Below are 101,964 nucleotides of genomic sequence, written 5' to 3' on the forward strand. Positions count from 1 at the left end.
ATAACTCAATAAAATCTGTCTAGCGAGTGAGCCGAGATATGCAACAATAGCTGGTGAGACCATTGCTCGTAATCAGATAAGTTATCCTTCTCAATTTATTTAAGTAATTTCTAACTCTACATAATATTTGTGTCTATTATTATGTGCCCCTGTTATATATACATAATTTAATTATTATGAGCTATTGTTTGGCAATGTGGGGGTGTTTTGAGTTAGATTTTGTGACTAACTAGTAAGTTAGTTTGTACTCTTGTTGATGAGTGGTTTTGAGGAGGAAGGTCTCCGAAAGTGATGTTTATCTATAGATTTTGGCTTGTTGTTTGCAAGTAATTCATTTCTACTAATGTATGTTTCGTCCAATGGTAATTTATTTATGTTCATGGACTGTAATGTGATTTGTCCTAGCAGATTAGGGATGATATATAAATATGTTCTATCTTATGATAGTGTTTTTTTATTGTTATTTTTCCTAATCATGGACAATGTTTTGTTGAGCACGGAGTATGTGATAAGCTTATAAGTGTCTCCTTTTTTAGATTAAAAAGGGATTTAGAATTATTATTTATTTTAATTCTTGTGATCTTAATTAGCTTTGTTCACGAACTTGAAATGTATGTAATTGGCTAGAGGTGTAGCCATTATTTTTTCTTGTTGATGGTCTAGATTAGACCGGGTTTTTTTCCGTGCTTAGTAGCAGAATTAAAAAGGCTTGACTTAACAAAGCTAGAATGGCCGTGCAAGTTTGAAGTGTAAGTGCCCCACATGAGGTAAGGATGGGAATTAACTTTCTATATGTCTTTAAAAAACTATTAATATTCTGTGAATGTTAGTATTGTGGGGGTTGCAGATATGTATCAGCTGTTTATTTGTTTAGTAAGTATTTCACCCAAGAATTTGGTTGATGCTCCCTAATTTGTTACCTGATTCATGATTATTTTCATGTGGTATATGTGATGTGGGGTTTTCCAATAATGAAGAATTGACTTCTGTATATGTTTCACATAAAACGTGAAGGCTTGTGGGACTGTGGGTGATATGTGTGCTGAATATCTGCTACGTTTATCATGTACGAGCTTGATATGTTAAATCCTTGAAATGTCTCAAGTATATGTTTTCCTATGACATGACATGTTAGTTTTGCTCGTTCACAGGATTTGTTCTTGCTTCCTAATCTTTTTTCTGCTAGCTTAGTAAAGTTGATGAGTTCATCATCTAAGGTGTATTGGATTAAAGCTTAAACTAGTTGTGTTTCATCTTGGTTATACTTTCTTGATCGAAAGTTGTATGTAGATGTTTGTTGTGTGGTTTATATATTCATGTAGTGGTGAATGGAAAATTCCTGAACCATATGGATAAACCTGATTGACTAGTTGTGGAAAGAAGCATGTTAACGCGAGTTGTGCACTCTCTTTAAGTCTGATATGTTTGAGAATAGTATATCTTTCCTTGCTATTGAAAATCCATCAGTTATAAGTATCTTTCAAGGTGAGTTGAAAGGTGGTTGATTGGAAATGGGCTAAAGGTAAGATACTATGTTGTTAGGATTTATTCTATAAGTTTGGTGCTGATCAACTCTTATGACTCACCTGGTTTATTCTACGCTTGTCTGGTTTGCAGTAAGGTTGCTTAAGCTTCCTAGCATGATTGATTGTAAATCAAGGGTGTATTTTAAAACGCATGCACAGGTGACAACTTAGAAGATGAGGTATTTTTTGCTCATGATGTTATATCCTTTGTGATATGTATGGTGAGTAGGGGTTAGATTTGAGTACTCTAACTTGTTATGTTAAGTTTTTCTTGGCATGTGAGTTGAACTTCTTGATGCATGTGTGATGTTACTATGGTTCGCATTGATAGAGTTCATTTGCTAGAATGATCATAAGTTGTTAACTTCACATGCATGTTGTTAATTGAGATAAAGATGTGTGTGTGTCTCTAAGCCAAGAGACAAGTACAAGATAATGTGATAAGCAGAATGGTTCTAGGCAGTATGCCGATGAACTAACAAAGGTACGCATCAATCTCATTATTGTGATGTAGAGAAAGTGGTTTGGTAAATTATATTTATCATGTCTAAGCCAGAGTTATTTTCGTGATTTGGCCTTGATGTTTGGTTCAAATGTGCTAATGATTTGCGATCTAAATGATGAACAAACTATTCTTGACGTGTAGTGGTTTTGTTGTAAACTATATCGTTCATTCTGTTTGTCAAGAGAGAATTACTCAATTATTTTTTGAGTTTCAGTTAGTACAGGGATGAAGGTTAAAGTGAGAAAGTTTCTCAAGTACCTATCCAGTAAACTATAAGAGACAATGATTGAATGAATAACGATGATTAGTTGAACCTCTTCAGTGTATGATTTTTACATGATGAAGAGTGGTGCTCTGTTTCGAGTGATCTACAAAACAAATTGTTGTACACTATCCATTATGAAGCAAAGGTTCATTAGATTGGATGACGTGGTCAAGAAGATGATTGTTGCAAAAATCAATCTCTGGAAGTTTGTCCATTGTGGGGGTAAGTTGATCCTCATGTTCTCTACATTATTTTTCACAAGTGTCTATGTATGTTGTCAAGAACTACAGATGTAGTGACAAAGTTAGACAGATCTTGTGGAGGTGATACTCATGTTAGAGTACGTGAAAGCAAAGAAGAATCAAGCAGGTCCTGATACTAGGATGAAGCACAGGTGAGTGCTTGATTGTCTATGAGAATATATTTAAGATCCTGTGGGGTATTTTAAATTATTCTAGTGACGAAGTTTAAAAATAGAGTCTACGTCCTGAAGTGATCTAGCTTGATAACCCTCTAATTTATATGGTTATGAGATGCTTTGGTAGACTTGTTGCTTGATGCTTGCAGGTTGAGCTTTAAGTGCTCTTAATATGTCCATAACCCAGTTTGGGTGGTCAATTGAGACAGCTTACATGGACACACCGAAATGTTTCAATTTGTTGAACTTTTGTTCTGAATGGGTCTGGAGCCTTGTTTTGGTTGACTCATTGTTGGATTTACACCATTTATGTTTATTGAATCTATAACCTTTTTCAGTGGTTTGTTGATCAGGTGGATTCAGTAAGGTTGAGCATGTCTCTTAATGTCATTTGTCCAGTTATTCTTTGAGCAGGGATTGATAATGGTTCTTAAGTGGATTTAAGACCGTTAGCCCAGTGGCTCTTAGAGTAGGATTGATAATGACACCGAAAGTGGAAGGTTGATCATTGCTTGCTCTTAATACTACTAGCCCAGTTGCTTGAGAGGTGGGAACGATAGTGATTCTTAAATAAATTAGAATCACTAGCCCTGATACTTCTCGAGTAGGGAACGATAGTGGTACCGAATGACTGAGGTTGGGAGTATCCCTTAATGCATCTAGCCTAAGAGCTCATTGAGTAGTGGATTGATAGATGCACCTTCGATTTGATAGGGTTGAACTTTTCGTTCTTAATGTTCTTATTCCACTGCACAGAAAATCTTGGGTTTTCAAGGTGCTTGAATGTGTTTTAAGCCTGCAAGGTAAGACCCTAGATGTGCTGGGAATGTGTATTTTATACACAGACGGAACACCTACGTGGGTACGAGGGGTGGCCTCCTTCAAGGTAAAATTGTGGTGTAATTTTCCTAAAGTACTCATGAGAGCCCAAGGTGTAGGCCAAGATTGGCGGAGTTGCTTAAGCTCTAAAGTCAAGGTATGTGCATTCAATGTCCCTTCCTCGCTCCTAGGAGTTCAAATCTTAGGATACTCACTAGGGAAGTGTTGAAAACCTTGTGCACTAATGTGTTAGTTCAAACCTTTGGATACTAGCATTTAAGTACTAAGACTTTCATTTACTGTTCAGATTTCATGTTGAAGATCCGCTCGCATTAGTGGGGGATTGTTGGAAATAGTAATGCAATCGGATGACTCGCGCCCGATCGGGCGAAGGTGGTCAAGGAAAATAGGGAACTCTCGCGCCCGATCAGGCGACGGACAAGAGTTTTTCTACAAGATCTCTCGCGCCCGATCGGGCGGGCTTCGCCCGACCGGGCGGCGGACTAAAGTTTTTGACGAGCCCGATCGGGCGGCTTCGCCCGATGGCTTGCCCGGGATGGGGATTTCAGATCGCCCGACCGGGCGCGACACTACGTCTGGAAAAACTTGATCTCGCGCCCGATCGGGCGGCAGCTCGCCCGATCGGGCCCGCATTTTTTCCTAGGTCGGTTTGACTTACGTGTTTCCTTTTCTAGGACTCATATAAATACGAGTCTTATCCTTTCGTGATATTATTATTCACTTTCTAGCCGAAACACAAACCTACCTTTTGAGATCTGAACAGTTCTTGAGCAATTCTACTCTTCGAGTTCGGGTGCACGGATTACGGAGAGAGTTGCGTTAAACTTGGGGGGCGTGCGTCATCAGGAAACCTGTACCGGTGGTGGCATATTTCGCTTCTAAGGCAGTGGATTATTGTTCCACGGCGCGACTGTGAGTTGAGATCTTCAATAAAGTGTTTTCCCTTTCATCTTCTCTATTTTTGTTATTGGAATCGACAGGTATTTTACCAACATCCCTTGCAAAGATAACCCTTAAATGAGACAATTGTAGGTGACACCATCAGGGATTCGGCTGCACAAGTTGCTGGTGCATAATGTAGATAAGACTTAAGAAAATCGAATGCTCAAGTTTAGTTGCCAGTGAGAGCAATGCCATTAAGTAACTACCTCTGTTTCATATTATTTGTAATGATTAGACACTTTGCACTCACACTTTATGTCAAATCATTGCAAGTAATATGAAATAGAAGTAGTATTAAAGGTGACATCATGAAGACGAAACCCGAGTTTAATAATTTTGCCAAAGACAGAGACGGCAAGATCAACCTGCAACAAATGGCAATAACAATTCAGGGTGATAGCAAGGGAATAATGATTAGGAAAACACACCGAGAGCATCGAGGTTCCTATACATTGGACAAAATAGCAAATTGATTGAATTCAACAATAGTAGGAAGAGGGTTCATTCTACTAAAATAGCAAAGTAACACCTCTATTACTACATACTCACAAATTTACAATGGTACCATTACAAGAGTAGTAGTTAATAAAATTCCTAGATCTGCCACTGATAGCCAATAATACCATGACTCGAACTAGTAATACTAATTATAGATACCAATTATATGGCATCATTTTCTTCCAACAGCAACCAACATCACATGATCATTCAAGCTTCAACACTGAATGAATGCATAAAAATTACTCAAGTATCTAGCTGGATTAAAACTAAGAATTAGTGAATAGTATATGATAAATTGGCAAATAATGCACAACAACAACAATAATTAATGATTTACTAAACGGATAATAACTAACTGTCTAACTTCAACAGATTATATCAAACCAGTGGCAGCTTTTTCGTTCTCGATATGTTTCTGGTGCTCCCATGGCGCCGGGAGGATAGAGAAAATTGGGAGAAAGAGGGAAGAGAAAAGGGGTTGAAAAGCCTGAAAGGATTCAAAGGAACATTGTCACTTGAAAATTTGTACAATTGCCAAAATGTACTCCGTTACACTTAGGGCCCGTTATAGACGTCACTCCGCCTTATTTTTGTTAAATCATTACTAAAATTATTTTTAAGTAGCTGAAATTATTGTTAGTGAAATGAAATTATTTTTACTACATTGAAATCATCGTGTGGCCAGTTGACACACACAAAAACACTGATCCAATCTAATAACCCCTGACCAACTGATTGATCTCTGACCGACCGAATAACCCCTGAGTCTCTAACCAAGTAACCCCTGACTAATTAACTTCTGATCAAGTAACCCCTGATCGAGTAATCCCGAATAAGTAACCTCGATCATACGATGTGATCAGCCGCTTATGAAACTCAGTCTTGTGGAATATTGTTAATTTCTTTTTAAACATATAATTTTAAAATATTGATCACATTTCATATCTATGTTGATAATTTTTAAAATTAATGACATGTAGGCTAACTTTGCAGGAAAAGGAAATTAGAAACTCAAGTCAAAAAAGTACAGAAGAATGAAAATGAATATAGATATCATTTGGAATGCATTGGAATGGAATTAAAATCCATTCCAATTCCATCTATTTTTTGTTTGGTTGAGTTTTTTAGTAATGGAATCTCATGCCTAAGGGATTCTAATATTCACCTCCCCCCTCTCCTCCCCCAAAGATTCACAATCCATTCTATTAATGAAGAATACAGTCCATTCCAACAATAAACCAAATAACTTTAGGCTTGTATGGGTTTTAGAATCCATATGTTTCTAGTATAAGATTATATTCCAATCCATTCCAATATAATCAACCAAACACCCCCGTATTAACTTATTGGCTTTATAAGACCCTTTTAAAAACCCTATATAAAATTCAAATTTTCTTTTGCTTAATGACCTGTTAATGTGTTATAATTTTATTTACAAGGTGTGAATGGGCTAGGTCGGGTCGAGCCTAATAACCCATGAACCATGACCCAACCTGATCCATTTTAATTAAGGTTTGGTCAGAATTCGACCCATTGAACAGGTCTAAAGATAGCCCCATACTAGAATTTCAAAGAAAAAAGCTTTTAATGTATATCTGAATTCTGAACATAAGAAATTGGATCTTTTCATAACTAACTCATAAATATCGTAACAAACAATTCAAAGGTATCCCCACCATATATATTTTGTCAAGTAGAACCGTTGGATGTCCTACTTACCACATATTATACCTACCAAATCACAAAAAGAAGACCTTTTCTTTTATGAGTAAATATTTTTCTTTTGAAGGAAAAAGATGACTTTCATTTTTATCAATTATGTAGTTTTATATTTATATTATTATTCTGAATTGTTGGATAATTACCTATTTATTGTTCCAAGAAACATCTTCACATATATCACAACCCAAATTACTCAATTCATATAACTATTTGATTAATTATATCATTTATTATGATTAATTAACAAACCCGTTTGATAATAATCCTTTAAAATCATACCATAATGTCAAATTTAAGTCCAAATTACAACCCCAAATCTTCTAATGATCAACTTCATGTAGCTGTATTTGCCTTCCCATTTGCAACACATGCTACACCACTTTTTAACATAACCAAAAGATTAGCCTCATTTGCACCTACTATAATCTTCTCATTTTTTAGTACTAATGAGTCTAATAACAAGACTTTTTTGGGGTGTAAAGATGAAATTTTGTTGCCTAACATTAAGGCTTATGATGTTTGGGATGGGATGCCAAAAGGGTATGTTTTCAATGGTAACCCACAAGAACCAATTGAGTTATTCATGGTTTCGGCCCCCGGGAGTTTAAGGAAGGCGGTGGCCGAGGCAGAGGAGGAGAAGGGGAGGAAGGTTAGTTGTATGATTGGGGATTCTTTCTTGTGGTTTGTGGTGGAGATGGCTGAAGAGAAAGGTGTGCCTTGGGTGCCTGTGTACATGTCTGAAGAACATTCACTTGCTGTTCATTTTTACACTGATCTTATTAGGGAAAAGATTGGCATTCAAGGTAAAATCATCGTATACTTATATACTCCCTCTGTCCCCAATTATTTACCCCGATATATTTATATTTTATTTACTATATTTAGTTTTGATTAATTGAAATTGATAATTAAAGAAAACTAGTAGAAACTAAGATAATTACGTGAGATTGTAGTTAAGATTCCACTACGCGGGAGCAACCTAATAGAGAAAAAAAAATGTGACAAATTTTAAGGCCGGATAAAGGTAGTCTATATTTTATACTCGTAGTAATTATATTGTGGCTAAACTAATTAATATGGTAGGGTTGATGAATGTTAATAGTACTAAGTACACAGACTAGAAATTGGTAGTACATGTAACTATCGCCTGACATTTATTTATAAAGAATTTGTGTTGAAAATGTCTTGAATTTTCACATGAAGCTAATTATGAAACTATAAACATTAATTTCATTACATGTTGCTTGTGTTAGCTATGATACTTAATTAGAACTCTTCACTTTACCTCAAGTATGTGTATCGGTTCTATGATATTCCAATTTGTGTATAGACACTTCGACACTTTATTTTAAATCATAAACACGACAAAAAACCTTTCATAAAACAGTCAAGTGTGACACTTGGTCCCATACTCGTGTATGATACAAGTATTTAACTCCAAATAACATACATAGCTGATGTTTTAACCCTTCCTAAATGAGTACAGGCATTGCTGAACAAAGAAAAGATGAGCTGTTAGAATTTGTACCAGGAATGTCAAAGTTTAGAGTAAGAGATTTGCCTGATGGTATTGTCATGGGAAATTTCGGATCCTTCTTCTCAAAGATGCTTCACCAAATGGCTCAAGTCTTACCGCGAGCAGCTGCAGTGTGTGTTAGTACATGTGCAGAGCTCAACTCTGCTGTACTCGATGATTTGAAGTCGAAGCTGCCAAACTTGCTTTGCCTTGGACCTCTTAGTCTAATGATGCCACCACCGAAAACTCCTGATACAAACAACTGCCTAGTTTGGCTTGATAAACAGCAGGAGGGTCATAATAAGGCAGAGGTTGTGTATGTTAGTTTTGGCTCTATTGCAAGGCCTAGTCCAAGTGAGATTGCAGCTTTAGCTCAAGGATTGGAAGCAAGTGGAGTCAAGTTTATATGGTCTCTAAGGGACGATTTAAAGGTAATTCCTTTTCGCTTCTATAGTGATCAATTTCTGTAACAATGCCAGTCATGTACTTGTTTAATTAATATAGAGTTTGAGGTCAATATGAACATAATTAGTCCTAAGCCAATGTCTCAAGAATATGCATATCAGTAGGCTTTCTTGGTTAAATTGGATGCAGAGAACATATATGCAACTTTGCAAATTCTCTCAATGTTTATAACCATTTTTTTAATTAATTATAAGCCTAGAAACAAATCCAAAGTATAATGTTTGAACAAGGTACTAACACAAATTCATTTATACTCTATATGTGATGAAGATAACTCTGATTTGATGTACAGTAGAGTACTACGGATGAAGTCTTAGATGGGTGACCTCTTGGAAAGTCTCTGACTGTACACGTGAATGAAACCAAAATGTGCCTGAAGAAAATGTGTTGTTTGTAAGGCCAATTGTAAGCCTCTGACTATCCGTATTGTAGCTAGTTAGCTACCCTTGGCTGTCATAGTGTTACACTATAGAGGTCTAATATACACCCTTCTAGCTAGAGTAGTAACATGCAAGGCATTCTTACAAGATTGAATTTTCATCCTCAATTACCTTATAGACGGCTAGATGCTGCAGTGCTGCACTATAACTGTTGATGTTCCTGCATTTTACTGCCCAAGTATTTGACATGGGAACGACGTTTACAGGAGCATCTACCCCATGGATTTCTAGAGAGCAGCAGGAAGAATGGCATGCTTGTGTCATGGGCACCACAAACAGATATTTTGGCACATGATGCAGTAGGAGTGTTCATAACCCATTTCGGTCACAACTCCGTAATGGAAAGCGTAGCCTCTGGAGTTCCACTCATCGGAAGGCCATTCCATGGTGAACAGATGTTGAATGGACGATTAGTAGAAGCTGTTTGGGAGATAGGTTTGGAAGTTGAAGGCGGAGTTCTCACCAAGGATGGAGTAGTCAAGAGCCTGGAGAAAATTCTACATGGTGATGAAGGCAAAAAAATGAGAGAAAATGTCAGCGGTCTAAGAAGTCTTGTGGAAAAGGCCATTAGCTCCAAGGGGAGCTGCAACGAAGATTTCAAGAAGTTGTTAGAAGTAGTGAACAAGTCCTGCTAGTTAGCAGGAATCAGAGACTAATTGCAAGGTTCAGCAAAGAAAATAACACCAAAAACTTGATAATTCCTGTTTTATTTAGTGTTATGTCTATCTGTTAAGTCCTTTATTAGTTGTTTCTGCTATGCTGCATATTGATATATTAGCATAGGATGATTTCATTAATTTGTAAGTAAATGAACCTACAAGTAAGAAAAGGTTTTACAAATTAATATAACATCACATGTAGAACATATAAGGTGCTTTCTTAATCAACTATAATGTATATCATTAATTAATAAGCACCACCTGTCCACCCATAAACCTTTGACTTGTACAATTGTTAAGGAATGAAAGATGTAAAGAGATTTGTAGAGGAATATGTGGACTTCAATTCATGGAATGGTTTCTTTTCTAGATAAGAGATATATCGGATTTCTTTATAAAAACAGTCATATGAATATTTAACAGCACAAAGTCTATAAAGTTAAGGCATAACATATCAACAAGGGACAGTAGAATTGATCAATTTTCAAACAATGCATTTGAGAGCGAGAGACATACACTTCGGATATACAAAGATTACTTGTTTAGAATTGTACTAGTCTATTTTTGAGTTTATTTTTATCAACAAGAAATCTTAAGAGTTCAAGAGCCACAAACAACATCAAGCTTTAAAACTTTGTACAACAAAAGTCACATTCTTGTTGAGTTGGTCAGAGGGTGAAATCAATAACAAACTAACATACTATCACATAAAAAATATAGTAACTACAAGTGGGCCCATTTAAAACATTTATTTATTATGTAAAAGATTCACTTTTGTATTTTTATCTTGCAATAAAAACAACAAGTTTCGAAATGATGAATTAAGGGGTCATTTCAACCACTAAATTTCACCCAATTTTCTATTAATTAAAGATCTTAAAACCCATTTTCATTCCTAAGATGTTAAAACCGAGCCTTTAATGTTTATTGTGCACTGGAACAAACACCCATCCAAATCTGTGTCGGATTACCTCCAACAATTATTAACATAATTTTTTTTTAAAAAAAAAAAACAACCAGCTGCCACTAATTAACAAATTTAAAAAAAATAACTTAACTTTTTCTTTTAACAATTGGCGGTACACATAAATTTTAACATGATGGTAACAGGTTGCCATATAGAATCATAGCGAATCATCTCAACTAGATAATGAGAATCATAAAGTTTCATTACCATTAGTTTTAGTGTTGTTATAGATCTCCTAAAACACTTCATCCTCATCATTGCATCCCATGAAACACTCTTTCCACCTTAACTTGCAAAAGAGTCGAGTTTTATAAGACTTGCATCTAAATCCATTTCAATTAAAATGTTTGGTTTCATAAAAGATTTTAAATCCATGATAAAATCGACCCTCTCTTTCATTGACCAAAAAAATTGAATGGTTGACCAGCCAAAAAAAATATATATTTCCAAAAAAACAAATATTCCATTTAGACATTATGAATAAATTGTGAAAAATAACCAAATCAAAATAATTTGTTAAAGTTAAAACATACCATTTGTCGGGAGATACAAATACAAGGAATCCCATCAAATCTTTCGAAAAATTGTAAGATTCATCAATAATATTTTGCATGATTTTAATCAAACTTTTTATATCATGATTCTCGGTCTTTGATCCAATTAAGGCACAATTTAATCCATAACCAGAAATTTAATAATGAATTAAAATAAAGAATTTTGACACTATTAATTTCTTATAGTATGTAAAATCTTAATGATTTCACATAATTTGTTAATACAAATTTATTTCATGTAATTTGTTATTACATATATTGTATATAAGTTTTAATAATATTTTATCACATTAAATAATTCAATTTTAAATTCATATTTGCAACATGTCACCATATTAATGCATTTATGATGTAGAAAGAAAACAAAAAAATAGAGACAAACTAATTAACAAACAACAACAAATAATTTCACCATCGTAGAAAATCTGATTTCCTTCGATAACTTTTAAATCTCCAGCAAATAGTTTGATATGAAATCTGATTTTGAAAAATTTCAAATAACAGGTTAATGATGGAAGAATTTTGTTGAGTTTTCCTTGAAGTGTAGAGACGAATTTCGGAGGTTTGACAGTTTTTTTTTTTTTTTTTGGAAATAATAGTTTTTGCAGTTTTAAACTAGTAATAATATAATTATGAGAATATAATTATTAAATTAACATTGGTAATCACCACATACGTAACCCATAGAGTTTAACTATATTAACCCATGGATTACATCACTGAAAAATAATAAAAAATAATTGTTAGGTTAACTTAATTTTTTACATTATAATTCCAACATTGGTAATATAACTTCATATTGAACATAATAAACATAAACATACATGTCACATAATTACATTATTAATTACTTACCCAAAAATCTGAGTAAAAAACCAGCAATGTGTTTCCACCATTTTGAATTAGATTCTTCATTAAACGCACATTGCTTATTTGTACTCTGAAATAACTCCAATTGTGTTTGGAAAAAATATCTAACCGGCATAACCGGTTCTCCCACCAAAAGCTCAAATGATGCTTCACTATCGACCAAATAATCTATTGCCATAATGAACTCATTATTCAATCCAAGTTTTCTCTGCACATCAACATTCTTCTTTTGGGAAGAGCTTGGCTCGATGAAAGATTTTTCATAATTAAAGGTTCCACAACTCACCCTCCCCTCATACATTCCTCCAAGATAATTTCCAATTTGAAAATGGAACTCGAGAGACATCTATAATATCAAATATATGCAGTTATTTTCACGATCCCAAAAGGAATAATCTGAATAGTAATAAGAAATAGAAGTTCACCTCACAAGTCATTGTCCTAGACTCCTCATCTTTACTTATCTTTTCCTCCAGTTCACTGTGAGCATAAATTATCATTACAAATAGGCTACAATATTTGGTATATACTTTTAAGACATTCGAAAAACTAACCTCGTTGTAGCCTTCGATGTCGTTTCGATCACTGTCTCTTGTTCTACTGTTGTTGTTTCAATCAAACGGCTAGTCTGACCTGTGTTCCCTTCTATGTTTGACATCTATAACACCAAATATATGCAGTTATTTTCACGATTCCAAAAGGAATAATCTGAATAGTAATAAGAAATAGAAGTTCACCTCACAGGTCATTGTCCTAGACTCCTCATCTTTATTTATCTTTTCCTCCAAAAAAATTTCTAAAAATTGTTTTTACCACCTACCGTCAAGAAAATCGTTAAATTTAACGGTTTAAAGAAAAACTCTTCGATTTTCATGCGCAAAACATGTCGTTCATAGGTTTAAGGGGCATTTTGGCTCTACGGTCTCAATTTGAAGTCAGAATTGACAAAAATGATCGAAAATGCCTCATTTTGCGAGATTTACGCAAACCGAGGTATTTTTCAATGCACAAAAGAAGCATTTATGATCATTTTTTGTCGATTCCGACCTCAAATTGGGCCCAAAGGGCCAAAATGCCCCCCAAAACCCCTAAATATGATGTGTTTGGCACAAAAATCGAAGAATTTAAAATATTCCATTAAGTTTTTGACAGCAGGGGGTAAAAAACAATTTTTAATTTTTTTTATGGTAAAATAAAATTTTTAAAATTTTTGGTAGTAAAAAACAATTTCATGATTTTTTCTTGTAATAAAAGTCAAAAAATTCAAAAATTGAAAATGTTTGCCCTGTTATTTCTGAAAAATAAATTATCATGTCAATTTAAATGAATGAAATGGTACAATAATATCATTTGTAAACTTGATTTTAAATTACTTACTATAAATCCTTGTTTTTTGCATAATCAACGCCTCATACAAGTCAACATAAATATTTGGGAAAAAGATTCGTAAATATTCTTCATTATCATGAGGGGTATAAAATTATAATGGACATCAAAAAGCCACTAATTAACTTAAACAAAAGGCAACAAGTTAACATATAACAAATCATTAACATGAAAAGAAAAAAAACAAGCAACTGACACTAATTAACAAATTAAATAACTTAAAATTTCCTCCTAACAATTGGCGGTATATATTATCATTAACATAATTATAACATGATGACATATATTGAATCATCACAACTAAACAACGAGAATCATAAGATTTCATGGCCATTGCCATTGGTTTATTCTAATCAAATGGATGGCTAACCAACCAAAAAAGTTTGGCTTCTTGGAAATAAATATTTAATTTAAATATTTTGAAAAAAAGTAAAGAATAACCAAATCAAATTAATTGCTAAATTACAAACATACAATTTGTCGGGAAATACAAATACAAAAAAAATTTCATTAACGCATTTGAAAGATTAGTCAACCACATTTTCAGTAAATGGGAGAATGATAATTTTGTACATGATTTCAATCAAATTCTTATCTTATAATTCTCGGTTATTATATCATTCAAAAACAAATTAAAACTTACAATCAACATATATTTACAACACCAAATATAAAGTAATTTTTACAATCAATAACCTGAAATTTAATAATCAATTTAAAAAAAATTAACACAATTAATGTCTTTTTGTAAAAATCGTAATAATTTCATGTAAGTTTTTAAGATAAATTTATTTCATATAATTTGTTAATACAAATTTATTTCATGTAATTTGTAAATATAAATTTATTTCATGTAATTTGTTTTTACATGTATCGTATATGATACATGCGTATATAAATTTAATGGTGGTTAAAATAACTGGATTGGTTTGAAATTAAAGCTAAACCTAATTTATTTAAAGAAATGTCAATACATAAACAAAAACTTAATTGAAGAAAAATAAAAAAAAAAAGTAAATGATAATTATCCTTATATTTTGCTAGTTTTATAATTATAATAATATATATAAGATGAACCTTCATATACAACAAATCAAAACCGTACTATGTTATAATATCTTAACATTTCGCAATATAATTTGTGATTTTAAATGGATTTTTGAAAAAATTAACTTATTTTCAATTATTTTTCAATTCATTTTTTACTATTATTTTTATTTCTATATTATCCCCAATTTGTATTTTTTTTATTGTCATTTATCGATAAGATGTTTTTTTTTAATGTTTTAATAATTGAAAACTTATCTACATTTACATACGGTTTAGATATTGTTATCAACTCAAAAATCATAACATCAACGCCGAAAGTAAAATACTTTATTTAAAATTATGCAAATACATTTAAAAATATGGTTCGCGGCAAGTTTGAAATAGTGGAATAAGAGTTGTGTATATTGATGTAAATGCTAATTATGAATGAATTATTTATCAATAAATCCATTTCACTATCATTATTTGATCATACTACAAGACTCAAACTTAAACTTAAAAAACACCTTATATTGGATGGAAAGTATAACGTTAATTAATTTCATTATTTATATAAACTAAAATGGATTAAATTGAAAAAAAAAAATACGGAGTAATAAGTAACTCCTATTTTATTCTTCCTAACTCTTTGCTCATTTTTTCTAATATAAATAAGTTTTTTTTTTCTAATCTAGATGTCGTATGGCTTTGTATTAATGAATTGATTTGATTAAAAAAAATTGTAAAAAATAATATAGGACCGGTTAAAAAAAATAATAATAATAAAAAAAACACAAAAACAAAAACAAAAAGTTTAAAACCTAACATGTGAGTAATGGAACAAAGGAAATAGAATTTTATTTCTTAAATTGTTGAGTATATTTTTATCTCAAAATTTTAGAGTTTTTTTACAATAACCACCAATAATTGTTTGTGTTTTTAATAATATTCCCCAATAGTTGTTTTTTTTTTTTTTTTTTTTGAATTTTAACACCTACTATTTTTCCTAAACATTAAAACTTCCACCGATTATTCAATTATGTGTGACGTCATTGTGGGCCACCTTCCCTCCCTTTTCCTTATTATTTCTTTTTTCTCTCGATTCTCAATTCTCTGTCTTCCACCCCATTTTCTTTCATCTTTAATGTCAATTAATCAAGCTCACCCACCTGAATTCTTCCACAAATTCAATTCGCCTTTGATTTTCCCACGGTGGGTATGACTTTTAAACCCATACCCGTGTACTTCTCCGCCAAAATTAGACCCGTATGCACTCTAATTGGGACAGGTCTAATGCGAGATGCATTTTTATACCCACCAGCCATTCTTATTTATACCCACCTGTCATTCTTAAAAAGTACAAAGTATATAGAGAGCGTACATATGTGATCATCTTATGTTTACAAAATAAATTAAGCAAATATTGAGCTGAAACAATAATGCATTTGAAATATAAGGCTCCATTTGCTTTGACAAAAAGAACATATTCCTTTCCTAAGATAATCAATTTAATGTAAATATCCTATTGTACAATTTGTTTCCTTTAGTAGGAGAAAATGGATGAAAGAGATATTAGGAATAAGGGGAAAAAAAAGTGACAATCCTACCTTTTGAAAGTAAAATATTTAAATATCCAGATATAGGTCAAGACCAATTGATATATATCCTTTGTACATATCTTTTATCAGAAATTATTAAATTATTTATACACTCGAGTGCACCATGCAGACAACTATCTCAAAGCTAGTTTTTGCTCTTCGCTCGATGGCTAAAAAAGAAAAGAAAAAAAAAAACAAAATGAAAACAAAATACTCATAGGTGCACCGTGCACCCGGGTATAAATAACCATCTTTCTTTGTTTTCTAACCTTTTGATTCATTTTCTTTACAAGCCTTAACAATGGAAAATCATTTTCTTGGAAATTTTTTCCAAACCGAGCCTCATTTCAAAAGCAAAACTAATGATATAAATCTCATTGCTATATAACAAAACATTTAGTCGAACAAAATTGTATATGTAGATCAAAGAACAATGCTCTTTGTCAATAAGAATACACTGACAGTCTAATATAGACCCCCATTCCTAAAAGAGAAACCCCAAAAGTATAAGAAAACTTTCTGCACAAACCAGCTAACGCAGTACTTACAAATTATAATAACTACATCAAAAGATTGATGCCAGAAAGTCGAACTAATAACACACCTCTTAACCCCCCAGATGAATACAATTCAACTGAATTCTAAAAAAGCCCTTAAAACGGCTTTTGTATGTTCCTAGGAAAACCTAAATAATCTACAACCAACCAATTGATGATATAAGCCCACTAAAGAGAACCAAGATTACCAGTAGGGGCACCGTCATCATCCACAAGCCAAAAACAATTATACTTCAGAGAAACAGCACCGGAAAAATGTGGATCATGCTTGCCAACCAGCCTCATAAACCTTTGGTTAATCTAAGTTCCCCCATGATTAAGTTAGGAACCACGAAGCAATTATGCCCAGAATATTAGCCTTCTTAAGAATCCACCATTTCATCTTGGATCTCATTAGGAGCAATAAGCCCAGGAATGTTGAGCATTCTTTGGCGTTCCCTCTCCCTTTGAGCAGCAGCCTCCTCTGCATAAAGGTCTTTATTGTCCTGCAGAAAATAAAAGCAACAATTTATAAAATTACAGTAAAAAAGACGCCAAGAGAGAACACTTGGCACACAATTTATAAAACTTTACTGCTGTAGAAGCTTTGTATGCAAAAATTATTAATCTTGTTTTTATCAAGGGTGATTTATGATGTTCATCACACCAAACGGGAGCAAAAACTGAAATTTCTGTCTAACAGATAAGAGAACTATCGACCAAGCAGCAAAGTATAGCTGGGGAAAACATGGAAACATTCAAGTATTTTCAGGTCAAAAGGTATTTGATCGTGCTTTAACCCACGCCAAGCAAGTATAAAGCAATATAAATGCTTTCTGGGCAATCTCTTCCATTAAATAAATGCCATCCAAATAAAAATTTAAAGCATAAATGCTGCAGAAACATGTGAAGAACAAAGTAACAGCAATGCGACATGATTTTACCTGAGCTGAGAACTCCTTTGATTGCACCAAGAAGTCCCGTATGTGATTCTTGAATGCGGGAAGCTCACTTGTTGACTCGAACAGTCCATTGACAAATTGAGTAACCTGTAAAAGCTTAAAACTTAAAACAAAGGATAAAGACATAACCCAGATCTTTAGAATAAATTAAAACGTACCTCAGTAGGTGTCATGTTAGGAAATGAAGTACTGAGCAGCTTTATTGTGTACTCACGAACAAACATCTCGTTATTTGGATATTGATAAGGGACTGTCGCTGCATCCCATAGAGGTTCTGTGACAGCACCAGATTGTACCTGAAAGGAACCCAATAAGCAACAGCTAGATTCTTAACACCACTGTTCATGCCTTCTTACAAACTCTTACTTTATAACTTCTAGGCAAAAGCTAAACTTTGACATGCTTGGTTGTCAGGTCAAAGCATGAAACCAGAGATGCATGGGACTAGAACTATCAGCGACATTACACATACTTTCAGTCCCTCTCCTACTTTTGCCACTAAAGCAGCTAATTTTTAAAAAATTGACATCAATAAAAATTTGGACTCTTTTTAGAATGAGGATTACACAATGTCACTTCTTTTTGAGCAACTTTTTTAGGAACAAACTCACTTCTTGTAACAAAGCCAATTTACTACCTCTAGACCACACAAACATCAGCAAATGGGAAATACAACGTCTCTTAAATGCTATATAATGATCCTCCGTGAAAGTAAACAAAATGTACATAAAACCAATTTTATATTCAGATTTCACAAATGCAGAACTAAAGAAATAAAGAAATGGAAAATTCCACGGCAGGCTAAAATAAAAGGGTTTCACCTCAAAGTCTGTATTCACAATGTACGAATGCTCGAGAACCAGAAACCAAAATAAATAAATAAATAAAAAGTATACCAGGCAGAATAAATGCTGCAAGACCAACACATGCAGCTTAAACCCAGGTTTGTGAAAGGTGTCCGTAAGCACAGCAAAAATTTCTTGCTCAATTGTCAAGAAGTAAGTCCGGTAGAACTGATTACAGAACTCAGACACCTGTTACGTGAAACAGTAAGCATAAGCAAACAGCACAAGTAGCAACACTGTCACAAAGAGCAAGAGGCATCATCAAACCTGAAAGTTCTTAAGCATCTCTAGAAGGAGGTTAAGCCCAGTTTCAGCAATATTTCTTTCTGTATGACGAAATGCCCAGATAATCGAGTCCATCACGAGTTTCAATTGCTGGAATAGGCAAATATGTTAGGATAATAATAATTTGGTAGATATTACTAAATATGTGACGTTATCTTTTCCTAAGACTGTCTAAAATTCTCCAAATACAGAAAAACAGTATTTAATAAAATGACTATTTTATAATCACAATTAAAGCAACATAAGTTAACAAAAAAATTATACTTGACAAACAGAAGAATAGAAGATTATTAAATACTTTCCAAAGAAATTAGAGACATGAAATACAAAATATATAGTAATAGCAATAAAAATAAAAACCACCTGAGGTGACAGTCGAATCAATGCAGCGAAACAATGAGTAGCAATTGCCCGAAGTAATGAAAAGAACTTTAGTCGATGCTCTGGATAATCTTCAAAATTCTTTGTTATCATCTAACCGCACAATAAATATACATGTTAGGTAACATAGTGAAGGGGAAAATCCTGATGACAGCTCTCTCATACAAAACAGCATCAATAACTCTCCATATAGAAAAACAGCTAACAGAAAGGCCCATCCAGCATAAAAAAAAAAGGTAAAAATCCCAACCAAAGCAACAAAATCCAATGTAAGCATATAGATGCAGATACTATGCAGCAGCATATATAACTTCAAATGCAGTTTTATGAAGCAGCAGGTACATTGCGCTGCATAGAAGAGGACAACATCTCTTTACTTTCCTGGGTAAACAGGTCACTCAGCACGTGACATTAGGGTGCAAGACAATGACTAATAGTTCATCAAAATCAGATTGCTATACTTCAAAATATAGTTTGGTAATTCAGTTTACTTTCCACAATATCAGATCCAAACATGTAAACACTTCAAGACAATACTGCTAAAGAAAGTTGAGACGCTCACCTCCAAGGTGCATTGGAAAACAGCTTCAAAAATGCGAGGGACATCATCAGTCATCGCAGCCTTGTACCTGACAAAAGTTCACAGAAGACTCGTTTATAATCCAAAGGAGTTGCAAATTACAATAGCTTCAAAAACCTAATATGCATCATAAGACCGAGGCATTAGCATATGCAATCATAATAACTGCAGGGGGAAAAAATGAAAATTGCACCATTACTTAGCTAGGCTCATACTGTTTATAGTAACACACTGTTAGCAACTTGATAAACTCATTCATAACCCAAATTGCAATTTTCCAAAGCAATTAACAAAGTTTAAGGAATCAAATTCAGTAATATCGTAGTGACCAATACAAAATATTAGTCAACGACAATATGCAAATAGTAGGAATAGCAAAATGCATGTGGAAACGCATAAATCACATTACAATAGAATTTCAAACAAATGATAGCCTCAAAGTAGGATCTTACTTGTTAATTATAGTAGCAAAGAGAGAGAGGACTTCAGACTCCCTAGCATCAGGCAAATTCCTTGCATAATCCCCAAGAACAGGATCCATCATTGGCGGCACAAATTGGGTTCCAATATGTGGCTGATCCTCAGCCTTATCCAAGAATGTTTCAATGAGCTTAAGAGTCTCTCGCTTCACCGATCTGATTCAAGCAAAGTAAACCACAACAAGATTTCAATGCAAAAGCAAGTAAAAGCAGAAAGAAGGAATAATATTTAATAGCCTCAAAAGGCAGGAATGTAGATTTAAGATCTAGTATTACCTCAAAAGCTTCACAAACGAGGTTTTTGATGCAAAAGGGCCGCCGCCAGCAATGGTGTTTGAGATAAGTTCACTATACATTCTACAAAGCCCAGAAAAGAAAGGCAGAGAGAGAAAGGGAGGATGGGTTATTAGACTACATCACAAATAAAGCAATACAAACTATAAGAAACAGGGAACAATAAAAAAAATACAATATACCTGTACACATTAAGCATGTCCAAAAAGATCAACGAGATCTGTTGGAAGAAACAAGTGCCAAGAGAGGTGGCGGCACTTGTATTTGTCTGATAAGAAGGGAAAAAACATGGGAATAAAATTAATCAGCAACTCTTCAAAAACCTCAGGCAATCAACTTGAGAAATCATTCAGACAATTAATACATAAACTCAAAACAATAAAAAAAAACCTAGCCAAAAAACCCAATCACTATTATGCTAAAATGAAGAAATGATTGGCAGCCACTAAAGGCAAATTGGGTTTTTTCTGAATAAACCCTTTTTCCTTTCCCTTTTACAGGACAAAAACAGTATACTTTACAATCTTTTTAATATTTACCTCATACATTAAGGGTAATACATAAGCAACGACATTTCTATTAGCGACATACGTAATTTCAGTTATGTTTCTACCTGTAAAATGTTAAGAACAGCCCTGATCACTTCAGTTTCCTTCAGCACATCAACACTTTGGCGTGCCTGCCCAATGATCTCCGCCCATTTCTGTGCAGCAAAAAAATGATCACAATCACATAAAAACATGACGAAGGAGAACAAATACCATTATATTAAAGCATCAAAGATTAGGTACCTGATTGGGCAACTCCATTAAGCGACGTAGATATTCATCCCTTTTTTGTGGATCAGATTCAGCACTGATCATATGACCAACCTAGCAATGCGTAGAAATTGCTGTCACACAATTGGAAAACACTTGAATAACACAACAGATAAAGGGGAATGACATACAGCTTCATAGAACATGTGAATTTGATGAGATTCAAGGTCAGTAATTGTTGTTGGAAGGCCGGTAAGAAGTTCAGATACAAATGGCTCACTTTCCCCAACCTGCAATTAGAAAAAATCTATCATAAAGTCTTCATGTATGTGAACTCCACAGGTTCAACATCAAGAACCACAAAGATGTCTAAAGAGCAATAGAGTGAAAAACTATAATATATAGCACGCCATAAAAAAATTTAAAAAAATATATAAATAAAAAAAATAAAAATAAAAATCCAGCCTTTGTTCCCATTACCTGAATAATGACAAATTTACGCTTGCATTTCTGAACTATTTTCAAGAATGTATCACATGCCATGTCCTGTAAAAAACATGATAATAACATATGAAATTTTACTGAAGGCCAAAGAAGCAATGGATCAAAAGGTTACATCAATATCTACACAAACAAAATAAATATAATAAAATTAAAGCTGAACCAAACTTCCAACAAAACACTAAATCAAGGTCAACTGGCTAAATACCAACATAATTATTAAAATATAACAATGCAAACCTGAACTCCTGGATGTGTTTCATGCATGAACTCGAACAACTTATTGACAACTGTTTTCAAAAATTTCCAATGAGCCCTCAAAAATCTTGGGTACTGCCCAACAACATACCTGCCATCCCCAACAACATCAAATTGATGAATACAGGCATAAACCAAATCAAATAACAAAAAAAAAAAAACAAAAAAGACAGCAGGAAGAAGGCTCAACCAATATGTCTATCAAAACTTGAAAAAAAAAAATCATTCATTACTGGGAAATACAAAACAAGCCATAACAAGAAAGCTTGAAATCCTTTAAACACCAATACCAAGCCATAACATGAAAGCTTGAAATCCTATAAACACCAATACCAAAGTAAGCTTCGCAGGAAACCAGTCAAAAAAGCATGAGCCCTTACATGATATTACTCGCAATCACAGCTTTGTTGTCTTTCCCTTTTGTGATTTCACATAAATTCAGCAAGTCACGAATAACCATCACCAAAAACCTGTTCTCCTAAAAATGACCAAAAAACACCAGAAAATTTTCAATTATAAAGCTAATAATGAAAGGTTGACTGTAACAAGGGTTTAACTCGTAGATCTGCTGATAACAAAATTTTGCGATTAAAAAATTACATAAAATACCTGCTCTTCCAACATTGATCCAGATATTGATCCAATTGCCCAACACAATGTGTTTAAATTATTCCATGACCAATCTTCACCATTAAGCTGCTTGCTTAATTTTTTAAGCATCTGAAATAAAACAGGGCAGATTAGGACAAAAGAAGTCACATATCATTAGGCACTGAGCCATTGACTGCAAATATCTTCTATCAAATATCAAGCACAGATGATCCTAGCACCAACAATTTATCTATAATCTAGATTCTGTCAACAAAAACCTCAATGATTTACTGTAAAGAAAAGGCATGCCCATAATAAAACCAGACATTACATTAACGTAAATAATGAAGTATAATAACAAACATCAACCACCAAACCCAACGATAAAAACTTAGGCTGGCTGAGAAATGTCACAACTCTTGACCACACCAAAATTTGTATGTTGACCATGTATAACAGACAAATACAGCATACAATATAGAGCCGATAAAGATATTGATAAAAGAAATTGTCAAATACCTGCTTCTCAGTATCATCATGGTCAAGATGTGTCAAGTATATGAGAGTTTCCCTCATGATCTGCAAAAGACAGAGCACCAATGAGCCAGTCCTTCTCAATGATAGCGACATAAAAATGTATGACCCATAAACACAAAAACCCTCCTTGTGAAAAAAACTATAAGGGAGAAAGGCTAAAAAGGTGCAAGCAAGAGAAAGGAATCCACAAGAATCAGAATCACGCAATAAATTGCAACAACTTTTTACCATGCTGGAATAATAACAGATAATTAAAACAAGTACAGCTGTTAACTCCTCAACAAGAGCAATTTCTCTATACCCACAGCTCAACAGTCAAAAGTTATGGTAGAAAACAATAATTTTGCAGCAGATAACCAGCAACTCAGATGTTGCCACAAAATGACTACTAAAAATCTCCAGCCAAAACCACAACCATCATACCACCAGAGCACCATCCAGCACACAGGATTTAAAAAACATATCACCAGTTCCTCACAATTACAAGGATAATCAATCCTTCAATACGCAAAAATAAATAAATAAATACACGCAGATAAAAAGAAAAAAAGCATCTCCACATACAGACTTAAATTCATACAAGTCAAAGCCTCCAAGACCATAACCAAAATAGTCTGCTAAGGATAAAATAACTATTCTAACAGAATGCAGCACCCAATACTTAAGGTACAAGATAAGTCCAAAACGATTAATCACCTTATACTGAACTAGAACATCATTATCCTTCATAGTCTCGCGGACGATATTTCCATTTTCGTCTTCAACTATCAGAACCTCTTCAGGCTTTGCCATTCGACAAATCATTAGCAAACGTAACTTTGACATAGTGCCAGCATAAAGTTGCCGTCTCTGCAGGAGCTGAGAGCCCGTACCATCAGCCATGCCAGGAAAGGGCAACTGCCAAGAAAACATATTTTTGAGTAAAAAATTCAGCAGGGAACGAGAGCAAAATTGAGCCTCCATCCAAGAAATGCACAAACAAGGAACATGATGGCAGTTATGGCATCCATCTCTAAAACTTACATATGCTAAAAGACATTTTAACAATATAAAATACAGAGAAGATAGTAAATTGACAGAAAAATCAGCTACATGGAGATCAGAAAGAAGATAAACTTCCTAGTGAAATATAAGACACTGTATAGAAATATCAAAGAATCATAACAATTTCACCTGCAGCCCCATCATATTCGCAACTGCTGCAGGATTATCCACATTATGGTGTGCCTCAAACAGCTCCAAGACTAGCGAGTTCCAGTAGTCCAAGCAAACCTGACAACCAATTACATAAGAAGGAATCAAAGATCAATACTACCCATGAAAAGCCAAGACCGCAAATTGAGAGCCAAAAAGTATGATTCAAAGAAATTATTTAACTCACCTTGAAAACCTCAGTATCATCTACATATGATATGTTGATAAGATACTCTAGACCCATCAGGAGGGAAGCTATACTCTCTTGAGAGGCTTCCAGAACCCTGATATGTGACTGCAAACAAAGGCATCAGTGAAATTGATGCTAATCAACATGAAACAAACATGTAAAAGATGTAAAGACAACATACTACCTCCATTTCAGAAAGCTACTCAACAATTTCTATCTTTTTCCATTCCAAAAAGTACTTATCACTTAAATTTTACTCCATATTTGGTAAACCCTCTTTACTATCTTACCCCTCTTACCCTACAGTATTTACATTTCCAATCAATATCTCTTGTTTTGGCTACTTTTTTATTTACACAAAGTCACAAACCCACCTTTTTACAGTATTTTCTCTCGTACTTTATCCACTCTTTTTGTAACACCCTCTCACCCATCAATACTCTTTCTCCAATTGTCTTAATTTGTGTAAAAAGTTTAGATGCAAATAATGCAGGCAGTAGTCAGCATAGCTTAAGGTCACAAACTTCAGAAAAGATAAGACACCCCGCAACAAGGATATGGCCTAAAAATGGGGCAACACTAATTCCAGCTTAATAAAGAAACAATAAAGAAAAATAAGTATCAGTAAACTATTATCACACCGTTATAAAATCCATTTAACAGTCAATGCATTATGCGACTTTACCCCTAAATCAAGACAAAAACTATACAAGAAACCCAAAAAAAAAAAAAAAAAAAAAAGGCAAGTGTTAATTACAGAAACTCACTTTAAAAAATGCAGTGAAAAAAAGAGCCAAATTCTGAATAAAAGCCTGAGAAAACATCACAAATTGAAGTTAGTTGAATCTTGAATGGAAAATTAACTAGCAGATAGTTCAGGTGGAAATCAAAAACCAAAAGCAGAACCTGCTCATCAGATGATCCATTAGCATAAGCATCAGGAATATTTGTTGTTGGCGGGAGAATAGCCTGACAGCAATCAAAAGCAATAATCAATATCAATATAAACCAAAAAAAAAGAAAGAAAGAAAAAAGAAACAACTGATGTGCCAGAATTCCACAATTCTCTTTACTAGAACTTTTTTTTTTTTTGAAACACTCTTTACTAGAACTTAGTTCACCACCAATAACTATATACCAAAATTTCTTAAAATGCATTGACTGCATGCTAAAAACCAATACAAACAATATGATCAATAACAATATAAACTAATGAATTAAGAATGAATTTATAAACATAAAAAGAGTTAATAGCACTAATGGATGTCCCTTCTAAAATTGAATTTCTCATTAATGGGTAATAAAATGGAACACGAAAAAAAAAAAAAAAAAAAACCAGCTAGCAAAATAATAAATTAATTAATTATTGGTCCTATATAAACTAACACCTAAATACTATTTATGTAGTACGTACTTCCTCCATTTCTTAATAATTGCATCATTTTAACTAGTCAAATTTGCAAACACACTACTTTGACCATTAATAAACGCTTTCATTAAACTTTAAAAAAATTATAATTTAAAAATATGTAATGAGATTAACTCAACAACAATTATAAACATGAAATTTATTTTTATATATTTGTAATAGGCCTTGGTCAAAGGTAGTAAAAGAACAATATGAAAAGTCAAAAAGAGGCAACTATTGAGAAAGGAAGAATAAATTACAATTTTCTCCCCATAGAATTCAACGGTAAGTGGGCGTGAATAAAATGACAAAATAATCATAATCACCTCAAAAAAGAATGAACATAGCACCTAGAGGGGGGTAAAAATCCGAAGTCATAGAGCCACCAATGACTATATATATTAAATTGTGTAGCAAATAACAAGTGATACTTCAAATGGAGATTGTTGTTTCAGCAATGTTTATTACGGAGTACAAAAAAGTACCAGAGATAATAACCCGAAAGCTATAATTGAACAAGCTCTTAAGGGACTCATTCCCATTCTTCGCTAATTCCAAGTGCACCACTAACAGAAAGTAATTCACACAATTCAGTAATCAACTTAATACTCAGCACCTTTTTTCCCTTTCCACCAAAACTTAGACTTGGACATTAAACCGAAGAAAGAAAAGCTTAAATGAAACAAGTTGAGCAACCAGCAAACACATAAGAGAAAAAATATTGCTCACAAATGATACAACATCTTAGTAAGCTAAACGTAAAACCCTTCTCTAACATTAGGAAAACATAACTTCCTTAAAATCTAACTGGAAAGCACAGAATAAAGAGGCAATAAGCAGATCATCCCCCAAGATGTTAAAAGTTTCACCTGAATGAGGAAATGATTTATTTATTTATTTATTTTTAAAAAAAACCCACCCCCTCCCCTTTCTTATCTACTAATAGCAGAAATTAATGAAGTGGAAAAGATAATTCCAGCACACGGTCAAATATGACCATAGAAAATTGAAGACGGATATGAGAACCCTATAGCCATTTACCTGTAACTGAACCATGAATACATTGTACATCTTAACATATTGGGCATTGTAGAATTCACCAAAGGTCAGCGCAGCAACCTGTAACAATATCAACAAAAAGTCATTCATAACCACACATACAGTGATACTGAAGCACATACAAGGGGTAAGAAAAGACCTTAAGAAAATCAAATATCAATATTACCTCAGATAAGCACTGGAGGGTAAGATTTCGATATGCTGGAACGGAGAAGAATTTCAAAAGAGTTTCCAGCTATAGCATTCAAGAAACAAAGACACAACAGTTAGATAAACATAATGAAAGGGAAATCAGAAGCACCAATAAATGAAGCAGATTAGACAAACCAGAGGGGATTCAAAAATATATCCCAAAGGAATCCATGAAAGGAAAGCATGAAGTGTAGAAAGAGTAGCACGTATCAACTCAGTCCTCTGGGATGCTGATAGCACATACAGGCATAACTCGTGAATAAGTTGAAATTCACTGCAGCAATGCAAGAAGAATACGGTAAGAACATCTGAGATAGTATCACAACTTAAAGGCAGACACTAATAAACAAGATCAAACTCCAAGCATAAACTCAGAGAGATGGAATAACCAAATAACGAGTTGAAGTAGATAAAATAAGAGATTGCGTAACGGAGTAAACATTGTGAGGTAATTGGAGTAAGATGATAAAGGAATCGGGAAAGGAAATTTGCATTTGTATAGCTTTGATAATGGAAATATGGAATAGAACTATTCTAATCCTACATTTACTTTTACGGAATAACAATAAGATTAACCAATAAAGCCTCTTTCCCTTCTTCCTCACTAGGCCCTACCACCAGATTACCTCAACATCTACCCCTCCTCCCCCTAATAATCTTCCTCGGTCCGACGAAGGTCCCCCATAAAGGTAATCCGGATGTTTGTAGTTGAGATCAATTTGAAAGTCATGAGCTCAAGATGATTTAGGGTATGAGCCTTTAAGGCTTGGTGGCAACAAGGACCAGAATTGATGATGGTAAGGACCACTCTTTCTCCTCCATCGGCAGTGTGGTAATTGAACTTGGATGCAACACATTACTAGTAGTTTCTGCAGCAGTGGTCAACAATGTTGAGTCTCTGAGGGTTGCAATATTGCTTGTGGGCCATAAGATGAATGATAAAGTAGGCATGAATCTTAAATCCCGGGAAGGGAGAATTGAAATCCTAAGGGACATAGGAGACCGGCTAAGGGGTTAAAGTAATTCTACAAATAAGATTGAACAACAAAGAGTAAACCAGACACAAGCAAAGGGAATTGAGAACCCACATTTCGATTTCTAATTTTCTATTTTCTTTTTTGATTAAGTAAAACCAAATAACACACTGCTGAAGATTTCTTAAATTACAAGTCCAAATACAAACCTATTTAACGAGTGCTTAAGTTCCTTAATCTTCAGTTGTGTCATTTCTCCTCTTGAGAAATCAAAAACCTCCTCACTCAACAGCTGATGAGAGAAAAAATAAACAACAACAATTAATTAAAAGAGTCAGGATTTGCCTTGGGGGGGGGGGGGGGGGGGGAGATGTGCAATGATATATGAAAAAATACATACTTTCAGTATGACCATGCAATTCTCACAAATTGTTTCACTGCTTTTAGCAGCACTAACAAGATCCGGAACAAAGCTTTTCCATCTAGTGGGCCAGTCATGCTTCAAAATCTGCAGATTATACAAGAATCAGCTGCCATAAAAAAGACAGAACAAATGATAGGAACAATTCTAATCACGGTCAGAGACAATTTCTTATAAATAAAAAACCATCCACACATCAAATCATGACCAGCAACAGAACTGACAAACAAAAGATAAAAGAGGGATTTACAAGCCCAAAACACAAGACTAAGGTTACAAAAGAAAGTTCTGAGACACACAATCACTTAAAACATGAAAAGAAATCTTATAAAAGTGTAGTCCATTAAGCAACCACCACCTAAATTCCAAAATTACTTTTATGCTGTTAGCAAGAATGTTAAAAAAAGACACTTAATCAGGGATAGCATGATAATTTCCAATATTCTTTTGTAGAACAAACTTACACTATCAGCAGATTATACATATGTCTCAAACATAATCCAAGGTAACTTGAGATATTCAACATACTGATAAAATCCCTAACAAAAGTCCAAATTCATTAAAGACACTCCAAACTGTGAAAAACTACTCTTCAATTATTCCATGTGGACATTAGTTATCGAGCAAAGAGACAAAACCTTAACAAGCTTTAAAGTAGAATCACTCATACCTGAACCAGTATGACATTTAATTTGTTGACATATAGCCTTTCCCGCCTGAAAGAAGCCTCGTCTCTTGAAAGCTTTCAAATTTCAAAAAGACAGAGAAAACGAAATCTGATCAGTAATTTTAAAGTAAGATCCAAAAAGAACTAAGAAGATAACTCAGAAGCTGAGAAAAGTACTAGTGAAAAAGTTGATGATTAAAAACGGCTTTTTAAGGATAGAAGGAGAAAAAATAATGCAAATAATACTAGGTAAACAAGTGTGAGGTACACACCTGGACAATAACATCAGATATATAATTCTTCATTCCATCTCTCTGTTCAACAGGCAATGCATTCCAGCGGTACTTAATGACACCTTCCAAAACCTGTCACAATTCAGTAAATACATAATTATAAACTAAAGTGTACATATATATTTGGAAATCATATATATAAAAAATGGTCTATAGTAAAGGCATTATAACAGATTTACAGCTTTAATCCTATAGCTGTACTATCCTGCAGCTTATCACTTTAAATTTACATGAAAATTAATTGTTTGTACAATACAATGACCTAAAGATTCACATGAACACCCAATGCAATAATTATGATCTGCTGTCATCACACATGCTGGTAAAATTACAAAGAACCAAACAGATAGCAACAGCCATCATTGTTACCCAACCCGATAAGACAATTTCTATTTTTAGAAGGTCAGATTTTTGTAATTAGTAAAAGGCACAGAGATACAGCTAACTTTAATAAAAGGCAAAACATACAAAGTTTAACTAGGATGCCTTTGTGATCCGGATAACAGTCAAATAAGTAGTCAGACTGGACAGAATCTAATTTATTGGAACATGCAGCAAAATGGATCTATTTAATGGAAAATAAGTTTCCAGCATCAAAAATAAAGCAAGCCCATCAGCATTTTCCTTGCAACCCCAGCCACATTTATTACCAACTTAAATCTTAATTCCACCTCAAATACCCTTGCCAGTTGCCACACACTCAATACAAACACAACACTTCAATTCTCGGCTCAGACAGCTCAATGACTATTTAAAATCAGGAATTTATTTCAAGAAGTGTCTCTGCATTTTGTGTCTTGTCATTAGGATAGAGTTCCCAATTCAAACATTTTACGCCCTGCTACATCAAGTTCTTGAAATATACTTGAACCTGATACTCATACTGGTGTTTGGTACGATAGTCTGCCACAGGTCCACATCTATTCTCAAAATATATACAAAAATTAATTCACAGGATCTGACCAATTCTGCTCTGGCTACCATAGACAATGTATAAGATAGTTGAGGGATAGAACCAACTGAAAGAGCTATATGACCCCCGACAAAGAATTTGAACATAAATCATATATGAACTATATGCATGCACTGTAATTCCACCACACACTTCTTACCCCTTCCATCAGATGTGCTTAATTATCATAATTCCACCACAAACTTCTTGCCCCTTCCATCAGATGTGTTCAATCATCATAATCCCACCAAATACTTCTTGCCCCTTCCATTAAAGCTGCTAATTGTGTTTAATCATCATCTTACTTCAACAAAATTTCCAAATTAACAATCTTCAGCGACAACTTAACATGGATGCACTGGCACACAGACAACCTTCAAAACCAAAATGTACAGGTTACTTTTCAATTTTTCGTATTCAAAATTAACTTTGGTCTTCTGCTATCCTCGATTCGTCAAGCTACATTTGACCTCTTTCTCAGAGAAAGAGATATTATCCACCCTTACGCCCATAATCAGCAAAATCTTGACTGTGACACTGTATTCTCCCTTTTCACTTCATTCCTTCATAAGAATAATACTATCGCCACAAAAATAATTTACCAATCCCTTGCTTACTTGATGGCTTGCAGGTCGTCCCAGTAATCAGAGGCTATTTGATGAGTCACTTTCCAAAGGATAAGCTCAAATGAGTATAAACTAAACCTTAACCCACTGCTACTCAATGAGTAGCAAAAGCGGTATTCTATATATAATTAAAATGTATGCTACACATTCACAGTCACAAGTAATGGCCAATCCAGTAATACTGGAACTCTGAACATTTAGGAACAGTAATCCATTCTGGCCAAAGCTTTCAGGTATTCATGTGATAATAAATGCCAAACCGTCCTTTTTTCCCCTTTTTCACTGAATGATTGCACAAATTGATGGGGTATTAAAGTGCAAATAGAGTTTGAACAATCCATCAAGAAAAATCAGCCCCAGTGTTGTGCTGAGGTCAAAATATTGCGTATAGTCAGACCTCGGAATATGGCTTATAGTCTGAACTTATCTCAGATATTCGCACAGCTTGACAAAAATCCCAAAGACAACTTCCACATATTAAAAGAATAAAAGCATAACAACATGCAAACAAATTAAAATTTAAATAAAGTTCTTAAATGGAAAACTAAATAAATTTATTGGACTGACCTGCAACGCAAAAAATTTTGTATTTAAGTTTTGACTGTTCTGAAGGATGTGCACTACTTGGAGCCACATGTCAGGATTGTTCTGCAATTCTCGTAATATCTGGTCTGCTGCAGCCCTCTGTCAACATCGCAAAGGGAAAAACATTCTGTTAGGCTTCAGAAAAAATCAACCTGGAAAAGTCATTGACCCTACCACTTCTCTTCTTAAAGCTTGTAATGAAATTCTGAGCCACAAAGGATTTTGAAAATTGAAGAAGCTAATTATTCCGAATTTTGAAATTCAGGGGAGGGGGTGACACGACATGACACAAAATCAACCCGAACACGATTGTTTAGATAAAGTGATCAAATTATGCAATTATCTTACATTGTACATAATTTTTGATAGAGTTTATGAACAGCGCTAAGTTGACATGAGACCAAACACAAACACGACACGAACTTTTGCCAGCTATATAGGGGGTTATAAGCAACTATTATGCAGCAAATATCACCACTAGACCTGGTTATTGGGCAGGGTCGGTGTGGGCGGATCGGGTCAAAGTGGGTCACATTTTAGAGGTCAATAATGGGTCAAGAATGGGCAGGCCAACAAACTATCAATCTAAATGAATATTAGACAAAGCCCTAATTAAGTGTATATAAATATGAAAATATCTTTGTAATTTTTTTACATTATCTATTTTCTTTAAGTTTTAAATTGGACAAACATTTTAACCCTACATTGACCCTATCCAATAATGGCCCTGTCCATTAAAGGCCCTTTAAGCTTGGTCCTAACTCTATTATCATTGGGCTACCCTACCCAATAAACAGATCTAATCACCACTCTCCCTCCATACATCCCAGCGACATAACTCATTCAACAAGTAAATTTGCAGTACAATCAAACCAGCAATACAAATATTTGACATGTGACTATATATTAATAGGAACACAAGTGTTCCACTCTTTCAGCATTTAGCTAAGTACACTACATTATATTTACCAAAAACACTAAGCAAAAAAAAATTTTAAACTTCTCCAAAACACCTAGATTACTACTTCTCGCCGCATAATTCCATCGGGCACTACTTCACACGTTCCTTATCAATTAAAAGTATGCAAATTTATAGAAATTTTAACTCCCAAAATCATAAATTCACGAGGAACCAATCCAGTATACAATACGCAGTAAATTCAAACAATAAACCATCCTACAACAACAATTATACAATGATTCCCAACAATTCCACAATATTTGCGAGCATAACAGCTACATTATACCCCCAAAAATACTCAACAATTCAAAATTACATGCCCTAAATTGCTCCAACAACCAATGTATTACCACAAACATATCAAGTTACCAAAAACAAATCCTCAATTGCAACCATAAAACAACGCAAACCAAAATCATAAAAATCAAAAAAAAAAAAATAAAAAAAAATATCACAAACTCGCAGAATACTCCACACTCCACGAGTGTAAAAAATTCAAAAAAAAATGCAGCAAAAAATGAAAAAAAATCGAGCGTAAATTTGACAGTACAATACCTCTTCCTTAGATCCGGTGCCATAGAAAGCGGCAACGGTAGCGTCAAGAAGAGGAACATCAATAGGCTGACTCAAATCCCTAAGCTTTTCTGCCGCCATAACAAATTGATCGGAAAAAAAGTTTTCCGATAAACCCTAACCCTAGAAATTAGTAGGAAAAAAGTTCAGTGAAAAACAAAAACCCTAGACTTTCTCTCTCTATAATTTTTCTCAAAATTTGGAAGATTTTAAGAGAGAGAAAATTAAAAGCGGGACAAACGAAAGGGAGAAGACTGTAAAAAAAGACAGCTTCAAATTGAAGCAGGGTTTTTTTTTTCTTTTGGTTTTTTTATTTTTTTTAATTTGGGTCTAAGTTTTTGGGTTTTATAGGAGTTATACAATACAATAATTTGAGTTAGCGTTAATTTGAAGTGGGAGTTTTATTAAGTGAGGGTGCGGCACACCGTCGTATGGTAAGAGAGGCTTGAGCGAGGAGTTGGAGGCTCGGAGCAAAATGATAATATTTTGGCCCATTTTTTAATGTAGTTTGGTAGGGAAAAGGGAATATTGATGTTTTTGTTTCTTTGAATTTGAATCTTCTTATTGAATGAATATGTTGGAAAAAAGTTAGAATTTGGAATAAATATGTTATGCTTTTAATCGAATGCTACCCTTTTTAAAAAAAAAATGATATATGCAATTGTAACTGGTTTTATATGGTTCTTGTGAAAATGATGCAGAAAAAAATGGTGGTACTCGTATAATATACTTGGCTGGTTGTTAATAAGATTATTTATTGTAACTTTTTTTTAAAAAAAAAACACTTATTTATTGTAACTTCAAATTATGATGATTTTGGAAATTTTATGCGTTTTTGTGGAATGTTTCCATTGAAACAACAGTATATGTAACGGTAATAGGTTTCGTAGGATTCTTGTGTTAATGATACAGAGTATGATGGTGGTATAATCTACTTGGTTGGATCTGGAAATGAGATTGTTTATTGTAACTAAAAGTTTATGGTAATTTGTGTGCTTTATCATGTGAACATATCTAAATAGATTTTCTGTTTTTTATATAAGTATGGGATTAATGGAACAACAGAAAAATAACCTAAACAATCCTCTTAGTCGACTAGTTCCCATGGTTTTAGGTTGTGAGAATTTTATTTTTAGCTTTTACTAACAGGCCACATAATGTGATTTTCATTGTGATAATCTTGTTAATTAATAAACTTTCAAAAATCTAAACTAACCAAAAGAAGTCATGCTCTAAACTCGAAAGAAGAAAAAAAATGTCGAGCATCTCATCTGCCAGGAAACAATGATCATGATCAAACTTCAGATACAACTTCAAATGCATTAAGAGCACATACGCATAGTGCCCATCGTTATACAAGGAGACGCTTATATTTTGACAATCATTTTCCAACATTACTCAACTTCAAAGGAGTTAGATCATTTTCATGAAAATCTAATTTAACATTTGCTTTTAAAGAAATGTAATGAAAGGAAAAAAAAAAGTCAAATATTCAAGAAAATAACACTTGATAATCAAACATCACCGACCCCGTATATAGTCTAAGTCTCACAGTCATGGCAAATGCTTTACAATCAACAATTTTAACTATCCACGACTACAACTAATTGATATAGACTTACTGGTGTAGTGGCCCAAAGGTCGCCTTGCATATCACCCTTCTTTATATCCTCATGCATTGGCGAGTGTCAACCAAGCCTTTTGTAATAAGATCCTCAATTGGAGCCTAGTCGACTTTGCTGTGTTAATAAAAATAAAAATAAAACCAATCAACTAATGACGACGTGCTTCTAAGGTACTAAAAAAAATAATTCTTTCTTTGGTGAAAGTTTTACATTTAGAGAATAAATCACATAAAATTTATTGTATTGCTCCAAACTTGCATTTTGTAATGTTTAGTTTTGCTTACTCAGTAAGATAGGCTAAACAACTTAAATAATATTTGATTATTCCGTTAATATTTTTCTTTATTTTTTAATGCATGTTTAAAAGTGTGCAAACACTCAGCTCTCCACCACAACATCACTCAAGTGTATATAGGTTTGTATCATTTACAAGTATTATAACACCGCCAATACTTTAATCTAGGTGACATTTATCGTTGGTAATTCAATGTGAAACACAAAAACTTTCAACTAAGTTAAAACGAATGAACAAAACTCAAACCAATCAACATCCAAGTATCCAACCAATACTTCCAATGCTAATTGTTATGCAATTTACTTTTGTGGATAACTGCCTAGCTAGAACAAAGTACTTTTTGTAACGATGAATACACATCACTTGTTATTCCTTGATTGCAACGTGGAGGGGATACATTATAAGGAAACGAAAAAGGCCCAAGCCTTGAGGAGAAAAATAAAGAAAAGATCATCACCGGCCAAATAAAATACCATTGCAACTACTCTGTAATTTATAATTTACCATAAAAAATGCAGTATACTAAATTAAAATACCAGCTTAATAATCTTAATATCATTTACAAGCTAAGTATTAAAACTTCACCAATACTTTAAGCTATGTGACATTTATCTTTTATAACTCAATGTGAAACAGAAAAAACAACCAACTAAAGCTAAAACGAATGAACATAATTCAAACCAATCAACATCCAACCAACATGTCCGATGCATGGACAATGGCCTGACAAAGTACTTTTATAACAATGAATACACATATATTGTTATCCCTTAATTGCAACGTAGAGAGGATGCATTACAAGGAAACATGAAAGTTAGAGAGAAAGACCCAAGCCTTAAGGAGAGAAAAACAGAAAAGAACATCACCGACCAAATAAAATATTGCAACTCCTCGATCTTTCACAAAAAAACTATAATTATCACTAAACCAGCAACCGCTGACATCACATTGTTCACATGACAACTTTACAAAAAAACTTTTTCCGCCTAATTAAAATATGAAATCATTATATTTTTCTTTGGTTTCAAATTTCAAATTTAATTTCTCTCCTCTCAATTTATTTATACTCTTTAATTTATTTATTCTCCTTCTATCACCATTCACCAAGTATTGCATCTTTCCCTTGTGCTTTATCGAATAAAAAACTTTGTACATATATATGTACATATATATATATATATATATATATTTTTTTTTTTTTTTCCTATTTTCCTCTATAGACATCAAGTTTAAAATCTTTCTTATTTGTTTAAAATTGTGTATAGTACAATTCTAACATTTCGTACATGCTTAAATTTTCATGTTCGATTTGCTGTTCTTCAAAATTAATTATGTTAAATTAGCAATTACAACTAACGGTTATGTCTCTATAATTTTTTTATATGAGGTAATTAAGTGATAAGAATACATAAAATATATACTTTATATTTCACAGATAATTTTTAAAAATTGTTTTACACACCCGGGTGTATGATGCACCCAAGAGTATTTTTTGCTCATTTCGATGATTATTGCTCATTTTATCATCAAATGAACAAACAAATGCCCTTAGATGTACTCTACGCTCGGGTGTATGTAAAAATCTCTCGCATCACAGGCCTAATATTCTAGTGTAATACATTGCAATTAAAGGAGAACGGGAATTAAAAAATCCGTTATAGTCTTGCTCACAAAACTAACAACAGGGTCACCGCTCAGGCGCTCACGCACAAAGTCTACGCCACGGCTACTCTCATTATTTTCTCTCTCCTCTCCCTCTCTTCTGCTTCGTTTGTTTATGCAAAAACTCGTCTGAAATTACATTGACATTCCCAGGTTTGAGGAAGTGAGAGTGATGATGAACCTATTCAGGTTAGCCGGAGATATGACCCATCTCCTCAGCATCATTGTTCTTCTTTTGAAGATCCATGCTACCAAGTCTTGTTCTGGTATTATATTTCTTGTTTCCTATTTTCATTTCTATGAATTTTGTTGCCCATTTATTATGATTTTGTCATCAATGTTGTTTTTGTTTGATTTTTTGATGTGGGTATTGATTATATGTTAATGGGTTTCTCTCATTTCTGAGTATTTAGTTGAAACATTTTGTAAGATTATGCATGTTGGATTGTTTTATTGATGAAGTTTGGGAATTTTTGATCAGGGATTTTGTTATAATTCATAAAGTTTTTGTTTTGTGGTTGATTTTATTGATTTTGGTTTGTTTGATCATGATTCATGCACATTTGGGAAGAAGAGGTGGGTAATTAGGAAATTGGTGAACTAATTTTTATTTGTTCACCTTGACCTAAAATGGCGGCATATAGGAAGAAATTTGAATGATATTGTCTCCATTCTCCAATTGTTCCATTAGTATGGTGTAAGAAGGCTTAAATTATTGGAAATTGATGATCAAAATTGATAAATTGTCACTCCTTAATCATTGCAATATAAAGTATCAGATGGGTATGTATTGTGTATCCGATTAAGAATATTTGGGAAACAACCTCTCTATTATAACGGAGCTGGTTTAAAGGTATTGGGGTGATTTTGATTTTGATTCATGGGTGATTTTGATGATTTAAATCTTGGTGCAATTTCATGTTAAGAACTTTTGCCTGTTTGAGAGTTTGCTGAATTTTTGTTTGTGCTGAACAATTTGTTATATATTTCTCCAGGGATATCTCTGAAAACCCAGGAATTATATGTTATTGTCTTCTTGACCCGGTACTTGGATCTCTTCACCAGATTTGTGTCGCTGTATAACACTGTAATGAAGATAGTCTTTATTGAAACATCATTCGCTATTGTTTGGTACATGAGATATCATAAAGTTGTGAAACAAACATACATCATGAACGAAGATACTTTTAAGCATTACTTTTTGCTGCTTCCATGCTTTGGGTTGGCTCTTCTGCTTCACAACGAATTCACTTTGATGGATGTAAGTCATACTGTCTGTTCTTACAATTAATTTGCAAGTCTGTACCGATTTTATTGATGTCGTAACAATAATCTTGAACAAAATCTATAGCCTCTTTTTTTTTTTTTTTTTTTTTTTTCCAAATAAGGCTAGTAGCAATAGTAAGCAAATTGTTAATACCTAGAGAACTAAAGCACTCCTGCAATAAATGAAATCGTGACAGACAGATAAATTACCTTTTATAACATATATGCTCACATGAATGCTTGATACTTAACTACAAATGATGTGCAATGAACAAATGAACCGATGAACTAATTTGAAGAGTCTATTGTGGAGGATATTATGAATAAGTTAAAATTTTCTAATAGTAGATAGATCTCCCTTCATTTTCCTGTGGTATCCCACTATCCCTGACAGAAGGTAGACCCGATATCATGTTCACTAAACAGTTCATGTTTCTTTTAGGAGCTAAGTAGCAAAAACAAGAGCCTGTCAGTACATTGAAGAAGCTTATAAGTCTTTGTATTAGAGACTAGCTTTCACTTTAGCTCGACTTTCACTCCTTCACTTATTCATGTTTACTGTAATTTGTCGAGACTCGAGACTTGATAGCTTCTTTTATTAGAAACATACTATCAGTGTTTGATGAATTGAGTGTTGCTTATTCTTCATTTTTCTTGAATCCTGATTCCTAAATGTGTATGGTAGGTTTTGTGGACCTTTTCATTGTATCTGGAAGCAGTTGCCATCTTGCCACAACTGGTATTGTTGCAGCATTCAAGAAACATCGACAACTTGACTGGAAATTATGTGTTCCTCCTGGGGTATTTTCCCTCCATTTCACCTTATTCAGTCATTCAATTTGGTTTAAGCTTTGTTTGTTCAAATAGAGTTATCATAATGAATATTGTTTCATTCTTCGTAACTGCTGTTATTGAGATTTTTGTATTTGGTTAGCATCCTTCTTCCTATTCTGTTAAAATTCCTTCTAGCCTAACCTGATTTGTTATACTGGAGGTTGTTTTTGTATGACTGTATGAGCATTAATTTGTGAAAGAAATTGTTTGGAAAACTCAGAAGCCATGTATTGGCTTAATCTGCCAAGATCCAAGGTTGGTTGGGGAGTTCATGTTTTACTTGCTCTGATGTTGTTTTGCATGATATCGTGATGTAACTCACCCCCGACCTGTCTTCGGCCCTTTATTCCAAACAGCGTTATGAAATGCTTTAAGGACTGAAGCACACAATCAAGTAAAGATTTGAAGAACATATGTTCAAACTTAAACTAATATTTTGTAACAGAAATTTTAGTGCCACGAATCATCATTTAACTTTTCTACCTTATTAGTCTTTTTTTTTCCCTTATTTTGAAGGGCTGCATAATCCTTTTTAATCCCTCTACTCCCTTATCCTTCCAAATAATAATTATTTTGCTTAATTTGCCTTTTTTGTCCTTTAAATGAAAAAGAGGTAATTTTTTGAGTTATTGTTGTTTATAATGTAGGGGAAAAATGTCTTCAATATTAATTTGAGTACTTGCAAGATTTTAGGTACAGATAATATACATTTATATAATCATATGAAAATCCAATTGGTGCATTGCATGGAGAAAATCTAGTTGCCAATAATCTGTATCTGCTCCACAATGATCTGAATTTCTGTTTCTGTTTCTGTCTCTTAATGTGTTAAGGGTGGAACATAGATTTTTTTTTTTTGACCTTTTAACCTGTGCTCCGTAGTTTTAATTTCTGGTCCAAAAATATATAGATCACACTTGTTTCTATATATACCTTCCACTCCAGAGTTAACTAGAGTATTGAATATACCTTCCACTCCAGAGTTAAAGGCAACAGCCTCTATGCAACTACCAGAGTGAGACTGTGTATGGTTTTCAATTCTAACTCCCCTAGGCACTGCCGTGGTTTAGGATGTTGCCTAATCTAAAAAATCTGAGCAGTGTTATGGTGTAATGTAATGTCATTATGTTCTCTTTACCAAGATTTCTTTGAAAGGAGGCTTTGGGGGTTGTACCTCCTAATTGTATATTTTATTGGTCAACCATTCAAATAAGATTCCATATGGTGGATGGATTTAAGTGATTCATCTTTTATCCCTTTTTTGCAGTGCATATCGTGCTCTTTATGTTTTGAACTGGATATATCGGTACTTTTTGCAAGATCACAGGGCTCGCTGGATTCGTAAGTCTTGAGAAGTTTCATGTTCATTTCATTGATTTTTCATGTCCATTTCTGAGAAAATAACTTAAATATAAAATCATTTGCAGCTTGGATATCAGGTCTGGTCCAGACAGCTCTTTATGCCGACTTCTTTTATTACTACATACTCAGGTATGGAGTATTCCTTTTCTGCATGATTCCCACCTCATTCCCAAAAATAGAAAAAGAGAGGGGGGCGGGGGGGGGGGGGGGGGGGGGGGGGGGGGCAGGAATTAAAATTCAGAAAATGCTGTAGTCATGCCAATCAATTGGAGCTGCAGGGCATATATAGATCATGGGTGCGAGATCATGGATTTTTTACTGTGATTGATGAATGCAGTTTCTCTATACCTTTTCTTTTTTGTTGTCATGAAGAGCAATGTGGTCTATAGTATGTTGCTTTCTTTTCCCCTAATGTGAAAACCCATGCCAATAAGAAATAAAGTGCTTGCCATGTTCTTATATAGATATGTGACCGAGCTTGCTTAATTATTAGTGGGGCAATTGTCGGTGTAGCTGGCCTTCCTAAAAATTTGCAGTATAACTTGAAGTTTGTAACAATCACCAAGTTGATTTTATCTGACAAAGATTGTTTGAATCTACTAATAAGTTCAAGTGCAAATCGCCATCATACTTTGATCAAAATCCTGATTTCTTTTTGAATATTATCCGATTTTTTACTTTCTAATCAGTAACTTGTTTGTTTTTTGCAGCTGGAAAAAGCATGAGAAGCTCAAACTTCCTGCTTGATGTATGGAGCAGCTTTGATTCAGCCTTATACATGATCAGAAAGTGAAAAATATGGTTCTAATGACACCGAAACTCGACAAACTCCAGAATATATATATTAAAAAAACAAAAACACTTATCATCAAAAAGCTACAGGATATCTTATATTTTCTTATCATATCATAATGTTTAGGAGACAGTTGTTATATGCTTCTTCTAACCTAGCAGCATTACTACTGCTGTTACTAGTTTAATTTTGTTTAGTGATAGAACCATGATAACTATTAACAAGTTATCAATTATCTTAGCTTGCAGTTCATATTTTCTCCTTTCCTTTTTCCGAGTCTCTGATTTTGTACAAGATTTTACTGGACTGAGAGTCTATCTAATGCTATACAGTTTTCTCCTAAACTAATGGACCAAGTCAACGTGTTTTCAGCACAAAAATAATTTTTGTGAATTTTCAACAAGTTGTCAAATATTTCAGCAGCTCGCAATTTGTTTACAATTTGAGTTTAGCTTGGTGAGAAGTTTCATTTGGCTTGCCTTCACTAACACTACAAGGTCTATAATAATGAGAATTTTTGGCTTAAAATCAGTCACTTTACCAAAAAAAAAGCTGTTTGAGCTCAGCCAGTTTGACTCTAAAGCCAAAGCAAACTTCAATTTTATCTACCTTCCGAAAAGAGGAAGTAGGATGGAGAGCTCAGATTTGCAAGATATATTGCCAAGTTAAAAACTCAAGGTTTGATTTGTGGCTCAGAATGAATTAACGAATATCAAACTCTTTGAGTTGCTTATTAGTGGTTAATTGGTTATGCTCGTTGTAAACCTTAGTTCAGTTCATTTATCAACAAGGTGCCAAAATGATAAACGCCATGTATTGTCAGCAAGGCCAGCTTTTATATGAAACAAACCACACAAGTGATTATCTGTCTAGTTTAAAGGCATAACATATATAGCCAATCTTGGCTCAGGCACTAAACAGATCTTCCTTTCATCAATAATTTACGAGTCAATTCAGTATCTAAAGTTTGAAAGTAAGAAATACAACATGCCTGAAGGAACCTAAGGGTTCTGCAACATACATCTAAGATGCCCAAATTGAAACGGTATACAGAGCATATTGGAGAAGACTACAAAGCCAAAATTCTCCAATAGTCAGGAGGCCTATAAATCTTGTAACACCACTCTTCTTTTATATGTACAGACCTTTAACAAGTCGTCATGAATTATGTGATCAATTTTGACAATCGGAAGAGCTTACTCCACCTCAAATGAAAGAAAATAAGCATCTATACCAGCCTTCTTATCCCTCAGATTAAAACTCTGCAAATTCATTTCTCAGGTTTGCTTTTCAACGATTATCAAGGACAACTCACAAATTTGATTCCTGGATATTTGTGTGGGATGTAGCATCTGAAGATGACTCTGTAGTTGTCACATTGGTAACTGTGGATACTGAATGGCTAGAGCTAGCACCTTTGTCCACCTGTTGTTTCCGCAGATACTCTAGTTGACTCTGTAACAACTGAGGCAGAATATCGTGAAGGTTAGTCATAAAACATAACAGGTAAGCACTAGCAAATAGATAAAGCTGTAAAAGATAAACATAAAACAAACTCATAAATAATTTCATTATTACTGGCACCCATAATTATGGGTGGAAGGATACAGAATATCTCAGATAACTGCTCAAAATCAAGCCAACAGAGACCACAGTACATAAATCATGTGTTGATACATAAGAAAAATGTCGGGATTTGAGAGCATTAGACAATCATCTTCGTAGAAAGGCAGAAATATAGACGATCTGCATCATATTCCACCCCAAAACCAACCTAAGGGTTTCTGTGGAGAAGATCCCTGGGCATATGTCTGTCTATTATGTGAGACTGTAAAGAACTAAAGAATAAGAGCCTCAACAATGGTTTGCTATGACACTGGGCCAATACTATGATGATGGATCGATAGCACAGAAGGCAATTATGTTTCCATAGACAAGCCTGTTGATATCTTATACTACCTCCGTTACATATAATGTGCAACATAAACATCGATACGGACTTATAGACAAAATTTGTATGTGAGTGATAAATGGAGAGAGAAATATAAAAAAGCATGTGATGAGGAGAGAGATAAAGAGAAATGACAACCGATAAAAGGAAAGAAAACATTTGTTGCAAATAAAGTGTAACATCTATTTTTAGTAAATGTTGCACTTAATATGAAACGGAGGTAGTAGATTTGTTTTCTCCGAATACATAAAACATTGAGCATCTGATAAGTCCATAATAACATGCATTAGGGATGTCACCTTTTAATTTTCCTAATGAAGGAGAGATTGTGTTTTGCAGAGATACTATACATTAGAACTTTGGAAACACAATATAAAATGGGTCTGTTTTCATCATAAAAAAACTTGTCAGTTTCTACAAGGAGATCACTAATCACTCTATCTCAATCACTCATTCTCCCTTCACTGTCTATCTTGAACTGAAAGCTTAGTCCCATACCCCTTTTGTTCATCTTAGCAGCTGTCAAAGGTAAAGTTCCAAACAGCGGATGTGCATGAGAGGAGAAATTTCAGTCTAGTAAGTCGATGTAGCTAGTGTCAAAGTATAAAGATAGATTAATAACCTTCTTTTCTGTTTATGGGTGCTTGAATTAAGTTCATTATAGGATTCAGCAAGTAATCAGGCCAACACATCTAAATGCCCTGATTCATATTCAATGATAAACCAAGTCCCAGTTTAAGCAAAACACACAAGGCATCTAGAGACAATTGGTGTTGGTACCCATAAAGACAGGAAACGCTTATTAGCAAAGGAGAGCTAGAATATCCTCTTATCACAGAAGATGCCACATTACCAGAAACAAAATTTACTGAAACAGCATAATCAAGGGATCCAAAAAAGCAAAGGGACGATTCACAAAAATCCCAGGATCCAAATAGCCAAGATTGGAACTAGTTCAGTCTTACCTGAATTTGATGCTCAAGAAAATTCCTCTGAGACTCAACTGAAAGATGACTGCTTTCCTCTCTCAACATATCAGTACCAGGTACTTGAATAGATGAAACAGGAAAAGGAGGCCCCTGCACGTAGGGAAAACTCATTTGCTCACTGGACATCACTTGTTGATGCTTAAGTTGTCCAACTGGACCACCCCCCTCATCAGAATTTACATTGCTTGAACCAGGCATAGCACCATGAACTTGGGGAAGTACAGCATATCCAGGTGCCCTTCAGATAAGGAGAAAATTTAAATTGTAAAGGATCTCTAATGTTGTTTATGAATTTAAAAGTCGGATGAAAAATTATTTACGCCACTGAGCATGCCAAGTAGCAGACCATAGTTAAATGCTCAAAACTAAAGTTTAGAATATCCACAGAATTCCCGTCAAATGAGCAATAGACAACTGCAACTTCAAGCAAAACCAGTCCAGCTAAAGCATACTTAAGGGTTATTTTCTACTTGGTCTTATGGAACACATACAATAATAAATTAATAAGATTAAGAGTTCATGTTATATTTTAAGACTGTGATGAGGCAATAAAGAATACCAGATTAACAGGTCCCAATTTGTGAAAAAGATTAGAAGTACAAGTTACTTGTAAATAAAACTCACAGGGTTTCCAGCTCCAATCATTCACAATAGTCTGGTAATGAGAAAATGCTGGATGTTATGGTTGCTACTAAGAGACTTCAGCAAAACACAGAGTGATAACTAATATGTTTAGAGTTTTAGACAATTTTTCCCCCTATATCAGCAAACAGCAAGAACTGATTCTCAGTTGATGCTGTTATAATACCATCATGAAATGTAACATCATTCAACTACATTGTTTGTGAGAAGCTTATACCATTTGAATCTACTCAGTAAAAATCTGGATAGCAGAGACAGTAAGAACTCACCACACTAATGTATTTGCAGACGGGTAAACAAGGGATTTCTCATAAACTGCAGCAGCAGCTGCAGCTGCCTGCAGTCTAGCTTGATTACCGCTCAAGGGGCTGTCTGTAACAGTACCACTAGTTGACCCTTGACCAGAAGTATTAGTAGAAGCTGAAGAATCATAAAACATCATCAGCAAATTCCAGTGAATGCAACAAAGTTACAAGAAGGGACTAACAATCACTGAATATATATGAATCTTGCAATATTTCATCAATGAATTGCTATACTATGTATAGTTTAGGATATAGCACAAATATACTCAAAAGGAAAGCATGGTTACCAGATTGTTGGACACCAGACTGCGGTCCATGTTGCCCTCCAGCGCTAACTGCACCAGTTTCAGGTGGAAGAACAAGAGCCCTGCAGGTTGGACAAGTATTTTGTCTTTCCAACCATGATCGAAGGCAGTGCACATGAAAAAAATGTCCACATCTCAATTTCTTGGCAGTAGTCATTTCCTCGCGACAAATAATGCAGGTTGCATCGCTTCTGCAATTGTTATAAGAGAAAGCTCAGAAAAATAGCACAGTTAAATAGTTAATTAGTGAGAAATAAATATGATGACACTAGAAAACAAGCCAATAGATTACGTGTCCAGTTCTTCTGGGGTTGCATCTGGAAAACGGTCATTCATATTTGAAGTTATCTTCCGGTATCGAATGTAATCGGCAATGCGAATCTTAAAATTGCGGAATGTTTCATAAAGCTCTCTTATCAAATGCAATGGCACACCGTAGTTCCTACACAGTTTATCAAAGATCAACCAATATCCTCAAGGAGGTATGTATGCGAAAATTTAAGCATTTAGCCATACATAGAATAAAATCATATATTACAAGTTCAATTAGGAAACTTACACAAATATAACCATGAAGAAACAAAGGTACATCGACAGGTGCAGCAAATCTCGGATAAGCTCCAGGTAGAAAGTACACACAGCCTTCTTCTCCCATTGCCCATCCATAAGCATGTCGCTCACATAGAATATGTATTTCATAAACATAGCCACCGTTGTCGTAGCAAGTATCATGTACCTAAATTATACAACAATGAGCAACTCATAATCATTGCCTCCAACATAGAGGATATCAATATTATATATCCATGAAGACTTACTCGAATGAGAAGAAGATGGACACTGAAGCTGTCTGTGTTTCAATCAAAGACTTCACCGAGCTGTATAGGAAGATACTGTCCAAGAAAAGAAGGAAGCCCATAAAAGAGACAATCCTTACATGAGACAAGGTGGGCACAGCCGGAGTCGTTTCAATGAATTCAACCCTCTTTTGGGCCAGCCAATGAAGCGACTTAATCAATAAAAGCGCAGTAACCATAGCAAGAAACGAAACAGAAAAATCCTGCCGGAAAATAGTGATGGCAAACAGAATCTCCATAACCTCCCTCCATGACTGTTCATTCAGTCTCTCAACCTCAGCCTCTCGAAGAGAACCAAGAAACACGCGTTTTGCCAATTGCCATAACGAACATAGTATAACTAAACCCATATTGAGAAGTATAACTAAACTGATCTTCGAAGTCGAAAGGTATACCATAGCAGGGTAAAACTGCCTTCTACTGTGAAATGCATGATAAACAACAGCAATTGCTGCAAACAAACTAAGCCCGGCATATGGCTTTAGCCTCACCATCATTCAAACCTAAACAACCACCATTAATCTAAGTTAATCACCAAAAAATACAAAAACTAGTTTCACACTTTCACAAAATTATATCAAACATTATATAACTTACCAAAATATAACAATCTAAATCAATAAACAATCATAAACCTGGCTCGATTTTTAACATATAGGTTTAATCAAAATAACAAAATATTAAAATACTGAGAATTGGGCATCTGAAAATAGATGATAATCTGATTACCCAATAAATAAAGCTACCCATTAATTGATTTCCCAAAAAAAATATGGGACATTGAAAAAGCGGAACACATTTATATAATCTATCACAGTACATGGTTGCATGTCATGCAAGAATCATGGAAATTAAATTGGGGAAAATTAGATGTTGTTCATCAGATTACACAAAAAAAATGCTACCCATTGATTGATTTCCCCAGAAAAATTATGGGATATTGAAAAATTGAGCCAATAATTTAATCAATAACAGTATATGGATGCATAAATCTTTGGATAAAAATAGAGAAAATTAACGAAATAGGTTAAAAATCAAAAGAAACCGATAAACAATAGTGAACAAACAAAAGGGTATTAAGAAATTAGATCGAATTTACCTGTGATTGTATCAATTCGAGCAAGGAATTGGGGCTTTCTGGGTTTAGCTGATGAGAAGTCGATTTTGATATTTGGAATGAAGAATTTTGAAGAAAAGAGGAGAGAGAAAGATGAATTTCCTCGTCACTGCTATAGAATCTACCCAATTATAAGATGCCACGTCATATATGATTCAATTGGTAGTTTTGGTAATGTTGTTTTAACCGAACCCGAATGTTTTTTTTTTTTTTTTCTTTTTCTTTCCGGGTGTTTTGAGAGCTACAAGGGAGGGGATGAGAATCGATCCCAGCTAGATCTCCTAAATCCGGAAGTTACGGAGTAAGTTTTAACCACTTGAGATATCCCTCACTCTTTTTTTTTTCCCGATACCTAAATGGATTTTACTTTGAAGGTATTTATTAATTAATTGACTTGTCCAAAAAAAAATGGAGTATCATAAAACAATGAACCTCATGAAGTGATAATACGTGTTAAATAATCACTTTGGATGTTCCGAATCAGATTGGGTGAGAACGATTCTAATTTTGAACTCGAGTCGTGCTAAATTATGTTCATGCAAGTCAAAATCTGAATCGGATATATTTACGGATTAATTTCGAATCGAATCGGGTGTCAAACCTTAATGTCCCTTAAATTTTTTTTTGCTCCATTAGGGTAATGTTACTTTATTAATTTTTGGTTGGAAACTAGTGGAATTAATAGGGTGGTTGTGAGAGTTAAGGTATGGCCCTATATGTCCAAAAATGTAATGAAGCAAAAATAAAGGGACGAATTAAAAGGAAATTAAGGCAAGCGATAAGAGACAAAAGTAGTAATAATAAATAATCCTTTGATGGGAAGTTTATCGGATGAAAATCTTGTTAAGTTGTTAGATGTTTTTTGTATTTATTATAAAGATTCTACGACAATTTTATTTTCCGATAGATGATTCAATTGCATTTCTCGTATAATAATGGGATAGTTATGGACTTATGGTAACTCGAAATTAATTTATATGCACGCTTTTTACCAAAGTATTTCCTAGGGAGGTAGTATGTCTTTGGCTAAATCAGGGGGACGTTTGATTCATTAGAGAAGTGAAAATTCGCAAAAATTTCAAACCATAGAAATTAAATCTTATCTTTCAAATCATGAGCATTCATCAGAATAGTTTGGTTAATATGAGTAATGGAGGAAGTAAATTTCCATAGGAATTTAACTTACCAAGAGGGGGTAAGGTAAGTAAATTTCATATTTTATGGTAAGTTAAAATTTTTATGAACGGGAGAGTGAGGGATAATTCAAGTGGATATAGCTTCCTCCTGGTTTTATGAGATCAATTTTTTTTTATTTTTTTGTTGTAAAGTAGGAAAAAACCTAAGAGTTTGGAAATTGGAAAAAAAAAAGTATATTAAAAATTATTTTGAAGAGACTGGGATAAGAGAATAAGGTGGTTAAATTTTCAAATTAACATTTTAATAGATCATGTGTTTGCTATTACATTGACAATGTAATCAAACTTAAACTATATATTATACGAAGTTAAGATGAGTCATGACACATATTATTTTGTGCTAAACAAAACATAGCTCACCAGTCATCACATTCTTCTCCCCTAGACCTTACGAATTACAATACTAGCAATGTATTTTACGGAATATATATATATATATATATATATATATAAAGTCTTTAAAACCTTTAAATGAAAGTGTATACAATAAAAAGGATCGAAAGGAAGAGGTTGTCGAAATATGACTTGTTGGGGTACAATACAAACTAAATATCTAAAGTAATATGTAGTGCATGGGAACATATTTTCTTCACATAATAATTCTTTGGATTATGGCCATAAGTTGTTTGATTGTCATTAAAATTTGTAGTCTGCGGAGGTGGGTGATCAAGGATCCCCTATTTACTTTCATGATAAACAAAAATCGTTTATTTAATGGTATTTTTGTAATGAGTCAACACAATATCCCATTTAACATAACATTTTGGAAAAAATAAATCAACATTAGTAAGACCATACTTAATAAAAATTGTTTGACTTATTTATAGAAATCACAAAGATAAACTTGTATTTTCGAGAAATTACGAAAAGGCCCAATATACCTAAACCCTTGAATGCTTCAATCCTTTGTCCGCGCTCTATTCCACCCATTTTCCCGCCTTCCAACCTCCAAAAGATCCGAGTGTGAAACTCAATACACCAATTAGCAGAACAACTTCCGCCATTTTTAGGGTTCAATACTAGAGGAGAGAGAAAGCTTTAGAGAGAGAAAAATGGGGGCGATAACTAGGAAGGAAGTCAGCAAGCACTTCAAGCAACGGCGTTACACTCTTCAAGCTGCTGCTCTTCAAGATGTGCTTTCCTTCGTCAATCGCGATGGAATTGATGATCCTGAAGAAGCTTTGGAACTTCTCCTTGACCTCCTGGATCAAGAACCTCGTAATCTTTTTCCTCAATTTGTAATTTATAGTTACAATTTTGGCAAATTAGGTTTATTTTTGTGATTTTGATTGATTTTTTTGGTGGTTTTTGATAGTGAAATCGTCGATTTTGGATAAGGAGACTGTTAATCGAGTGATTTCTGAAATGCTTGATGTTGATGAAGTTTCTCCGGCGCATTCTCATTTGCGTTTCATTGATGCATTTGTTGTTCCCAAATATCGATTCGACCCTACTCGGAAGGTGTTTTATGAGTAATTTCCTTCCTTTCCTTTTTTATTTTTAATCATTTGGATTTATTTTGGTAATATTTATTAGTTTATGAGGCAATTGAGCTTCAACTTTACTATTTCAATTTTTTGGAAGAATTGAACTAGGTTTAGGGGAGAAATTAGAAGATTTTGATGAGTTTTTGTATTTTTTTTTTCCATCACTGCCTTAAGTGGAAGTATATACCTTGCAATTTGTTCATTGCCAAGGATAAAGGAATTAACATCAATGAATTATCACCTTAAGCACATTGTTTTGAAATAATGGACTATAATTTGCTTTTGTGGGAGAAGTTAACCTGACCTTAATTTGTCAGTATGATATTGATCTATATCTAAGATATTTGTTGGTAAATTTGTCAAATTGACAAGTTTGACCATAAGATTTGAACTTGGTTTATTTTTTAGGGTGATAGGGAGTGTACAAAATGTCATTTATGTAATCATGTATCATGTTGAAACTGATATTGTTTTCATCGCTAGGGCTTAAGATATACATAATGTTGTATATGCAATCATGTCAAAACTGATGATTTCTGTTGATTCCGAAAAACCTAGGCAACGTGGGTTGCGGCTAAGATGAATGATATCGTTTAGAAGTTGCGTGATATGTTGTGTTGATGGTTGCATCTTTTGGTATGTAGATGTACGGGGGCACTTCCTATCCATGGTAATGCGCCTGCAAAGGCAAGTTTGTATAGAGATAGATTTGAGCTATTGGCGCAGAAACTTGCTCGCCATCCACATTTCTCAAAACCTGCTTTTGAAACCGAAGCATCAAATTTTGGATGCTGTGAGGTATGCAATTATCTCCTTTATTCTTCCCCAGTTATTATAACACAAAATCATCGTATTTCCTTTCAGTCTACTTCCTTCGGTAAGATGCATGTCCTTATACTATAGGTTTTCCTTTTCTTCTTACTGCCCCAATCCCCATTTATGTTTATTTGATTGTTCCATGCTATTGTGGGTTGGCAGATAGTTCCCATTCAGAACCTAAATTGGCAAACAGGGAGAAGGTGGATAATGGGTGTAATATCCCAGCTGGAAGATGGACATTTTTATCTAGAAGATCTCACTGCCTCTGTGGAAGTTGATTTATCGAGCGCAATATCCTTACCATATGAATAACTGTTTTATTAAATATTGCTTGTCTCTATGGTTTATTTTATAGTTTACATCTAATGGCAGGATGAGTGTCAACGTTTGGGGGGGGGGGGTTGTTTTTGTCATCATTGTTGCTATTTTGCTCTTGATGAAATTCATATTTCTTTGTTGAAACTTTTAAGTAGTGTAGAGTTGCCAAGAGAAGCAGCTGGTTAATTTTCATGTAATTTACTGTTTAGTAGGTCACCCATGAAGGAGTCTTTATTTGACGGAAAGGGATGTGTCAATGCTTCGGTTACATGTCATGTGTCATTTTCAGTTGCGAACCACAATCTATGTTTCCTTGACATGTATTACAAGGTTACCACTGGTTTCTTTACAGAAAATACAATAGTTGTAGCCGAAGGTGAGAAGCTTTCTGGTGGTATATTTAAGGTAAACTTCTAAATGCTAATTATTATATTAATGAATACCCTAATGTTGCTATTTAACTAGGTGCTAGAGTTAGGCACATTGGATGCATGATTATTTTTAACCCTGCTATTATCAATTTTTTTTTTTCCTTTCTCTTTCTTCAGCATTCTGTCTTTCAGTAAATTTTTTTACGTGCTGTTAAAATGCTTGAAACCCGAGCAGCTAGTATAATCTATGAGAATATTCTTGTTAACTACTACATATGACCAGCTGATGTATCGTTGTGGTCTTCTTGATAAAGAAAACAAATTTCTAATATAATGCTACTTGACTTTTGGCAACATTTCATAAAAGCAACTGATAGAGATTAGGTACATAAAACATGGAAATAGTAGGCATAGAATATACTGTTGTATGAAATATTGGTGATAGACTGATAGCTCTGTGACTGGGTTGAATTTTGAACTATTGGTGATAGACTGATAGCTCTGTGACTGGGTTGAATTATGAACTATTGGTGATAGACTGATAGCTCTGTGATTGGGTTGAATAAGTATTATACAGTCCAAACTCCAGGGCAACTAATGTCGGACCTCAAAGTACTCAAAGTTATTCGAACTACGTATCAGTAAAATCTGAATTCGAATGATAGGAAGATATGTGGACCTGCAGCAACCACATTTGCAAAAGGGGGTGGATGTATGCCAAAATTCATGAGAGTTCTGCGAAGTGATAATCGTTAGAGTTTGTAGGCTTTGTTTGATACTCACTCATTATGCATGACAAGCTTATAGATCATATACTTGTATCTTGCTGATGCTAGTACTTTTGTTCTGCCTTTGTTGCTTCATCTTCTGAATGTGATTCCATTGGAGCTGTACAGGTCAATACATGTGGCTTCCCTCCCATAGAGAACAGGGAAGAGTCTCTTGCATTTATCTCAGGACTGGACTTTTTTGGTTGCGGCACATTTACAAGTGAGGAGACGGTAATTCCTGCTAACATTTTTCTTTTTTGACAAAATCAATCAAGAAGTACCTTCTCTTGAGGGGCAGCAATTGTTTCAGACATTTTGACTTTTTATATTTTCACAACAGAGGAAACTAGCTGACATGGAAAGAAAAGCAGTTAATGACATGTTTGTGGTACTTTCTGACATATGGCTAGATGACGAAGAGGTAATTGGATATTAACCCTTCTACTAGTTTCCTGCTTTCTTTCTTTATCACTTTGATGAAACTCAAGTATCCCTGTTCTTAGACTATGGTAAAGCTGAAAGAAGTTCTGGAGGGATATGAAGCTGTGGAGGTGGTTCCTTCTTTGTTCATATTCATGGGGAGTTTCTGCTCTTCCCCATGTAATCTATCATTTCATTCTTTTGCTTCGCTTAGGTAAGGAGTTAATGCTTATCTCTGTTCCTTTCTCTCTTTTAACTTGTAATTTACACGATGCTAATGCATGTTCAACTTTGAATGACAAAAATTTGCACGCAGATCGCAGTTTGGGAAACTTGGTAAAATGATTGCTGAATATCCTCGAATACTAGAGCAAAGCCGGTTTTTATTTATTCCTAGCATTGATGATGCAGGTGATTTCTGTTTATTGACTAATTGTTCCTTGTGTATATCGTCTCTAATGTCCATTCTTATGTTATAGTGTTATTAATATCAGGCCCCTCGTCTGTTCTCCCAAGGTGTGCTCTTCCAAAGTATCTAACAGAAGAACTTCAGAAAGAAATACCAAATGCCCTATTTATGAGCAATCCTTGCAGGTAAATTGGTACACTCAATCGTATTAGCAGTTGCTTTATAATGTGAGGCAGCATTGTCAACGCTATATTTTTGGACAGTAATTCTTTTATCATTTTTTCTATATTTTTGGAAATTCAATTTCCTTTCTAATGCTATGCTATTATAATAACTCCGATGGAGCTGTTTAAGCATGTAGAATGAGAGTATAATGTACTTTATGACTATTCCTGACTAGTTTCCTGGTTTGGAAAACAGAATAAAGTATTACTCTCAAGAAATTGTAATATTTCGACGGGACCTCTTGTATAGAATGCGGCGTTCATGCTTGATTCCCCCTTCATCTGCTGAAACCAGTGATCCTTTCGCTCATGTGAGCTTTATCATTCTACTTGTTCTGACTGTCTTTATATCTGCTGGTCATTTTCTGTTTATTCATATAAATTATTGCTGTGTTTCCTCTGCAGTTAGTTGCTACAATTGTCCACCAAAGCCATCTCTGCCCTCTTCCACTGACAATCCAACCAATCAGCTGGAATCACGGTCATTGCCTCAACTTGTACCCAACCCCTCACACGGTATCATTTTTGCTCTTTATTTCTCGCATCATTCAATATCATAACTTGAATATCCTTGGAGAATTCAGAAACAATTTGCACCAAACAAGACTTGCAACCATAATATTGACTTGATTTTTTGCTTACATTATAAACTGTTCAACAGATAATTTTAGGGGATAGAAGTGAACAAAAGGCATTTAAGTATGGAGGAGTTACATGTTTCAATCCTGGCTCCTTCTCAAGTGACCACACCTTTGTGGCATACCGTCCTTGTAACCATGAAGTCGAGTTGTCTGCTATTTAATCCCTTTTTGTTTTCGGATAAAATTAACTTGAATAATCCGAACTATTTATCAGTTATATTCAACCCACCTTGGAATTTAATACGACGAAATTCCAAAACCTTAGGGGGTCAAATTCTCCTTGATCCCAGCTCCTCAGAATAGTTTTATGTTAATTTATTTATGTTTATAATTATAGAATGTAACTTAATATTTTATTTTAGTTTTAATTTTAATTTGTGTTACTGCCCTTCAGAGAAAGCGGCAATCTTTGTATACCTCCTTAATACAATAGAGTTATACTGTGAAATATGTACCAATTTTTGTATCAATGTAGAACTGTATCTTTATTACCGAGTACGTTCTTGTGAAATGTTTTTTTTTTTTTTTTTTTCATAATTTCGAAATTTTGGCTTTATATACTTTACTTTAAAAAAATTTGCATTATTTGGTGCAATTTTATTTTATTATTATTTTTTTCCCACTGATTTAAAAGATTTCTGATGTCTGAAAAATAGACAATTTTTTTCCAGAATTTATTTTAACACTCAGCCAAACACCTAAACAAATACCCTCCAAAGAGTTAATTTACATTTGGAACAAATTTTATAAAGTACAATTTAAACAAAATTTTTCCATAATTATTTTACACCCAACCAAACACTCCAATCACAATCTAGATCTGATATCAGAGGAATCAGAACTCTGCTCTTCTTTGCTGCTGCTGCCAACAGTCCAAAGCTCATTCAAAACCCCAATCGCTTCCTGCACTCTCCTTTGAATCTGATCAATTTTCGCACCGATTCGATGTATGTAAACCAAATTACAAGGCCTACATATACATTCCCTGAAAAAATTGCCATCATTAACAATGAATTTATACACACCAATCACATTCTCGATTTCTCGAACGAGTTTTTTGATCACCTCGAAATGAGTTTGGAGAAGCTCTTTGTTAGAAATGTCTTGTTTCTTGACATCTTTAAGAAAGCTTTGCAGATATCTGAACTTGATTTGTAAGTTGTAGACTTGTTCTCTAACTCCATACAAGTACTTGACTTCTTCGATGATTAATGACCCCATTAAATCTACCAAAAAGGCTACGATTGATTCTGCTATCATTTGCTTTGAGTATTTAAGTTTTCAGAATTGTTACATCAAATTCGATCAAAGTTACAAATTCCTCTGTAAAATAATTTCAGAACTGTAACAGTGTTAATTACCACACGAGATATTCGTGGGAAGTAAGTCGAATTTTGTGTCGTATCTTTGTTGATTTGAAGGGAAAGGGTCAAAGGGGAGAAAATACAAGTTCATCAAATTGATAAACTTGTAATGTTTATCTAAGGGTATAATTGTCACATTATGCATTTAAGTATGGGTAAGTTTGTACTTTCACTGATAAAAGAAGTTAACATTGTTAACTTTCATGAACACTGCTGTTAATGGAGGACAAAGTATTTGAAGAACGTTAATGGCGAAATCAGCCCTCTTCAATGGTGAAACTGAAGCTCGCGAGCAGCATCAATGGAGGAGGATGATACCTCTTCCCTTTGGGGTTAACCATGCCCGTTAATTTTCCACTTTCTACTAGGGTTTTCGTTTTATCCGGCGGCGAAGCCGTCGAAAATATGGTGATTGACATTGTGGTTCATAAGCAGCTTCAATGTAAGAAAGAAGAATGCATCAATGGAGGAAAGAGGAAAGCATGAGAAGCTCCAATGGCAGAAAGAGGGAAACGGCGTTAATGACGGTTTCTTGGGTAGTTTACAGCTGGATGTTGATGTGGCCCATTTACTGTTCGAGTTATTTACTAAATAGCCATTTGATAAACATAAAACATTAATCTTGAAGATCAATGGGGGCCGGCTCGTCAAAGGGGTGTTATATGATGTCGGCTTTTTAAGCTTTATTGCTTTTTTTTTTTTATTATTTTTATTTATTTAGATCGTGAGGAGAAAGGTCCTATAGAGTCAAAATCTCTCACCCGTCAGTCAACTGCTTTTTATGCAATAAAGACATTAATGCAAAGTATAATAATAAGAATTAGTCAGGTTGAGATGGTAGAGTAGTAACATCGTTTTCCTCCTCAAATAGCGCGGTTATGACTTATAAGAATCAAACTATATGTCTATATGAGTTCAATTAAAAAAATAAGTAAGAAAATATGAATCCTTGACTTATTTTTTTTTTACTTATATATTTCAATTCCCCACCTGTTCCTCTCAATCATAAATTACAAATCAAGAGAATTAGCAGTGAAAAGAGACCGAGCATATCTCCATTATTTAGAAATCACATAATCTACAATCGATTCATTGCTACATCCTCCTAAATGAACACGTGTCCTAGAATAGCAAGCTCAAGAGTATCATTATCAGAAACCAAACAACAAAACTTTGTGATAATGTTAACATAACGATTCTTTCCTTAATAGTTGTTTGATAATTTTGAAGGTGGGTTTAGTTTTAAGAGAATTAGCAAACTTAGTCAAAACTCATTTGTTATTTTAAAAAAAAAGGTAAAACAAAGTAAAAGAGCTAAATAATCAACCCATTCATGTTTATGAACATCTTATTCAAGTTCATTTTAAACTCTGTTTTTGTTCATTTAAAATCTTTAACCATTTAAAAGCTATTCCATCATTTTTGCATCCCTCTTACAAAAATCTATAACCACTAAAAGCTACCCAAAGTCTCATACCATTATATTGTCAAACATTTTTTTTCTTCTAATTAAGTAGTGATTTAACTTGGTCAAACCACTGAAAGCTAATGCCGAGCACGGGTTTAAGCTTGAGCTTAAATGAGCAAGTTTGCAACTTTATTTATTTTAATATATATTTTTTTACGGAAATGACAAAAAAAAAAAAAAAAAAAAAAAAAAAAAAAAAAAAAAAAAAAAAAAAAAAACTCCAATGAAAAATTTTGGCCTAGACTGCTAAAATTATTGGGCCCAAATTACAAATGGGTCAAACATTTTTGTTGAGAGAAAAAATAGACAAAAAAAGGGAAATAGGAGGATTCAGTGGTGAGGAGAGAGAAAATCAATGGCGTCGATTGTGCGGAACACCTTCAAGGCGATCAAGGAGAAGGGTTTGGGCAACTTCCTTCGTGAGCTCAGAGAAGAAGGTTATCTGTAAGTCATTATTTTCACATTATTATTTCATTGAAAATTTTTAAGAAATTTGTTAGTTGAATTTACAATCAAATTAGGGTTATTGGATCTCATTTAATTTCTTTTCTATTGTAAATTGGACGAGTTTTTGTCAAATTGACGCCGAAATTATATTAATTGGTGATTTTTTACTTAATTTTAAAAACAATTTTCTGATTTTGATGTTTTCAGGAGATGTCTACCGGACGGCAACCTTCTGTAAGTGTATTTTTAATTTGTTATTATCATTTTTTATTCACGAATTTTATAGCATAACAAAGTAGAATTTATTTTGATTTATTGTAATTTGTAACATTTGATGTTAGAAAAGGTTGAATCTTATGAACTTGATGCCGCAATTTTTTTCGTTAAATTTTAATTTGTTGCTATGAGCTGCCGAAAATTGATCTGATTTGAGTTGACTTGAACCAACTAACCAACTGATTGACCTGACTTGACTTCGAATCACTTGAAACTGACCCGAACTCCCGATTTGATACCTCTATATTACTAGCAGCTTTGGAGGACATATTGAATTATTGCATATATACTCTAATTGCTTGAGTGTTCTTGTTGTTGTAGATATTGACATTTACAAATTACGAGTATAAGCTTAATATTCCTTCCTAATGTCATGTTGCGTGGTTTGATGTTTTGGCTTTGGATTAACATGTTTTTGGTAGTAAATCATGAATATATTTTGAATTGGTTTTTTTTGGCTCGATGTTGTCCCCCTTTTTTTTTTCTGAAGAGAAAACCATTTTATACTTTGAATTGGCTAATACGTCGTACATTTTATATTTTATTCCATACCATGAAGGGTTGGATTCAATGGAGTTTTTGCAAGATGGGGTTGTAGTGCTTAGATGCTAGAAAAGTAAGAATTGGTTTCAACCTCAAATCCTTTTTACAGATTAAAGAACCATGGACTTGTTTGTGACTCGTGAGGCACATTAGATAAGGGTTCTTTAGTTCTGCTTCCGTCCCACCTTTTGAGCTTCTTCGGTTGTATATATGGTTTGAGAATTAATTTGTGACAATTTGTCTTTTGGGTTGATACCATAATTTTTATACGGCCCCCAAGAAAATACTTTGCCTCATATTGTATGTATATAATTGAGGCTGTGCCAAGAAAATACTTTGCTTCATATTGTATGTATGTAATTGAGGCTGTGCTTATATTTGCAATAAACCTCAAATACTGCTGTTTGAACAATTAGTTTTTTTATTCATGTATTTTTTATAACCTGAGTATATAACTGACAGTGATAACAGTTACTTTTCTGTATTAAGTTAATCTCATCTCTGTGTTTGGGCTGATATATGAAGCTTTAAAATGATATTTTGCTTGTTTTGGCCATGATTTGGCACTAGAAAGTTTGTTTATATAGCTAGTAAATCTTCCTTTTATATTTGTTCAGGCAAACCAAAATCCACAATATAGGGGCAAAGGTTGTGGGCGTTGATCAATTTGGAAATAAGTACTATGAGAATATGAATGTTCAATATGGTTAGTCCTTTCTGTTCTCCTATTTGCTGCCACCCTCTCTCCTTGCTTGTGCTCTGTCAAACTCACTATTGACTTATTGAGTGTATCATTTGGTTTTCTCTTAATTATTCACCTAGAGGTGTTGACATGGTTTTTTTTTAATTTTTAGAGCTGCATTTTGACAAGTTTAATTATATTAAATTAGGAGTTATTTTTTCCTCAAAAAAAAAAAAAAAAAAAGAGTTATTTGAGAGTGTATCATGTTGAATTTATTGCTTCCAAATGATGTATACTGTATAATCTGACTATGTGTTACTACATTGTATGCATCGTTCAGCTGTCTGAAAAAGCCAAAAATTTGCAATTCAGTAATCTTTCTGAAGAGCCAGTTGACTCAGCACTGCACTATGTCTAAATTATCCTTCATGAATTATGGAATGAGTGTTAAGTACTATTAACAAAAATTGTTTACTCTGTGCAATTTATAAAAAAGTTCAAAGGTGAACTAAAGCAACAAGGTCCTACTGTGCCTTGGACGCACCTTGGGCGTGCTTTAGTGTGCCTCTTGAATTGAGGCACAGGGTGTAAACAATTTTAAAATTCACAGAAGTGCACCTCATATGCGCCTTGTGCGCACCTCAGGATGGTTTCTCATGTTATGAATTTCACAATACACATGTATTCCAAGCCATAATCATGGCAAACTCACGTCTCTTGTACTGTCACGAGTGTCACTAGATTCTGATGATGGTTGTTTATGGGATTTCATATAGGAACGAGTGTAAATTTTCTTGTTTTGCAGGAAGACACAGGTGGGTAGAATATGCAAGTAAAAACCGCTATAATGCTTCCCAAGTGCCACCAGAATGGCATGGCTGGCTTCACTACATCACTGACCACACCGGGGATGAGGTTAGTCTGTGATCACGTGGAAGATATTTATTACTATGCCTGATGGTGTATGATGGTGCCATTATCTGACTGAATATTGATATATTTGTTGCAGATTCTTATGCTAAAGCCGAGCAGGTATGCCATTGACCACAAGGAGAACTTCACTGGAGAGGGTGATGAAAAAATTTACCACTCCAAAGGCCACACTCTCAATCCTGGGCAAAGGGACTGGACCAGGTACCAGTCATGGCAACCTGGCAAGAGCTAAACTATCTTCTTGTGCTCATTTTTGCTTGGCGAGGTTTTTTTCTCCTGTTAAGCTACCTCCTGTGATGAATAATACCCTGTTATGCTAGGTCTACTATGGTCAAATGTTTGTTGTAACTATAAGCATAAATCAGGCAAATTTGAAAACACGGATAATTTTGTTGTTATTCTGTTGTTTTATAACGCGATTAATTGTATGTGAACCTAGAGCCTTCTCTGTTTCAATTCCGTATTGCAATTTGTTACTTGTGATCGTTGTTGGAGAATTTCTCAATGTAAACACCTGCATTGTGGCCAACTTGATTCTTTTTCCATGATCGAGAATATACTCAGTATCCCATGTCTTGCTATTAATGCATTAGCATTTTCAGTTAACATTATTAATGCAGGGTAGCAATTTGCTTTAGCTTTCGAGGTTATAAATTACAGAACCAGCGCAGATAAGACCAAAAGTACGCTTATTTCCTTCATATTGAATTTTGGTTGGCCTGCTTCTATCTACTGAAGGATAATGAATGATGGAGTATTAAACCACGTTGCTTGGTTTAGTATCATACTTGTAAGCAACTTGGTGGCTGAATAGTATACGTACTTAAAGTCTCTAAACAGAAGGATTATATCGATCTATTTATCTGTATAATTTATTTTCTCCTTGGTAATTCTTTTTTTTTTTATAAATTTATTACTAGTATTATTTTTTAATTTATAAATCCTTGCAAATTGGATTTGGTCCGTGTTTACAGGTTCATTTTACTAGTTTAGGGTTATTGACGGCAATACGAAAAGAAAGGTTAGGGGCTGTTATAATTGCATTGTACTAAAGTACTAATGATACTCGTATACTAGAGTTGTGGTACGTATCCTATCGTGAAGGTAAAAATGAGTTATTTTTGTTTATAAACTCTTTTATGCTCAAATCATACAACAATGAGTCCATGAAGACATGATTGATTGATTGTAACTATATCTATGATTTTCTAAGGAAACTTTACTTCCATCAAAGTGGCAGACGTGAAAAAGATCTTTTGGGTTGAGACAGATAGTGTCATTTAGGAGAAAATGAAAGATCAATGTTATAAAAAAAAAATAATAATTAAAAAAAAAAAAATGAAGTTAACATTCCATTATGATACTCGTAAGAAACTGTGGAGTATATACATAATAACATTGATCATACCTAAAAATCGACTTTAATGGTTAATCAACCAAAATTGACTTGGCATATCGAATATTCGATTTTGACCAAAATTGTTACTCATAGTATATGATATTATTAACTACTCATGAAGTAATTTAACGAGTATTTTATTTGACCGAAAAAACAAACTTTACGCTTAAAAGTCGGAGAATTAGCTAACTACTTTAGTCATATTTATTAATCCGTAATATCAATTTTTTTTTTTTTTTTTTTTTTTTTTTTTTTTTTTTTTTTTTGGAAACAGAGAGTACTCTGTGCTTATTTAAAACCAGAGTAAAAGTGCTCAAAGTTTAAAATCCCAATCATTTTGAAATTTTGATAGGTAAATAAAAGAAAAAAAAAGAGCGGATAGAAATTTTTTTCCTCACGTGTCTCTAGAATCTAGATGACGCTTCTTAAAAATAAAAGAAAAAAAAAATATAATATAAAAATGGCGGTTCTGCTATTGAATAGCTGAAACCAACCCAAAGTTTTCCGTGCTAAAAATGGCTACCTCCGATCACCAACAACCATTTCTTTCTTCTTTTGGAAAGGTATCTTTTCTAATTGTCAAACTTTTTTCGCATCTCATTTTTCTTAAAATTGCTTGATCATTTTTTAGTTTGTGATCGGCTATGAATTTTGTTAATTTAATTGCTTTTTTTTTTTTTTGTTGTTGTTGTTTTAATTTGGAATTAAATTTAATTTCGTAATTGTTTGATTTGAGTTTTGTTTTTTCAGACTTCAGATGAATTTGATGGTGATGCAGAACATCAATCTCTCTCTAATGGAGGTCATCCTAATGAGGAATTCTCGATTATGTCCTGCATTTTACCGTAAGTGAATTTAATTTCTTTTTTATTTTTGGTCTGAATGAGCTAGGAGTGATTTACAGATTATAAATGGTGAGCGGAATTTGAACATGCGAGTTATCGTACATAGAACCTTAATTCTGTACGTTTGTAAAAAAAAAACATGATCATGAAATCGTAGTTACATGAATGTTTTAATTGAACTAGGAAATTTTGCGACCTAACATGATATTTTCTTTGCTAAACAACATATATAATCATATATGCCTGAAAGACAATAAATTGACTATCAATGGAACTTCATTCTAACAAAATTGCCCAAAAGGGTAGTACTTATTATCCGCTGAGCCCATGAGAAAACCCACGTGTGAGTGGTGTGTTGTCCCACATTAATTGAGTGTATAAGTGAGAGTTTGTATTGGGATGTGTATCCTACATTGAAGAAATAAGATAATTGTGTCCACTTTATAAGGCCCCTTATTGCCATATGGTTTTGAGGTAGAACCTCCTCGGTCGTATAAAGTGGACAGTTTTGAGTCTTGTGACGGGTGTGGCCAAGACCCGTTAATCATTATCAATTTTGTTTGTGGTGACATGCTAATAAGGTGTCATATAAGGTTGTTTATGATATTAGTTAAATATCGTGTATTTTGTGATTGGTTTCTTGGAAAAATGTGTTACCAAAGACAACTAAAATTGCGATTAGACACTTCAATTTGAACGGTGGGAGATGTGTTGCTGAGTGTTAGAGGCCTTAGAGCTTGTTAATGGGCTATATATGTAGATTACTGTGGCTCTGTCTCATGATGCTGCTTTGAGTACTTGTCGTGCAAAATATGCTCACAAACTTTGTTGTGCTGGTTATCATTGCTAACTTGATGCTCCTATAGTGCAAATATGGTGAAATGTGTTCCTTTTGTTTTTACAGCTTTTTATTCCCTGCTCTTGGAGGACTACTTTTTGGATATGATATTGGTGCTACGTCATCTGCCACGATTTCAATTAAGGTATGAGAGCGATTTGATATTTTTGTTATGAACATAACTTTTTTGCCGACCTGCATTTATCTTATAAATCGGCATTTTACAACTTATATTTATTTCTATATTGAATTTCTAGCTTCTATAAATCTATTTTATATCTTTTTATTTATAATTCTGAAAATCACACCAGATTACATTTCCTTAGTAGAACCAGACTAGCTTCATTTTAGGAAATCTGCATGTCTGCTGTGCATTTCTTGTTGTTTTGTATTATAGTTCTTATGCTTGAAAGACAATAAATTTGTCTTCTTTGGTCAAGTTGATATGGAGTACATTTCGTTTAACTTTTAGTACACTGATATCAATCATTTTATCCTCATACCTTAAATGTAATTTCATGTCACCGTTTGGTTGAGGTTTGTGATGCTTGAAGTCTTAGCATCTCACCTTGGTGGGTAGCAGGATGTCTCACTGGCTTAAGGGGCTTAACTTCTGCCTTAAGTAATGAAATTATATCTCTCAGGCCTATGTAGCGGTCCAAGTTGGCAACTTTGTGAAGTATCTACATTTTTTTTTTAAAAAAACTTAGTTCTTTTATGGATACTACTTGTATCACTTGATTAGTATGTTGGGAAAAATTAAATATTTATCTACAATTCTACACGATATTACACACGGTTCTTTATTTATCTGTATATGGTTTTTATGTAAATGGCTGTTTTTGAGATTTGATAAGCCAAATATGTTAGAATATAGTTCTTGTGCATGTTATATGAGGTTATAATTATATGGCTACCAATTGAATTCTGGCCTATGCAGACTCTCTGTACAGTTGAAGCTGTGAATTTACGAGGTTCTAGAGTGGGCTTATAAAATTATGAAGCTTCTATACTTTTAAAAAATGAGATACTCTCTCTTGATGTGTACTTGAATGTTCATTTCATAATTTTAATACAGCTTGTGAAGTATATACTTCTTTTGGAGTTTTGGTGGTTTTGGCATTTCGTACACAGTAGAGAACGATATATACTCTTAATTGGAATTTGGACAAAAGAAACATTGGTTCGGTCACTAATTCATCTCGCTTCTTTTGCAGTCACCAACTCTGAGCGGAACTACATGGTATGACTTAACTTCCGTTGAAGTTGGCCTTATTGTGAGTCTTCTGTTTTTTCTGTTCATTATGCTGAGACAATTTGCCAACTCTTTATAAGGATATACTTCGTATTATACAAATAAAGCGACATTTTAATTAATATGGCCTTTGTCTTCTGCAGAGTAGTGGCTCATTGTATGGAGCTTTGATTGGTTCTGTCTTGGCCTTTAAAATTGCCGATATTATTGGTTTGTACTTCTGCATATGTTGACTAGCTGACAATTTTTTAGCTACTTTCCTGTCTTTTTATGTGATTTATTATTTGCACATCCTTTATAGGTCGAAGGAGAGAGTTGATCACATCTTCCGTGCTCTATCTTGTTGGAGCTCTAATTACTGCAATAGGACCTAACTTTGCAATCTTGATGATAGGGCGCTTTATTTACGGCATTGGGATTGGATTGGTAATTATCTTAATAATTCTTCTTTCGCTTGAGTTTGCATGAGAGTTATGATTCTTGCCATGCTCACTGATAATTTATGTGCATATTCACAACAGTTATACTTTCACTCACCATAAGTTCCTGTCCTCTGCTCATAACATTCGTATGCACCTGCTGTGTCTTACTGCAGTTCTATGTGTATATTTTCCCGTATTCCACTCCTAGAGTGTTTTTGTATGTTAGTAGTTTTATTTTGAGGAGTTAGGGGCAGCGTTCCTGTTTTACTTTGCTGAATAAGGATCTAGCATCTTCAAAGATGTTATTAACTAAGGTTGCTGTGATGATGCAGTTTTTATATAATTATTTCTTTAAGTGTGCTCATTGCTGTACTATTATGCTATGTGCTATTGCAGGCAATGCACGCTGCGCCAATGTACATTTCTGAGACTGCTCCATCTCATTTAAGAGGCAGAGTAATCTCTCTTAAAGAGTTTTTTATAATTATCGGCATGGTTGTAAGTGTTCAGCTCCATTACCTTTGTTATTGGTTAGTTTGAGACTTTTAAGGACATCAAGCATCCTTCTCAACTAGACAACTTGATCCTCAATGCTCCTCAATTTCATGAAATTTTGCTTTATATGTGCAGCTTGGCTATCTCATTGGGAGCCTTCTAGTGGATGTCATTGCTGGTTGGCGCTATATGTATGGCTTGAGCTCTCCTATATCAGTTATAATGGAAATTGGGATGTGGTGGCTGCCAGATTCTCCTAGATGGCTACTTTTTTGTGCTATACAAGGAAAAGGAAACATGCAGGATTTAAAGGAGAATGCCATTCATTGCATGTGCCGTCTTAGAGGGCCTGCTGTCAGTGCTACAGCTGCCCAGCAAGTGGATGATATCATGGATGAACTTTCTCTTTCAGGTGAACTGAATGACATCTCTACAATTGAGATGTTTAGGGGAAAATACTTGAAGGCACTGTTTATTGGCTGCGGTTTAGTCTTATTCCAACAGGTAGCATCTCTCTGTTTGGGTTGTAATACATGAACCTGTTAAATCATCATCAGTCTGACACATCTTATCCTCGTGCTTCATAGATAACAGGTCAACCAAGTGTGCTGTACTATGCTGCCTCTATCTTTCAGGCAAGATGTTTGAGCCGAATTATTATTTTTAGCGACATTGATGACCTAGTCTACTCTTAGGGGATTTCATGTTACTGTCTAACTTTTATACAACAGACTGCAGGATTTTCTGCCGCATCTGATGCAACAAGGGTCTCAATTCTGCTTGGCTTGGTTAAGGTATATCTTTTTCAATATCGATACAGAAGCATGTCTTCCTTATAGGATTGTGACTGTACATGTCTTATTACTTGGAAATATTCTTCAGTATAATCTATTATTTTATCATTTGGAAAAATTACTAGCCAGCCTTGCACTCTAGCTACATAGGTTAATTGAAAAGGATGGTTTGCATTTGTAAAGTAGTGTTTTTTTACTTATTTCTTCTTATAGTGCATGTCATGTAACTAGTCCTTTGAGCTTATGTGGCTTATTGATTGCAGCTGGTAATGACTGGAGTTGCCGTTTTGTTTGTTGATAAATTTGGGAGAAGACCCTTACTACTTGGTGGTGTGTCTGGGATGGTAATCTTTTGCTCCTCCCTCCTAGTCTCTCTCTCTCTGGATTTATGCACATATGCTGTGCTTTTATGTTTTGAAATGCAATATAATAGCAAATTGATGCCTATTAATACTGAAGTACAAGTCCACAGGACAGCATAATTGTAAACAAGATGAACTTATTAGCTATGATTTCCTAAAATTATAGTGTTCATGTGGCAGGTGATCTCTTTATTGTTCCTTGGAGCTTATTACACATTCCTTGGTGATGCTCCGGCCATCGCTGTCATTGGTCTCCTTCTTTATGTTGGTTGTTATCAGGTATGGCCAAATATTAATCTTGCATTTTAAGTTCAAATGCTGTATTTACAAATAACTGAATCCCTGCATTACAGTGTCTTGATTTATATATTTAAACACATATAGGGTTTATAGGGCAATTACTAAGGAGTACAAGTTGTGTTGTGTACTGTGGTTTACTATCCAATAAAAAGAATTTCATAATCCTTACTGATCTTACCCGAGTTTGCAAATTCCAAGTTTTGTCTGAACTTTTTCCTTAATTTGCATTTTACTCTAGATACTTTAATATATGCTTCCTTCAGTTTCTAATTTCTAAGGTTAGCTGCCTGGTATCATCTCTTTATAGATGTGAGGATAATATTTGGGTAAAATCATCCACTGAACTGTGTTATTGATTTTATGTTGCACACTGTAATATAACACGGTGGATTAAATAATGGTTGAGACTTGAGTGCACATTCAACAGCTTCATGTTCCCCCCACCCCCACTCAGAGATTAATGTGCTACATTTTGCAGTTATCGTTTGGTCCGATTGGCTGGTTGCTGATGTCAGAAATTTTCCCCTTGCGCATGAGAGGAAGAGGAGTGAGTTTAGCTGTGCTCGTGAATTTTGGGGCAAATGCTCTTGTTGCTTTTGCATTTTCTCCCTTGAAGGTATCTCCTACAATCACTATTCTTTGATGCGCCAAATACTGATCGTTTGTAAAATTGAAAAACAGCCTGAAGTTAATTCATGTTCTCTTTTCTAAGTTTTACATATTATTGGATACGGAGGAAGAAGATGAGGATAAACCTTTGACCTATTTTCTTATCACAGGATCTCATTGGAGCTGCAAATTTGTTCTTTCTGTTTGGTGGCATAACTTTCCTCTCTCTCATATTCATATTTTTTGCAATACCGGAGACCAAGGGGCTGACACTCGAGGAAATTGAGGCCAATCTGTTGTAACTTCTTTCAGCTATTACCTTGAAGTTGTTTGAAACTACCGTACTGGTGAATTAGTAAGAGCAAATTGGTGGCAATGCCCTTTTCAATGGTGCAGTGTAACGTAGGATCAAACTATCGAAGTGTGATGTATTCTTGTGCATTCTACAATCTTACTGTACATTTGTAGCAAAAAATACAATCAGAAATTCAGAATGGCAGCTAACAAGTAGCATAAAGCTGGCCACATGGTCAGTCACCAAAAATCTCCACAGGAACAACCGTTGCTAGAATGGTGAAATTGATTCAAGTTCCTGACTATGATCACCCTCTTAGACTCTTAGTGATCGACATAAACCTCTTTGACAATTGCCGCGAGTACCCAAGTTATTCATTATCCTGATAGGTGCGTACTGATGATCCCAAAATTGAGAATGCAAGCTTTTCACTATGATGTCTCAGCAACATCTGTTTATTGCTCTCATCCGCTTCATGATGGTCCGTGCTTCATTTCAACTTTATAACCCAATCTCTATCTATCCTTAATAGCTTCACTCGACCTCCTTAAGTAGCTGCCGTGACTTGGCAACTTTGCCTAATTCTTGTTTGCTGCGTATATGCAAGCAATAGATCATATGCCACAGGCCATAATTTAAACCTACTAGCAAGCTTATTATGGTTCCAAACTAGTTTATATGACCTTAGGGATACTCCACAGATTCACTTTAATACTAGGAAAATTTCTCGAAATAGGTCTTAAAGCTTAGATTTTAGTCTTCTATTTTGGACAATTTTTTAGTTTTTCGGATCCGGAAAAAAGAAGCAGTTGGGTTGCTTCCTATGTAACTCACAACTTTGGATGCCACATGGGTGGTTGCAATTGTCCACTCTGCCTATAAATTGTCAATTTAATCATTTACGTATGCATTTTATCTTATTTCAATAACATTATTTGAACTTGGATGAATTTCGATGCATAATCATGCTTGGTCCAAAAATGTTCTCCGGACGCCAAGTTTGGAGGTTAATGCATGAAGTCATAAGGACACATCACAGAATCATAATATTGTTTGGAACCATACACGATCATAAGTCGATTACATAAAGTCATGTGACGGTCTTGAGTCAATGAATTGAAGCTATACATAAATGTGTAAATTGACAGTTTAAAGACAAATTTGACGGTTCCAATCAACCAAATGGCTTTTTAAGGCCCTTTGGAAATCCTGCCGATCACCTCAATGCATTATCTTACCAATCCCAAAAATGTTTTTCAAATATCAAATTTGAAGGCTATAATATATACCAAACGAACTAAATTTGAAGATTCTAGAACCTCATGCTAAAACACTCGAGATTGTAGTGAATGTATCACAAAATTGTAATGATAGCACTAGTCGGGCCATCCATGACACGAGCACGTCGTAGGCCCAACATGACACGTTACTGCGCGTGTCGAGCTGTGGGTCACCTTTATTTGGGAGAAGCTCGATAAGGCAGAGCAGTTCCAACAAGACAAATCACGCTAAAATCAATGAAACGTAAGCACGACTCGACATGATAGCACGTGGGCTTGAGCCGTTCATAGGCCAAATTTTTGAAAATTTCGGTCCACCACGACACGACACAACATGACACATAGTTTATAGGTCATGTCTAACTAATCCCGAAATACGTCGGCTTGACACAAGGCATGACCTGGAGCCATCATTACGAGATTGTAGTGAATGTATCAAATACTTCGTATCATACAAAGTATATGTACTAGTAGTATACAAGTATAAAAATAGATACGCGTAAAAAAAGGGCAAAAAAAAAAAAAGTAACCTATAAATTCTGGAGTGCTCGCTTTAACACAACACGGTGTCGCAAAGCCGTCGAGTGATAGACGGCTGAAAGAGTAAAGTTCCGCCATTAAAATTAGGGTTTTACAAAACAATGGCGAAATTTAACGAAGTACAGAAGAAAAGAAGAGCTTTAATTTCCCAGAATAAGAGAGCTGTTCATGGAGATCCTTACACCAAGAAGCTTAAACGCCAAACCCAGCTTCATTCTGTTTCTGGCAAGCGCAAACGAAAGAACCTCAAAAAATGGCGTCGGGTATTTATTTTATTTCAATTTCTTTGATTTGTTGTTGTTTTTGATTTTCATAGTAGGGATTAATTGATTGAATTTGTGATTTTCCCCAAAAAAATTAGGAACAAAGGGAGGCTGTAGAAAAGGGTCTTATTACTCTGGGTGATGTTGAAATGGCTCCTGTTGATGGTAAGTCTTTCTCTTTCTCTCTCCTTTTAGTTTAATTTGAGTTTTTGATTGTGGGTTTTGTTTTTAATTGTAGTTTTAGGGTTCTGATTAATTAATTTAAAGGGTTTTTGCTTGAATTTCTGGGTTTTATACCGGAAGAAATGTGTGTTGTTATGTTTGTACTTTGTACAGTGTTGATTTGAAGCTTGAGAATAGTTATGTAATGGTTGTTTGTGAATGTACCTCATGTTATGATATTATCAATATTTATGTACCCTATGGTAAAGAACCCGGCTGCCGTTGCGTAGTTATTACAGGAATGTTCTGCTGAAGAATGTTTTTGAAAGGTTCACTCACTATAGGAAAGACTAGAGAGTGAGTATTTTAGTATATTGTTGTATCATGGTTTGTTGGCGTAGGCGGTTTAGTGTGATGTAATTCTAATCTTAGTAATATCTCCGAACATGTTAAGGTGCTGATACATGCTGTAAAGAGTAAAGTTTTTGTTGGTTGAATTGCTGGATACTCTTGGAATTTTATCCCGGAATTTGGTTTTATTGTTCTACACATACCGTAAATGGGGGAGCATGCTTGCCAACATAGGTGAAGTTCAGCTCTTTGTTGGATGCTCAGTAGCCGAGTAGCATATCTAATTGTTTTTGCTTATATGTGGCTGTCATCATCTCTGTTTTTAACTGGTTTGCTGGTAGCATAATTGTGTACTACTCCGTAGAATATTAGTGAAAGTACTGAACTTGCTTTTGTGAACGGCAAAAGGCACTCGATTGTTCTAATGGAAATGAAGGGTGAAGACAGTTTCCATATATCCAGACTGCAATTGAAACTTTTTAACTTGTTGATTGCCAGCTTTACTGCATGAGCCTTTGTTCTAGTATGATGTTGGAGTGATGGACACAACTAAGTGATTATGCTGTTACTCTCTACTCTTGCTTGAACTAACTTGTAACTGTTGTGAACGAAATCCAGAACCTGCAGAATCTAAGACGACTCCTGCCAAGTTTCACTTAAAGAAGAGTGTAAAGCTTAAACACAAACAGAAAAAGCACAAAGGTAATCCTTGAATCAATTTGATCCACCTTCTCTCGATCCAAGTGACCACATTACCACAACATAAGCTTCATCAGTTTTTATATTAATGTTTGAATAAATCATACAGGTAAAGGCCGAAGTGAATCTTCTAAACCTGCTGCTGAAGCTGCTCGTGCTGATGCCATGGTAGAATAAGTATTCAAATTTCAGAAAGAATGCAGCTCAATTCTGCCTTGCTGAAAGTTCTTACCTACTAGTCTCTTGGGCATTGTTCATTACAAATTTTGTTTAGATTAAAAAATTTATGGCAGTACTCATTTCACTTGTAATCTCTTCAATTTTCACTCATTCTGTTTGTAAGCTTTCAGATTAGGAGATCGTTTTGCTGAGAAAAATGTAGATTGCAAAATTTTAAAAGCACTTTAGTATTAATGTACACAAGAGACGCCCTCTTTTTTTCTTTGCCTTAAAATGTTAAAAGCTTGTTTTTGATGTTAAGTGAAAAATTGCTCCAAAAAATACTTGATATAGTTAGGACTCTTGGCCATTCCATCACTGATCCTATGCTATACCGTCTCCTGTCCTTATGCTTTGAGTATATGATATTTAATTGAGGGGGAGTTGATGAAAAAGTAGAATAGTGTGATTATATATAGTTGTGAGAGTTCTAATATCATCACAAAGAACATTACCATAATCAATCATCTGATAATTAAGAAAATGATAACAAATCATTATATCTAATATCTTAGTGAGGAAAACGAAGATTATAAAATCATTGAAATATTCTCTAATTGCAACGAATTACAATTCCAAAGGCAAATATCTGAACTATGTAATGACAGGTCCTTAAACTATCACCATGATTCCCTGGTCCTGAAGTACTAAATCTGTAGTTTGCTATGTCTAGTAAGAATGGAGACAAATGGAAGTGTTTTACTACAGTTGAACAAGCAACAATCAATCTATCAAGTTACAATCTAAATCACCATAAATATCTCTCGCTCCTCAAAAGCCCACAGGAACAGAGTTAATGCTCCATGACCAATTCGCTACGTCTCTATCACCAATTCCCTGATAACTAACAAATCAACCAATAAAGTAAAAGAGCTACCTCCTAAATAAACCTGAATTTTGAAGAGTTCTGCAATAGTCTGCAATGGTGGGAGAATTCTTCACCAACTCCCATATCTTTGCAGTGTTTTTCAGCCAGTCTCGTTCAGATACAGTTCTTGCAAAAGAGGGACGGGCCATAGACAATATGTGATCCCGAATCCTCCACAGCATTGAATCACAACTTTCACAGCGAAGTTCCAATGGGTTATCTTTTCTTCTAGGCACCAAGAACAAGTCCAACAGTTTAGGGTCAACATTGGTGTCCTCAGAATGGTGAGATTTTGGGATAGATATATGATCATCCACAGTTGGTCTTGTGAAAGAAGACGAATGAAAGTATTGCCCAAGAACCTTCTTCATCTGCTCACAAGTCTGTGGTGAAACATCCTCATCTCGCAGTCTGCAATAAATGAAAATAGTCTTCCCAGTCAGATTTCAACGTTTTAATACCCTACTGTGTGTGTGTGCGCGCGCGCGTGCCTTTAGTAATTAGTAAACTTGCTTGAAGCTATCTGCACAAGCAAAGGAAAGACTACATGAAGAACTTTAAGATACAAAAGTAGCTGTACACTTCTCTACTTAAAGATTTCTTCAAGGCCTTTTCATGATTTTTTTTCCTTTACTATATTCATTCTCTGGTTAACGATTGTTATCCCATCATCATATCCATTGAGAATACTAACTTGGTATGTATGAAAACAGGAGTTGCCATGTATTCTTCTCCGCCTTCTAAAAACTTGTCTTTATTATCCTTATCCGTGCCTGAGCTTGAGCTTTGCAAGTGTGATGTTACTGACGAAGGATCAGGTAAGCCATGTTTCAACAAGTCCACCTGAGAAACCACACAAACTTCAATTCATATACTAGTACATTGCAACCTAGAGTAAAGTCTAAATTACTGAAAAGCCAAGATTTCTGAAATCATTCCAAAAAAAAAAGAGAGATAACTGAAATCATCAATTAATCAGTTCTACAGTCTTCAAATTACCCGATGCAAAACCTCCAAAATCAAATGTATAAGGATTGGCTGACAAAAGTGTACGCATATATATTAAACAATAACGTCAATAAGCATTTGACAAAAAGTAACAACAAATCACCACCAGCCAAAGTAGAGTAGAAGCACTACTTAGGAAGTTTACAAAAGTAAATTGACAACAAACTTAGGGAGGTAATTAGCAAAGTGGTGGTGGACTGGTGGTGGTGTCAGCTGCTAAGGATGTATGGTAAGCATCCTAAATAACTATTTATCAAAGCAGTGAACAGTAGTCTTTCCTATAAATGATGCTAGAAGGGAGCCAGCGAAACAATGCATAATGAGATGTTATGGATTGGCTAAACGGAGTCAACACCACAAGTCAACCACCGCTTTTGGTGTATACGAGGCGCGCTAAGTTGGGACAGCAAGGGTCAAGAGAAGGCAGCAACAAGGAGCAACATGACAAAGCTAATTAAAGAGGAGTTTGGGAAAGGAAGCAGCCCTCTTTAATCATGCTCTTTATGGGTTTCTATTTTAGTTAATTAATATCACATGTTTGATCTAAGTCTTGAGTATATGTATGGTAGTATTAGCATTAGCAAGAATCATCCAGAAATTTGCGAGTTAACAGTAGAGAGACTTGTAGCCTCAAGCTACTAGAGAGAGTCATAACCTCAAGTTATGTTTATCCCCTTGTAACCGTTCCTCAATCAATCAAATACTCAAGCTTTCATTCTCAAATTACAATCAATTGTGCAATTTACATTAGTCGGATTCAGTACATAACATGAGAACATAAATTTATACAGTAAAAAATTACCGTTGACATTAAACGCCACATGTTAGCTTCATGAGCTCCTTCGGATACCACCAGCAAAACATGACAAACAGAAGAAAGTAGCACACCAAGCTAGAAAGATTCCTTGCAGAAACCATAAAGAACAAGTTTAGAGCAAGAACTCTTTTGCAGATTGGACAACTAAGATACTTTGATTACCACAGAGGCCATGAGAGGTGATTGCAAGAACTAAAATCAAGTATAACTGAATCTTAGAGTAAATAACATTTGGACAAAAAGCTATTTTCAATTTGTGCTAACCTGGATGCATAGAAGTTCATGTGCCAATTCAGAAGATAAAGTTTCACCTCCTAAAACAGGGACTGTGGATGAGCCATCTGGTCTCGTCATTTCAGCCAAAACTGACGGACTAAACACAGGCTGCAAGAGCAAGTAGTAGTCAAATACAAAACAGAATTATCAATGGTGAGGCCTGTGCAATTTGAATAACCAGTTTACAAGTATAATTAAGGAATATTACAACTCTCTATATGTTGCTGAAGTAAAAGGATTATAGAAACGCTTTGTTACAGAAACAACATGAGAAAATAGATAGGTTAGAAAATGAGGAAACAAAAAGAATCACATGACTCCTAATTCCTCCTTTGGCACAAGATTTCCCAACTGTTATAATTACCAATTTCTAGCAAGTATAGAGTAATTGAGAAAGCCTAGAGTCTTATTCACATGGTTAACACCATCATAAACCAATGTCATTAAATAAGATATAGCAATCCGAAAAAGAAATTAACCTGAGTATCAAGTAGTATCAAACGTTCCGAAGATATCCGAGGTTCAATACCAGTAGTACAATGCCTAGCATTCGCTCGAGTTTCCTCGGATTGAATTGCAAATGGAGGTAACATTCCTACAATAATAATCAACCAGTCAACCACCCTTGATCATACTATATACTACAACATTAACCCATTTACATAATTTCTCAATAATAAATAATCGAAATGAAAAGTTAGCATCATTTCCCTCAATTTCTTCACTTAAATAAACAATCAATAATCCTACAAAATTTAAATATAATTGAGATGACAAAAATTACCAGGAGAAGTAGGATCAAACCCATAAATCTCATTCATAATAGTCGATTTTCCAACCCCAGGAGACCCAATTACTCCAATTACAGTAAAATCAGTATTATCAGTCAAAAACTGCAATACCCATAAAAAAGATTCAATCTTTCACAAATTTAATTCCAAAATAATCAACAAAAAAAAAACAGAAGAGGGAGAATGATTAATCATACAGGAAGAAAACGATCAAAATGGAAGTCCCATGAATCGGAGAGGAGATTAAGGGAGCCAACAGGAGGAAGACGAGACCGAATTGAAGCTGCTGATAAAGATGCATCGTCTTCTCCGGCGGCACCTCGGATGAATTTGCCGGCGGCCGAAGGACTTCCGGCGACAAGACCAGGCTTTGCTAACAATATTTTTGGTGACGGTGATGATGGACCGCCTGCTCCTCCGCCACCGCTGGAAGCCATTGTTGTCCTTCTACTGTCAAGCTCAAGTTTTTAGGTTTAAATGGGAAGATTTTACAGTATAATGGTTTTCATTATGAGGCCATTTTAGAGATTTTTCATATATTAATCAAATAAAAATACTAGAAGGGTTACAATATTTAGAGGTTAATTGCTTTTTTTTTTTTTTTTTTTTGAGGTAATTAATACAATATCTCAGCCTCATAGGGCATATAGAATCTATTTAGGGTTTGTTGTATTCAGCTTATTTTCGTTCAGTTCAGTTCAGACGAGAACTCTAACCACTTGAACTATTACTCACTCTCTCAAAAACATTGAAATTTATAAATTCTAGCGGTTGTATTGAATAACAAATATTGATCACTTAGCTACTAATAGTATGGACATGACACTTATAAATTCTAGCTGTTGTATTGCACACATTAAGATTCTCCTTCTGAAGAATTTTTTTTCAAGTATTGTATTTGTTTCTTATTATTTGCAACACATGAATTTTTTATGTCTCACAACTAGAGGTGGGCAACGTGTCGTGCCTCACCGTGCCTAGAGGTGGCTTGTACCGTGCCGCTTGTGGGGATTGTGTTGTGTTGGGCCGGTGCCGCTCGCGGGTCGACACGACCAATGCCCACCTTTACTCACAACTACCGAGTAATACTCCGTATCATTTTTGCAAATAATAAGAAACGACGACAATATATTTGTTATAAATAATAAAAAAAACAATGGCAATATATAAAAACCCAAAAAAATAAAGAAAATTTGGAAACAAAAATGAGAAAATACAAGTTTATATTCGTAATTAACAAAAAAATGTTTATATAGTGACATACTTGTAAATATATCAATAATTTTTTTATCAAATACGAGTCTCATAAATATTGATTTATTTACAAAAATGACATGTTAACTAGAATGTTTTGTTGATTTATTTACCGAATTACCGCTAAATAAACTTTTTTTTTTTTGCCTCAACCAAAATTCCTATCACACCTTGATAAAATTCCAAAACTACCCTTTTATAAAGAGTACATGAGTGAGTATTTTGGATAATTTATAAATTTAAGATTTTTTTTTTCATTCCTCCATGAATCCTCACTCCACTCCACATTTCTTCCATGGAATCCCTCCAATCATCCTTTCTCTCTCCAACTCCACTCCTCGAAACCCACAAACCCCACCTCCCAAACACCCGCACCATAACCAAATTCCGGTGCTCCGTCACCTCTGACCCATGGTCCCTCAGCGACGGCAACACCGCCCCAAAACCCCGCTCAAAAAACCCCAAAAACCCACTTTCCGACGACAACGCCCGTCGCATAATCAAGTCCAAAGCTCGCTATCTTAGCACCCTTAGAAGAAACCAGGGCCCTCAAGCTCAAACCCCCAGGTGGGTCCGCCGTACGCCGGAGCAGATGGTTCAGTATTTGGAAGATGATAGGAATGGGAATTTGTATGGTAAACAGGTTGTTGCTGCAATTCAGGTTGTTAGAAGCTTATCCCAGAAAACTGAAGGTAGTTATGATATGAGGAAAGTAATGGGTTCTTTTGTTGCTAAGCTTACTTTTAGAGAGATGTGTGTTGTGTTGAAGGAGCAAAAGGGTTGGCGCCAAGTTAGGGATTTTTTTGCTTGGATGAAATTGCAGGTGGGTTTGTTTTATTTGGGTTCTTTTTGTTCTGATTTTTGATGGCATTTTGATTGTGTTTTTAGTTGAATTGTATTGGATTTCTGTTGGGGTTTCTAATATTTGGAAATTATGATTTAAGATTGTGGCATTTGCTTATATTATGTTGTAGGCTAGAATGGTTTGGACACAGGTATGTGTCCAAGTGTTAAACATGGCCGTTTTATAATAACTTAACATGATTTTAGTTTAGGTTGAAGTGTTTGAGTGTCGTACCCATGTCTGAGTGTCGAGTATCTAACACAGAACTTGAGGTGAATCCTAGGGTTAGACACTGCTATTTATGAGTGCTGTGCATGATCTTGGTCTAGAATAAAGTGTCCAAGTGTCATACCAATGTCAGAGGGTATCCAGTATCAAACACGGTACTTGAGGTGAATGAAGAGTTTGATAAACATAGTTTGTAAGAATTAAGTTTTAGACTTTTAGAATTTGCAAATTATCTACTGTGGAGGAGATATATTTGCATGTCTTTGACTGATCTTTTACATGATAATTATTGCTGTCAAGTTTTGGCGTTTGGAAGGTTATGGTATAATAGGATTTCTTTATTCAAGAGTTGTTTTATCCTTGTTAACGAATCTTTAGGCTGGAAAATTATATGCTGCAGGGTGTGCTGCATCTCTACTCAACTAAGTAAGAATTTCTTGACTGAGGTGTGTGTGTGTTGAATGCATTGAAGAGCCACTAGTGATTCACTTGTTATATCCTTGGAACTGTTTGATAGCTTGCTTTTTACTTGGCTGAGCTTATCTGAGTTGGATAACAACTGTACAATAATGAATCTTCAATAGGAAGTTTGGAGGACAACTATAGTAAAGCAAGTTGCTTTGAGCTGACAAAGTTGATCACTACTTACGCTAGACCAAAATGAATCATTTCCGTTGCTTCATTTGATTTGAATAATGAGTATGTACTGAAGTTATTGATGCACTTGGAACAGCTGTGCTACCGTCCTAGTGTTATTGCATACACAATTGTTTTGCGTGCATACGGTCAAGTTGGGAAGATTAAGCTGGCTGAAGAGACCTTTCTAGAGATGCTTGATGCAGGATGTGAACCTGATGAAATTGCCTGTGGGACTATGCTGTGTACATATGCTAGATGGGGACGACACAAAGCTATGCTATCTTTTTACATGGCTGTGCGAGAGAGGGATGTGCTACTTTCTGTCGCAGTTTATAACTTCATGCTGTCATCCTTGCAAAAGAAGTCACTCCATCAAAATGTGATACAGATATATAGAGACATGATTTATAAGAGGGTTGTACCTAACCACTTTACCTTCACTGTTGCCATATGTTCACTCGTTAAGGAATGTCATTTTGAAGAGGGATTGAAAACTTTCAATAAGATGAAAAGCCTTGGTTTTGTACCTGAAGAGGTCACTTACAGCCTTCTGATCACATGTAACATCAAAGAAGGCAAGCAAGATGAAGCATTGAGGCTTTATGAAGAAATGAGATATCAAGACATAATACCAAGTAATTTTACTTGTGCTTCTCTGTTAAACCTCTATTATAAGAATGGAGATTACTCAAAGGCACTGTCTTTATTTTCAGAAATGGATAGGTACAAAATCCGAGCTGACGAAGTCATTTATGGTTTACTTGTCAGGATATATGGTAAGCTTGGTCTTTGTGAAGATGCAGAAAAGACTTTTGAAGAGGCTGAAAGATTGGGTCTGCTTCGTGATGAGAAAACATATGTAGCAATGGCACAAGTGTATTTTAGTTCAGGAGATTATGTGAAAGCTTTGCATACCATGGAGGTGATGAAGTCTCGAAATATACCATACTCCAGTTTTTCCAATACAATCTTGTTGAAGTGTTACAAGATGAATGGAGATCTTGGATCTGCTGAAGCAACGTTTCAGTCTTTATCCAGTACTGGAGTCCCAGATTCAAGATCTTGTAATGACATGCTCAACATGTTCTTAAGACAAACTTTGGTTGAGAAGGCTAAGAATTTCATTCTTCAGATAAGGAAGGACAGTGTTATGTTTGATGAGGAGCTCTGCAGAACGGTGATGAAGGTATACTCTAAGGAGGGAATGCTTAGAGAAGCTGAGCAATTCATTGAAGACGTAAGTGGAAATGTACATATGGAAAACAGCAGCTTTATTCAAACTGTTTCCATGATTTTGAAATCAGAAGATAGGAAGTTTGAGAAAGAAAAAGGTCACTCGTTAGTCCCTGCTTCCCTTGATACTAATGCACTGGAGCTTATGCTTTGTCTTTATCTAGCAGATGGTAGCAGCAATAAGATAGAATACACGCTTGATTTTTTACTTGGAGCTGCTGATGGCTTATCTGTTGCAAAACAACTCATCGGGAAGTTTATACATGAAGGTAAAGTTGGTGTCTTCTGGAATTTGAAATAGTGTTACGTCTTATTTTAGCATATTATCTTGTTGAGTTTTTCTTGATGATTGCCATTTAACTTGGTGTAGGTGATGCTTCTAAAGCAGAAATCCTCTGTGATCTATTAATTAAAAGAGACACAAAGGAAAATGGTGGAATCTTGGCTTCAATGATTTATTTGTATGGAAAGCAACAGAATCTGGAAAAAGTGAAAACACTGTTTTCAGCTGTGGTGAATTCTGGCAATTGCGGGGCCGAAATATACAATTCCGTGATTGATGCCTGTGTGAAATGTGGTGAACCTAGGGAAGGTTACCAGGTTTTCAAGGAATGCACAAAAAGAGGAATTTGTTTGAGTCCCTTTGTCATCAGTGTGCTTGTGAACCATCTAACAAATCGTGGTAGGGTATTGGCTCACCTTTAGTCAATTTCTGTTCTTTTTGTGATAGAAATGTATTAGTGTGTGGTTGTATATACTTGATGCCTGGATCTGTTTCTTTCTTCTAACATAGTTATTCACTTATTCTGCCCCAGGGATATATCGGGAAGCAGAGGATGTGATTAGTAGAAGTTTGCATGACAACATGGTTCTTGACACTATTGCTTATAATACATTTATTAAGGCAATGTTAGAAGCAGGTTGGTCGGGGAATTTTATTTTAAAGTCTTTTTTATGTCAAGAATATGATACAAGAAAAACAATTATAACTGTGCCTGACATAATACTTTCACAGGTAAATTGCATTTTGCTGCGAGCATATATGACCGCATGCTATCATCTGGAGTTTCCCTGTCAATACAGACGTATAGCACTATGATCAGGTTAGATAGCCTCCTCACTGAAAAAATAATGCATTAACAAGTGGAAGGAAAGCATGTCTTACTTTCTTTTAATATATTATTATTTGGTTGGTGTAGTGTTTATGGAAGACAAAAGAAGCTAGATAAGGCCGTAGAGATGTTCAACATGGCACAGAATATGGGCATATCTTTGGATGAGAAAGTTTACACTAATCTAATAAGCATATATGGAAAGTCTGGTATGTTTTTCCACAAAGTCTTGTGCCTTTCCATGCATATAATCTATGCCCCATAAGTCTCTTTCCTTTATGGAGCTGTAACTCTTTGCATATCCACCATATGATTACAATGGAGAGAACTTTTTTGCAGGAAAAGCTCAGGAAGCATCTGCATTGTTCGCTAAAATGAGGGAGGAAGGCATAAAACCTGGAAAGGTGAATTTTTCTATGTTGCTTACTTTTTGAATACTCGTTGTATTAAGAAGTGATTCATGACTTTAAACCTTTCAGCTACGGGAGAGAGAGAGGGTGGGTGCAGTTCCTCATGATATACGTATTACTTAGTATGATATGTGTTAAACTAATGTTGCCTTCCCCTTGCTCTTCTAAGCTTTGTGACTCCAATGTTGCAGATAAGCTACAATGTTATGCTAAATGTATATGCTTCTGTGGGACTTTATTCTGAGGCCGAGGAGCTTTTTAAGATCATGCAGCAAGATGGGCGCTGTCCTGATTCCTTTACTTATCTCGCCCTTGTTAAAGCTTACACAGAGAGTATGAAATACCAAGAAGCGGAACAAACAATTGCATCCATGAAGAAAGAAGGAATACAACCTTCTTGTGCTCATTATAATCTATTGATATCAGTCTTTGCCAAAGCTGGCCTAATTGTGGAAGCTGACCGGGTTTTCAACACAATGCTTGCCTCTGGATTAAAACCTGACATTGTATGCTGTAGGACCATATTAAGGAGTTACATGGAATATGGATATGTGGATAAAGGAATTTGTCTCTTTGAAAGGATTCAACAATATGCAAAGGCAGACAGATTTATCATGAGTGCTGCTATTCACTTGTACAAAGCTGTGGATAAGGGTCATCAGGCAGATGCCGTCTTAAAATCAATGAACGATATGGGGATTCCATTTTTGAGAAGCCTTGAAATCGGATGCAGGACAGAAACTTCATAGAAGTTGGTGTACATAATTTTGAGTTTGAAATTGCAGTTCTTGTTTGTAGGTGAAAATTTTAGAAGATAAGCTAGAAATACAGAACACCAAGTATACAGTTTTCATGATTTTTTATAGTATCATTGTTGGGACTCTTGGGAGTTGGGAGGATGGTTGACTGGGTTGTAATGGTTGTTGTTAAGGTTACTCTTTTGATAATAAACTGTTTCCAATGGCAATGTATGCATCATTTGATTCATTTCTCTGTGGACTATAATTTATACATCCGAAGTATATAATATTTTTTTATTTTTATTATTATATATACTGGTACATGTATTTAATTTTTTTATACTTTTTTTTTTTAATTTTTTTTATGGCCTAGTAGGCTAGTAGTAACTCTGGCTAGGAAAGAACCTAACAGTTTGAACAAAACGAGACCAATGAGTAATCTGTATTGAGCTATAAAATTTCATATACATCCGTAGAGATGTTAATTTGGGTGTTCGGGTCGAATTCGGTAAAGTCGAGTCGACTTTAAATTTGAATCATGCTAAAAAAATTTGTCCAAGTCTCCAAACAAGTATATTAATCGGTTTGGTTTCGGTCGGGTCAGTCAGGTAGGATTTTGACACCTATGATCCGAGTGTTGGTATGATGGTTTCGGGCGAATTACTTGTAAGATATTGATTTCTGCTGTATTGGGCCAACAATGAAACTGTAAATGGGTAAATGGATCTAACCTCAAAATAGTAGTAAGACCCAGATATCTCAACACCTTAATTTCTTCTTCCAACTCAATTGGTATTTTCTCTCTCTTCCCCTTTCACTTTCTCTCTCCTCTTCTTCTTCTTCCTTCTGTACTTCGATCAATCAATTGAAGATGGCGTTGAGCTTGCTCCGAAATCTTGCAAAATCAACCGCTTTGCGTTCGAATGCCAGGAGTTTCTGCATTGTTAGCACTGAAGTCGTCACCTCTCACACTGATAAATGGATGCAGGTAAACCCTATGTTTTCCCCCTTTTTTTGTTGATTCTTTTGTTATTCTATAATTTTTATGCAATTATCATCTTTCTAATTAAAACTAGATCTGAGTAAGTTGTGATTTTAATTTTATTGGGTTTCCTCCAATTTTATTGTGTGATTTCTGCTCTATCAAATTAAGGTTTAGGATTATTCATTTTTCGATTAGAACAAATGTTGAAATTTTTGTGGATGTTTTTTGGGGTAAATTAGTGAATACTTAATTAGGTTTTTAATTTTGTTCTATTTTTTCAAGTTGGATACTATAATCTTTTCAATTGTTGGACCAAAATTTGATTTATTTTCTATCAAATTAGAGACTCAGGTTATTGATTTTGACCATAATCACCATATAGGTGCTGTGAGGAGAAATAAAAAATGAAAATTTTGGTTTCTCTTCGTTAATTAGTTAAGTTAGTGATAAACAGGTGATTGCTTAGATGGATTGTTGTTCTAGTTATTCGCCACTTTGAAATGAATGTCAGGTGGAAATAAAAGTTTTTTCGTAGATGTGATACTATAGAAGATGTGATTTTCACCAATTATTGTTGATTTTCGGCCTTAGTTAAGCGATTACTGTGTAGGATTTTGTTAGTTCCTTGAATATAGCTGAATCTGGAATGTGATAACTGATAAGCCCTTTTCGAATGATTGTTTCAAGAGTCAATGTGTCTTCTTTCTACTAGAACATAGGTAATTTCTACCTTTAATTGATTTTTGTATAGTCCTTTGTTTGAGCAATTATTGCCTATAATATTGTTAGTGCTTGATACCTTTTGGGAAAGTTTGTTAAGCCCTTGTTAGTTGTGTGTTTTGTTATGTCTATAATCTTTTCATAATCTATGAGCTCAACCCATTTTCAAGAGTTTGAACAATGAAGCGGATGGGGAATTTTTGGCAAAGCTCTTTTATACGAAACTACTCCTTCCGTTTTTTTTTTACTCTTTTTGTTGAACCCATTGACTAAAGTTCTGCCTTTGAGACACAAGTCTTTAGGTTTTTCTAATCTTTTTTAATTTGAAGATTTGGTTTGCTTGTGGAGTTTAAGAATTGATTACTAGCCAAGAGTTTCGATTAGCAATATAGCATGAAAATTTACTATATAATTGATATAGACTATAGAGCCTATCTGAGTTAAAAGATTTACAGTACCATTCAGTTTCAAAGAAAGAATCTGTTTTCTTATGATAATGACAATCTCATTGGGCTCTTTTACCACTGGAAGCTTTGATTGTGGTTTGTGGTAATTTTCTTCCAGTTAATATTAATTTCGAGATTAATTTATGGTCGCCTTTGGCCAAAAGCTCATGTAAAGGAGATTTTATAGTTTCAAGCCTTTTCTTTGTGTCTTGCTCTGGTTTTCTTCCCATTGCTCAATAGTTTCACTGGTCATTTTGATATCTGCTTTTAATTAAAGCCATTGTAGCAATAGAAAGTCAGATTTCTCAGGGCGTCTTGTTTTCTTTTCAGTGTTGTGGGCCTTGTGAGGCCCTTCGTGTTGTATTTGTATATATCTGAGAGACCCTTAACTATCATAAAGATGTAATCTTTGGGGGAATTTTCTGCTTTCCCTTTGTCTGATAAACTAAGAGTAAGTAACCACCTAGAATCAAACAAAACCTAACCCTGTAAATTTGATCCTTGGAATTAGATTGCCTTACTCTTGTATCTAGGTTGTGAATTCGTCTGTCATACTTTTCAACTAGTCTTTTATTTCATTTTTTCCTACTCTCTACTCTTAAAGCACACCACCAGTTGTTTTAGGATCCTTTAATGGTTGTGCATTTGACATCTGAGATGTTATAACACACTGCATGTTTACAGTATTCATTTGCTGTCTTTGTAGGATAAAAGCAAGAAGTCTCCAATGGAGTTGATCAATGAAGTACCTCCCATTAAAGTGCAAGACCGAATAGTTGCATGTGAAGGAGGTTAGATTGATTTGAATTTTGTTTTTTATTTTCAAATCTAATTCCCACTGTTTAAGTAGACACTATTTAAAAAAATTATGCTGACATGCTATTGAGAAGTTAGTCTCACAGAGCTTCGAAGAGCCTAAAATCTTTAAATCAAATTGACTTGTTCTTGTTGTTTCTTGGTGGCAGCTAAGAATCCTCTGGGGCACCCTGTCGAGTTCATATGTCTTGACTTAGAAGCTCCAGCAGTCTGCAAATATTGTGGCCTGCGCTACGTTCAAGACCATGGTCATCATCATTAGAGCTGATTTACCATTTTGTGTATGTAATTCCCCACTTGAATTTGAAATTTGGGGGAATAATTGTCAATGTAGTTTGCATCCTCTTTTCAAGTAAGCCTTGAGTGCTTTGGTACTTGCTTCACAGAACGACAACAATTTGATTCAATGAACATAGCTGATGCGATGGAAAATAATGAAATACCTATGTCATTTTGTTTTTAGGATTGATATTCTTATTTCCTTGACAATTTATTAAGGCACCTCGTCCAATTGGAAACTAGACATTCCTAATAATTTAGGATCTGGTTAACTTGTACGGAACCTTAAAAGATAATTGAGATCCCAAAATGTATTCAATTAAGAATTTAGAACTGATTTATTCATGTGATGTTAAGATTGTATCTGAATCAAAATTTTCTATAATGATTTATTGTACAAAGTGTTAACAAGCGCCATATCATTTGTCAGATACATCAGGAAAAAAAATCTGGAGCCACGTCGAACTTCATATTTCTACACTGTGATGTTACGTATGCCAAAATTCCCCACAAATAGGGGTAAAATTATGACCAACATCAATGTGGATGATGAAAAAAAATTCCTCTGTGCTTAACCTATCTGTCTTCACAGCGCCAACAAATAAATAGCAATAATCTCAGCAGTAAAAAGATAATTTGCTTTGCCTATATAAGTCATCTACGATTTCATCGAGTTACTTTCTTCAGTCCCAGCCAATTTCTTTCTTTGTTGGTGTTCTGCGACCTTGTAATCTACAACCTCACGGAACAATTGAGGATCAAGGATGCAATTTTCACTGCCATAAACAGCTGCTTGAACTCCAGCCATTAGCTTTGCTATCTCTCTTCCCGAGAATCCTTCAGTCTTAGCTGCAGCCTCTCTGAGCAAGTCATCAGTCAATCCTGTAATTTCTATCTTTTGCTGCTGCTTCTGAAACAAATGTGAAAACAGCCCAGGTTTTCTTGATCCAGCTTGTGCTATATACTTGTCAAGATATAGTTTTAGCAACTTAAATCTTTCATCCTCTCCAGGCAACGGGAACTCAAGGACTTCATCAATACGATCAGCCACTGCTGAATCAAGATCCCCAGGCCGGTTTGTTGCAAGAGCTAGGACTATGTCCTTAGACTGATCACCTGTTCGAAACAGGAGTGCGTTGAGTGCACTCCTTTGAGCTTCACTCATGTACATTTTGTTTCGCCTGGAAAATGTCGATTAACAGCATGAGAACCAAAGGTATTAAATGGATCATAAAAGCAAATTATGACATGCATGAAGGACAAGCCAAAACTCTATTAAAATGGTAAGCATAATCTTTTATGAGACAATCAAATTCCAACTCTGACAAATAATAGTTTTGAGTATGTTACACAAAGAAGTTCTGATGTGTAACTAGTGTCTGGTGATGTGTTATTACTGAGCATCAAAGAAAATTTCCGAAAATATTAAACATAGCACAATAGCACATTAAAAATCAAGTATAACTGTTTTTTTGAGAAAAGAAATCAATTATAACTTACTCGCAAAGGAAAGCATCAGCTTCATCAATAAATAACAATAGACCCCTATTAGACTTCTTTGCCCAGTCAAATAGCTGATGGATCTTCGTAACAGCTTGTGCCCCTAGTGGGGCAACATCTCCACCAGTCATCAACGCGTAGTCCAATCCCTGATAAGACACAGAACAAAATTCTATCAATCCATCATACTCCGACAGTGGGTTTCCCATTACCAGTCCCAAGTCTGGATAAGGAGGTTTACAGAAGGCCAGTGACAGCCAGTGTAAAACTTGTCACATCACATGACAGAACAGAATTCTAAACAGGAAGAAATTTTATTGAAACATAAAATGAGCTCTCCTATGTAAGCTTAAAGTTCAGGAAGCATAAATCATGCCTACAACTATTGATATACTTAAATAAAGCATAATATTGATATACGATAAATCACAGTGAACAGGAGCATGATTTGTCCTACTTTAAGGTCAGAACATGACGGCTATTTCAAATTTTCACAATTATGCAGGATTAAACACAAATGCCACGTATTAAAAGTTTAAGACTATTAACAAGCTAGAGGTAAGATGCCATACAGATTTACGAGCCAGCTCTCGTGCAGCCATTGTTTTCCCTGTTCCTGGAGGGCCATAGAAAAGCATATTACGGAATGGTGCTTGATGAGCTTTTGTGTTTGCAGTTGCAGAAGCTAGCTGCTGGATTCTCTTCTGGAGAGAAGGGTGTAAAATAACATCACCAAAACCATTTCCATTCTTGGAAGCATTTCCTCCAGTAGAACGGAGTGTGCTCATGACACGGGGAAGAACACCAGACCAGGAATATTTTCCTCTAGAGGATTCTCTGATTAATGATGGCTGTCCCAGTATCCTGTCTACATAACTCCATACTACTTTAGCTCCTTCTCTGCAAGATGAGAAACAAGAAAAAAAAAAATCTTTCAAAGATTGAAAAAAAGATTAAAAGTTCAGAACTAATTGCAAAAGCCACATAGCTACAGAACCCAAAACATGTTGTCACGGATCCAAATAGTCCAAGTCTCAATGGGAGTCAACCTCCTTTGAGGGTCTATGCAAGAAGAAGGAAAGTCAACACGGGTCAACCAAGGGCTGCAACAGAGAACAATCCTAGGCCTTGACAACTCCAATTTAGAAGATGACAAAATTAATTAAGAAATCAGAGAAGGAAAAAAAGCGACTTTAGTTTATATTGTTTACTTATGTTTTTCCAGTTTAAGCTAAGTCTTACTTGTTTAGGTTCAAGGTCATGTTGACCATTTTGGTATAAGTAGTATGTGAAGTATTAGTGGGAGGATTATCCAGAAATTGAGTGAAACCATTGGTGAGATTAGTAGCCTCAAGCTACTTGGTGAGATTGATAGCCTAAAGCTATTGCCTTGTAATCCTTCCTCTATTAACTAATCAAAGCTTTCAACCTTCCTTCTATTTACTGTTGTTATTACTTTACGATTCCGGCAACCGTAGGCAGTCCACTACACATGTGCATGTACCAGTGATCTTACATACACTCAAATTTTCTCCATAACTCCATTTCCTGACCTTTTCCTTGATTTCAAAACTTAATCACCCATCATCTTTTTCTTCTACTAATGGCAGCAATCCTATTCCAATATTAACTTCCAATCATCCCTTTTAGGCTTTCAAATATTGGCGCACCATAGTGCAACAAAGAGACTAGGATTCTTATTTTAGTTTGCATGTCACCTAACAATTTTCATAACACGATAACTGAACTAAGCAAATAATTTTCTTATTTTCCGTTTTCTTGGTTTAGCCTTCATCTTACCTCAACACAATAGAAAAAAAAAAGCATAGGTTGAATCTAGAATGACAAATACAATGCAAGGTACAGAACAAGGAATATGTAGATGGTAAAATACTAATAATCAGCTTATTAGGAACACAGTCTATTCAATCTTTAGTCACAAGGAAAAATATATCAGTCACACAAACCATCACAAAAGTAGGCTGCCTTTCCACATAGGCGTGAGCAGAAAATTTAATTAATCACCTAAAATCATATCACTTAAGTTGCTGCAGGGAAAGCAGATCAAAACATCATAAGAAAGCTGCAACCCAAGCTAGGTATTCTTAGAGCAGAGTTTAAAATCTCTGCCTGACAAAACCTAGTTATTCTGTCTTCTGTAACCTAATCAGTGCTTGTCCCTTTGTATGAGGACATAGCTGTTAGTGAACCCTGTCAACATGTCCTCATAATTTTTTGTTAATTTATTACTTAAGACCCTGAGTTATCATCTAAACCTTGCATGGGCTAACATAAAATGCAAATGGATCCAAAAGCTTTAATCTTTAGGGTTTTCTGCTAAAGCACACAGCACTGTCACTACTGCATGCTCATAATTAGATATTAAATTCTGATTGACAAACGTAACATTCCAAAATAAAATGGAAATTTATATTGATTTGTAAGGAGGGGAAAGAGCCAATTCAGTCCTTAGACCAAGATCTTTAAATCCTGAAGTAGTGTTTCTTAACCTAAGACAAGGGTTGCCAAATCATCAACATAACTCCAAAGAAAGAGCACATTGGATCTTACAGCTGCACACTAGTATTTGTGCCATACGTTCTAACTCACAAGCAACACAAAATAACAGGTACTGATCATTTATAGGCACAGGGAGGCGTCTTATGAGCTAGTAAAACTTTCATACATGATACATCATAACTTCAAACATTAACCAATGCACAGATGTACAGTTGGTGTAACTCTAAGATACCTTTTAGAGGGAATACAAACAGAGTTAAACATGACTATTTATTGAATATAGGAAAAACCGGATACCCAAATCCAGTTCCAAGACAAACAATGCTCTAGAAACTTGGATTTAATAATTTAGCAACCAAAATACGGAGTAAAACAATCAGATAAAAAAATTTCAATTTGACATCTCTCTCACTCTTTCTGATGATATGGATTGGTGCGCAACTTTTTCACTAACTATGCATAGTTTTTTTTACTTGAATTTGAATGTACATATATTAATTTTCTAGCGCATGATATTATTATTTAATTTTCGAGAAAAATATGACCAGGCACATGTTCAACCTTGTGCATGAGTTAAGTTCAAGCAAATATCAGTCCTTGTAAATAACTTAAATGATCAACTCAAATATACCACTTCAGCACATTCCACAATGAAACTACCAGGTACACCTGAAAACTTACTCACACTTGGATCAAAAACTATCTCAGTAGAGAAATTGGCATGTAAAGGGATTAAGGGATTGCCAAGTGTTAATTTACAGGTGAATCTATTTGGCCTACTCAATATATAATTAGATAGCAAGATAGATATTTATGTAAACTCAAAGCTTCCAACAGACCTTGTGGTGTATATGCCAGCAGCAAGAGCAGTAACCCCACCAACAGCGACAATAAGCTTATTTTGATCTGTCAATATAGCTCGGAATCCTCCTAGATAAAGTAATAAAGAAACAAAATCAAGCTAATAATAATGGTAATAATTAGCTAAATTGAGGAAGAAGGATAAACATTTGTACAGTGAGATCAATATTTCATTATATAAAGAGAGAAAAATTTAAACTCAACACACACTTGATTAGTTTTGCACAATTTACTTTTCATTAAAAAAACCTAAAAAGGAAATTAGAATGAGCAAAGGAAATCAATCAAGCCATGCGAAAGCATAATATAGCCCTGAGAATAAGGCCACTTCATTAACAGAATACCAGCACAAGACAATCTACTAAATAATCAATCACAAGATGGTCGTATGGCACACTAGTAAAGAACGGAAAAGATTTATAAAAATAGTAAAGAAAAGAAATGATAACAACAAACAAAAACCTCTATGCGATACTTCAAATTGAAACACAAGATTACAAATAATAATCGAATGTACAAAACAAAGCGAAATGAGGACTATAATAAAGATACCTCCAATGTGATCAAAAGTGGTGTTTATAGCTGAAACCCATTTCTCAGTCTCTTTTTTTGCACGTTCCCCAAACAAACGTAAATTAACCTCTTCCAACAATTTTGCTTCATGAGCTCTCCCTTCTGCTTCTGCCATTGACTTTACTCTTAGGGTTTCACGCTCTATTTCTGCCTTCTCTTTTTCAGTTTTGATACGTTGTGCTTGAATCTGCTCCTCTGTTTGTCTCCTAGCAGCTTCTACTCTTTTAGCCATCTCCCCTTGCATATCCACAAGCTCCCGATTTCTAGCTCTTTGTTTCTCATGCTCTTCCTGTCAAAGGGTAATAAATGAGTTTCTCATACATAATTACAAACACATTTCGATGGTAACAAAAATAATCATATTACATACATCACTCCGTTTCTTTTTCAATGAATCTTCATATTTTGCCAACTGCGATTTAATTTCTGCTGTTTGCTTATTCAATTTTTGCTGTTCTCCATACATCACTTTCTGCTTTTCCTGCATGAACAAAGAAACAATGCTAACCAATACTACAATAAAAGTCACTGAGAGAAGCAAACAGAAATTCTAATAAGATTCACACCTTTAAAAAAAAACAGAAATTCCAACAAGCAAAATACACCACCAACATCTCCTCACGTTCTAAATCTCTGCATACTTTAAAAAAAACCGAACCCCCCACCCAACCCCACAGCCCCGGAATTTTAATAAGATCACAGCCTTATTAACATCCTAAGGTAACTAGGTAAGTATGTAAGTATGAATTAACTCTATGCTAGCCATAGACATACGATCACCGATGACGGCCATAAAGAATATCCAAGTCACAGTTCAAAATTTACAGTGATTCCGAACAGGCCCAATGTCAACTTAATAAAGGTTTAGTTGCTAGTCTTGCTACCAGTACTATAAATATATGTTCATTAAATCAAACTCATCATCAAATACTACCATTTTGTTCTAGCATTGATTCTGACAACTATGTAAAAGCAAATTAAAGCTTGCCAACTTACTAATTCAGCTTGATTTGCCATTGCCTTAAGCTCTTGTGTCTTCATTTCAATCTCTTTCCTCTTCGTTTCTTCCTGCTCCTTTATTATCCCAATCACCTATAAACATCAAACTCAAAAACAACAAATTAAATAAAACTTCAAACATTATAATTCGACCCCATTTCAACGAATCAAATTAATACCGTTTTAGCATCTTTAGACTTCTCAATCCGTTTCAAAGCAGCAACACCTCGTTCCAACGCCTCAGGGTCGAACCCAGTAGAAGAAGTTCTGGGGTTATCATTCCTCGGCTTCCTTGGCTTCCCCGGCTCGTCAGACGGCGGCGCTTGCGGCGGAGCATTCCCAGGGTGTGGAAGCTGATTCGGCGAGTTCCCGGCGGAGGGCGGCGGAGAAGGATTAGAGAAAGGGGGGAAGTTCAAACGGGGTTCAGCGTAAGTGTTGTTGGAACCAACAGATGCAGCAGCAATGGCTGTCATTATCCCTGTTGCGCATACTTTCGCAACCGCCATTGTTGAACCTTCTTCTTCTTCAGCTTACTATTCAACAATTGGGGTTTTTAGGGTTAAATTGAATTGAAATGGGGATGAACTGAATTGAATTGGGGTTTATTTAATTTGGGGAAGAAGAAATTGGCTTGATTAACAAGAAAGATGAAAAATGTGAGATAATTTTCAGGGTTTTGGTAGGGTTTGAGACATGGCGGTTTGGAATGTTTGAGATTGTTATTTTTTTTGGGTTTGATTTATACTGAACCGGTTTTCGGTATTAAACCGGTAATATTCGGTTTTTGTTGTTGTGTGTATATGTGTTATGGGCTTGGGCTAAAAACTAGAAGTGGCACAAGTACAACTTCAACACAACTATCATTGATTCATTGTTGTTTGGAACTTGGAAGTTGGAGCTTGTACTCTTGATTCTTGAAGATGTATGTGTTTTAATTTACACGCTCCCTTTGAGACCACAATAGATTAAATGGGGCAAAAATTAAGGAACTGATGAAGTATATGTTAACGCAACAATCTAATTGTGTCAACTCAAATCATTTTGTGAACTAAACACCTCATTCTTAATGTGTAAACTCGAAGCCTCTCAGGTCCCAACACAAGTATGGTACCTTTAGCAGTCCCTTGGGGGGTTAATGGAGTGCTAAGATCATCCAACTATCCAACGCGTATGATTTCTCTGCCAGCGATGCTAGTTAGCTTTAGTCGAATTTTTAAGAAATGGAATCTAAGTAGTAATATGGTATGCCTATAAGATTTTTTTTTCTCTATATATAACAATGCATGTATGATTTTTCCTAGAAAAAGTCTTAAATGGTTTGATAGTATTTCTTCAAATGTAAATGATTAACATAATAATAATGTCTACCAATATATGAATAGTTATCTAAGATTTGCAAATTTTTGCATTATTATCTCATGCACTTGCCACCCTAAAGCATTTATAATTATGCTTTGGTCAACCTGTAATAGAATTTTTTTTTTTTTTTTAAAAAAAAAAAACCTAACACCGAAATTTCATCAAATTAGTATTATGTGCAAAACGTTCAGGTACTTGATGTATAATACGTACGGAGTAATATATATTAATGTTTGATACACTTCATATTTAAAATTTGCCCTTATACTAATAGAATTACCAATGTAAGATCTATCATCCCAACATCCTAAAGTAAACTTTGTATACTTTGTATCTAACCAAGAAGACTCCGTTAAATATACAACATGATTATGCATTTATGCCTGCAAGAAATACGACGTATGTTTATAAGTCAACACGTAAAAACACAAGTTTGATTAGCAATAAATCAGAAGATCTTCATAATTAAAATATGGATAATTGCCGGATAATTGACTCATCATTTTCAAATGTATAATACAAATATATATAAGTTGGACAAATAATCTCAACATGTACGTAGTGTATAGGTGTTTGACAAGTATCTTCGTAAAGAATAATTGTCTAGTTGTTAACATGTGCCCTAAGCTAATTAACTTGATAAGTTTTTTGCTCAACCATGTGCAACACTTGTGATCGAGTTGTGATTTTGTGAAAGAGTCTTTTTTTGTAAAATCATGAGGAACCGAATTTTTCAATGGTTTAATAAGTATATATTTCATCTATTTCAAAATAATTACTACATACTTATGTGATTATGTAAAATATAGTTAGATTTGTTTTAATTTACTATTAATATTTTTAAATTTTACTTACGTATACTCGAATGTAGGAAGGAAGTATATATATTGACAAGCAAGGAAGTTTAATGCTTTAAACATATCATCTGTTTTTTTTTTTCTTTTTTTTTTTCCGAAAAGTATGTCATCTTCTTTGATATGAAGGAAGTACATTAAAATAGTTCTTATATGGTTGTATATAATATAATGAGTAGTATGATGCATTACACATTTACACCTTTACACATTACATTTAGGGGTGTTTGGTATGTAAATTTGTAATGTAGGAAACGTAAACAAATAAGTATTTTCATTTCTATTAGTTTGGTATGAGCTACAAGTAACAAATACCGTTTCCAAAGGGTAACAAAATCCCCCAAATTGTTACCCTTATCCAACTAGTGGAAACAAAATGTGTTTCCCTCCTCAATCATAAACTCCTCAATTTGTTTCCATATCATAAAGATACCAAACATATATCAAAGGTAACGTGAATCATTACCCTTTCCCTTACTTATATAAATCATTTCCATTCCGTTTACGGAATTTATACCAAATGTCCCCTTAAAGTACACTTTGACCACATACATTAAATCACTGATACAGAGGAGTAAGCATGTAAAAAATTACACAATGGAGGAAGTAATAATTAACTAAATTGACATTATATTATACTAGTACTAATTATTGTACACATACAAAAATGTACAAAAAATAGAGACAAAAAATGCTAAATATTCTTTTTATTTGCATTGTTCCCCTGTATAACTTAATATAATTATTTGCAATAATACATGACCATAAGGTCCATAAGTAACGATCAAAAATCATAATTATTATTATTATTATTATTTTCTGTAAGTCCAAATCATCAATATGTTAAAATATTTATTTTTTAAAAAACAAATGGGGTGATAAAATACAACTGGCAATTATTATTCAACTACAAGCCTACAATAATAATTTTCACAGGACATATATTGCTGGATGATTGTAACCCCAATTACTGCTAAGTTCTCTTCCTTTCTTTAGCCTTTTGTTGTTGATAGATCTTGGTCACACCATTGCACCACGACATAACAATTCACATCAGCTCGTATACTTTTACGACGACTACGATTATACAATTAATTCACATTTTTAACAATCGATCATATCGATTAATGATATGTTTAAACTGTAAATGAAGGTGAGGCAAGGCGTGCTCGAAGCTCCTTTCTTAGAATTTTTCCTGCAGCAGACTTAGGAATGGCATGTATGAAGTATACTTTGTGAACCTTCTTGTAAAATACCACCTATTTTTTAGAAAAATTAAAAAATAATCACATTATTAGTATGCAAAATCACATGGTTGGTGCATAGAATCTTGCTTAATCATAAACAATATATTGATAGTATAATATAACATATGGATAGCGAAACAAGAATTAATTAAATTAATACGAAGTATTTGTTAATACCTGTTTCGCGATGTATTCTTTAACTGATTCTTCTGTAAGATCAATTCCATTGGTTGATCTAACAACAAATGCGATAGGAACTTCCCCTGCAGCTTCATCCTTTAGCCTGAAATTAATTTCGAGAACAAGAATTATTGACTAAAAAATTATTATTAATGAGCATAATCTAGTATTACTATTCCAAAAATAAGGCGGCTTGAAGGATGTTGCATATGACTTACGGGACAACAGCAGCATCCGCGATTGATGGATGGTTTATTAGAAGTGCCTCTAGCTCTGCTGGTGGAACCTGAATGTTTGACATACACATAATCATGTTAATTAATTTGTACTTATTGTAATAAATGATTGGGAGTACATTATATATAAATGTCTTGATGAATAATACTCGTAGTAATAATAAGTACACTTGCCTGGAAGCCTTTGTATTTGATGATCTCCTTGACTCGATCAACAATGTATACTTCATCGTCGTCATCTACATAGCCAATGTCACCTGTATGCAGCCAACCTTCGATATCTATAGTTGCTGCTGTTGATGCTGGATCGTTCAAGTATTCTGTTCAACCACAAATATGACATGTCCGGTTATATAAATAATGAATCAGCACCCTAGCTAAAAAATAAGTACCAGCAACAACGCGTGACTAGTCATATATATGTGTTTGTAGTATGTACCTTTCATGATTTGTTCACCACGAATACAAATCTCTCCGGCCTCATTGTAACCAACAGAAACACCGGTGTCAGGATCAACAATCTTCATCTCAGCGTTCCTAACAACAATGCCACATGAGCCTGGTTTTGTCGGTAGAGGCTCCTTAGCGAATCCAGGGCACATCGACAACACTGGCCCTGCTTCTGTCATTCCATAACCCTGCATATCAACCCATTTTGTGAATTGGTTAGATGTCATTCAATCATAAATAAACAAGCACTAAATAGTAGTCTTTGCTAAAAAAACCTTTAAGTCAATAACTTTTACATGATTTTCAACTTTTAACTACTACAATCAGCTAATTTATCAGCCATTAACTACTCCATTGGATAATTTCAACTTCTAATTAATTTTCAGATAAATACAACTAGTTGTCTTGCACATTTTTCATACCATTTTCGTACCAATTGACAAAATCATAACCTTACATTTTACTAAAAGATATACTTCATAAGTCATTATCACACTCGTAAACTTTACTCTACCAACAAGTAAAGCACATAAGCGCCGACAAAATTATACATTTATGCATCTATTAGATTCCAACCATCATATCTTTTACGTAGTATATCATGAGAGAAAATAGAGAAAGTACAAGTATTGCTAAAAAAATATAAAGAAAGATAGGCATGATATGTAATCCATTTTTTATATAAGCTAATTATTTTAATTAAGAGCATGATAAGGAAATTATAACCAAACAATTATCAATAGTTTCTAAATCAAGAAATGTCCCAACTTGATTATATATACAAATTAAGACTATATAGCATCAAACAACTTGATTTAACTTGTCCAATTCAAATTATCTGTTGCATTATTTTTTATTATATATTTTAACTATTGTGAATTTTAATTATATAATAGTAGTTTTCTTCAAAACTCCAATATAATTGTTGTCAAATTATTACGCTTCAATTCATAGTTTGTGTTTATCACCTTTGAACATCTTTTAGTATGAGTACACACAAGGGTTCGTGTACTATAACACAACGTATCATATAAATGCACATGTTTTACATACAAACCAACACAACTATTTAGGTACACCTTGCACCCGAGTGCATAAATTAATTTTCCAATTGACACATCGAGAGCACTAAAAGAATATAGATTACCTCAACCAAAATTCAAAGTACTTCATTCCTACTAACCATAATAATGCACACTAAACACTTAGGATTAACGTACTCGTAGTAAGTAACCCCTTGGTCTCTAAAAGTTCTTCCGTTAGAATCTTTGAAGAGATTAAAGGAGTTTTAATGCACACTAAACACTTAGGATTAACGTACTCGTAGTAAGTAACCCCTTGGTCTCTAAAAGTTCTTCCGTTAGAATCTTTGAAGAGATTAAAGGAGTTTTAAATCTAATTATAACTCCGTATTCTGCATTAATGTGTAGTTGTAAACCCAAGAAAGTGTGGCAAGTTAGTTAAATTTTTAACTTGGTAGTTACAAATTTATGTTAAGAATTTAATAAATTTGTATAGAAGTTAGGGGAGGCAAAGGCATGCACATCAGCACATAATTTAGTGGTAGGCAGTCAACTCTGAGATGGATCTAAAATAGCGGCCCACTTAGAAATACCATTAAGGCATTAATTCCAACTCATAATATACCAAGTATTTTGGGATTTTGTGATGTGTTCCCATTTTTCCCACAAAAATTAATAATTCTATTTTTAAAATTAAAATAATAATAAAATCTTAGTGGATAGCACTAAATGGAAAAATGGTCTATGTATCATTGAAATAATTAAGATCAGAAAAAAAAAAAAAAAAAAATCATCTTAAAAATAGAGGTCAGAAATCACCTTTAAATGTTGAAAACTTAAAAATAAAATTAGTTTCCTTATGAATTATCCTAAAAGCAAACACCGGTCTTCATCATGCATAGACTAAGAATAGTCACTCCAAAAGTCCAAATAACATGGAAGTTTTATTTCAAAGGGATTTTTTCAAAGCGCAAATATATTTATGCAACAATTCATATTGTATAACCGATTATACCATAGACATGGTATAACAAATTCATAACACTCCGTATTATAATTATCCATGATTTTTTTTTTTTTTTTTTTTGGTGTTTAGAGAGCCACAAGTGCGGGGGTGAGAATCGATCCTAGGACCTCCTAGAATCGGGAGGGAAGCTCTGACCACTTGAGCTATCCCTCACTCTCATTATCCATGATTATTGATTAAACGTAATATGTATTGTACAACCGGTTGTATAGTGACATACTTGTAAGTCTAGTAGTAATCGCCAATTTACCACTTTTAGTTTTTTACCATCTCACATAAGTTACTAGTTCCAATTCAATCCAAAAAAATACCAAAAGCAAAAATAAATTAACAAAAAATAATTAAATTTAATACAAGTAATTAAGAAGAGTTACCTGTCCTAAAACCGCTTGAGGAATTCTTTCTCTAAGAGCATCCTCAAGTTCTTTTCCTAAAGGAGCAGCACCAGACATAACCATTCTAATTGAACTCAAATCATAATTACCGACGGCCGGATTCTTCGCCAACGCCAACACTAACGGCGGCACCACCATTGCCACCGACACCCGATGCTCCTGAATCAGCTCCAACAACGAGTTTATGTCGAATTTCGGCATGATCAAAATGGCGCTCCCAGCTCTCAATGCCACCATTAGAACCGAGTTTAGCGAAAATATATGAAACAGAGGAAGTACACAAAGAAGAACATCTTCTTCTGTTAAATGCATGTTTGGATTTTCACCATCTACTTGTTGTGCAACACTGGTTGACAAGCTTTTATGGGTTAAGATCACTCCCTTGGGTAACCCCGTTGTCCCCGATGAGAACGGGAGCGCAACGGGGTCGTTCGGTTCGAAATCTGAACCATTTTCAATTATACTTACGTTTTCATCTGCCTCTGATAAAACAGAGAAATGGAGGCAGTTTTCTGATGGGGTATCAACAGTTACGACTTTGAAATCCTCCCCGAGTTTAAACTCGTTGTTATCTCTTAATTTATCAACGAATTGAGATTGGGTTATGATCAATTTAGCTTTTGAAACTTTGACCTGCTTGAAGATCTCACAGGAAGTGTAGAATGGATTTGCTGTTGTCGAAACGGCTCCTATCATTGAAGCTCCAAAAAAACTGAACACAAATTCAGGGCAGTTTTGGAGAAGGATCATTACAACATCACCTTTATATATCCCTAATTTCGATAACCCGGCCGCGGTTTTCCGGCAAAGAAGATGGGTTTCTGAATAAGTGTAAATTTTTCCGTTTGCGCCGGAGATCAAACAAGGTTTATGGGAAACTTCAGGAAGTTTCTCGAACAAATACTCATGAAGAGGAAGATGATTAGTAATGTTTATATCTGGTAATCTTGATTTGAAAATATGCTCTGTTTTGAGATCCTCTGTTTTTGGAGGTGGAGTTGATTTCAAAGATGGGATTTCTGAGTCAAGGGGTTTGGATTGAACAGCTGCCATACTCATTTTTTGTAATCAAGATTGAATTTTGGAAATGGGATTTGTGAAATTCTTGGTTTTTTGGTGAATTTGGGGAGAAAAAAGTGATAATTTAGGAGAGAGAAAATGAAAGGAAGAATGGTGGATGAAAGAATGGGAAGAGAGTAGTAATAAATAGTAGGAAATGGGGGAGAGAGTTAGGTGGGAGAATAGAAAATTCAGAGTTAGAAATATTTGGGGTAGCTGAATGTTTTTGAGGTTCTAAAGAGGTGGGCAATTTCTTAATGAAAGAGGGTACGTAGTTAGCAAGATTACAAGAGAAATTTTCTGTTTTAATTGGTGTTTGAATTTCAGTTATGGTCTCAAATTGTAATTTTTTATGTTATTTTGCATGTTGGTTTTGTTTTTAATTATTTGTATTTTTGCGACATTCCATTGTTCTATGTAGTTTTACGATGGCTTTTGTCTACTAAATTAAAACGGGTTTATTAAGACCTGATCTGATTGAGCACTTCGCCTTATATAAAACTTACTATTTTACTAGCAAGTTTGAAGATAAATCTAAAAATTACAAATAATAGAACGAGGTAAGTTTAGATATTATTAGTCAAAATTGATCATGTCAACTAGTGTAATTGGTTATAGCGGCAATACTTCAGTCACATTTTCCTCATTGACTAAAACTTTGTGACTTAGGGAGTAGGTCGATACCCAATTAGGTAATTACCCATAACTTTTAATCATATTTCACTAAAATTTGTCATTTGTGATCTGTGAATCCAGTAACCAATCATCTAAAGTGGTGTGATAAAAGTTAGATTGATCTACAAAATGTTTTAGTGGTTTATTGTCTCTTCAATTGACTAGTGTGATATTTGTACGTATATAACCCAATCCCATCAAACTTCCAAAGTACGTGGCCCTTATAATCTTACTTACTTCTTTCTAAGAGTACCCACAGCCATTAACTATTTGGGTGGTTATTAAGAGAGAGAAAATGAAAATATTAATAAAATATTGAGGAGAGAGAAATTATTGGGGTATCAATTGAATAACCAGGTTATTCAAATAACCGGTTATGTATATGGTCATGCAATTTTTTTTTTTGCTTTTTGGTTGACATGGATGGCTAAGATTTTGACACGTAATACAAATATCAATATGGTTGAGATTTGCTCTGAATTTATAACCGTTGTAATTTTTGTAACGGCCATAATTTTTAAAATACAATTCTAAAAAAAAAAAAATACACCAACGGCTCTATTTTATTTTTCTCTATAAAATGAGCCCAATATTGAAGTATTTTGAAACAACTTTTTTTTAAGTGAAAATTACTCTTCTTATTGGCAAATTGTGTTAAGATGAACATTCCAAAATCTAACAGAAAAAAAAAATCCACAAAATCTCATAACTCATCACAGCCCCAAAATAATCCAAATCCTCAACCTTACTATTCTAATCTTCCAATTGATCTCAACTCAGATTTAGATACAAATTTTCAAAATTTTCCGAATTACGGTTCACAAAATCTCAATTTCTCAAATCCAAGTACTTTCACTCCGTTTTCTTTTCAACCACCACAAAATCCTAATTATTCAAATTCTCCAAATGTTATCCCATCTTTTGAAAATATTCAAATCTCTCAAATTGATTCAACATTTCCCATGTCTCAACATTTTTCTATGTCACAAGGTGATGGTGCATTTCCGAGTTTCGATTGTTCATACACATCGAATGCATCAGATGACGAAAATGAACCAGAAGTTGAAGAAGGCGAAGGTAATGAAAGAGGTAATGAAGGAGGCAATCAAGATGGAAGGAAAATAAAATACCATTATTGTGGAATGTAGTAGGGTTACAATTATTGTTTGTGTCTTAATTAACGACTAATTACGTACTAATTAATATCAAAATTGCATTATTTTTAAATTTTTGAGATTTTATCTAATTAATGTATGCTAATAAATAATTATTAATTTTGAATGATTATTACCAAATGCATTATTTAATAATAATAGAATTTAAGTAATAAATTGTGTGGTGGGGTTGGGTAAAAGTAGGAGAGAGAAAATGTATAACCAAAATATTATGGTTAACTATTGGCATACATTGGTTATTAAATGGTTATAAGAGTGGTTATAAGTGAGGTGGAAAATGGATAAAATAATAAAATAATCAATAACCAAGATGGGGTTGGGCAACCATTGTGTATGCTCTAACCATTTTTATGAACCTCTTATCCTACCTACCCCCATTGGCCCCACCTCATGCACCAAGTTGATTAAAACGAAGTAAAACAGCACAAGAAATTCAGGAAACTTTTGATAAAACGCCAAGTATTACTCCTAATTTCGTTACTTTACAAATTTGATACTACATGCTGCATGCTTGCCACATTACTGGTGGTTCAGTTGGGCACGCACTTGGTTTATATGCGGATAATCGGATCAATAAGAGACCGCTGTATGAAAGGCACGTTAATAGGTCATTTTAATTACTTTGGGTTTGTTCTCATTGATTGAATTCGACTGAGATGAACTGAACTAAACTAAATTTATTGGATAACTGAACTAAACTGAATATTTTATAAGAAAAGGAAATTAGAAGTTGAACTGAATTGAACTGAAAATAAACATATGAGAACAAACCCTTCATATGTAATTTATATGTACCGACGTACCGTAAACTATAATCAAGTGAATTTTTGTTAATTTCGTTTTGATTTATATTTTCATAATATTAAATATTTTCATTTAATACTTATTTATGACCACCGATATAAAGAGTTTAGATTGTGCATTGACAAACGTAAAAGTCAAAGTGTTGTTACTAAAACTGAGCAGAAAAAGTAGATAAAATGTCGCTAAACATGGTCTTTGTATAAATGCTAAGTTGCTAACTTAATAAAATTTTCATTTAAAGGAGGATATATTCCCTTCGTTTAAAATGCTAGCTCCAATTTTACTTTTTATACAACGGGCAGGAACCTCTTATAAAGTTACAGGTTATCCCGACCCGGGTTAATGGGTTAGATAATTTGAAAGTGGGGGGGGAGAGGAGGGTAAGGAAATCCTCACCTCCAAAATGTCTCTAGTAGGCTTTAATTCCACAATATCTTGATTGTGAGATACAAATTTAGCCATTAGACCAAACTATGCTCGGTCCTACTATTAAGTTGTATAGCTTGAAATGTTTTGTAATAAACTAAATAACCCGATATACAGTATATAAACATAACGTTGCCACAAGTATACTACGATCGAGAATACGAGTAATACAAAACAATAGACACAAGACAGCATTTTAGGAGATGAAGATAGGACCTACGTGCTCTTCCTCGGATCTGATAACGTGATCAATCTCTTCAATATTTTCTATATTTTTTTATTTTGTTAAAGTCTTCAATCCCAACTCAATTATTTGATCAATTGAACACGAT

At 34.4% G+C, this 101,964-nt stretch overlaps 13 protein-coding genes across 16 annotated transcripts; 8 read left to right on the forward strand and 5 right to left on the reverse strand.

The window, feature by feature from the left end:
- The first annotated feature begins 6,841 nt into the window (after positions 1-6,841).
- LOC110693002 (anthocyanidin 3-O-glucosyltransferase 7-like) lies at positions 6,842-10,131 on the forward strand. Its single transcript, XM_021870109.1, has 3 exons — positions 6,842-7,522; positions 8,206-8,666; positions 9,347-10,131. Exons 1-3 carry the CDS (start codon positions 7,003-7,005, stop codon positions 9,773-9,775), a joined length of 1,410 nt encoding a protein of 469 aa, XP_021725801.1. The 5' UTR covers positions 6,842-7,002; the 3' UTR covers positions 9,776-10,131.
- Positions 10,132-16,563: 6,432 nt separating this feature from the next.
- LOC110693003 (protein EXPORTIN 1A-like) lies at positions 16,564-33,890 on the reverse strand. 2 transcript variants are annotated; one of them, XM_021870110.1, is made up of 32 exons: positions 33,288-33,888; positions 31,754-31,870; positions 29,588-29,680; positions 29,319-29,390; positions 28,628-28,735; positions 28,437-28,519; positions 27,389-27,527; positions 27,228-27,296; positions 27,044-27,121; positions 25,501-25,563; positions 25,362-25,406; positions 24,592-24,699; positions 24,384-24,482; positions 23,907-24,110; positions 23,193-23,252; positions 22,692-22,802; positions 22,463-22,560; positions 22,065-22,173; positions 21,804-21,869; positions 21,515-21,613; positions 21,357-21,437; positions 21,179-21,268; positions 20,748-20,833; positions 20,548-20,628; positions 20,245-20,427; positions 19,775-19,841; positions 19,195-19,305; positions 18,814-18,921; positions 18,598-18,735; positions 17,860-17,997; positions 17,684-17,788; positions 16,564-17,245 (listed from the first exon to the last, which is right to left on the reverse strand). In XM_021870110.1, the coding sequence occupies exons 1-32, from the start codon at positions 33,384-33,386 to the stop codon at positions 17,123-17,125; spliced, it is 3,231 nt and encodes a 1,076-aa protein (XP_021725802.1). In that variant the 5' UTR covers positions 33,387-33,888; the 3' UTR covers positions 16,564-17,122. The 2 variants fall into 2 exon arrangements, with proteins under 2 accessions (XP_021725802.1, XP_021725803.1); XM_021870111.1 differs by having other exon boundaries at positions 17,123-17,245; positions 23,907-24,107; positions 33,288-33,890.
- A 2,969-nt stretch (positions 33,891-36,859) lies between these two features.
- Positions 36,860-41,411, forward strand: LOC110693004 (ER lumen protein-retaining receptor B-like). The gene is made up of 6 exons (XM_021870112.1): positions 36,860-37,153; positions 37,883-38,148; positions 38,839-38,954; positions 40,255-40,328; positions 40,415-40,478; positions 41,060-41,411. The coding sequence occupies exons 1-6, from the start codon at positions 37,060-37,062 to the stop codon at positions 41,094-41,096; spliced, it is 651 nt and encodes a 216-aa protein (XP_021725804.1). The 5' UTR covers positions 36,860-37,059; the 3' UTR covers positions 41,097-41,411.
- Positions 41,412-42,003: 592 nt separating this feature from the next.
- LOC110693005 (ERAD-associated E3 ubiquitin-protein ligase HRD1B-like) lies at positions 42,004-47,732 on the reverse strand. Its single transcript, XM_021870113.1, has 8 exons — positions 47,291-47,732; positions 46,153-46,694; positions 45,894-46,070; positions 45,627-45,776; positions 45,317-45,525; positions 44,994-45,144; positions 44,059-44,320; positions 42,004-42,606 (listed from the first exon to the last, which is right to left on the reverse strand). Exons 2-8 carry the CDS (start codon positions 46,686-46,688, stop codon positions 42,454-42,456), a joined length of 1,638 nt encoding a protein of 545 aa, XP_021725805.1. The 5' UTR covers positions 46,689-46,694; positions 47,291-47,732; the 3' UTR covers positions 42,004-42,453.
- A 1,608-nt stretch (positions 47,733-49,340) lies between these two features.
- Positions 49,341-54,458, forward strand: LOC110693007 (DNA polymerase epsilon subunit B-like). The gene is made up of 13 exons (XM_021870114.1): positions 49,341-49,722; positions 49,820-49,976; positions 50,636-50,789; positions 50,970-51,101; positions 51,456-51,533; positions 52,396-52,500; positions 52,610-52,690; positions 52,773-52,903; positions 53,006-53,100; positions 53,184-53,283; positions 53,519-53,633; positions 53,728-53,838; positions 53,984-54,458. Exons 1-13 carry the CDS (start codon positions 49,557-49,559, stop codon positions 54,122-54,124), a joined length of 1,566 nt encoding a protein of 521 aa, XP_021725806.1. The 5' UTR covers positions 49,341-49,556; the 3' UTR covers positions 54,125-54,458.
- Positions 54,459-57,071: 2,613 nt separating this feature from the next.
- On the forward strand, positions 57,072-60,221 carry LOC110693009 (probable NADH dehydrogenase [ubiquinone] 1 alpha subcomplex subunit 12). Its single transcript, XM_021870116.1, has 5 exons — positions 57,072-57,239; positions 57,450-57,476; positions 58,679-58,767; positions 59,549-59,658; positions 59,753-60,221. The coding sequence occupies exons 1-5, from the start codon at positions 57,151-57,153 to the stop codon at positions 59,906-59,908; spliced, it is 471 nt and encodes a 156-aa protein (XP_021725808.1). The 5' UTR covers positions 57,072-57,150; the 3' UTR covers positions 59,909-60,221.
- A 1,048-nt stretch (positions 60,222-61,269) lies between these two features.
- Positions 61,270-67,594, forward strand: LOC110693008 (D-xylose-proton symporter-like 2). Its single transcript, XM_021870115.1, has 14 exons — positions 61,270-61,638; positions 61,826-61,920; positions 62,825-62,903; positions 63,976-64,035; positions 64,157-64,223; positions 64,315-64,439; positions 64,832-64,933; positions 65,066-65,434; positions 65,518-65,565; positions 65,662-65,724; positions 65,988-66,068; positions 66,267-66,365; positions 66,865-67,002; positions 67,166-67,594. Exons 1-14 carry the CDS (start codon positions 61,591-61,593, stop codon positions 67,295-67,297), a joined length of 1,506 nt encoding a protein of 501 aa, XP_021725807.1. The 5' UTR covers positions 61,270-61,590; the 3' UTR covers positions 67,298-67,594.
- Positions 67,595-69,111: 1,517 nt separating this feature from the next.
- LOC110693011 lies at positions 69,112-71,029 on the forward strand. The gene is made up of 4 exons (XM_021870118.1): positions 69,112-69,373; positions 69,472-69,538; positions 70,505-70,588; positions 70,695-71,029. The coding sequence occupies exons 1-4, from the start codon at positions 69,212-69,214 to the stop codon at positions 70,760-70,762; spliced, it is 381 nt and encodes a 126-aa protein (XP_021725810.1). The 5' UTR covers positions 69,112-69,211; the 3' UTR covers positions 70,763-71,029.
- A 305-nt stretch (positions 71,030-71,334) lies between these two features.
- On the reverse strand, positions 71,335-75,402 carry LOC110693010 (protein SMG9-like). The gene is made up of 7 exons (XM_021870117.1): positions 74,762-75,402; positions 74,558-74,666; positions 74,253-74,368; positions 73,762-73,881; positions 73,483-73,572; positions 72,367-72,515; positions 71,335-72,083 (listed from the first exon to the last, which is right to left on the reverse strand). The coding sequence occupies exons 1-7, from the start codon at positions 74,999-75,001 to the stop codon at positions 71,678-71,680; spliced, it is 1,230 nt and encodes a 409-aa protein (XP_021725809.1). The 5' UTR covers positions 75,002-75,402; the 3' UTR covers positions 71,335-71,677.
- Positions 75,403-75,971: 569 nt separating this feature from the next.
- Positions 75,972-81,333, forward strand: LOC110693012 (pentatricopeptide repeat-containing protein At5g27270-like). 3 transcript variants are annotated; one of them, XM_021870120.1, is made up of 9 exons: positions 75,972-76,641; positions 77,624-78,860; positions 78,930-79,031; positions 79,133-79,444; positions 79,578-79,682; positions 79,778-79,865; positions 79,962-80,083; positions 80,214-80,278; positions 80,476-81,333. In XM_021870120.1, exons 1-9 carry the CDS (start codon positions 76,114-76,116, stop codon positions 81,031-81,033), a joined length of 3,117 nt encoding a protein of 1,038 aa, XP_021725812.1. In that variant the 5' UTR covers positions 75,972-76,113; the 3' UTR covers positions 81,034-81,333. The 3 variants fall into 3 exon arrangements, with proteins under 3 accessions (XP_021725812.1, XP_021725811.1, XP_021725813.1); XM_021870119.1 differs by having other exon boundaries at positions 77,624-79,031; XM_021870121.1 differs by having other exon boundaries at positions 76,554-76,641; positions 77,291-79,031.
- A 443-nt stretch (positions 81,334-81,776) lies between these two features.
- On the forward strand, positions 81,777-84,488 carry LOC110693014 (NADH dehydrogenase [ubiquinone] iron-sulfur protein 6, mitochondrial). Its single transcript, XM_021870123.1, has 3 exons — positions 81,777-82,012; positions 83,882-83,966; positions 84,141-84,488. The coding sequence occupies exons 1-3, from the start codon at positions 81,896-81,898 to the stop codon at positions 84,251-84,253; spliced, it is 315 nt and encodes a 104-aa protein (XP_021725815.1). The 5' UTR covers positions 81,777-81,895; the 3' UTR covers positions 84,254-84,488.
- A 119-nt stretch (positions 84,489-84,607) lies between these two features.
- LOC110693013 (ATPase family AAA domain-containing protein 3-like) lies at positions 84,608-91,600 on the reverse strand. Its single transcript, XM_021870122.1, has 8 exons — positions 90,903-91,600; positions 90,721-90,816; positions 90,095-90,205; positions 89,704-90,013; positions 89,130-89,220; positions 86,343-86,670; positions 85,771-85,919; positions 84,608-85,451 (listed from the first exon to the last, which is right to left on the reverse strand). Exons 1-8 carry the CDS (start codon positions 91,227-91,229, stop codon positions 84,929-84,931), a joined length of 1,935 nt encoding a protein of 644 aa, XP_021725814.1. The 5' UTR covers positions 91,230-91,600; the 3' UTR covers positions 84,608-84,928.
- Positions 91,601-93,635: 2,035 nt separating this feature from the next.
- LOC110693016 (4-coumarate--CoA ligase 2-like) lies at positions 93,636-98,975 on the reverse strand. The gene is made up of 6 exons (XM_021870124.1): positions 97,473-98,975; positions 95,039-95,237; positions 94,774-94,919; positions 94,582-94,649; positions 94,361-94,466; positions 93,636-94,195 (listed from the first exon to the last, which is right to left on the reverse strand). Exons 1-6 carry the CDS (start codon positions 98,550-98,552, stop codon positions 94,073-94,075), a joined length of 1,722 nt encoding a protein of 573 aa, XP_021725816.1. The 5' UTR covers positions 98,553-98,975; the 3' UTR covers positions 93,636-94,072.
- Positions 98,976-101,964: the final 2,989 nt, after the last annotated feature.

Source organism: Chenopodium quinoa, unplaced genomic scaffold (assembly GCF_001683475.1).
Source record: "Chenopodium quinoa cultivar QQ74 unplaced genomic scaffold, ASM168347v1, whole genome shotgun sequence".
NCBI lineage: Eukaryota > Viridiplantae > Streptophyta > Magnoliopsida > Caryophyllales > Amaranthaceae > Chenopodium > Chenopodium quinoa.

Excerpts from the sequence above, each read along its gene's own strand:
- LOC110693012 (XM_021870119.1), top strand. The coding sequence starts at position 76,114 with ATGGAATCCCTCCAATCATCCTTTCTCTCTCCAACTCCACTCCTCGAA. Across the intron at positions 79,445-79,577 it reads GAACCATCTAACAAATCGTG|GGATATATCGGGAAGCAGAG; the intron begins GTAGGGTATTGG and ends ATTCTGCCCCAG. Across the intron at positions 79,683-79,777 it reads TAAGGCAATGTTAGAAGCAG|GTAAATTGCATTTTGCTGCG; the intron begins GTTGGTCGGGGA and ends ATACTTTCACAG.
- LOC110693010 (XM_021870117.1), bottom strand. The coding sequence starts at position 75,001 with ATGGCTTCCAGCGGTGGCGGAGGAGCAGGCGGTCCATCATCACCGTCA. Across the intron at positions 74,667-74,761 it reads ATTTTGATCGTTTTCTTCCT|TTTTTGACTGATAATACTGA; the intron begins GTATGATTAATC and ends TGGGTATTGCAG. Across the intron at positions 72,516-73,482 it reads TGTGGCGTTTAATGTCAACG|GTGGACTTGTTGAAACATGG; the intron begins GTAATTTTTTAC and ends GTGGTTTCTCAG.
- LOC110693008 (XM_021870115.1), top strand. The coding sequence starts at position 61,591 with ATGGCTACCTCCGATCACCAACAACCATTTCTTTCTTCTTTTGGAAAG. Across the intron at positions 64,036-64,156 it reads CCGTTGAAGTTGGCCTTATT|AGTAGTGGCTCATTGTATGG; the intron begins GTGAGTCTTCTG and ends TGTCTTCTGCAG. Across the intron at positions 64,440-64,831 it reads ACGGCATTGGGATTGGATTG|GCAATGCACGCTGCGCCAAT; the intron begins GTAATTATCTTA and ends GTGCTATTGCAG.
- LOC110693007 (XM_021870114.1), top strand. The coding sequence starts at position 49,557 with ATGGGGGCGATAACTAGGAAGGAAGTCAGCAAGCACTTCAAGCAACGG. Across the intron at positions 49,723-49,819 it reads CCTCCTGGATCAAGAACCTC|TGAAATCGTCGATTTTGGAT; the intron begins GTAATCTTTTTC and ends GGTTTTTGATAG. Across the intron at positions 53,101-53,183 it reads TCCTAGCATTGATGATGCAG|GCCCCTCGTCTGTTCTCCCA; the intron begins GTGATTTCTGTT and ends TATTAATATCAG.
- LOC110693002 (XM_021870109.1), top strand. The coding sequence starts at position 7,003 with ATGTCAAATTTAAGTCCAAATTACAACCCCAAATCTTCTAATGATCAA. Across the intron at positions 7,523-8,205 it reads GGAAAAGATTGGCATTCAAG|GCATTGCTGAACAAAGAAAA; the intron begins GTAAAATCATCG and ends AAATGAGTACAG. Across the intron at positions 8,667-9,346 it reads CTCTAAGGGACGATTTAAAG|GAGCATCTACCCCATGGATT; the intron begins GTAATTCCTTTT and ends CGACGTTTACAG.
- LOC110693009 (XM_021870116.1), top strand. The coding sequence starts at position 57,151 with ATGGCGTCGATTGTGCGGAACACCTTCAAGGCGATCAAGGAGAAGGGT. Across the intron at positions 57,477-58,678 it reads CTACCGGACGGCAACCTTCT|GCAAACCAAAATCCACAATA; the intron begins GTAAGTGTATTT and ends ATATTTGTTCAG. Across the intron at positions 59,659-59,752 it reads CTGACCACACCGGGGATGAG|ATTCTTATGCTAAAGCCGAG; the intron begins GTTAGTCTGTGA and ends TATTTGTTGCAG.
- LOC110693016 (XM_021870124.1), bottom strand. The coding sequence starts at position 98,552 with ATGAGTATGGCAGCTGTTCAATCCAAACCCCTTGACTCAGAAATCCCA. Across the intron at positions 94,920-95,038 it reads TGGTGAACAAATCATGAAAG|AATACTTGAACGATCCAGCA; the intron begins GTACATACTACA and ends GTGGTTGAACAG. Across the intron at positions 94,650-94,773 it reads TCAAATACAAAGGCTTCCAG|GTTCCACCAGCAGAGCTAGA; the intron begins GCAAGTGTACTT and ends TCAAACATTCAG.
- LOC110693011 (XM_021870118.1), top strand. The coding sequence starts at position 69,212 with ATGGCGAAATTTAACGAAGTACAGAAGAAAAGAAGAGCTTTAATTTCC. Across the intron at positions 69,374-69,471 it reads ACCTCAAAAAATGGCGTCGG|GAACAAAGGGAGGCTGTAGA; the intron begins GTATTTATTTTA and ends CAAAAAAATTAG. Across the intron at positions 69,539-70,504 it reads TGAAATGGCTCCTGTTGATG|AACCTGCAGAATCTAAGACG; the intron begins GTAAGTCTTTCT and ends AACGAAATCCAG.
- LOC110693013 (XM_021870122.1), bottom strand. The coding sequence starts at position 91,229 with ATGGCGGTTGCGAAAGTATGCGCAACAGGGATAATGACAGCCATTGCT. Across the intron at positions 90,817-90,902 it reads AGTCTAAAGATGCTAAAACG|GTGATTGGGATAATAAAGGA; the intron begins GTATTAATTTGA and ends TGATGTTTATAG. Across the intron at positions 90,206-90,720 it reads TGGCAAATCAAGCTGAATTA|GAAAAGCAGAAAGTGATGTA; the intron begins GTAAGTTGGCAA and ends TTGTTCATGCAG.
- LOC110693005 (XM_021870113.1), bottom strand. The coding sequence starts at position 46,688 with ATGATGGTGAGGCTAAAGCCATATGCCGGGCTTAGTTTGTTTGCAGCA. Across the intron at positions 45,777-45,893 it reads TTCTTCATGGTTATATTTGT|GAACTACGGTGTGCCATTGC; the intron begins GTAAGTTTCCTA and ends TAAACTGTGTAG. Across the intron at positions 42,607-44,058 it reads TTCTTGAGCATCAAATTCAG|TTGTTACAGAGTCAACTAGA; the intron begins GTAAGACTGAAC and ends ATTCTGCCTCAG.
- LOC110693014 (XM_021870123.1), top strand. The coding sequence starts at position 81,896 with ATGGCGTTGAGCTTGCTCCGAAATCTTGCAAAATCAACCGCTTTGCGT. Across the intron at positions 82,013-83,881 it reads ACACTGATAAATGGATGCAG|GATAAAAGCAAGAAGTCTCC; the intron begins GTAAACCCTATG and ends CTGTCTTTGTAG. Across the intron at positions 83,967-84,140 it reads AATAGTTGCATGTGAAGGAG|CTAAGAATCCTCTGGGGCAC; the intron begins GTTAGATTGATT and ends TCTTGGTGGCAG.
- LOC110693004 (XM_021870112.1), top strand. The coding sequence starts at position 37,060 with ATGATGAACCTATTCAGGTTAGCCGGAGATATGACCCATCTCCTCAGC. Across the intron at positions 40,329-40,414 it reads TCACAGGGCTCGCTGGATTC|CTTGGATATCAGGTCTGGTC; the intron begins GTAAGTCTTGAG and ends AATCATTTGCAG. Across the intron at positions 40,479-41,059 it reads TTTTATTACTACATACTCAG|CTGGAAAAAGCATGAGAAGC; the intron begins GTATGGAGTATT and ends TGTTTTTTGCAG.
- LOC110693003 (XM_021870110.1), bottom strand. The coding sequence starts at position 33,386 with ATGGCGGCAGAAAAGCTTAGGGATTTGAGTCAGCCTATTGATGTTCCT. Across the intron at positions 22,174-22,462 it reads GTGATTGCGAGTAATATCAT|GTATGTTGTTGGGCAGTACC; the intron begins GTAAGGGCTCAT and ends TGGGGATGGCAG. Across the intron at positions 21,269-21,356 it reads TAATGGAGTTGCCCAATCAG|AAATGGGCGGAGATCATTGG; the intron begins GTACCTAATCTT and ends TTTGCTGCACAG.